General features: G+C 38.3%; 1 protein-coding gene across 2 annotated transcripts; it reads right to left on the reverse strand.

Moving 5' to 3' along the window:
* Positions 1-8,747: 8,747 nt before the first annotated feature.
* Arih1 (ariadne RBR E3 ubiquitin protein ligase 1) lies at positions 8,748-111,354 on the reverse strand. 2 transcript variants are annotated; one of them, XM_085689151.2, is made up of 14 exons: positions 110,679-111,354; positions 81,087-81,154; positions 63,141-63,285; positions 53,058-53,150; positions 52,572-52,627; positions 39,413-39,479; positions 36,404-36,510; positions 31,856-31,898; positions 31,123-31,194; positions 28,661-28,791; positions 23,995-24,052; positions 15,575-15,721; positions 13,616-13,728; positions 8,748-12,065 (listed from the first exon to the last, which is right to left on the reverse strand). In XM_085689151.2, exons 1-14 carry the CDS (start codon positions 111,045-111,047, stop codon positions 11,981-11,983), a joined length of 1,554 nt encoding a protein of 517 aa, XP_085545277.1. In that variant the 5' UTR covers positions 111,048-111,354; the 3' UTR covers positions 8,748-11,980. The 2 variants fall into 2 exon arrangements, with proteins under 2 accessions (XP_085545277.1, XP_085545276.1); XM_085689150.2 differs by having other exon boundaries at positions 15,461-15,721; positions 110,679-111,172.
* Positions 111,355-144,179: the final 32,825 nt, after the last annotated feature.

A 144,179-nucleotide genomic window follows, 5' to 3' on the forward strand; every position in this document is an offset into this window, starting at 1 on the left:
TTCTGGCTTCCTCTAGTACCTACCCTCATATGCACATACATGCAGGGACACACACATACACATAATTTTAAAATAATAAAAATCTTTTTTTTTTTTTTGCCAGGTGATGATGGCACACACCTTTAATCCCAGCACTTGGGAAGCAGAGACAGGCAGCTCTCTCAGTTCAAAGACAGCCTGATCTACATTGCGAGTTCCAGGACAGCCAGGGCTGTTACACAGAGAAATCCTGTCTTGAAAAACAAAACAAAACAAAAATCTCTCTTTGAAAACAAACCAAAACAACTTACCTAGATGTATCGCAGGCAACTGGCTAAAATACTAGAGCAAAACTGCAACCATGGGAGGAGGGGCATTACAAGTAGTAAAAATTTGAGCAAAACACCCAAGAGCACAGTACAATTAAATGACTTCTTTAAAGTCCCAAAAGAATAAAAGGTCAGCATGGAATCAGAATTATATACCCAAAAATTAATCACTTGGGAGGAGGCAACAGGAGGATCAGAAGATTATCCTTACTACACAGAAAGGCTGAGGCCAGCTCGGGATACACGAGACCCTGTCCCAAACAGAATATAACAATTCTGTATCCAAATAAAACAGCCCACACAAAGAAAAAAAGCAAAATATATTCTTCCACCAATGAAAAGTCAGAGAATTCATTCCTAGAGAAAGGCCAGTGGAGGGCTGGAGGTACAATTTAGTGGTAGAGCAACTGCCTAGTGAGTGTGGTTCAATCTCTGGCATTCAGACTTGAGAAATTAGATCAGATGAAACCTTAGGTTTACTGGAAACCAGGAAGAATAGTAGTATGTACTATAAAGTTTACAGATATATAAAAAGCAAATAAAGCATGAAAGTATTAAAGTACCATATACAACACACACACATATCTGTGATTTCTAGTTCTACACAGACCCATACAGAACATATTAGGTTTTTAAATTATAAATTCACTGAAAATAAAATTCCATTTATATTAGCCACATCTAAGTGTTCAATAACCATCAATTAGCTACTATATTTTTAAGTACAATGTATATTCTCATCACCTTGGACAGTGTTACTGTAGAGTGAGAAGGAATAAGAGTACTGGTTTTTTGTTTGGTTTTGGTTTTTCAATATAGGGTTTCTCTGAGTAGCCCTGGCAATCTTGGAACTCACTCTGTAGACCAGGCTGGCCTTGAACGCAGAAGTCCACCTACCTGCCTCTGCTGGGATCAGAGGTGTGTGCCACCACTGCCAGGCTTAGTAGCAAGAGTACTTTAAGCTTTACAATGCACATTATCTGTGGCTCTTCTTCCTCTCCCCTTCCGAAACCTTTCCCCCTCCATTTTAAAAAATGACATTTATCTTCACTAGGAGAAGCTTGTACATGATGTGTGTGTGGATGTGAGAGGACAACTTGCCCAAACTGGTTCTTTCCTACCCTGTGTGTCTTGGGGTGGAAGTTGGGCCATCAGATTCAGCAGCATGCACTTCACCTGCTGAGTCATCTTAACCTCCCTTTAAATAGACTATACTTGCCTGCAGATAGGCAGGCAGCAGACTGGACAGTAACTAGAGTACATCCTGCAGCTTAAACTTTTAAAAATAGCTCAAGGGTTTAATGTACAAAGCCCTTGAACTGCATTTAGCCCATGGTATAGTCTGTTAAAGTCTGTTAATTCTTCACACTACAAAATTCTATGACACTTAGAATCAGAAAAGCATCTGATAAAATTTAGCAATGCTTCCTAATAAAAATGCTCAGTAAAATACAGATAGAAATGAACTCCTACAGGTTTGTAAGGTACATATATTTTAAAAATTTACCACTAGAACTGGGGCAGTGGTGGCACACAACTTTAATCCCAGTACTTAAGAGGCAGAGGCAGGCGAATCTCTGCATTTGAGGTCAGCCTTTGTAGAAAGCTAGTTCAAGAACAGCTATGGCTGTTATACAGAGAAACACTATCTTGAAAAATAAAATAACAAAACGACAACAAAAAACTTACCACTAAATCACACTTAATAAAAATCCAATAAAATATCTCTATGCTGGATGGTGGGACACATCTTTAATCCCAGCACTCTGGAGGCAGAGGCAGACAGATCTCTGAGTTCAAGGCCTGCCTAGTCTACAAGAGGTAGTTCCACAACAGGCTCCAAAGCTACAGAGAAAACCCGTCTTCAAAAAACAAAACATGAAATAAAAAAATAAAAAAAAATCCTTATCTCCAATTCTGGGACCAGAACCAGAAAGTCACTGTGACATTTTTCTAGCACTGTACTAGATTTTACACAAGGATGGAAGGGCACAATCCAAAGGGGGAACATGGAGATTGTCCAGAAGACAAAAACTACTGCTGCAACAAACCTGACAACCTGAGTTCAATTCCCTTATAAAAAGTTAGAAGTGGTGGGTTATCTAACATGGAGTAAGGCAGTCAGCATCAGAAACAACAGTCACTGCCTCAACAAGGTGGAAGAAAATAACATTGTTCTCTGATCTCCACACATGTATTGTGGCATGAATGCACCCACACAGGCAAAATAAAAATATGAAAAAAAGTAAAAACATCATTTGCAGAAATGATGTTGCATATTTGCAACCCACTGAGCTATTTCTAGAACTAATAGGTTTAGTAAATGGCTTCAAGATCAATATGTAAGATCAGTTTTATTTCTTTATAACAGCAAAACTAAAAATGGCATTTAAAAATTAGTATTTTTAAAATAAAAATCAGCCTGGCATGGTCACCTACATTTATAACAATAGTACTCAAGTGGGTGAGGCAGGAAAATCTGAGTTCAAGGACAGCTTGTGCTACAAGCATGAGATCCTGTCTAAAAACAAAACAAAGCAAAAAAAACCTAAATGGAGTGTGTGTGTGTGTGTGTGTGTGTGTGTGTGTGTGTATGTATGTATGTATGTATTATTTTCAAATACCCAAGAGCAAAAAACTAAGGGAAACTACAAAACACTACTAGGGAAAAAAATTAGGAAACCCTAAATAGCTAAGCATGGCACACATGCCTGCAACCCCAGTACTTGAGGTATTCAGAGTCATTTCTAGTTACATATAGTAAATTCAAGGCCAACATGGACTACTTGACACACTACCTCAAAACACAAGCAGAAAAAAGTAAACAAAAACATAAATGGCAAATATATACCATGCTCATAGACGGAGTTGAACTCATCTCCAATAAAATATTCTTCCTAAATTGACCTGATTTTAATGCAACCTATCAAGATTTTCAACCTGAGTTTCAACCTAAATGCCAATCTAGAGCTAATGGGAGATAGAAACCCTTTAAATAAGCTGCTGGACTGAATGTCCATGTTGAAATAAAATGTGGTTCTCTGAACAGAAATCGACTTCGAGCTTTGGATCACCTAAATGTAAAGCACCATAAAAGTTTAAACAATTAATTTGAGATGAATCATCGTTAAATTTCCAGCAGAAAACATGCTGAATTATGAGTTCAATTATGACATTGAACTCAGAAAATCATAAATCACAAAATGTACAAAAGTCAAAATATAAAATTACAAGATGGACACCATAGCACAGAGGCTTCAGTCTCAGAAACAGCAGGGGCTGATTTGAAGCCAGCTGGGCAAAATAACAAGACCCTGTGTCAAAATAAATAAAATAAAATAAAAAGTTGGTCTACCATGCACAGGGGCAGGTTTAATGCCCAATAATGTAAAATAATAATTCTCTTAACTTCCATCCCAGATCCTAGGTATTTCATACAGGCTAGGCAAACACTCAACACAGCTACATTCCGACCTTGAAAATGGAGTATACATCACCAAAGGAAAATAACATAAATTAAAATTAATTTCCTACCCGCTAAGATAGCTAGTATAAAAAATAAACAGTGATAGAGCTAGATGTGGTGTTGCATGGTGTTGCATGCATGGAGGCTGAGGTAGGAGCATCTTAAATTCAAGTCCAGCCTGAGCTACACACTTGTCTCAAAAACCACTGACAACAGGAAATGTTTAGATATGGAGAAACTAGAGATTGCATACATCACTCACAGGCATACAAAATGCCACACCCTTTGTACAGGACAGTTTATTAACTTAAATATAAGGTAACCATGTGACCCAGCAATGTTTTACTACTAGATATTTAACCAGGAGAAAAGAAAGCATGTATCTAAAAACATCATAGTACAGGCTGCAGAGATGGCTCTTTGGTTAAGAGCACTGGCTCTTTAACCACATGGAGGCTTACAGCCATCTATAACTCTAGTTCTAGGGGATACAGAGCCTTCCAAAGATAAGAGACCTATATTCAGGCAAAACACCCATACACATGATGACTTTAAAAAAAATTAAAAACTCATGTTGCCCCTGGTAGGAAACAAGTTATTGGTAGGAAATTTGAGAAACTGGTATTATGTATAATATGTACTACATAGAAAGATCTAACACATTAATTTGAAGAGTCTTTAAAGCATTATAAATGAGCTACTCAAGTACATATGACCCATTTATATGAAGTTCTTTTATATGAAGTTCAGGACTGATCTTGAGTGACTAAAGCCAGCAAGAGAGCACTGGGAAGGGGCCTCAAATATGACTTTAAAGAGAGCTTAATAGTATTCTCCTGCATCATTTTTGCGTTATTACACGTGTACACAGTTCTTAAAATATCCAACTAAACATAGATATGCACAGTACAACCAGTTAAACACATGATGGATATGGAAGTCCTATTCCAGGAGCATGTGTTTCCAATTCTGTTTTCTTCAGTGTGATTTGTGGGTTCTCGTCTGTTTAGGGCAAGGCCCTAGATTATAAAACTTATCTTAAAGACAAACTCAGTGTCCTCTAAATAAACAGCATTTGCAATCTACGAAGCAGTTTCCTGGAACCAGCCATCTGATCCCATGAGTTAGTATGCCAACATTTGGTCACTGTGAGGCACTGACATTACTCATTTGATTTTTATAATACATCATGGAGTTCTTGGTTGGCTTTATTGCAAGCTAGTCAAAATAACAAATTTTGGGAGGGAGAAGGCATAGAGAACAGTATTACCACCCTTCTCGAGGCATATTCTCTGGTGTTTACTGTCATGATCTTTACAGTGTTCCAAATCACTCCCTAGACAGGGCATAGTGGCACACATCTAAAATCCCAGCACCAAGAGGGTTGCAACTTAAGAGGCCAGTCTGAACCTATATGTAAGTATAGCAAAATCCTGCCTCACACTAAGTAAAATATTGAAAGTATATCTTTTCCAAATCATGTGAAAATTTAGGTCATATTTTTCTATTAGAAAATTCTATTTGTCTTATACAGGTAGAAATGAACCACAAGCCAGGATATGTGATAGGAATTTATTAATAAGCAAACATCATTCATACCAGGAATAGCAGAAATGAAGTTATAAATGATCTGAGTGAGAATGTACTTGACAACTTTGGAGCATCTCATTAGAATGTCTGCTACCCAGGTAAGCCCACAAGGTCATCTGTAAGGGCAAGGCATTATTTCATATTACACCCCAAGGAATGGTACCAACAGTAGCAGCAGCAAGCTATAGTATTCATCTGTTGATAGGTAGGGTCCCTTAAAGTTTTAAGATACAAATTCCTGAATCCCTGTCTAAACCAATGCCTCCAGAGCTGGATCTCCATGGCATAAGACTTAAAAACCTACCGATGTGCACAGCACTGTTTTATTCTGTATACAGAAATCTTGACTTTTTGCCTTTTCTGGCAGACTGTAAGGAGCTTGCAACGTTAATGAGCCAACTCACACACAGGTGTAGTCAGCGAGGAACACTTTATAGGTGCTAGTTAAGGCACAAAGTAGTCCTCAGGAAATGTTACTTTATGCATGTAGAGCCAATGTCATCATGTCAGGATTGGCAATCTTTGAAGGGTCTGAAAATATAAGGTCCTATTACTACTTAACTCATTAAAATAGGGTGGCTCCTAAATATGAGAAATTGCTGAATTTATCTTACGTTTTCAACAAAAAATTTGCCACTGAGTTCCTAGAAAAACCTAATATTAGAAATCTTTAAGGCCCAGCAGGTACTTTGCTAAGGCTATCTGAATAGTGTCAAGTGGCCAGATGTGACTCCACGTGGTAACTGGCTGGGTTACATGAACAACCTTGGTTAATAGTTTCATACAGATTGACAGAACCTTTCAGTGGTTCTGTTGAACCTCCAGTGCCCAACGCTGTATTGAAGCAATTTAATCTACCCCTGGTTAATGGGGATGACTATCCACTGTCACTGAAATGGGAAAGGTAACGTGATTTAGATAATGATTCACATAGGCTCATTATTTCAATACTTGGTCCCCAGTGGGTGGGAACTGTTTGGGAAGGATTAGGAGACATGTGCCTTAGAGGAGTAGTATCACTCAGGGCAGGCTATTCCAGTTCAAAAATTTCATTTCATCATTCCCAGTGTACTTCCTCTGCCTCCTACTTGAGGATCAAGAGGTGAACTCTCAGCCATCATGAACTCTAACCAATTAAACACTTTCTCTTGTATGTGGCCTTCATCATGGTGTTAAGTAAGACTGAAGTTAAATATTTCTTATGATTTGTTTTATAAAAGAATTTATTTTACCATTAATTTTGATCCCCACAATATTCCTAATTTTAAAAAACCAACATAAAAGAATATATGTGGAACTAGACAAGTATGGATACTATGAACTTCTGACAGTATTATTAGAATCCAGCTCTAGTGGGAGTAATGTACCCTATTTACCTCATTTAGTATACATGTGAGTGAGATCCCTGAATCCCCCATGGATGGATGCATTGTCAGAGATGCTAAGTACCAAAGTGAAGACTGTTTTATAACTTGGCAACTACAGTGAAAACCACCCATGGTCCCAACCAATAACAGCTGAAAAATTTTGCCCAAGAAAGCAGTGTTACTCCTCTCATTAAATGCATGAGAAAGATTAGTAGGTCTCTCTTCCTCTCCTCTCCTCTCCTCTCTCTCTCCTCTCCCCCCCTTCTCTCTCTCTCTCTCAGACACACACACACACACAACGAGAAAATGTCAGTTTTATTCTTAGAATTGACTTTCAATTGAGGCTTCTAGGATATTAGGTGGGCTAGTTTAACTTGAAAAAAAAATGTACATTCTTTAAAATATATACTAACTTCCTCAAAGAAAAATGGAAAAAGAAATCTTAACAGTCCACATTTTTCATTTCTGAAGGAGCCAAGATTTCCCATTTGAAAACAAACAAACCAAAAAATCCCAAAGTGATAGGGTACGATAGTACACACCTGTAATCTCAGTACCCAGGAGGCAGAAAGAAAAGTTTTAAATTGGAGGTCAGCTTGGGCTATAGTGCTGAGACTGTGGCAATACAAAACAAACAAACAAAAACAGGAAAGCAAACACCACCACACCTGAAAAACCAAACAAAAATACCCAAAATTCAAAAATTCTTGACTCTTCAGTTGCAGGTGGTACCTGCCTGTCATTCTAGCACTTGAGAGACAGAGGCAGGATGATCAGCAGTTCAAGACTCACCTGGGCTATATAAGGTTTTTAGTTTGTTTGTTTTGAGACAGGGTTTCCCTAGCTGTCCTGGAACTCACTCTGTAGACCAGGCTGACCACGAATTCACAGAGATCTGCCAGCCTCTGCCTCCAGAGTGCTGGGATTAAAGGTGTGCGCCACCACTTCCTGGCTAAGATCTTGTCTTTAAAAGAATCAAAAAGAAAACATTAGCAGCTACTCTCTCCATTTTCAGTTGTCATGTATAAAAGAAACCTTTACTAAGTCCCAGCAGGCTATCCATATTCAAGGTCAACTGCAAATATCCTATAAATAGTTACACTACGCTATTCTCAACTATCAAATGTGGTCTGGCTGCCACTGGGAACTATGACTTCAAATATGATATATGGGGATTGGCTGTCAAATCTACCGGTGGGGAAGGGCTCTTTTCTAGTCACCACTTGTTACTACAGGAAATCAGGACTACAATGGTGTATGAAACAGTAACCCTCTAAAAGGAGCACTGCCATGCATTATTAATGTCGAAGTATGGTTTAGAAGCACAGCATTAAAAGTCACTCTGGTCCTGGATATTACATCATTCTGAGACCAGAATAAGAAAATGGTACAGACAGAGGTAGTTGAACACTGCTCTGGTCCTAGATAGAATTGTGAAACTTTAGGCAAGTTATTTAATCTTATTATTTTCCACTTCCGTGAAAACAGCAATCTTTATTCCACTTGTTTTAGAGAAAGTGAGAGTGTTAAGACTATAGACAGGATAAGACCCAACTGTCCTGAAGTCTGGACTTACAGTATCTAACATTAACAATATCCAGAAGCATCTTCAGCTTTGAGTCTGCTTTATAGGGACCATCAGCTTCTATATGAAATTAAGGTGAAGTACTTTTGAGGCTGAGAATAATGTTTTAAATATCTCATCATATATAAATATAAACCTGGCATTCCAGAATCTGAGCATCTAAATGTGTATCACTATTAAAACACAACAATCTAAATTCAGTGTTTGCAATTTGGAAGTCAGAAAGCTTTCAGAACTACTTCTGAAAGTTTCATTAGCCAAATTAAGTGTTGGGGATGGACTCATTCACAGTTCCCTACCTAGGACCTGAACCAATACTTGACAGTTTATATTAAATAGGAACAGTGAATAAGGCACATTATACAGGTGGCTGTTATCCACCTAAGTCATCTGTTTTCAACTATAAAAATAAACATAAGTAACTAATGGAATAACAAAATAAACGTTTATTTTATTAGAATTAGGAATGTTCTTTCCCTCTGGGCAACCTGAACAGTCCAGTTACAATGAAAATCTAAGAACAGTTATTTCCACAGCACAAGGTGCTCTATGCACAAAATTACAGGGTTAGGAGCATTTAATCAATTTATCGATCTGATTGTCTCACCAACCCACCCCATCCCATCCCCCAAGTGCTCTATATCGGGATATGTGACTAAAATAATGTTACATTAAATCCTTTAACTCTCTTGTTCTAAGTTTCAACTCCTAATCACAGGTGAACCACACATTACACTGCAGATTCAACCATATCAAACCAAGTCAGTCAGTCTTGGATCTACTGGTATGTATGTATACACGTGTGTCTTTAATATATTTATTTAAACACACATAAAACATATACAATCTGGGTTGCAGCAAATTACAAAGAATTTAGAGTCTGGTGATGTTATATGCTACTCCATTTACCACAATTTTATGTCTCCTGAGCTTTGGATCAAAATTTTATTAGAAATCATTGAAAGTTCACCTGCTGCTCAATGAATTGTTCAAATGAAGCATGCACCTACAATGTAACTGACCTCAAAAACACAAGGAGACCCTGGTGCTTACTTTAAGTAGAGCCCTCTGAGAGACTTAGGTAGGTCAAATAGAGAAGCTGTCTAACAATATGGCTTGCCTATCCCAGTTGGGGGCACTGAAGCTACTAACAAAAGCAGTTAAATTCTGGAAACTCTTAGATATGGAGACGGTTGTTAAAAGCTTGGATGTAGCAGAAAGGCCAATTCACCTTGATCCACACAAATTATGAGTGCAATACCCTCAGGTCCCATGTGAGCACTGGGACTAGAAAGTGTCACCAACTGCACTATCCCTCCGTGGGCGGGGACTGAGACTATAAGGTGCATACACTCTTTTGGATACTTGTTGCAAGGGCAGGGTGTAAAGAGGACTTATGACACTCAGACCTAGATACTGCAAAGTTAACTGTTTTAAAACACTACATACACAAAGCAGTTTAAGGGACCACATATATCTACGTGACAATTCTGGTTGCTTTTCAAAGTCACCAGGAAAAGGAACTTACTTTGAACTTTCCTTGAAGTCTCGTTGGTTTTGATAAATGTTTATTTTTTAAGATTGATGCAATTATTTAAAATAAAGTCAGATGGATAATGGGGAAAAAGAGAGGGCAAAGAGAAAATGGAAAAGCAGACATGAGTTCAGATTTGCACCTGAGGTGACAAGGAAAGGGAAGAAAAAAGATAAGTAAAGTTGATCCTAAAGCGACAAGTAGTTTAAGAAAGCAGCATAATATACTCAGCAAACATTCACTGATTTTTGATGGGAAAAGAACAGTTGCAAGTACATCTCATGTAACAACCTTTCTAAAAGGAAAAGTAGGGTGATTCAGCAAAGCCTAACTTAGGCAAAAAGCCAGAGGAAAGTGAACCTACTTCCCAATGGAGTAATAAGATGTACAATGCAAGAACAGACACAGCTGCCTCACAAATGGTAAACACTCCCTAGGCACAAGACAGTTAAAGGAAGACAAAGAGGTCCTCAGCCAAAACTGGCATTTAATAGTTACACCTCTTGATCTAGTTGCCTAGTTCACTCTGCACTCAAATATAAAACTGACAGTCTTAGGGATGCTGACCTGTTGAAAAATACCACAGGCAGAATGGCCTAAACAGGTATATAGTTAATAAAACCACCACCATCCTTTACTTTTAACATAGCTTTTAGTAGAAATTTCATAAAAATGGACATCACAGCTAAAATGCATTATTAATTCTCCTATATGCTGACAATAGAAAAGAAGCAAACTCAGTGATTCCTACTCAAATGCACTGGATGGGAGTATCAATGTTCCAGTGGTGTTTGCCTTCAAACTGAACCCACCGTAACACACACAAGCAATTTCAATATCCACCATTTAAAATTCACAATCTCAAACTAAGTGAATGGCTATTTATTTATACTTAAAGTGAAAACATTGTATTCAACACCCTAAAATAAAGAAGGGATGAAAACGAGCCATAACTAAAAATTTAAAAGGCTCAAAGCAGCAATTCAGGAAAAATAAAACAGGAAAAGAAATTTTGAAATGTTTCCTCCAGACGTGATGGGAGGCCTAGGAAGCCTACAGCCCTGTGCATTACATGGGCACAGGGGCTGGGATAGAGGCATCAAGGCCACACAGGAAGTTATAAGTTGGGTTAGGATCGTTCATGAACTGAAGCAACAAAACCACTTGTAGTCTTTAACAGGCCACGGCATTTGCTCAGGACTTGACTTCCTTGTTCTATGTCTAGAAGCTGGGAATTCAAGGCATGAGGCCCATGGCCAGCAAAAGGCAGAACCAAACCAGAAAGGGCAAACTGACCTCAGGAAAGGGAAACTGAAGCACTCTAGTTAGGTCTTGCAGAGGTGCTTAACAAACATACCCTTATCCCAACCCCAACCCTAGAAAGATAAAGCCAACTGAAAGAAAATGCACAGCAAATAGACATAATCTTGAAGCTTTTTAAAGAATAAATATTTTTGTAATTAAACATTATGCAAACACGTGCCACGCTTGCTTTATCCATGCATATGCGCTATATACAATTTTGAAAAATACTGTGTTGTCCTCTTGTTTTAAAAGTCATATACAAAGTTTTTGTGTTTTTTGCTTAATCCTCTTGCTGCCTACCCCGTTCCCCCTCCCAAGAATTTCCTTTACAAGTAGCTAATAATCATTATTCACTCATGACCTTAGGGTATGAGAGAAAGTGAGTCCAACTGTGTGTGGTATTATGTGCAGGGAGGAAGGGGAAGAGGTCCTTTACCAAAGTACAACAAAATGGCTGATTTGGACATGAAAAGCAGTGTCAAGGAGCTATCTGAAATTTTAACTGTACTACAATCAGGAAAAAGAAAAAGGAAGTCAGCTTTGAGAATGAAGCTACGTTACAAGTTAAAGTTGGAGGGCTTTTTGTGTGTCTTTCACACTTTGTTGGCGGCCTAGAATACTGTTGTACAATGGTTTATCTACCTTTTTTATTACAATATAATTTACTTAAACTTTCCGTTAACAAAACAGAATTCTGGTACTACAGACCAGCGGTGTCAGAATAGGCTTAGTGCCTACTTGTTTGTGTTTGTGTTTGTTTTGTTTTAATTGCATGAGCACTCTAGATGGTAAAGTTTTCAGAGTTCATTTTATGCAGGGCCATTCTCAGTCCTCAATGTACTCCCACAGATCTTTTTCATAGCCTTCATGCACATGCTGTAACAAAACCCTTCGTCGACTCTCACAGTATCTGTAATCAAAGAGAAAACAAAACAAAACAAAACAACTTGTCATCCAGCCTCTGATAATGAAAAAAAGAGGCATTTTACCCACTTTTAAAAAGCACTCCTATAGTTTGCCCAGACTTTGAAATAAGCACCTGCTATTACTATGACTTATCTGTACAGACATATCAAACTACTTCTAACTGTTCTAAGGACTGTTATTTGTTTCTTTCACTGGTGGAAATCAAACCCAGAACCCTGTGCATGCTAAACAAACACTCTACCACTCATCTATTCTTCCAGCCCAAGATTATTTTTTTCAAACTCAGATTTCCAGTTCAGGAAATTATTTTAGAACTCTCATGTTTTAGAAGATGTGACTGAGCCTAGAAACAATGATTAAAACCCATAGTTGTATAAATTCTAAAGAATTTCAGCTGGTCTGTGATAGCTACATCTGTACTGAGTTCAAGGCCAGCCTGGTCTACAAAAGAAGTTCCAGGACAGTCAGAAGTTTTATACAGAGAATCCCTTTCTCAAAAACTAACCTCCCCCACCAAAAGCTTAATTTCATGGGCCATCTATAAAGTCCTGATTAACTCTAAAAACACAATGTAAGGGGCTGGAGAGATGGTTCAGTGACTGCTTTTCCAGAGGTCCTGAGTTCAATTCCCAGCAACCATATGTGGCTCACAACCACTGGTAATAAGACCTGGTGCCAACTTCTGTCTGCAGGGACACATGCAGGTGGATCATTGTATACATAATAAATAAATCTTAAAACACACACACACACACACAATGTAATAATTACAGTTAGCAAATGGAAGTGAAGATATTGAGATTAAATCTCCAGGCCTTCCAAATTTCCAGTTCCGTTAGTACTATTAAAAAGATATCAGGGGATGATGAGATGGCTTAATGGTAAAGAGCATTTCTTGCTTTTCCAGAGGATCCACGTTCAGTTCCCAGAACCCGCAATATGGTGGCTCACAACTGCCTGTAACTCTAGCACGAGGTGATATGACACCCTCTTCTGGCCTCTTTGACTATCCAAACACATGCACATATCCACACACAAATATATATAAATTTTAAAAAAAAAACTCATTTTTAAAAAGAGATACAAGCATAAGAAGAAAAAAAAACACTGAAAGAAGGCTTTATGTTGAGGAATCATCCAATTCTGAACTGCCATTTACCCCTGAGCTAAATTTCTCCTAAAGATAAAAGCTAACAAAAACTCTAAAAAGAATGCATAATTCACTTGTAAAGAAGCATGACCCACAAAAGTCCCTGGATACAACCAACACCCTATAATCACCCCCTCATTGCTAATGGCTACTTATTCCTTTTAAAGTCTTTCTTCTCTATGGTGTAGGGATTTCAACTGCAAACGAATGAGCCATTGGAATAGATGGCTAGGTTTCTCCTCTATTCTTGATCAGTATACTCTCTGCAACTTTTTGCCCAAATGACAGAAGGGATCTGGGACACACAGAAGCACAAGCAAGGTCAACCATACAAACTCTCACCACTGGCAGAATATTTTACTCACCAGGTATAAAATTCTCACCTGTACTTATCTTGGACTTTCTGCTTTATATCTTGCAGAGAATCTTGGGAAATATCTCGTTCGAGGTAGCCCGAAAGCACCTCTGTGGCATTTTCTAGATCTGCTTGATTATTCTGAAAGAAAAAGAACATAAATTCTGGCTTCAAAATCAAGCTAAAATATAACCAAGTTTAGCTAGTTTGAGAACTATACACTTACTCCAACACTGATAATCGGGGGGGGGGGGGATTTTTGAGACAGAGATTCTTTGTAACAGCCCTAGCTGTCTTTGGAACTAGCTTTGTAGAGCAGGCTGGCCTTGATCTCAAGAGTTCCACCTGCTTCTGTCTCCCAAGTGCTGGGATTAAGGTGTGAAGCATCAACGCCCAGCACAGATAGTCATTTTTTAACTAGTAAAGCTCTTTGTGGCTTTCACCTGTAATAATTTTCTAGCCCAGAACAATTTAAAAAATGTTAGAAAAAATAAGAGATTCAACCATTAACCTCTAGAATAATATTGAGGACAATGTGAAAGTCTTTATAATGTTTTAGACCTGAGAGCTGCTCTTTTTGAAAACTAAAAAATTAAAACTTAAAAAAAAACCTATTGTTGCCCATATTTAGTTGCACTGCAGCCATTTTCATAACTTTAAATATATAGTCTTTTGTTATTGTTATTGTTTTAAAAGACCATGTCTTTTACTGTGAATGTAACCCTGGCTGGCACAGAATTCTCTATGTAAATCAAACTGGCCTCAAACCAATGGAGATCTGCCTGCCTCTGGAGTTCTGAGATTAAAAGCATGTGTCATCATATCCAGGTGAATAAATCTATTTTATATCATAAGCAAGATCAGTATTCTATGCATCACTTTTTGCTGTTGCTGCCTTTTATTTTTGAGACAGGGTCTCACTATGTAGTTTTGGGTAGACTATAACCAGGCTTGCTTTCAACTCAGAGATGTGCCTCCCTCTGCTTCTTGAATGCTGGGATTACAGGCATGAACCATCAACCCCTGCTATTCTCTATTTTAGATGAGAGTAGAATACTTACCATTTTAGGATATTATGAGGCTTAAGTGACACAATTCATATAAATTGTTTATTCAGCACTTGGCACATCTAAAGTTCTTTTGTTTGGATTTCTTGTGTTTTGTTTTTCAAGACAAGGTTTCTCTGGGTGATAGTCCTGGCTATCCTGGAACTCGCTTTGTAGACCAGACTGGCCTCGAAAAATCAATGAGATCCACCTGCTTCTGCCTCCCAAGTGCTGGGATTAAAGGTGTGCATCAGCAATGCTCGGCATATCAAAAGTTCTTAACAAGCAGAAAATTAGCCTTATTATTAGAAGTTAACATGGTAGTTACCTTTAGTGTTGACGTGATGGCTAAAAAGGGGGGTTTTAGCAATAAAGTTGCTGTAAAATTGATGCACAAGCTTGGTGTGCCTCCCAGTGTTCGGGAAGCAAGGAAATCTCTTTGAGTTTGAGTCTATACTACAGAGCTAAGCCCTTCTGTCTCAAAAAATAAGACAAGACAAAACAAATAAAAACTCCAGAAAAGAAAAAAAAAAGGAAGAAAAGAAAAACCACCAGGGGGAGAAGGATGAGATAAGAGGGGAAATAATCTGTGGCAAGTGTACAGCACTAATCCATGATAAAAGTAAACATTCAAATTGAGGGTTGACTATAGTGCTAGCACAGTTAACTAGCTGGCTAAACTACTTAAATCTGATGCAGTTTAAGATAACAAAAAAGTTTCTCATATCTTTCTAGTAAGGACACTTTTTTTTTTTAGCCTACATTTTTTAAATAGAAAAGGTTTATGAAAAAAGTGGCCTTTCCCCCTGTCCAGGAACTAATCCTACCTCAAAGATAATGGACTGGTTATTCTTTTTGAGGTAGAAAGCGAAGACATAAGTGTACATAAGTGTGGCACGACACTGGCAGAGGACATCGACTGCTTTCTTCAGGAACTGCACCTCAATCCAGGACATGTTGTGCTGCTGCATCTCCTCCATCTTCTGCTTCACCTGAGCATACAGCTTATGCTCAAAGCGTAGACTCTGCATGTGGTTCATATAGCGATTACAGTAGAACAGGTACCTCTGCAGGGCTGCCCTAGATCGCTGACCCAGTAAGAAAAATAAATATCTTGTAATTATGACATACATATCAGGTACAAAAGCTGGTGTATAATTAAGCAACAATGTGATAGCACCTCACACATTAAAACAGCTTGTCACTCAAAAGGGCAAAGATACCAAGAGTTGGCAAGTAAGTGGAGTGAAGGAAACTGTATGAATATAAGTTAGTAGAATCACTACAGAAAATACACAGAAGGCCCTTAAAAAACTGAAGCAGAACCATCATAAGATTCACTATTACCACATTTGGGTATAAAATAACAACAACAAAAAAATCCTGAAATAATTATTTTGAGTATGCCTGCATTTCTCCGTTTATTATTTGTAATAATCAAGCCATGGAATCAGTTCATTTATTAGAAATGAATGGACAAAGAAATGGGGGCATACATAGTAAATGGAATGCTGCTCAGGTGGTCATGTGCAACAAATGGCTAGCCACGGAAGACAATGTACTAAGCCTATATAGAAATACATATACTACACAATATTGACTTATACAAAGAATCTAAAACCATTGAACTCAGAGGAGTAGAGAGTAAAATAATGATACTGGGGGAACAGGATGGGAGCTGGAGGACCAGCCTGTCAATAATACACTTTGTATTCAAAAATAAAAGTTAATGTCAAATATCTATCCATAAAAAACAATAGGTGACCAAGGTGACAAAATAATTATCTATAGTTAAACATCCATCAACCTTATACACATAGTAAACATCATATCCACAAGAATTATTATTATTGACTACAATTGCCAATTGAAATTTCATGTATTTGCTGATAAAACAGTAATCTAGAATTATTCTTAATTTAAAATCAAGGATAAAGCTATCTATAGTTACCTTTGATACTACTGCTCTGAATGCCTTACTATGGCTTTTATACAGCAGCCATGAGTCACATATTTGTCTATTTTTAACTCAACATTAAAATGTCTGTTCTACAATTAGTGGAAAACAAATTAAACAATGTTGATGAAGAGTATTTTTAGCAATACAAAAATAGTTCTCGTGGATAGCACTCTACAGAGGAAGCAATGAGATAGAAAACAAGAAGCAGCTGTTTGTTGCTGGTGGCTGGTGTGTTGTGTGCAAGCTAAACAAATTTACTGACAACCCAGTCTTTGAGAAACCCTGTCTCAAACCCCCACTCCACAAAAAAAGAAGTTCAAAGCTCTTTTTGCTGAGCCTGAATTTGCTTAAATTTTTAGGCTAAGAAGGCAAATTGATCTACACAGAGAGTACTGGGCAGAGCGATACAGTGAGACCCTGTCTTTAAAAAAGTTGTAGTAGTAGTAGAAGAGAGACCAAAAAGGTTAATAAATGATGCCAGGGATTCATTTATTATTAACAAGCAGTAAAATCTTTAGGGCTGGAAAAGCAGCAGGAGAAAATGGCCGAGTTTCTTCAACAAACAAATGGCAATTTTTTAAAAGGAAGCAAGAGAAGGATAATGTAAAGAGAAAATAAAGTTAGCAGTCAAATTCAATTTATAGGCAAGATTGCAACTAACTATAAAGTAAATCTGAGCAAGCAAGATGGCTAGTGTACTTGTGCACAGGTCTGACATCCTGAATTTAATCCTCAGCTCTCATGAGGTGGCAGGAAGAAAAGAACATCCTGACAACTGTCCTCTGTGAGCATGCATGTATATGCATGTGTATGTACATGTACACACACACAAAATAAATTTAAAATTTTAATAATTTACAACATGAGATCCTGCCTAAAAATATGAAAACAGAAGGAAATTTGATAGAATTGGAATCATCTGAACAATAGTTGATTCAAATAAGCTATATTTCTAAAGAGGTTGTGCATGGAGGTGCACACCTGTAATACCAGCTGCACTCAGCAGACAGAAACATGGAATTGCCAAAACTGAGAAAAGCATGGTTAGCATAAATTAAGACCAGCCATGGCTATAGAGCGAATCTCTGTCTCTCTGTGCCTCCACTACCCCATCTCTCAACCAACCAAATATATATACATACATACAATAACAATCTAACAGTGAGGGCTAGAGCACTACAGATATAGTTTGGGGTAAAGCCTAAAGCCCACGCTTGTTTGACAACAGTCACTGGGTTTAATTTCAAACACACTCCCAATACATCTACATACAGTAATGGCACTCAGTAAAGCCTATTACTTGATAATACACAAAGAAGTATTAATAACATAATTTTGTACTTCAAATACATTTGGCATTATTACTGTCTTACAAAAACAACTGACATAAAGTCTCTTTCATTGTTTTGAACGTCTCTAGAAGTGTTGGACGATTTTAAAGCAATATACTTAATATCACTAGTGCCTGATATATAGACAATGATTAGTTAAATTTAAGTGTGATTTTACCACACATATACATATAATTATATTTTTCTCTCCACGCTTTAAAGTCTAGAAATAACAGACACTCGGGTACCTTCTATGATACACCAAGTGAAGATCTTCACCCAGTATTCTTTTGAGATTTATTTGGGAAGGAGCAGCCCAGGAGAATGGCTACCTTTGCCAGGGTAGTAAATAATGGCCAACAGCTGAACAGGCAGAGGGGCTTATATGGGCCTTTTTAGGGGCGGAGTTTTCCCAGGAAGAAGTTTTTCTGCTCAGAGATTGGCTAATCTGCTTTCAGAGTCAAACTGTTTCTTTCACTGGTCCTTTTTGAGTCTTTGGTTAATTTTAGGGACAGGACATCCCCCCCCCCCCCCACTGGCTCTGGTTTTAGAGACAAAGTATGTTTCTTTGGCACTGGCTTCAGAGTCAGAGTATGTTTCTTTGGGTCTGGGATAAAGTGTTTCTTTCACTGGCTCAGGTTTCAGATCCTGGGTGTGTTTCCTTCACTAGCTCTGGGTTCACAGTCAGAGTGCTCAGGGATTGGTTGGTTTTCCTTGGCTGGCCTTTTTACCCTACACCAAGTATATAGAAATGTAAATATTGTGCAGCACTCGGTAGGCAAAGGCAGGCAGATTTCTTTGCTATTGAGGCCAGCCTGGTTTACAGATCAAGTCCCAGGACAGGCTCGAAAGCTCCAACCCTGTCTCGAGAGGAAAATATAAATATTTAGCGAAGAATCTACAGTTGATCTTCTTCTTAAATAAATAAACTTTGAACCTCAGGACTACTCAATCACACGTTCCAATATCATACACAACACTGAAGCATCACAAAAAAGTCAAATGAAACAAAGTTTGACACACACACACACACCCCGCCCGAGGGTCAGGAAACAGGTTAGGCTGGTATGGAAATTAAGATGTTTCTCTTTCTACTTCCTACCTCATGAGAGCTATATTTGCATCATGTATCAACCATGCCTGGCAAAGCCATATTATTTTAAGAGTGAGGTAGGTGCTGAACCAACACTTATGAGAAAAAAAAAAAATAATGCCAAAGTGCAAATATACTATTTAGTAACTAACCTGCCTGTCATGTTAACTTTCCAGTAAGTACTACTATTTGCAAATTTGTCAAATTCACAAAACCTAACAGAACATCCAATTTATCGCATTACCACATATGAGGTGAGAGGACTTGATTTCATATACTTTATGATTCTGAAAACTATTTCTCATTAAAACTCATGAAGCTGGGTGTAGTACTACATGCCTTTAATCCCAGTACTCAGGATGAGGAAGCAAATGGATCTCTGAGTTCCAGGCCAGCCTGATCTATACAGTGACCAGGCCAGACAGTGATGGTGGTGGTGGTGGGGGAGTCTACAAATAAAACCCTCAAAAATCAAAGAAGAAAAATTTTAATGCAAATAAGAAAAGCTTGATAATAAATGCCAAGATTCAAATGAAAAATCAATTCACAATTTGAAAAGGAGTTCCCAAAATAACCAAAACTAGAAAACTGGCAGGCCAGTCAAGTGTAGCTACCAACTGTTTTTTTCTAAGTAAAGCTATTTGGAACACAATCACATTCATCTGTTAAGGCCTATGACTTCCTTAGCAGTAAGGAGAGAAATAAACTTGAGTAATCATCGTGGAGATTACAGTCAGCAGGTATTGATCCAAACCTCAGTGCTGGGAATCAAAGCCTTGCCCATGCTGGGCAAACTCTACCACTGAGATTCAACCCCTCTCACCTCCTTTTCTTTCCTTTTACATCATCCCCCGTTTTGAGTGTGTGTGTGCTTGCACATGTGCATACATATGTAAGTAGGAAGTCAGAGTTAACTTTCAGGAATCAATTCTCTTTCCACACTGTGGATTCAGGGAATCAAATGCAAGTTTATCAGATTTGTACAGCAAACATTTTTACTCAGTGAGCTATCTCAATGGCTCCCTCTTCCCCAACCCCTTCATATGTGTGTACAGAATTTGTACATGTCTAGAGTCAAAGCTCATATAGGTTGTCTTTCTGGATCACAATTCATTGAGGCATGTATTCTCACTGAACATGGACCTTGTGGTTTCTGACTAATCTTGCTGGGCAGCTAGTTACAGAAGTCCTGTTTCTGCCTCCTTAATGCTGGGATCGCAGGCAGTTGCCATGTGGATGCTGGAGACCTAAATTTGAGTTCATGCTTTCTGTTAAGTCTTGTTTTAAAGACTGAGCCATTTCCATGATTCCCCCAATACACACACCTCTCTGAAATAGACTCTCACTAAATTTCTCAGAGAGGTCTCGTAGCTCAGACAGGTCCTATATTCATAATGTTCCTGCTTCATCCTTTGAGTAGCTGGGTTACACACCTGTGCAGTCGGGTATGGCTTTATTTCATCTTCCACAGAAAAGGTATTCTGACTTCCAAAGACAGAAGAAGATTCAAATTTTACCACTGTCAGCACAACAGAGTATATAAACTTTTCTACAACACAAAGCACTCAAAGTATCACCAAGGATCTTTCTGGACTATGTACCAAATTTCTAATAGTTCTGAAGGCTACAATAACCCAAGAGACATCAGGTTAGCACATGATAATGGAGAACATAAGGAAAAATCAAAAGGTTAAATAAGCATGCAATGGTATATCCCATCAAATAAATGACAGCGATATGAAATCTTTCACTGTCCCTACAGAAATGTAAGATTCTAGAATGGACTAACTTGTAAAGTACAAAAATCTATAGATCCCTAAAATAAAAACTATGCACAATATCCCACCTCCACCCCACCCCCCAGAGAACTTAGAAAGGGATTTTACTGAGATGTTGGGGTCTTCAAAAACAAAGACCGTGCTAAATATGATCTCTAGCTAGATCTAACTGGTCTACTAGTCATTCAGAATTCATAATAACTAGGAATAAAACAGTGCCTTACATGAGGAAAAAGCTTTTCTTTTTATTCAATGGAATTATCAAAATCTAAAAATATATTAGAAAAGGTATGGTACTGTTCTTCAAAAAGATTTTAAACAATCTTGATTTCTATTAAGTCATAAAAGTGAACTAAGCAGTAGAGTCATGTTCAAACAGGAAGCTAGAGAAATCATGACTGCCACTAATAATCTATAAATCAGACTGAGAAAAAGTAACTGTACTGACTAATTTTAGGTCAACTTGACACAAGCTAGAGTCATTAGAGAGGAGGGAGCCTCAACTGAGAAAATGTCTCCATAAGATGGGGTATAGGCAAGCCTATAGGGGTTTTCTTAATTAGTAATCAACGGAGGAGGGCCCAGGTCACTGTGGGTGGTACCATCCCTGGGCTGTTGGTCCTGAGTCCTGGATCCTATAATGAAACAGGCTGAGTAAGCCATGGGGAGCAAGCCAGTAAGCAGCACCCTCTATGGCCTCTACATCAGCTCCTGTCTCAGTTTTCTGCCCTGTTTGAGTTTCTGTTCTCACTGCTTTTGAACTGTTATTTGAAGTAAGAATAAAATAAACCCTTTCCACTCAAGTTGCTTTTGGTCATGGCGTTTCATCACAGTAAGAGTAACCCTTACTAAGACGAGGACCACTAAATGAAGTAAAGTAGAGGTACCAAATAGTCAGGTATTAGCAGACCACAAAATATGATGGTTTTGAGTAAGAGTCTCTCTGAGCAGTTCTGGTTGTCCTGGAACATGTTATGTAGTCCAGGCTGTCTTTGAACTCACAGAAATCCTCTCACCTACTTCTGCTGGGAATAAAAAAGTGTGTGCCACTATGCCTTTTTAAGTATTAAAATGATGACAATAACAACAACCACAACTTAGTACAGGAGATGTAGCTCAGCTGGTAGAATGTCCTTCAATATATGAATCCTTGGAATCCATCACTCGCACCACATAAACAAGACACAGTGGTAAATTATTTCAGTCCCTATAAAATTGAATGAATGCAGACAAATTTCATTGACTTGTGATTTGATTTGGTTTTACAGCTATATAGAAATAAGGTATTTGCAAGTGGTTCTACATTCACATATTCAAATACTGTAGTGAATATACTTAAGCCAGCCCTATTAATTTGTGAGAATTTTTCCGTTCTTTAAAAGGACTAAAATAATATGCATGTAATTCTAGTACTTTGAACCCAGAATGAGCTAGAAGGTTAAAATAAACATGCCTTGCTGTACTGTGCTGGCACATGTTTTAATCTCAGCACTCAGGAGGCAGAGAAACCATGTCTTGAAAAACCAAAAGACTCAGAACACAAACCACCTAAACTACAACCTCCTAAAGGACCTTTTGGGAGACCTTTCATATATATCTGTGAAACGTTTATTATTTTACTTATAGCAAAAGACAGTATCTTTACTTCTGCCAATATGGGAGTATATAGTAATATGTATTGGGGGAGGACATTTTTTCCTTTAATTAGAAATGATTGAGGTCTGTGTGTGTTGAGTGAACAGAGTCTTGCTGGTTTCAAATTTGCTATGTAGTTAAAGGCTAGCCTCAAAATTGTGATCCTCTAAGCCTCCAGAGTGTTGGGATTACAGGCAAAAAATTGCCTTTAAAAACGAACAATAACAAACATATGTAATCCATGTTTTGGGTTGTATCCAGCTTGGAATACCATTTAAAAAGCATTTTTGTTTGCAGACAGGGTCTTTTTGTGTAGCTTGGCTGTCATGGAACTTGTTCTGTAAAACAGGATGGCCTCAAACTCAGAGGCTGGAATTAAAGCCATGTGCCACCACCATCCAGCTAAAACGCATTTTTTTCTTTAGGAATTTCAAAAAAGAATGACTGAATAAATAAAGGATTGGAGAGATGACTCAGACATTAAGAACAATGACTGCTCTTCCAGAGTATCTGGGATTCAATTCCCAGCAACTACATGGTAGCTTACAACTGTCTGTAACTCTAGTTCCAAGAGATCTGAAAGCCTCACACAGACTGCGTGCTGGCCAAACACCAATGCACATAAAAATAAATAAATCTATTTAAAAAAAGAAAGAAAGAACAAAAGATTTAGCTGGGTGGTGGTGGTATATGTCTTTAATCCATCACTTGGAGGCATAGACAGGCAGAAAGATCTCAGTGAGCTCAAGGCCAGCCTAGTCTACAAAGTTAACTCCAGAACTATCAGAACTCTAACAGAGAGGAACCCTGTCTAGAAAAATCAAAACAACCAATAACAACAAAAATGACTAAAGAAAAATTCAATGGTTCTACAATTATTATAAAATGATGAGATAAAAAAAATAGAAATACAAACATATTGTCTGAATCCTTTCCTAAAAGCATAGAGACTCCTGAGGGAGTCTGTTTCAAAATCACCTGACCTATCAGAATTGCACAAATAATGAGGTGAAAAGTAAAACTAAGTGACACACTGTGTGCTCTATACAGAATAGCAGCAGTTCACTCAACAACTGCTGGTCTCTTATTCTCCTTACTGAATGAGCAGAATGCAGAGGTGAAGGCAATCATTTAAGGTCACCACCAGAACCTTAAAACATCCAACATAACTAGCTCAAGTGAAGAAAGGAAACAAACAAGACTGTCCTTATAGAGGAGGAGGATTGGCATATCCCTGTAATTTCAGACTTGGGGAACTAAGATTAGGAAGTCTAGGGACAAAGCAAGAGCTTGGCTCAAAATTCACAAACCAATTACAAAACAAAAAAGACTGAGTGAGCACAATGCACATGCCTATAATCAGCCATCAGGAAGAAGCAGAAGCAGAAGGATCATATGTTTGATGCCAATCTCGGCTACAGAGCCTGTCTCAGAAAACAAAAATAAATGTTCCTAATAAGTACTGTAAAAGAGTCCCTTTCTGAATGCTTCTATAAAGTTAACCCAGAAAAAATGTGAATCAGGCATTCTTAGCCACGGCTGTCCTGCCACGGCTGCAACTCACCTCTTGGGCATCTCTTGCTGCCTTTGCATCATCCTCATTGTAGCGGTTACAGTTGTACCTTAAAAAAAAATTAAGAGAGTTTCAGAAAGCCATAAATCAACTATAAAAGGAACAGGATGTAGCACTTTAACTTGTACCAAGTGATTATCTAGAACTAGCATTCTTTTTCACAACAGATAAACTGAGATGTCAACACACACAGTGATACAGTGGAAAAATCACAAGACTAAATAAAGCAACACTGGGAGGGTTGTATATAATCGAACACCTAATATTCTGGGTGTCTAAAGTACTAGAACAATTCTCCATTATGTAATAGGAAATTCTTCATCTTTTGGATAACTCATCCCAAACCAACTAAGCTACAACCACCAGAAAACACTGGAATACAGAATTCATGATTACTACTTATAGTCTGACCTTTAAACTGTTTCTGAAGAGATAATGCTATCTCCTAAGCCACCTGTTACTCACTGTATCTCTCCTTTTATAAACCAGAGAACCAACAATTAGCAAGTTACTCTTTAAGAGATGCTGTGCTATGTACTTAGATACAACACTATGATTTATTAACTGTCACTGAAAACTGAACGATACATAAAAAAGGGAAGGAAGAAACATATCCAGAGAAATTAGCTCAAAGTGGAAATGATGGGCACTTCCTTTGTCCTTGTTACTATGTATCTGTTTATGTTGTTGTTTACACAGGGTCTCACTAGTTCTGGTTAGCTTGAGACCTGTTATATAGACCAAACTAACCTAAAACTCAGAGATTTGTCTGGCACTGGTCCCCAAGTGTTGGGATTAAGGTTACATGCTACCACACCTGGCTACTACATATCTTTTATGAGAGACTACATCCTGATTGTGGCTATTTATTTATGTAAAGTCCACTTGCAATAGACTTTCAACGGGAGATTCGGAATAAATACATAAAAGTAGTTCAGTTAGCAGGAAGTAGCTAAAGGAATAGATTTCCAAAACCCCATCTCTCCCTTTATCCCAAAGAAAAACTTGAATTTAAATGTTAAATGTGAAATGCATGGGGCTCAAGAGATAACTCAATGGCTAAGAATACTTGCTACAGGACCAGGTTTGATTCCCAGCATACACAGTGGGCAGTTCAAAACCTTCTGGAACTCCAATTCCAAGTTATTTAATGCCCTCTTCAGGCCTCTTGTGAGCAGATGTTGAAAGATGATTTGTGTGACAGAAAGAGATTCACACACTCATACACGTTTGATTAAAAAAAAAAAAAAGAATCTAAAATTGAGTTGTACAGACTTACCAACCTTTTCAGAATTGTTTTTTGAATATGTGTATGAGCACATGGTGTTAAAAATTCGATCTAAAGTCTCTTGCGCGCTAAGCCAATGCTCTGCCACTGAGCTTTATTTTCATCCCTTCAGAACTGTAATGGTATCTGTGTATTGTATGCACACATAACATACGAATAAACACTATCTTTGATTTCACCAAACTATGTATCAGAAAGAGGTTTTAAGAGAAGTGCTTGTCTATGTATATGTTTGTGTGGTGATATTTGTGTGTTCAATACCTTTCTTTGATTTTGTTGGATGGTTTTGGAGATAAGATGATCTCTTACAAAAATATACCAGAAAGCAGAAGGAAGTAGGGGAATATTTCATAAAGTTTTTAAGGACATTCCCTTAAGGAAAATGTGAATCTACTATGTTTATTTCAAGAAATGGCCAATCATTTCCCAAATACCCTTGCCTATTTTTACTCAATAGTCTACAAATTTCTGTTCCAAATGAAATATTTGATAGAAATATGGTTTAAATACAGTTTTTAGGTATAGGATTAAATCACAAATCTCAGAAATTTTAAGTTATACTTTTAATTGCTTAATCTTTGATACTAGCCTATTGCCTATTTTCCACAATTGGTCTAAAAGTAACAGATAATTGATCTGAAATAGGAAGATTTAATGTTAATTTTTACCTAATCATTCAATATTTTTACTTGATGTACTAGTTTGCTTAATTTAATTGAATGATGACTGCCTTTGATTTCTCTTCATAAACTATTTTTTTCTTATCTCTTAAACATAACAAGTTGTGGTTAGTATTTGAGACATGGTCTTTCTATGAAACTCAGGCTTGTCTGGAACTATTTATGCAGACCAGGCTAGACCATCATTTAGAGATCCATCTGCCTATTGACTGCTGGAATTAAAAGGTGTGTGCCACCATATTCACTCCTTGCAGTGTTTTTTAAAAAGGAATTTAAAGCACTATCTTAACACAGATTTTTCCTATCCAAAACTATTGAAGATATTAAGGCTGGCAAAGCAAATATTTAGTGTCTACCTATATTTATAACTCAAATAACTGATTGTGCTACTTGGAATACCGTTTTTACAAATCAAAGGCATTTTAAGAATACATAGAAAAGGGGGGATAAATAAAAGGTCAACTAGTATATAGGCATGGCCCTTTCGATCAGGTCATCATTCAGTCTATGGTAATTCTCTTGCTTTGTATAACTTATTTAAAATCTGAGTCATGATCAGCGATGTCATCAAACTCACAGGTCTTGAAAAAAATCTTTTCCATACCCCCCCCCCACGCTAGGCTGGCATAGAAAAGCATACAGTGACCTTATTTTAGTTTCTGGGAACCCTACAGTTTGCTATCCTAAAATGCAGAAAATCTGTTTGCACGTGCGCGTGTGTGTACATACATGCATGCAGCAGCAGCAACACACAACTTTAATCCCAGCACTGGGGAGGCAGAGGCAGGTAGATCTCTGAGAATTCCAGGCCAGCCTGGTCAACAAAGCAAGTTCCAGGATAGCCTATGCTACACAGAAAAACCCTGTCTTGAGAGACAGACAGACAGACAGAGAGAGAGAGAGAGAGAGAGAGAGAGAGAGAGAGAGAGAGAGAGAGAGACTAACTCTCTGTCTTCAGCTCTGACAATGGCATATTTTCTTTATTCCCCATTAACAAATCAGTTACTATCTTGGAATTAGCTCCAGAAATAATCCCTATCACCAATCCTCCAATCACTGTAACTACAAGTCCCCATTAAACAAAAGCAAATGCCTAAAGTTCCGATCTCTTTATCGTAATTTGAACCTACACTTCCCCTCCCATCCAGTCATCAATAGTGCTGGAATTATTCGACAAGGTGTAAACTACATAATACAAGCCCTTTTCATCTATCCATGACACTTCTACCCTCACAACATCCAAACTATTTTATACTGAAGTTCTATTTCCTAACTTCTCCTATCCCCCACAACTTACCAGGTTAACCAACAGAAAGCAGGAAGGTAACACAAATTAATAAATGCAGGTTATCTGCACATTATAACACCCAGAAACAGTTTTATTTCTCATCAGCATTTTGCTTAGCTCCTATGTTTCTCAAAACCAATCTAAAGTTTAACTTGCATTTTTCAAAATAAATACGCATTTAAGAAAATTATCTATTAGTACAGAAGGAAATGAATGATGCCTTTTAAAACAGGTAGCCTTTGAATCCAAGGATTATGCACTATGAAAACAATCTTTCCTGGAGCAAAAAATAACTGACGATAACTCCCAACTGTACTGAACACAAACAGATGCCTTTATCCTTGTCATTATACCCTAAATAATATTGTTTACAGAACATTTACTATGTGCAAGGTATTATAAGTAATCTACATACATGCAAGTACTATACTATTGTATATAATGCTCAGATTTTGGTATCCACAGGGCATCCCATTTCCAATGGATGCCAAGAGACAACTGCACATGGATCTAATATTAACTCTCAGTCTTGAAGAACTTATAAAATTGCATAATAAAGACCCATTCAAAGAACTATTTACAAGTTATAGGTAGTTCTTCCAAATAGGAATGCAAATCTATTTCAAAGAGAAGTTAGGCTGGGTGGTGGTGGTACACACTTTTAATCCTGCCTGGTCTACAAAGCCAGGTCTAGGACAGCCAGGGCTGTTACACAGAAAAATGCTGTGTCAAAAAATCAAACCAAACTAAACCAAAAAAGTGTCAAAGAAAACCAAAAAATACAGATTTTTGCTCAGTAGCTTTCCAATTTTTTTTATTGTTATTGTTGTCTTGTTTTTTCAAAACAGGGTTTCTCTGTAGATTTGGAGGCTGTCCTGGCACTTGCACTGTAGACCAGGCTGGCCTTTTAACTCAGTGATCCGCCTACCTCTGCCTCACAAATGATGGGATTAAAGGTGTGCGCCACCACCGCCCAGCACTTTCCAATTATTAAAGACAACAACACTGTTGTTTAATGATGTGTAGGGTAAGAAAAACACACAGGTTAAATTTCTGTAGATAAATTCTAGTTTACAAAGTCTACCTAGAGTCATCAGACAATGTAACTAAAAAACAAAATCATGAACTTAAAATATACTCCACCTCTGTTCAGTATTCCTTTTACTTTGTTTCCAACTACAAATTAAAGAAAATCTCAACCCAAAGGTTCATCTCAATTATTAATTCCTGTGAGAAATGACCACTTAATTCCTCTCTTTGGCTCTACTTAACAATTCCTCTGTTGAAATACATATTGTTCATTGAGCTCAAGTCAGGTGATAATCAAAAGCAGAAATATAATTTATATGTGATATATATCTCATAATTATGTTAACATACTCTACCATTTGTCCAACCTACCAGGCAGATCCATGTGGTTCCCAAGGGCCAAGACACACCCAGCAAAACTCTGCTTTACAGTTCTGGTTACGGCAAACCATGTGATTACAACCGCCATCCTTCTCAATTGTGACATGGCATTTGGGACATTCCTATGAAAAAAAACTATAAAGTTGGTGTCAATGCTACACTAAGCTGTATTGCTACCATTGAGAGAAACCAGTTCTAGATTTCATTTATTTATTAGAGTTATTACACTTAAATCACTTATAAAAGTAGTAAGCATGTTAATAAATACCATAAAAAATAATCTGCATCATTATTACTGGGGTTTTTTGCTTTGTTTTCTTTTGTTTATCGAGACAGGTTTTCTCTGTTTTACAGTCCTAGCTGTCCTGGAACTCGCTTTGTAGACCAGGTTGGCCTCGAACTCAGAGATTCACCTGCCTCAAAAACATGTGCCACCACCGCCCTGCTTATTACTGGGTTTTAAAAGACATAACAGTGTAATTCCTTTTATAAAATTATTTTTCTTTATATGTCTGTGTGTTTGCCATCTGTGTGCAGGTGCCTGTGGAGACCAGAAGAGGACATCAGATCTCCTAGAGCTGGAATTATAGGAAGTGGTGAGCCACCATGCACGTGGGAATTGAACCCAGGTCCTATGGAAGAGCAGCCAGTGCTCTCAGCTGCTGAATCATCTCTACCCCAGTGAAAACAATCAAAATATTTTTAATCAGAGATAGTAAGTTTGATAAAAACTGTGAAGTATTTTACTCATCGTAACACACTATTGAGTGTCACCTAGCTGCAGAGCACTTTCTATCCTGAGCACTACGCAGAACATTATATGCAGCATAGCATTAAACCCATAAGCCTTCTAACAGTGCTATTTATTCCTGTTTATCACAAGAATAAAAGACAAATAGAAATAACAAGGAAACTAATTCTAGGTCACAAAAGAGCCATATATAAGCAGTCTGAACTTCAGAGTCAGGCAAACAGGTAATCAGGCCCCGACTTTCAAACTAAATTCATACTGAAGTTCACAATTTCCATTTTTGTTCTTATTTACTTTTTTAAGCATTTGTTTTTGTTGTTGTTGAGATAGGAACTCTTTACAAAGCCCTGCTGTCCTAGAACTCACTATATAGACTAGACTGGCTTCAAACTCTGGAATCCGGATGTCTCTGTCTCCCAAATGCTGGGATTAACTATGTGTGCTACAATATCTAGCTTTTTTGAAACTTAAAAATTTGAGTGGTGCAGAGACTGTGTTCACAAGTGTGCGAGAGATGACGCTAGATGTCCTGCGTTATAGCTCTCAGCTTTACAACTCTCAGACACTTTCAGTGAACCTGGAGTTCTTTATCTTCAGCTACAGGGGTTGACCATTGAGCTCCAGAAAGTCTGTCTCTGAAACTCAGCACTGGAGTTACATGGCCACACCTTTTTTATGAGTGTCAGTGATCTGAACTCAGTTCTTCATACGTGAACAGCACTTATCCACCAAGGCATCTTCTCAGCCCTTGTTTTTATGGTTTGATACAAGGTCTCGTGTAGCTTGAGCTGATGTTGAGCTTCTGATCCCCACCTTCATTTCTCCAGTGTTGAGATTACAAGATGTGTCAGCACATCCAGTTCATATGGTGTTTGGGATCAAGACTAATGAGGGCTTTGTGCCTGTTAGGCAAGCTCTCTATCAACTGAGCTACAACCAAAGCCCCAAAGAGACAGAATTTACAACTACTTTCATTAATTAACATACTTCAAAATAAAAATAAGGACTACTACATGGATCCACTTTCAATGTTTTCACTTATGTCATAGTTTAAATGTATAGCAAAAGGCAGATTCAGAGAAACAGTTCTGCTAGGTCTACCTTACATGATCAAAAAATAAAATTAGTTACTCCGCTTAAATCCTGGCCTCTGAAGACTAACTTCTAAAAAGTAAAACTGAGAAACTTAAGGTAGAAAGTTACATTAGCTGGCAACATAGCTCAGGGTTGTAAGGGTACTTACCACCAAGTCTAACAGTTCAATACACTGTACCTATATAGTGGAAGGCAAAATCTGATTCCGAGAGTGGTTCTCCCCTACCTAGACATGAGCACACATATGTACATGCACACAATACAAAAAAATATTTTAAAAAAAAAATTGACATTAGGCCAATATAAGTGAAGTGAAATATACTCACATTTAGTTTAGCAAAATAAGCTTTTTCTACAGGAAATACACGTTTTTACAATAAAAGTAGACCACTATGTATAATGCCTTACAGCCACTCAATAAAATAAACACCTGAAAGTAATAATCCATATGTAGCCATGGGGGTGGGGTGGGGTAGACAAAAGCTATCATAAAGCTCATACCAACATAAACTCACACTGTTTTGCTAATGCTTACAGACCTACCCTTCAATGTGTCAACAGTTCAGGGGTGGGGTAGTGGTGGGAGGATATACACAGATGGACCAACCTTTGTGTTAGCTGCAATCCAATTAGAAGTTTCACTGTCATCATCACACTTTTTAATCCACTTCTTCAACCACTATTTGAAAATAACAATCATTAGAATACAACTAAAACCTTAGGGATAGCAAATTATTTCAGCACTTAAGCAAAGGAAATCTATAAACGTAAGACTCAAAAAGAAATAGATTATCATTAGGCATATTCTCAAAGTAGGAAAATTTGTGGCTGTAAAATCTCATCTATTGCTGAGTGGTGGTGGTGCATGCCTTTAATCCCAGCACTCAGGAGAGAGAGGCAGGCAGATCTCAGTGAGTTTGAGGCCAGCCTGGTCTACAAGAGCTAGTTACAGGACAGGTTCCAAAAACTACAGAGAAACCCTGTCTTAAAAAACACAAAACAAAACAACCCAACTCATTTATATAGGATCAACCGAAAAAGAACTGAAGAATTTTGACTTTTTAAAGTTGAATGGAGAGCCTGGAACCTGGATGAAAAAACTCAAATTATGTTATTTTCCCAAAACAAAGCCTAACTACTCACGGGAATTATAAGAATAAGGAGAAACTTAACACTCAAATGAACGCACATAGAATACTTGCAAATGATCACCCGAAACAAAAAAGCATAGAATAAAATCTTCCACTTGCTAGTACAAAGTCATCGGCTGTTATCTTTAATCAAATCTTAGAAATGTACTGACTCGTTTTTTAAAAAGGGAAAAAAAAAACAAATCTCACCTTACATTTAACAGGATCATGCCAATTTTCGCCACAGTTAAAGCTGTTAAAGGACACAGGAGTTTACATAATTAATATTACTCACTGTAAGTAACAACTCAACCATTTCACCTCTACAGTTCCCCAGTATTGCCAGGAAAATTCTAAATGATTGGCAAATACCAAGGCAGGGAATGTGTTTATTTATTTTACAGTGAATATTTTTTTCGGGATTAGTGTGTTCTAGGACCAACAAATAAAGAATCAATATGTGTGATATGGGAATGATAAAAAGCATAAAGACATGCCCTGATAACTACACAGCAACTGTTTGCAAGACTGGCTCACTCAGATTGCACTGAGAGGCTTTTAGTAGTGTTTCACCAGTGCATACTCTATCTTCATTCGCTTTAGAACAAAAGCCTGCATTTGAAGGTTAATTCACAATTTCATACTAATATACAGCAATAATATAGATAATAATAATTAGATACAAAAGGGGATATCTTTGCATAATATGACTAGATTAAACTCAGCCCTGCAGAGAAAAATGGTGTTGGTCAATCTATCCAAAACAAAACAAAAAAATCATGGTGGCTTATATGTAATCCTAGTACTAAGTACATGCATGTTTACAGGTTAGGTGTATAAAAGAGGAAAACACAAAAGCTTATGGGAAAACATCGAATTGGGCATGGTAACCTGTAAAATCCTAGGCCTCAAGGAGAATACAGAATTCAAGGCTAGCTTGAGGTACATAACACCCTTCCTCAAAATGGGGGCGGGGCAGAGCAGGGATGACACAGAACACAACAGGGTACCCACTGCTGTGGAGCCCACCAGATTGCAATGAATTTCTCCAAACCAATGGCTATAAAGGAGGAGCTCGGTGAGTCACAAGGTAAGATATGAATGTGGGAAAGGAATTCCAGGGATGCAGCATTAAAGGTTAAAGGGACGGGAAAGATGGGGGGGGGGGGCAGAATAATCAAAATGTACTGGCTATGCGTAAAATTGTCAAAGAAGAAATTTAGTGAAACCTATACAAAATGAAACCAGTTATTATTATGATTATTACGTAATTTATAAAAATGTTTGTCAAAGAGAGAAGTAATGAGGTTAAGGATATAATTATTTCTCTGACAAGGAAGACAGGGAATCCGATAAAACAGGCAACCAAGGAGTTTCAAATGTATGCTGCATTTCCTACCAAAAAGAGACAAGGAGATGGAGAGATGGCTCAATAAGTAGGAGCATTTGTTGCTTTTGCAGTGGACCCAGGTTTGACAAGATCACTCACATGTAAACTGACAACCAACTCCAGTTAAAGGGATCTGATGCCCTCCCTTCTTCTGGCCTCTATGGACACTGAATGCATGTGATATATATACATGAAGGTAAAACACAATACACATAAATAAATCTAACTACATTAAACAAATTTTTACAAAAAAGAGAAATGTTTCTTATTAAAACATAAATTTGAGAGTGTGCATGGAATCAGATTTGATCTTCTTGCCTGTAACAAAGGTATTCGATGTGTGGTAGCAGGCACGTGTGTGCTAATAGTAAATATTTGAAAGTTGGAGGACAACATCTATCCTCATCTTTGACCTTCTTTGAAGCAGGGTCTCTCTTCCCTTTTTAGTGTTCACTGCTGTGCACACCAGCCTACCTGGCACACAAATTCTTAGTGAATCTCTTGCTTTTGCCTCATATCACTATAGGAGCATTGGGAGTATAGGTGCAAGCTGGGGTGCCCAGCTTTATATGGTTTGGGGCCTCAAGTCCCTAACTCTTGCACAGTAAGCACTTTACACACTGAATCATCATCCCAGGTCACAGGACTAAACTCTAAAACTATAAGGGCACTGTTATCTCTAATCAACACAATTTGCATTGTATACATGCTTGCATGTTTGTGAATTTATTTGCTCTTTGGGGATATTTATTAATTCGAAGGCTATTTTTAAAGAATCCGAACATTACTGAAATACCTACCAACAGAACACCTATTTGTTAGCACTAGTTCCCTCATTTTCTTTAAAAATACAGTAAAATCTTTTTACCTTTCTGCTATATTCTTCAAGTGCCCCACCCTGATACCAATGCTGAAACCTAATCATCAGTGTGACAGCATTAAAAGGGAGGGGTTGTTGGGTACGATGGTGTATAGCTTTAACCTAGCACGTGGAAGGCAGATCCTTGTGGGTTTGAAGAGCCCAGTCTAATCTACTAATCTAATCTACTAGTGAGTTTTAGAACAGCCAGCACTATGTAGAGATACGGTCGCAATACCACCACGCCCCCACCCACCCTCTGCAAGTATACGCAGGTGCACACAAGCACATCTAGGAATAGTTTGTAAGGTGATTGTCATGAGGGTTGTATTCATGAGCAATACAATAAAGAGATGCACACAGCTGTATTGTTCCATCTACCATGTGAGATTATTCACAAGATTTCCTCTATATAGTAAAAAGCAGACCCACAACTGCTGTGCAACAATCCTCTTGTCCATTGTAAAGATCTGTCACTTGAATTGCTTTAACAAAATCCAGATTGAGCCCGGCGGTGGTTGCGTGTGCTTTTAATCCCAGTACTCGGGAGGCAGAGGCAGGTGGATCTCTGTGAGTTTGAGGCCAGACTGGTCTACAGAGCAAGTTCCAGGACAGGCTCCAAAAGCTACAGAAAAACCCTGTCTCGGGCGGGGGGGGGAAACCAACAACAACAATAAAAAGCTGACTGTTGAATATAGTCAGGCTGACCAAACTAAAGATGAAGGAGAAAGGCTGAGTCAGGAGACACCAGCCAGACTCAGATTTGGGTATGCCAAACTGACACGTGGCAGAGCATAAATAAGGAATATGGGTTAATTTAAAATGTAAGAGCTAATTAATAAGTTAATAATGAGACTGACTATATTGGTCAAGCATACTAAGCCTCTGTGTGGTGATTTGGGAAGTAGGCACTGGGTATTTGGCACCCAGCAGCTGCAAAACAGGAAACTTCCACCTACACAAAACAACACAAATAATTCACCAGCACAATGACCCAGGATTTCCCCATTTGAAAAAGAAATGACTGCTGTGTAAATACTAGATAATCTTGGTATTTTGTTATAGGAAAATGGTAATGAGAAATAAGGAGGGTTCATTAAACAAAGCTTAAAATGAGGAAGCAGATTTGTAAATCAATAATAGACAGGGTTTGGGATGTGTGTTAAAAAAAGAATATATTATCTTGAATAGAGACTATTCCAGGGTGATTAAGTGAGACTTTATAATGAAGAAGGAGATATAGAGAAAGTCTCCGTCATCTTAAAAGAATATCTACCAATTCTAAATAGAATGCATGTGGAGCTAAAACCAATAAAGGTCATTCTGATGATGCCACTGATGAAAATGAGGAACATGCTATTGCAAACTAGAACACAACCATTCATTGTAAAAACCAGAACATGACTTAACTGTGAGTACCAGACTGTTTTTATGCTATGTAGAATGTATAAATAATGAAACTCAATTTTTGACTGAATAAACATCGTTGAAGATGCAGCTTGGCTTCGGAGTCAAAGATGGACTTAAAGATTAATCACTAACGAAAAAGGTGTAAGATCTTTCAAATTGAGAAATTCTCAGGATATCCATATAGGAAAAGAAAGCCAGTTAAACAGTTCAGAGACACTAAAATGTTCCTGAATATTTGGAGTTGAAAAGTCTCTGATGAGTTCAGACAGAGGAAAAGTATACTATAGAACTCTAAAGTTCCAAGATACTAACAGCCAAACAACCAAAATTACCTACAAAACCATATACCAATATTTTCTTGTAAGATTAAAACTTGCCTAAATCAAGTAAATTTTTATTTTTAAATAGACCATACATTATTTATTCCTTATAATCTGTGAGAATATACAGGTAGAGAGCAAGATTCAGATGGAACAAAATATGACATGACAGCATTGGACCAGAGAGATGTGGATAAAGCACTGCCACTAAGCTTTGACTGAAGCCTGATGCCCAAAATACAACACACTCTCACTAAGCACAATGAGCACGTAAGCACTATACACACACTCACACCTGTGTTTTCCGAATGTTGAAAAACGGGGGAAATTAACCCAGATTTTAAGATTTCTCTCTTTAAAAGTTAAAGTAAAATATAGAGAAAATTAGGATTATAGCTTCATTTTCCCTTGATAAATTCAGCAGATGTGGCGGCATATGCTTATCCCAGAACTCGGGGGGATTAAAAGAGAATAAATAAACATGAGTCTGAGGCCAATCCGGGCAATGAAATGAGACTGCCTTAAAACAAAACACACACACACTCTCTAACACCCTAACACACTCTCTCACCCTCTCCCTCTCTCTCTCTCTCCCCAAAATATAAATGCATCAAGAAGAAAAGAATCTTAAGATGTGGTTTCTCATTTAATTAAAAGAAATAAACTATTTCTAACTAGTATCTCCCAGCATGAAGCTTCCCCCATTTTATTAGTATGATTAAAAAGAAAACGTAGAAACTCCACATTCACGTCACTCATTTAGGAAATCACTTGCTTACCAAAACTGGCGCCCACATTTGCAGCGAACAGGTTTTGCATCAGGATATTGGACTTTGACAACATGGTGGCAATCTGGGGCAGGACACCACTTTAACAGTCGGTTGCACTAAAATGTAAGTTAGAAAACCTTTAAAATGATAGCAAGTTAAATACACAAATCTAGAATAAAGTTGGAAGAGAGATAACACCCTATGAAGTACACAATAGTGCTCTGAAGGATAATATCACCTTTTAATGAGAAATGTGTTAGGTTTGTCTCCATCTAGGAAGATAAATGATATTTCTATTTTACTTTGTTAAAAATGTAGCAGATTAGCCAGGCAGTGGAAGTGAATTCCTTTAATCTCAGCATTTGGGAGGCAGAGACAGGTGGATCTTTGTTGAGTTCGAGGCCAGCATGGTCTATGCAGTGACTTCAAGAACAGCCAGGGCTGTTACAAAAAGAAACCCCGTTTTGTAAATCCAAAACAAACAAAATAAAACAAAAAAAGAAGAAAAAGAAAAAAAGGGGCAGGTTACATTGACTGAAGCCTTTTCAATAGTAAGCAATCCTTGCAACTTGTTTCTCTCTCTCCTTCCCTTCCTTCCTTCCTTCCTTCCTTCCTTCCCTTTCTTTCTTTCTTTTTGAATAAAGTTAAGGACCACATTAAGCACATGTTTTACCTAAGGAGCCACACCCCAACTCTAGAGGATCTAGTTTGCTGATTCATTATTTGTTTACTTTGGTTTTAGGTACCTGTACCCGCTAGGGAAGCCTTTGACCACAAAGCTGTATCCCCAGACCATCACAAGATTAATCTTTAAATTTCTAATTCTATAGAACATAAGAACTATGTTTTATTCTACCTACAAATCCCACTCCTTAGCTTATTTCCATATGCAATCCTACCTCAGCCTCACTATTTCTGAGACTACAGGATAAAGCAACAATGTGCCAGTTTAGACATTTTTGTGATTACTAACAAACCTCAATTCTAGAGTAAACTTTTACTTCTGAGACAAGGTCTTACTAAACAGTCACAGCTGGCCTGAAATTCACCCCATAGACCAAGCTGACCTCCACATATATGTGTGTCACCAAAATCAGCCCAGGGAAATTTTCTTAAAATGCAAGAAAATCAGGTAAATTCATAATCTAGGAAGGTGTTTAGATGCTATACAACAGCCTGGGATACGCTAATGGGTTTATTTCATTTCTCCCTTTGACTAGAGAAAAAATTAAAAACACAAAACCACTCTTACACAATAGGAAAAGACTGACTCTTACTGCCTGAAAACAAAATAATCCTTTTAACAATAGATTCTCAACTGTTTCTACAACTGTTTTTCGTTTGTTTGCTTATTTGTTTTATGATAAGGTTTTGCTATGTAGACCTGGTTATTCTAGAACTGGGTAAGTAAAGCAGCAAACCAGACTCTGTCTCGTGCAGTGTTTAATTTTGGTTTTTGTTTATCTTTCTGTTTTAAGACATCGTCTCTCACTAGGTAGTCCAGATTACTCTCAAACTTGCAATTCTCTTGCCTCAACCACTCCAGTACTACAATTTCCCAGAGTATACCATCCCACTCAGGTAAAATACAAACTATGAAATATTTTATTATATAAATAAGGCATGTCTTAAGTAACATTTTGCATCAGGATTCAAAAGTCAACTAACTGGCTAAGGGTATAACTCATTAGAAGATCACTTGCATAAAGTATACTAATAATTTCAAAATATACAATATACCTATATTATTCAATTTTACAGTTTAATTAATAAAGACTATTTTCTAGAATTAAAATACCAAGATATACAAACGTTAACTATCATGGACTTGGCACTTTCAATAAAAAAAACCTGAGAATAAATCATTTTGTTTCACAGCCTACACACAGTGTTCTCTGTAGCAGCTACTCAATTGTGCCAACACAGCACAAAATCAGTAAGAACAAATATGCAATAAATATTTTCCAATAAATCCGTTTTTGTTTGCCTGTTTTTTGAAACAGTGTCTCTCATTGTAGCCTTGGCTGTCTTGGAACTCACAGGGATAAACCTCTGCCTCCCTGAATGATGGCGTTTTAAAGGCATGTCTTCTTTTTTAAAAATTATTATTCATTCATTCATTTATTTAAATTTTTAGTTTTTCAAGACAGTGTTTCTTTGTGTAGCTTTAGAGCCTATCCTGGAACTTGCTATGTAGACCAGGCTGGCCTTAAATTCACAAAGATCCTCCTACTGCTACCTCCCTAGTGCTGGGATTAAAGGCAAGTGCCAACACTGTTCGGCCCAATAAATATTTAGTTGCAAACATGGGTAAGGCAATTTGCTGACCAATGGAGTCTAAGAAAAAAATATATAATATAAATACAGCATCTTTTTTTAATTTTAAAAAATTATGTCTGTATGTGTGTCTGTACACTGTGTTCATGCCTGGCCCACGGAAAAAAATAAAGGGCCCTGGATCCTCTGGGACTGGGAAACAGACAATTATGAGCTACCATGTGAGTGTTGGGGAAAGAACCCAAGTCCTCTCAAGGAGAAGCCAGTGCTACTCTCTCCAACACCGTAATTACAGTAATCTTTATTAGCAATGAATCGTAAGACAGAGAAATACACATGATTATGCCATGTTAATAACATACTACAATTCTTTGCTAGGGATAAAAAAACAGTAAAGAAAAATACTGTTGAAAAAGTAATTTCATGAGCACAGCTCAAAATTATTTTCTTTAGTAAGTGTTCTAAATATGGTAGCAGGCTCTTGACAGTTTGAAAATTAGTAATTCAGCTGAAAAATTAGCATTTCAGATGCTGGGCACCCAGTACTCAGGAGGCAGAGGCAGATGGATCTCTATAAGTTAGAGGCCAGCCTGCTCTACAGAGCCAGCCAAGGCTACACTGTGAGACCATGTTTCAAAAAAAGGAAAACGAAAAAAACTACAACAAAAAGAACCTAACTAATATTCATATTAATAAACAGAATTTTTAAAAACTAAAATTAGACAAGCATAAACCACTTACCTCTACAAAACTATTTGTTATTAAATGCTGATATTTTAATTTAACTTTTGAATCTGTGATCAGGCGCCTGAAACCAAGAATAAAAGAAATTTATTAAATTTAAGTTTATTAAGCCAAGTTTCAACACACATATAAATAAAATGTAACTTCAAAAACTGTTTAGGCTATGGCATAAAAACTACCCTAAGTTGAAAATATCCATATGCACATCCTCCATCACTCAAACAACTACTAGTCCTAACAGTGATCTCCAAGTTTCTGTAATGTGACTTGGATAGACAATTTCCTCATATTTTATATTCTAAATATTCTATTTTGCTGAGTTCGCATAGCAGTCTAAAGACTGCAAATTTGCATCCCTTATAAGACTTCTGCCAGCAATTCATGACTGTCTGCCTTTAAACCCCCGACAGTGCATGAAATAAAACAAATGCTGTCAACAAAATTGTCAAAGAATGGATCCAGTATTGTGGTTAACTAATGTGTATATAATTTTGAAGATTGCCTTCATGTGACAGTTTTTGGGAATTAAATGGAAAAACTGACAGCAACCTGGTTTTCTCTGAACACCTCTGAACAACAATTTGTGTAACTCACAACACAGAGAGAGGCATGAAAATAAGGACGATAAACAGTTGAAGTCTCACTAGTTCCATGGGAAGCATCATTCTGAATGTCATAGGAAAATGGTGTTAAGAGCTAAGGACATAGATCAATGTTTAAGCCTCTGCCAAGCGCATCCAAGAACAAGGTTCAATCACCACTGCCAAGGTTTTTTTTGTTTTTTGGTTTTTATTTTTAGTTGGTATTAAATCAAGTGGTAGTGTGTGATGGCCAATAACAACCTTTTTAAAAAAGCATATAATCTAATTTTTTTAATAAGACAGTTTTGTATGCTCTGATTTTGTCATTAATTTAACTTTTTAGCTTTCAAATTTTTTGTCATTATTATCAATGATATGGGGGTCTCTATGTAGATAACAATATTAATAATTATAATTATTAAAGGGGTCTTTATGTAGTACACACTCCTGGCTGTCCTGGAACTATGTAGCCCAGGCTTGCCTTGATTTTACAGAGATCCTTCTCCCTCTGGTTCCCAAGTGCTGGGATTAAAGGCGTGAACTATCATGTCCAGTCCTTTCATTTTTTTTAAGCTTCACATCCTCCTCCCTCTGTCCTTCCTTAAAATCTCACTCTCTTATGCCACTCTTAGATGTACTCATCATGTCAGGACATATGGGGGCAGGGAAGACAAGTCTCACTGTGTAGCGTAAGCTGGCCTGCTAAGCACTATGCATACCAAGAGGACCTGAAATCTGTTGTAGGTGTGGTTGTCCATGCCTAGATCCCCAACATACTGTTCTATTTCCTCAAAAATCCTAAATACCATACATCTTCAGGAATACTACTATATATAACTATACCCCTCCCCTACCCAGAATAGACAGAGAAAAATGCCACGAAGGGGACTTGAGGTGAAACAACCTTCATTTGAGTATGGCTCACAACTTTGAAATGAGAGTAAGTTCTCTGACCTTTCTATTCCTCGGGTTACTATTCTGCAAAAACAATTTGTAAATTTAAAGATCTGTGAAACTGGAAGTGTCTAACAAATAGCATATGCTCACTAAATATTAAATGCACAAAAGTTGAAAGAATTCACCATCATTTAATTATAGCAATTAGCATAATCTTGTTTTAATATCTTTTTTTGTTTATTCATTCCCAAACAATAAGCTCCATGAAAAAACTATCTTGTGTCTAGCATGCTGGTTAACTATTCAGTGTTTGATAAGGTTTTTCCACCCTGGGGGAGAGGGGGAAAAGGGCAGTGTTCAACAAAGGTTTCTTACACCTCTGGCTGTCCTGGAACTTGCTTTGTAGATCAGGCTGGCTTGGAACTCAGAGAGATCTGCCTGCCTCTACCTCCTGAGTGTAACCAGCTAGGTATTTTTAAACATATGAACCTTCAAATTTACAAGTGCCGGAGGCAATGTCTAATAATAATTAGTCTATTTGAGAGTTCATCAACAAGTTAAACACAGCATTACCACGACCCTCTTCAACTTCCCTCCTAGATATATGTGCTTAGAACTTAAAATGAGTGCCCAACAAAATCTTATACACAAAGCTCACGAGAAAAACTTTCACAACAAGCTGAAAAAGCTCTAAAACACAACTCAACCATAAAAAAGATCTAAGTGGTGATTCATGCCAAAGTGAATGAATCTCAATCTCAATATCTCTCTCTCTCAAACACACACACACACACACACACACACACACACACACACACACACACAAATTCTATGTCAAATAATGAAACCAGAGGGGGGGGACATATTATGATTCCATTTAATATGATCTCTAGGTTAGACTAAACAATACACATAGAAACTAGACAAGTGCTTGGTAAGACATTGGAACATGTGGGAATTGAATGGAAACAGAATGATAAAATTATTTTAGGAGGTTAACACGGTAGGGTTTTCCCTTTGATTCCAATTTGTAATGCATCACAAGACAGTTTCTTAAAACAAAAATATCAGGAGGTAGGGAAAAGTCACAACTGCTACTTTGTATGGATGTTACATCAGTAAAATAAAGTATATAACTCTAAGTCAGATGCTCTGGTTCCAAAGATATTTAAATGTCTATTATCCATAATGCTTCTCTGATTCTACAAAACATTTATTATGGCTGATCTTAGCTAGACAGAATGGCTTCATACCTTTAAGAATAGCACTATTAAGATGAATGAAAGCTCCTGCTATTAATATGTTAATTGTATTGATATCAGTTGCTACCTCTTTTGTTGAAAAAAAAAGTCACTGGATCAATTCTCTGTGGAGGGCATCTCTTAGGGAGTCAAAACAGGTTCTTTGGAATGTCTACTACACAGGTGGAGTACAACTTCAGAAGCATTTAACCATCCCCAGTTTGAGAATCATATCTGATTTAACAAAGAAACTGGAATGCTGACTTTAACTTAACCATAAAGGTTTATGTTTTGTTTTGTTGAATTAAATGGATATCTTAGGTGGTTCCTATTGCTGTGATGAAACACCATGACCAAAAGAAATTGGGAAGGAAAGGGCTCATTTCACTTACAGTTTACCCTGGAAAACATTAGGCTGGAAACTCAAAAAGGGCAGCAATCTGGAGGCAAGGGCTGTTGCAGGCAGGGGCTATGGAGGAGTGCTGCTTACTGGCTTGCTCAACCCAGGACCACCAGCCCAATGGTGGTCAGCCAGTCCTCCCAAATCAATAATTAAAAGAAAGTCATACAGGTTTACCTACAGTCATTCTTATGGAGGTCTATCCTCAATTAGTACTCCCTCCTCTCAAATTGATTAAAAAGAAAAAAAGAAGAAAAAGAAAAACAAACAAAAACCACCTAGCCAATAGAAGTACTAAATAACATTTATGCATAAAAAGCACCCTGAGTTAAAAAACAAAACAACTGGGGGCTGGAGAGATGGCTCAGAGGTTAAGAGCATTGCCTGCTCTTCCAAAGGTCTTGAGTTCAATTCCCAGCAACCACATGGTGGCTCATAACCATCTGTAATGAGGTCTGGTGCCCTCTTCTGGCCTACAGCCATACACACAGACAGAATATTGTGTACATAATAAATAAATAAATATTTAAAAAAAACAAAACAACTTTATGCAATAATTTAGTTCCAATAATAAAAGCATTTTCTTTTAAAAAGTCTTTTTTCCTTTGATATACAAACTGCAGACAAACACAAAGAATAAATAACATCACATATAACTCAGGATTTTTACAAACCTGTGTTTTATTTTTGTAAATAAATGATCACCTCTCCTTTCTATACTTTCCTCTTTTCCTACCTTTCTTTGAAACAAGAGCTCACTAAGTATCCCAATGACCTCAAATTCAGTTATTCTGCTCTCCTCCTGAGACACAGATACACTAAAAGACTTTCAAATTCCAACAGTCAAAGCAATTCTCTCTGGCCCTATAATTCACCTACCCAAAATAATCAAAGGTCAAAGGTTGTAAAGCAACATATCATTACCTACAAAATCTGCAGCTTCCCCTAACAGTTCTTTGCCTCTCCCTACTTACTTCTATTTATACATTTTTATGTTTACAGGTAAGTAACATTTTAGAATAATGCTGGGGCTTTATCAGTAATGTATTGTTTCTCTAGCATTATTTGTCAAAAGTGGTTTCATTTTTACATTTCAGTTAGGAATTTATTTACTAGTGAACTGAGTTATATACACTGTAAACAGAAGACATACTACTGTTTTCCTGCTAAACTTACTACTCAGAATATCAAAGTCAATATTATTTGCTTCTTTGCACAGAAATAAAAGGGCACTCATTCTGTTTTACTGTGAAACAAGCAACTCTAAACCACATACTATCTAAACTTCTGAAGACATGAGAATTTTTTTTCATTAAAATAAATCACCTCTCACAGGCAAAGGGTAAGACACATGGGGAGAGGGGTGTAAATTACACAAAAAGTTACTGATAGACAAAATTTAAGAATGGAGAAATGATTTCAGTGAGCACTCGATTAAAAGGATTATCCAGTGACTAAGTGGGTAAAGGCAAGCTATCAGGCCTGACCTGAGTTTGACCTCCAGGGCCTATATGGAAGAAAAGAGCTAACTTCCACAAGCTGTTGTCTCACCTCCACATGTGTGCCATGGTATGCATGCACAGAAAAATAAATGCAGCAAAAAAGAATTTTTTTAGGGAGTTACCTAAACTGAAAATAAATGTAGAAAAATGCTTTTCATTATCTACCAGAAAACTTCAAATAAAAACTACAATGAGATATGCCCACACTGCCACCAAGAATCTCATATTTAGTGAGGAATATATTCACAACCACTTTAAAAAATAATTTGGCAGGATCTACTAAAATATTTTAGCTCCAACATTACCCAAGGAAATCAGTGTATATGTCTGCCTAAAGAGATATAGAAGTATTCTTTAAAATTTACAAACTGGCCAAAACAAATCACCCACAAACTTCAAATTTCTATTATCTGGATAATCAAACACTATACAATAGTAATACAGACAGATACACAGACACAATGCACATGAAGAATATATGAATACACAAAAGAACACTGGAAGACTAGCTCAGCTGAGCAAGGCTGATGACCCCTGGAACCAAAAATGAAAGGAGAGCACCACTCTCAAAATTTGTCTTCTGACTTTCACTTATGCTCAGTGGTACATGTGTGCCATCACTCAACTCAATTCATATATGCATGCACACAATGGTAAATTACAAAAAATATACATGCTACATAATTCCACTTAAACGGTATTCAATAAAGACAAAAAGCAGGTGGTTCCTACTTAAGAATCAATCCACTAGCAAAACATAAAAAGAACCAATGACAGAACAGAAAAAAAAAACCAAAGTTAATAATGTATAGTAATTATGCACTTGATATGTTAGAAGGTGGAGAAATAAAGGTGAACGACAGTATAAAGGCAGCAATTACCTCATATTAAATAAGGCATTACGAATCATTGCTTAAAATTGATAAAACAGTGCTTAACTAAAAAATAACATTTTTGTCTTTCATACAAATAAAAATTAGAACAGAATCATAATCAATGAGTCTATATACCATTAGAAAAAGAAAGACGCTGGGATCAAACCCAAGACCTTGTTAAACAAAGACAATAATGGCAAGCTATGCCTACAGTCTTCAGTAGATTTTATGAAAGCAAGAGACATAATTCGCCTAAAAATGAATGGCAATGAATCTGTCTGCTTCTAAATCCAGACATGAAAATAATAATAAAATTATTATTATTACTTTAGGTACACGCCACAGCGTGTGGAATCAGATCCATCATTTTATAACTGATTAGTTTTGAAATGAAATAGTTGAACATGATGCCATAAACCTGTAATGTCAGCACACAGGAGGCTGACCAGAATTTTGAGTTTAAGGTCAGCCTAGGCTATAAAGTGAAACATTACTGCCATAAAAAAGATAAAGAGTAAATATACTACTTGAACATCTTGAAAGACTTAATATAGAAATATATGCTTTTCTTTATCCTAAGATTAGTAGGGAAGCTATAGATAATCAAAGAAAAGGAGACCTCAAGCAAGTAAATGAAATAATAAACTGCTATGATGAATAAAAACAAAATTTATTTGATTATATGTAATAAATGATAGTTTAGACAAATAATTTTTATTTGTTTCATAAAAGCATCAAGGAAAAATCTTGAGACGAAGAAAATGTTCTCGAAGTATATCATCCTACAAAACTCTAGATGAGGCCAATGTTTATGGAAGACCATTCAGGCTAATGATCTATATGATAAATGAAATTACTTTTATTTATTTATTTTCAATGATGAATGAGATATTTTTATGAAGGTCAGAGATGACGATATATTTCCTCAAAGATGTTAAGGAAAAAAGGAAGTGAATTCATTCAGTTGACAACATTAAGTTTTTAAGAGGATAAGAATATAGTTCAGTGGCAGGATCTCCAACACTGAGAAAGAAACAAGAAATCTGAGAGTTGGAGTAGGAAAGAACTTGGTAGTAGTAGAATGTTATTATTACTACTATTATTACTAGTACTAATAATACTATTAGAATGCAGGAGGCATGGTATTTAGTCCCCTGGATGATGAAGAGGAGGTGTGGGGGGGTGGGGGGTGGGTGATTTAAAAAAAAAAGTACTGAGACTCCAAAGAATGACTACATTAAGGGTATGAAATTAAAAGATTCAGTCAATATAAGCAGTAGAACTTTGGATCATGCAGCTCTAAAGTATAGACAATAAGAAAGCTAACAGTAAGTAAAATAGAGGGTGAGTTTAGAAACTTATAGGATGTTGACAAAATTAAAATACAAACATAGTCCTGAACAATGACTCAAAGGATGAACGAACTAGAAAAATTAAAGAACACTTCAGGAAGAGTGGAAAAACATGACAGAAGCAGGAGACAGTCGGAAATAAAGTAAAAACCAAATGCAAACAAAATGCACAATACTTTCAAGAGACCAAGTTCCTATATAGTTGTAACAGAAAATGTAAGAGCTGATAAGATGAACAGGAAAATACAGCAGAAGGCACTTGAGAAATATTACTGGAAGGTGATGAAACTATGAAGAAATCTCTTCAAAAACAAATTTCAACCAGAGTAAAGATGGCCCAGGTCATGCTGGAAATGAACTGAATTTGGTACAAGAGTGGATACAGGAGAAGAGCAAATCAAGAATACCACCAACGTTATTAATTCAAGAACATCCTTAACATGTAATGATAACCTTTCTTTGATAATAATAAGTTTGGTGGCAAAGGAGGTGATGTTTGGGGATAGGGGAAGGGAGACAAGGTAGAAGCTATGAATACAGAGATGTTGACACACATTAGGATACAAAAGCCCAAAATTAAAGACTATGAGATGGAAATAAAATTTGTGCACTTCCAATGAATGACTAGTGAACACACACAAATTGCTCTAAAAAGGAACAGCAACTCAACAAATAGTCAAAGCTCAAAAATGAGATGTGGCTACTCTTTAAATGTATTCCTAACCTGTACCTCAAGGTGATCCATCAGACTAGATGACTTACAGTCTAAACGTTTTAATAAAATTTTTATTTTATGGATGAAGAATGACCCATAGAAATGCAGATTTTAAAAATGAGAACTTTAAAACAGAGCAGAGCTATCAGCGTCTAATCACTTGAGGGGGACAAAAAAAAAATACCAAAGGAAAGAACAGAGAGAGGAATGAAATCTGGCCAGTACAGAACATAGTTTACTAACAAAAAATGTACCATTTTCAACTAAAGATTATGTAGGTAAAATAAAGAGAAGAGGAAAATGTGAGCCACATTTGGGAGAAAGCAGTCAATAAAACTCTGTGAGAGCTCAGGTGTTTGAGTTAGCAAAGGCTTTTAAGTAGATTCTAAGAATAAATTATGTTTTTTAATAATGAAATCAGCAAAGTTTCTCAATAAATAGAAACTACAGAAAACTATTAAGCTAGAAAACATACAGTTAACAAGTACAATTTCAGTTCCCCAGCCCCGAACACCCAAAAACACACAACTGAAATAAAACCCTGATTAAAGGGTTCAACAGATAAGATGGTTAAATAGAAGAACACATAAAAAGAGAAGTTAATAAAAAAAAAACTTGACCAAAAGATGTGTCAATAAAAATGTTTTTCAGTGTTTAAAAATAGAAATAAAAGGTGCTAATGAAAACAAGCAGATCCTCCTAGAAATGTGTGGCAAATAAAAATGTCAATAGGTGTAATGGGGTTACTACGAGGTCAAGAAAGGACAGAAGTGATTTTATTATTACTACAGATGTCTCAGTGGGGGCTTATTATGTCAAGTGTGAAGACTGGAGTCCAGAGACCTAGTGCCCACTATATAAAGGTATCCCACCTATAATTCCAACACTAATAAAACAGCGACAGGGATCCCTGGAGCAAACTAGCCAGCTAGGCTAGCAGAAACAGTGCTTCAACTAAGAGACTAAGTCCTAATGAAGTGTAGATCAATCAGGGGAAACCCCCACTGTCAGCCTTGAACTTCCACACACATACTCACATTCATGCAAGTATATACACATATGCTTCTATGTATGTTCCCACATAAACACACACTACACAGAAACATACAGAGAGGGGTGCTTTAAGAAATAATGGGCTAGCTAAGCATGGTGATATAGACACCTGTAATTCCGCCGTTTGGAAGATAAAGCTAGCATGAGGAGTTCAGATTTTCCCCAGCTACATATTGAATTTAAGGGTCAGCCTGGGGTACATGGATCTGCTCTCAATAAACAAAACAAGATAGAGGGAAATTCAGCATCTAGAAGCACCAGCTGCTCTTCCAGAGGAGCCAACTTATGTTCTCAGAACCCATATTAGTTGATTCACAACCACCTGCAACTCTAACTGATGTCCTCTTATGGATTCTGAAAAGCACCCACAACTTTACCCCAACACTGGAACTCTGTGAATGTGAGGCCTGCTAGGGCTACACAGTAATACTCTGCCTCACCCCCACCCCATGAAATAAGGGACAAAAAGTCCTCAAATTTTAAGACAAACATTAACGTCTGAATCCAGAGTTCAAATAGCTGTACACAGAACAAACACAAACAGAACCAAATCCAGACAAATCAGAGTCAAACTTCTGTAAGTTAAAGACAAAATTGTTAAAGCACCAAACATGGGGAAAAAAATAATAGCTAAGTAATCAGAAACAATGGAGGGGAAAAACCAACAACAAAAATAGTGTAATAACATATCTACGTGTAAAGAAAGACCAAAGAATACATGCATTTTAAAAACTGTCAAGCATAAATTCACAAACACTGTTAACAGTTTGTTTATTCTCCCTCTGGTATTATATTCCTGTAACTTCAGATATTGTCAAAATTCTTTCATCTTTACCCAATCTGGAATACTAAAAACAATAAAAGGAAACAACAAAAAACAAAAACAAAACCAAAAAAATCCTAAGTTGGAGCATCTAATTTTGATTTACACTTACATGAATCTTGTATGAATTTAAATTATTTTTATTATAATCTGCTTGCTTATTCTATAGGAGTATCATTTTTTCTGACTCTTTTGGGAGTATGCATTATATAAGTTATCTACATGTAGGCCAGAGGATAACCTTGTGTTGTTATTCTGGTGACATTAATTTTTATTTGAGACGATTTCTTATGCATTGGGATTGGTCACAAGTACATGTAACCATGCTTGACTTTTTCCCCTTTGTTCAAATGAGGGTTACAGAGATCAAACTCAAGCCCTCATGCTTGCACGGCAGACACTATAACAGTGACCTCCCCACAACTGGAATATTATCTGCTTAACGATTCCATGAGTTCAAGGAAACAAGGCACAATGGTTTTCTTAGATATTTGCCCATTTTCTATCTAGTCCTCGCCCAAATAGTACTTTAATTACTATTATATAAAACAGATACGAAAATAAGCTGTAGCTGAACTCAAAGGAAGGAGTTCCCCAACTCTAATCCTGAATTTCCAAGACACGGTTTCAGTGTGTGCATGTTGAAAGACAACGCTTACAACGTGTTAAGTGGTAAGATAAAGAACAACTTGTTAAATCTAACTGGCAATGACATTAACGGGGGTTTGAATTGATTTCTTTCATTAAAAGATGTTCTAATACATAAGGTGACTAGAATATCTAGATATCAAATATCTAGCTCAGTATGAAATCTACTGGGCGATAACTGACAGCTTATCTCCCTGAACTACCATAATTCCCCCACCTTTTACTCATACTCACTGCAATCTTACATCTACTGTAATGCTAGTAAAGTTGTTTTGTAGTAAGGAAATCTAATGTCCGTTTTCACTGTTATTCTTGTTTATAATTCTGGAAAAGTAACATCACCAGTGACCTCTTGGTAACATTCTCTACTCATTTAGCTTCTCTATTTTTTATTCAAAGCTTCATTTAAGTCTAAGTGTCTGACTACATCTAACTTATGTGCTCTCCTTTGAAAATGGAGACTGCATTCTACTATGTAGCATAAACTGGCCTCAGCCACTTGAGTGTACCATGCATGACTACTACTCTTCTTTCAACTAAAATTTTAAGCCTCTACAACTTCAGTCTTTTTCTTTTTTTCATCCTACACTTCCTCTAGGAGCGATGGTTTCTTCTCTTGTTACTTTGTTATTTACCTGTTTAATGGATTCGAAACCTTAAAAGTTTCTGACTAATACATCAAGTTGAAAACAGATAATCTATACAAGTTTTCATGTCACACAATTAGCTTTGTTTCTAAATTCTGTTGCTCCCACTAAAATATTGACTCCTAAATCTTTAACCTACAGTATAATCTTGTAAACAAATCTCATTACCCATTATTTCCCCATTCTAAAACATTCTCCACTACATCAAAGTTGCATTTCTAAAACACACATCATATTACTGCAGTCTTGACTAGTATCTGTGACAAAAACCCATGATGAACTGTTGAACTCTTTCCATCCACATCACTAATTAAACCCTTCCCCTTTGATTTAGCCACTGCAAAATACCTAAGAAAAAGCTCATTAATATTTAAAACCTGACATTTTTTTATTTAATCAATATTACCCAGCATTTTTACTCCTTTTATTTGTAGTCTTAAGGGATGTTTCCTTCTAATACTGTCTTACATATACAATGTCCTTAAACTTTTATGTGACACTTATTATTGTGAACTTTTTGGGAAATGGCATTGTAGGTATGATAACAAGGAAGTACCCAGTAATTTATGGAATGAATGAAAAGATACAGTGCACTGGATGGCAGGATGAAACTAACACACTGAAGAAAGAATACAATGAATAAGGATGCCCTAGGGTACCAGATAAAAACAAGTGGAAGAGTAGTGGTAGCTGATTTATTTTGGTAGCCGAAAACAGTAGTGGAAATAGGAATAGCTCTTAAGACAAACAAGATTAATACAGACCTAGTAATAGCAATAAATATGTTCTAAATAAACCAAAATAGACTGAAGTTTTTAAGAAGGCAGAATGGGAACAGGTGGTGGTAGTAGCACACACCTTTAATCCCAGCACTCAGGAGACAGAGGAAGGTGGATCTGAGTTCAAGAACAGCCTGGTCTACACAGAGAAACCCAGTCTCGAAAAATAATGATGGTGATGATGATGGAGGAAGAGGAGGAGGAAGCAGCAGCATGCTGGGATGCGCCATGCACACACACATAAAATAAAAATAGGTGAGCTTAAAAAGTTGTGCTGGTTGGGTTAATTTAGTATTAATAAGTTAAAATTACTCATTAAACACACTGCTGTCATTTTCTTTTATTACTTTTAATCACAGATAAATTTTATATATAAGGAATTTCTAAAAACTAATTATACAAATTGTTTATGTATCATTTAAGACCTCCATCTGCTTGGCACCCTGGAATGATAACTTGAGGGCACAAGAATCATGGCTCAGGAACTAAGCAGCTTAGTTCTAGAAATTCACTAGCTTCTTTTTTCAAATTTCTGTTTTCCATTTAGAATATCTGTACAAGAGAATAATTAGTTTACAGCTTCCAGCTGCAGTGCCTTTGAAATTAGAAGCAGTATTTTAGCAGACACCACTATAACCCCAGCAGTTCAGTGAGTGGCTAATAAAGAATGTTCTGGCACAGCCTTCTGTTTCATTAAGGCAGTCCTCTGTGGGGTTTAAGTGTTGTAGATCCTCAAAGGCTGCCAGACTCAGGGGCATCATAAGCTGAGTGTGGCAGTTTGAATGTAACTGGCCCCCAATAAGCTCTATTAGGAGGTATGTTCAAGTAGGGATAGCCTTGCTGGGGGAAGTATGTCAGTGTGTGGGTGAGCTTAGAGGTCTCTTTTGCTCAAGCTTCCCTTGGTGAGACTGTCAGCTGACTTCCTGTTGCCTACAAGATATAGAAATCTCAGTTACAGCTAGCTACAGCACCATGTCTGTCTGTACTCTGCCATGCCCCACCATGATGATAATGGACTAAACCTCAGAACTGTAAAAACAAGCCACCCCAACTAAATGTTTCCTTTATAAGAGTTGCTGTGGTCACAGTGTGGCTTCACAGCCATAGAAGCCCTGACTAGAACACCAAGTTTCTTCTTTGTGAAAACTCTTTGTAAGGCATTATGTACCTGCAACGAGTCTTATTTGCTTCTGATCCTCTCTTTTTAATTCAACACACATATTTTCATATTGAGTCACATTCCTTTTTATTATTTTCCATTTTTGCTTTGTTTTTGGTAGGTACTGGAAATCAAAGCCCAGAGCTCATATAGGGAGGACAACTCACTGAGCAGCACTGCCAGCCTTCAGCTCTCTCCCTGATTCTGTCTTAACCTCTTTCCCAGAGGACATCAATTAACGCATTCATTATCCCATCATATAATTTTAAAATTTACCTAAATTTAGCAACCACACAATTCCAAATTTATCGTTAAGAGTGACTCTTAAGCAAATTGCAAATATCTTTTTGTATTACAAAGGAATAAATGTGGAACATAAAGCCTCTGCAGAATCTAAATAATTAACTTTCTTGAAGGTACTGAATCAAAGGTAACTGGCTTAACCAATAAAATGAAACATGCATACCCTGAAATAAATACTTACATAACTGTGTTGTCATCCACTAAGATATCACAACCATGAGCAGGACACGAAATAGTCTGAAAAAGATCGAAATTTAAACTTGCTTCATTGAACAATATTTATAAGACGCTTACCATTGCCAGGCAGTTTGTTTGGTTCTGACGTTACTTTCCAGTTTGCAGGATCTCAATCCTTTCCCTTTATATTACAGGAAAGACACTTTTGAATGTAACTATCCTTGTAAGCAATTGTTTTTTTTCTTCACAAAAAACCAAAAAAGTTACAAGCAAAATACAAAGTTCTCTATCAGAGAGAACCTGACAGAGATTATCAGGGCGGATGAATGCTGGAATCATATTATCTAGATTAGACTGTTAAATGGAAAGTCTTTTTTTTTTTTCTTAAACCTGTTTTAATCTAGAAAAATGTTTAATCCCAAATTTTTTAACTGGCTATAGTGATCCAACGACCTAAACAAGTAAATTTTATAAGTGAAAATCAAATTACCTGTCCCATGCCTTCCTCCATTATTTTGGTAGTTAAATATTCACTCCAGCACTGCATACAAAACTTATGTCCACATTCAAGGCCAGTAAAATACTGTAACAAAAAAAAAAAGATCTTTAACAAAAAAAAGTTAAAACTACATAGTGTCTCAGAGCTTTATTATCTCACAATTCTCATAGTTAAAATGTCCATTTGACAAAAACCAAGCAGCTCCTAAAACTTCTATATGATAAAATCTAGACATGTGAATACTTTGAATAGTCTATCTGATTAATAGGAAATACATGTCATTGATACTTACAAATTTTAGAAAGGAGGACATGTTAGAATTAAATATATGAATATATGATAAGCATATCATTAAGCACAAAAGATGTTCAATTTCATGAGCTATTATGGAGATTAAATCAAACCATAATGAGACACTATGTCGCACTCACTACAAGAGCAATAATTAAAGAGAGATATTAACAATATACTGTTTCATAAGAATGTGAAAAGATACCACAACTCTGGAAAACAATTAAGTAACAATTACTTCAAAATATTAATGCAGCTGTTATAACTTCTCTCCTGGTTACTTTTCTAGTGTAGTGACAAGGCAACATATGAAAGAATGTTTAATTTGGGGCTCCAAGTCTACCAACATGGCAGAAAGCATGGCAGCAGGCAGGTGTGTATCTGATCCAAAAACACAAGACAGAAGACAGCTGAGTGGAAATGGCATAGGTTTTCTGAAACCCCAAAACCAACCCAAGTGACACACTTCTGACAATGCCAAACTTCCTAATCCTTCACAAACAGGGGTCATATAAAGGAATCTATGGTGCCCACTCTCATCTAAAACATACTGCATGACCCAGCCAGTATATTCCAAGAAATTAAAACACATCCTTATAAAAATTTATGCACATTATTTACATTAGCACTATGCATAATAGCCAAAATACAGAAACTCAGACATTCATCAACAAACAGATAAAGGACAGCTATATAAAGGCATATTTAGTCACAAAAAGGAATAGAGTTTTGATAGATACTATAACATGAATAAACCCAGAAAATATGCTAAATGAAAATAGCCAAAAACAAGAGGACTCATACAGTTTCTATTTAGATAAAAGGTACAGAACAATAAATCCTTTGAAAATGTTTGCCATGGGCTTTATATCTGTGGTGAAAGGAGGGATGACTATTAAAAAAAAAATACAGGTTTTTTTTTAAGGTGAATGGGAATTATAATAATACCTAAAACTTAAAAATTATGAAGGTCATACAAGAATGAGAATATAGCAAAATCTACATTAAGCGGTGTGCAAGGATAGTTACAAAAGTACTAGCTCTAAAATGGCATTTTTAAGTGTGTTTTTAGGAATGTTTCTGTCTTCTTCTCCTTTCATTTCCCCCCTTTCTTTTGGTTTTCCAAAACAGGGTTTCCCTATGTAGCTGTCCTGGAACTCAGTATGTAGACCAGACTGAGCTTGAATTCAGATCTGCCTGCCTTCCTCCCAAGTGCTGGCATACACAGCTTTAAATATTTTGCAAATACATACAGGATTTCATGGAACTACATAGAATGTAAAAATTAAAAACTGTAGTAAACTGAGAAATTTATTATGAAGCAGGTATAGTAGCATATGTCTACAATCTAGAACTTAGTGGCAAAGACAGGAGGATCAAGAGTTCAGTACCAGCTGAACATGGTGGTGCCTCTGAATTTGAAGCCAATCTGGTCTACAGAACAAGTTCAGCTAGGGATACACTGAAAAACCTTGTTTCAAAAAAAAAAAAAGAGCATTGACTATATGAAATATAACCCAGTGCTCAAACACTTGCCTACAAGTCTGAGACCCTAGAATTATTTCCCATAACTATAAAATAAACAAGTAATTAAAATAATAGTAAGCCCATATGTGCATGCCTACAGTTCCAGCAAAATGAGGCTTAGAGCAAGAGAAAGGAAGAGATTTGGACAGCACAAGTCACAAAGAACAAAGAAAAACTAATAACAGATTTTGTTCTAACTTAGAGGTGACGACTGAACAAAGTATAGTGTATTTTAAGACTCAAAACTCAAAAGGTTAACTTATTTAGATTTCAGAACATTTTACAGGGTTGATATGGTTCAGCGGCAGTTTTCGTCTACTTTTTCTCATGTCCAAGGTTAGATTCTCTACCACTGCCAAATAAATACATAAAACATCAACACAAAAAAGCAAGTTTACAATATTTATGACTAAAATAATTTTAATTAATACAGTTTATAAGCTTTTTAAACAACACATTTAAAAACACATTGTAAAAACCATCAAAGTTTAAAAATATTCTATTTTAAAAATAAAATCAATGTCACCTGCATAAATCAATTTTAGCTAGAATGGTTACACCAGTTTTACAATTCCTTTAGTTGTGGTATAAAGGAGTCCACAAGTTTTTCTTAGGGACCACCAGTCACCATTTTTGCCTTTTTTGGGTGCATGGCACTAGTATGCTGGTATCTACCTTCTCGAAATAATAAACGCTCTTGCTGATTGCAAAAAAAAATAAATAAATAAAATCAATTACCTCATTTTCCACGTTAAGTTGGTAAAGCTGTGTTGACATGGATGTGAGAATTTTTAAGCAATGCTATGAGCAGGTATGACTACAAGTGGCATGTGCCTGTACTTTCAGTTGTTTTGGGGAACTGAAGCAAACAAAACAAGAGGGTTGGGCTATTCTATCAGGTGCTTGCACTTAGCAGCAGCAGGAGTGGCACCTGTGGCCAGTCACTGAGCAGAGCCATGAAATAGTAACATTTTTAAAAAGACGACAAATTCTTCTGAGTGAGTGATTATGTGAAAAAATTAATCCCCTTGTTTATGCCCCATTCCATTTCCTTTATCAGAAATGGCTGTTGTTTTCATTTCTGAAGTGTACTTGTAGAGACATTCTAACATGCCCATACAGTATGAGAACCTTATGCTTTCCATGGCAGTTCATTATTTTTGTTGTTTGGTTTTTAAATTTCTGCTGGGGCTCCATAACTGTACATCCATTTACCCAGTCCCTGTACATAGTTCTATTTTTATTTATGTGTATATGTGAGGAGATGGAGGGAATGAGTATGTGTAGGTGGTCAAGTAGAGCTTGAGTTACAGCAATGTAGGTGCTGGGAACTGAAGTTAAGTCCTCTGAAAGAGGAAGAAGTTTAAGTGTTCTGGTCCCATGGTTTACCTCCTTTTAAAGCACAATTTCTTTAACAGTTCATTCACTATTAATGAACACAAAAGATTTTTCCTACCACTCTGTCACACTAACTGTAATACACTTTGTAACCATGTGACTTCTTAACAGGGATACATAGAAGATGACAGGTGTACATATACAATTTAACATATATTATTAGGCACTTTTATAAGAAGTGGTAGCAGTTCTGACAGAGCAGTAGTATATAGTTTCTCATACACATGTCAGAGCTTTCACCAATCTAATATAAAAACAAAGTAAATGATTTGGTCTTTAAAATATATTTTTGCACATTCCTTGAGGTTTTTGTTTTTTAGACATAGTTTCTCTGTGCATCCCTGGCTGTCCTTAAATCAGATATCCACTTGCCTCTGCCCGCCAAAGTGCTGGGATTAAAGGTATCCCTCATCACACCTGACTGTTCTTTGAGAATTATTTACAAAGTAAATTTTTTAAAAATCATATTTACCTTCATTCTTCCCTTAACTCCTCCCAGATCCACACCTCCTCCAAATAATTTTAATTTCAATTTCATTTTTAAAATTAAAAAGTGAAGTTTCAACTTTGCAAGGGTGTGTGTGTGTGCGCACGCACGCGCATGTGTGTGTGAGTTTAGCATGTCCAATCCAGTCAATTTCTTTTCCTCGGCATTTTCTTAACATAATTTGCTAATATCTCATTGGGTTTTCCTACCCACGGCTCTGTTGCACACACCATTTTCTTCACGGTTTACTAATTTCTCAAGCCATATAACATACACCCAAGCACAGCCAATGACTTTCAGGACCTTTTTTTTACTATAGTTGGTCTTTATAATTATGGAAAATACTTTTTCGATTCGGAGTGTTCATATTGTGTTGCCATGAAAACACTTTAATATACATGGTAAAAGCCATCAGTCTTCAATGGATGGCTTCAAATTTAAGCAAATTTGAGTCTGTTTCCACCTCCATATTGTTTTAACACCATATCCTGCAGAATCTGCCTTCTCTGCAATTCCTTCTCTCCATCATACCTTCTCCTAAAGTACACCCTATTCAGCTATTGTCTGTTCTTGCACCTGGCAGTTTAATCCTCACTCTGTCCCTAACACAATCTATTTCTTTTAAACATTTTATCCAACTACTATTATATCGTGCCAAATATTCAAGTCATTCTTTTAGCTCTCTTAACATCTAATAATTTCGTTCACACATTCCTATCTAATTTATTCCTAGCTCATCTTAGTCTTTCTTCTAAGTGATAATTTTAAAACTTTGCTACATTTACTAATTATCTAAAATATGCTTTATGTAATTGATGCTCATGATATTATATGCAAAGAATTAGAGGACTAAAAATTCTACATATAGCCTACCAACTATTATTTTTTAAGTGCACAGAAGTAGTCATGTAAAGAAATATAGCCCAATCCTGAAATTGATTTTATAGGCAGAATAACAAGTACACAGTATGCCAACTTTGAAGGTATAATGATCTCATTACTTTCCCCATCACCACAAAAAGATATGGCACTAGCTTGCTACCAGATCACAAGATTTTTGTATATCATTCTTCTATTCAATCAAGAATCATTAAGGCTAAGGGATTAAGGGACATAATAGTCAATAAATTATTATTGGAAGCCATAATGGTATCTACTGCACTTTCTAGTCTGTAAGCAGAGAATATTTCACAAAATTATATATTAACTAGGTACACATAACAAGCATGAGACGTAGTGTATGCCTATAGACTTGGAAGGCTAATTAAGAAGATCATGAGATAAAAACCGATTAGAGTAATAGTAAATTTCTGGATAGCCGAAGAATATAATAAAACCTGTATGTAAGTAAAAATAAATCACTATGGCTAAAGAGAGTGCAAAACCTAGCCTGTGGTCTGAATATACACATTTACTGTACTAAAGAAAAGTGGGGGGTGGGCCTGGAGAGATGGCTCAGCAGTTAAGAGCATTGCCTGCTCTTCCAGAGGTCCTGAGTTCAATTCCTGTCCACCACATGGTGGCTCACCACCGTCTGTCATGAGGTCTGGTGCCCTCTTCTGGCCTGCAGACATACACGCAAACAGAATACTGTATACAATATATATATATTATAAAAGTGTGTTATTACAACCATATTCTTCCATCTGGTCTGAGATATTTTCCTCTCATCTCTGGCATATTTGCTTTTAACTACCTCATATCTAGTTCTTTTGATTTCTTTGTCCTTACGAAACTTTGTCCTCATGAAACTTGACTATTTTTAAACTTGCCTACATTTATGTTGTAAATAAATCCAAACAAAAGAGTATTAATAACTTACAGACTATCATCTATAGCAGAAATGATTATAAAGGAGCTAAAGAAAGCTTAATTTCTGACATTTTATTTTACATATGTAGCAAATAATGCTCAAAAAATTGGAGGGGGGATAGACCTAGAACTCATTATGTAAATAAGGCTGCCTTCAAACTCATAGGTCTGCCTGTCTCTGCCTTCTAAACACAAGGAGTAAGGGTATGTGCCACCACATCCAGATAATAACAGATTTCTAGGGAAATCATCGTACTGGGGAGGGTAACCATGATCTTACTATGTAGTATATAAAAAAAGGAACTATTTCAATTAAAAAAAACTATTTCAATTAAAACTATTTCAATTAAAAAAATCATCTGTCCTCCATCAGAAATTGCCAATATAATCTCGAAAATTAAAATCATTTGTTTAATAAAAAAAAAAAGAATAAAAAAGAAATCCATCAGTTCTCACAAGAGTTTAACTGGATGGTGGAAAAGGAAAGAAAATAGAGTAGAGAGATGGATCCAAACTTAAGAGAACATTTGTTTCCAAGTACACACGTCAAGCAACTCACAACTGCCTGCAACTACAGTTCTAGGGATCTGACATACCTCTCTGGCCTCTGTGAACACTGCACTCATGTACTCAACCTGATTCACCCATACACATAATTAAAAAATAAACTGGGCAGTGGTGGTACACACCTTGAGTCCCAGCACTTGGGAGGCAGAAGCAGGTGAACTTCTGAGTTCCAGACCAGCCTGGTATACAGAGCTAATTCTAAGACTGCCAAGGCTGTTACATAGTAAAACCCTATCTCAAAAAACTAAATACATAAATAAATCTACAACTTATTTCAAAAGTAAAGGAGGAGCATACCTAGAGTAGATTCTTTCAAGTAATGCTGGTGCTTAATGCCAGAAGCACCAGAATTCTAAATGGATGATTCAACATGGGAATGGGACTCTATTTAACAATTCTTATGTCTCCCGCCACTACACCCCACTACAGGTTTTCTTTGTGTATAACTAGCTGTCAGGGACACAGCTCTACAGACCAAGATGGCCTTGAACTCAAATTCAGATCTCTGCCTCCCAAGTGCTTGGATTAAAGGCATGAACCACCACTACCCAGCTAAATCTTAATTCTTAAATACATTTTTAAAAGTGAGCTATTAAAGCACATTACATTTTCTAGTAAAATGATAGATAGCCAAGTGTGGTGGAACATGTCTATAGTCACAGCATGTTGGAGGGTCACCTACATCTGAAGCTGTTTTAACTCAAAATAAGTAAGCATCAAGATTTAAAAACTCCTGAGTTAGGTGCCAACAAAGTAGTGCTGTTGAGAACTGACCCAGTGCTCGATCCAAAATGTTAGTAAATTCAAAGTGTGACTCTCTCTCCCAGATACTTTACTCCAAAATACTATAGAAAGTAAGCTTTCAGAAACATTTATTCAGGTCAAATGTGTTAATGTGTTCCTCTCTAACCTTGGCACACAGGAAACTGAAGCAGGAAGATCGTGAGTTTAAGGTCAACCTGAGACGCGTAGTAAGACCTTTCTCTAAAAATAAAAAAAATAAATAAATAAATCCTTCAGAACACATGCCTTTATTCATGTGACAGTGTATTATAGTAAAACTGCTTTCTAGAAAGATAAGGTACTGAACATTTGTATAAATAAGAGGAAATTGCAAATGTCTGACATAGAGTCCAAATAAACATGCTTCTTAAGAGAGAAATCCCTCAATACATTAATAAGGTTCCATGAAGGGTTTCTGGTGACATTGTTAAAACTGAACAAAAGCAATCATCTGTGTATACTGATCTAGAAATGATAAGAAAATAACTGTGTTAGGATTATATATTTCATAACATTAGCTGTTTCCACTCTTTAACCACACAAATTAACTCTCCGAGGTCACCTTTAACCCCCTAACTTCAGGTTCTTAAGTTCTTAGCACTCTTACCTTTATTTAGTTTCTATACTCAAACATTTTCCTGACTTTTTTTTAAAATCACACCCTCAGTTATCAATTCCTATGGATGTGCTAGATCCATAAATGAATTGTCTCTGTTGTGGTTTGAATCTTAAATGTCTCCTAAAACCTGTATGTTGAAGACTTAGATCCCCAGTTTGTGAGGTTGCTCTGAAATTACAGAACCTTTAAGGGTAAGACTTGTTTGAGTTGGAAGTTAAGTCAAATAACAATAAACGTAGAATGTCCCTGTAAAAGGAAAACTGGGTCTCCTGTCCAGTCGTCTCCCTCTCTGCTCTACGTCCCCGAAGCTAAGTGGCTTGGCTTCATGCTACCATGGCAAGCATCATAAAGTCTGTTCTCCCCACAGGTCCTAAGATAAACCAAGAACCGAAGCCTCTGAAAACATGAACCAAAGCAAATGGTTTCTCCTCAGGTTGATTGTCTGGGGTATTTTGTCACAGCAAAAGACTGTGAACTAACATTGTATTGCAGTCTAAGGTGGCCATGTGGGTGTCAAATTCACAAGGGGTGTTACTCTTCATCAATAACCAGACTGAATTTAGTATCTCTAGAATCATCCATAGTGCTTGCTTATGAAGATGTTTCCAAAAAGGATTAACCAAGGAAAAAGACCCACCCTGAAGCAGATGGGACACCATTCCTCTGCCTGGGGACTCAAAATGATTAAAAGGGGGAAGGAGAAAACCAGCAATCTGCTTCTTGACTGTAGAGACAGTATACCAAATGTCTAACATTCCATCCCCATAACCATTCCTTCCCTGCTATGATGGACTGTATCCTTTAACCACGAGCAAAAAAATAAATTCACACCCCCTTGAAGTTGTTTCCTGCTAAAGCACATGGTCATAGCAACAAAGAAAGTAACAGAGCTGAGTCAATGGTGCAGGTGGGAAAGGCTCTGGCTGTCAAAGATGACAGAACCTCCATGAGAGATTAGAACCAATTCCCACAAAATGTCTTCTGATCTCTACACACATGCCCACTCACATAGAGAGTAAATAAACAAGTGGAATGTTTAAAAAAGAGATTGAGAATGAAAAATAAAACCCAGGTTCTTGCCTCCAACATGGTACTATATATAGTATAATTTATCTGCTGTCTCAAAGTAACTACTTATTCTTTCCAAATGTCCTAGGAATCTGACCAGCTAGCCTGTGAGTTCTATGAAGACAAATTTTATGTTTATTCTCCATTATGTTCTTAAATCTAGAATAGTTCCTGCTATGTTAAATTAATGGCTTAATTTCTCCGTCATTTGCTGTATACAAAACAAAAAAAAATACACACTACAAATGCCTGGTCAAATTTATGTTGAGACTTTTCGACAATATCAAGGGCACTGAAAATGTAACTGATATTTGTAGCAACTAGTTCTAAAATTAGAGTAAAAATTTCAATGAAGGAGAAATTTGCTATACCGAAACAGAAGAAAAGGGCAAAAGAATAATAAAGCCATCTATAAACTGGGACAAATTATTTGGATCTTAGTACTACTAGCCTACAGAAACCAGTACTAGTACAGACAAGGTATAAATCTAAACTGGCAAAAAGAATCATTCAAGGTAATAAAAGTGTTAAAACCTGAGTTTAATGTATTGCAAAAGACAGTGACAGTGACTGTACAAATATACTAGGATTATGATTTAAGGAAAGGAAAGTAATACAGCTCACAGGCTGTAAAGATGGGAAGGAGATCCAAGCCAGCTCATGTGAAAGATAAAACTCCAACCTAAGTGAAACTTAGTTTCCAAAGAAAAACATTCAGTTTAAGCCACAGCTAGAACTTGAGAACTCAGAAATGTAGTTCCACGCTTTTCCTACTAAAGTAGTTCACTGATCACTCTTTTTTTTTTTTGCTAACTTTAAAGAAAAATTTTCAAATGAACTAACAATGAGAAATCTTCAACAGAAACACCCGATAAATATCCAACTACGAGAAAATTGGTCTATTAAAGCAGAAAATTATCAGCATGATGGTCATAAATTACCGAGTTAAATAATTTCTCATCTATAAAAATATATTCAAAGTTGAATTCCAAGCAACTGAACATCTTTACGCTACAAACATAATTTTCCTACGGTTACTCAATAAAATTTTGACATTTTAAAGAGAAATACCTATTATTTGGTTCTATTCTGTTCTCATTCTACCCCCACTTGCCATTTTTAAGAATCTATATCAGACTAGATTAACATAGTGAGGAATATGAAGTCCTGAAAGTACTGTAAAAAAATGTATAAGGATTTTGACTATTTGAAACAATAAATTTTGAATCTATTTTAAGCTGTATAAAAAACAGTTTATAAACTGTTGATCTATTACAGTCTTCAAATGGTGGTAAAATAAACTCCAGAAAGAATCAATGACAACTTGGACAAGTCTGAAAAACAAACAGTACAGGAATGGGAAGAGAATTAGGACTTTCCTTTTCCTTTCCTTATTCTTAAACCTACTAATGGGCTACAGAAATAGTTACTGCTCCCAGGCTATCAGACTGTCCTTTGTTTAAGTAATGGAAGTTGATTTACCCTCTGACATAGTGCTAGCCTTAAACTACCAGGTACTCACCGAGTTAGGGTAGTTCAAGTAGCAGATCTGACAAGGCATATCCTGTGCTGATGACCTTGTATTCATCTGGCGTGTTCGAGACTTTTTACTTGGATTAATTACATGACACTCAGCAAAGAGCTTCTCCAGGTTTCCATCAAAGTACCTGCATTATTTAAACAGAAAGGATGAGAGCCCAGCAAATAGGACAATTAGAGCTCTCCAAAAAAACTGACTTCCTGTAAGGAAAGATCAATTAACTAAACTAAAATAAACCAAGATCAAACCCATTCTGGTCAAGACAGGAAAAGAGGGTATGGCTAAATGACAGCAAACAGAGGATGTGCAAGTGAGGTTGACGTTTGGCTTTTCTTTTAACTTTGTTTTTAAGTAGGCACCTTGGAAGGTTAAGCAATTAGCATTTAACACAACTGTAACTAAAATTTTAGGATAAAAGCTGGGCTACAGCCACTATTATTTGTGAAAAGTAATGCTATGTTAAAATTAGGCTGTATTTTATACAAATGAAATTTACTTTAGTAATAATTTTAAACTATTTTGTAAGAGGCAATGATTATATGTCTCACTGTATACAATACTTGCTTTCCACAAATTCCTATGAATTATTTCTTTAACTTACTGAGAAACAAGAAATGAAATAGTGTATCTTAAAACAATTACATCACATAAATTATATGCCTATAGAGTAAATGGTGAACTACTTCGTGGATGATAAGGGTAAATGAAAAGAAAAATGTTTTGCAACTGATTCGTGGTTCCCAGTCCTCTGAAATATCTTTTTTTTTTTTTTAAAGACAGGGCCTCACTATGTAGCTCTCTCTGTCCTGGAACTCAAGATTCTCCTGCCTCTGCCTCCCAAGTGCTAGAATTAAAGGCATGTACCTGTACACACGGCCTGAAATATCTTAGTATTTAAGAGGGAAACAAGATGTAAATAAATATTTTCCATTTGTAAATCAATAAAACCAGCTATAATATTAATAAAAATCTGCTCAATAATGTTTTTAGCTTTACCCAAGGCTGTAATTACTATTATGTTTGTTAAGCGTGAAAGCCCCTTAATGTGTACGTAGGCCGAAGGTCAACTTTGGTAATTGTTTGCTTTCTGCTTTGTTTTTTGAGACAGAATTTCCTATTGAACACGGAGCTTACCATTTCAGCTGTATAGACTGGACAGCAAGCTTCAGGGATACCAGTCTCTGCCTACTAGCACTATGGTTATAGATATACATCATCACACCCAAGTTTTTGTTCTTTCGATGTAGGTACTGAGGATCTGAACTAAGGTATTGATGCTCACCAGGCACTACCCTCAACCAAGATTCCCAGTATTTTTTAAATTCCTTAATTACATGAGTGTTCATTAGGCTGATGGGGGTGGGGAGGGCTTGTAGAATCTGTTCTTTCGTTTTACCATGTAAGTCCTAGGGTATCTAACTTAAATATTCCAATTTGGCAGCAAGCACCTTTATTTGCTGAGTGATCTCACCAATCCAGGTTTCCAGCATTTTTTAATCAAGGTTTTCTTAAGCATTTATGAAAAGTATAGAAATAGATGTTTCTATAGAAAATTCATTCATCCAAGAACAAATTGTATTATGATTCTTCTAAGATTAAAAAATATCTTTTTAAGTACTTTAACTATAGTATTTCTCAAGAAATATTCAAATCATCAATCAAAATGCCAACATGTTTTAAAGGAAACTCATAAATTTAAAGTTGTCAGTAATTCACATAAAGTAAATACACATTATGTGAATTACTGACACCTAAAACAATGTAATTCAGACAATGAGAGAAAAATGTAGCAAAATCAAAAATATTGTCTTATAAATTTTATCTGAGAAACATAAGTTCAAATCTTATATAAAAAGGAGAAAGAAGAGAATACACTAAACACAAATTTGTAAAGACCTAAACATTCTTTCCTAAAAAGAAAAATCATGTTAATAAAGACAAACTTTGGCTACCCTAAATTACAACATGGAATTGGTGAACTCTCCATACTTTAGTTAACATTCTAGACAACATTTCATGCATACACAGTCACACAGATATATCTATAGTGTACCACACTCTTTGGTGTACATACAGCCTTCATTTCTTCACTAAGTAATATTTAGCAGACGCTTGTCAATCAACACAGAACTGCACAGTGTTTCATCTTTGTATGTACATACTGTAATATACTGAATAAACAATATGCTGAAGGGCACTTCGATGGTCCACAAATATACAATTAGGTTGAACTCTTGGGCCATCTGACAGTGTTATGACAAGTCTTATATTTCTGCATTAGTAAAGAGTCATTCTAAAATGCAAAGTCTCTCTAGCCAAGAACAAGCTATCTTTTTTTTCTTTTAGGGGGAGGGAGTTCCTAGGCATGGTTTCTCTGTGTAGCCTTGGTTTCTCTGGAACTTGCTCTGCAGACCAGGCTGACCTTCTCCCAAATTGTCCTTTTCAATACTTGATTCTTCTATTTTTCCCCTCTCAGAGATTTTACTTTCCCCACTTTGCAGGGTCTACAAGTTTTCAGTAAACTTATTCTCAGATGTTAAGGTACCAACTCAGTCTGAATTCCTTCACTTCAGTTTTTATGGGTTTTTGTTTGTTTGTTTGTTTTGGTTTTTTGCTTTTTTTTGGTTTGTTTTTTTTTTGTTTTTTTGGTGGGGGGAGAAAAGGTCTCTGTTATGTATCTCTGGTTGTACTGGAAATCACTATGTAGTCCAGGTTGGCTGACCTTGAACTAAGAGATCCATCCACCTGCCTCTCTGCCTCCAGAATGCTGTGATTAAAGGTGTGCGCCTCCACAGTCAGTTAGTAGATTTCATAAAGATGGCATAAGGAGTTCGTGATATAACCCCTAGAAGTCAAAGAACTATTAAAAATTACCTAGGCAAAGCCAACTATAGTGGTGTATTCCTGCAACCCCAGCACTGAGGAAGTATAGAGAGAAAGGAAGACCAGGAGTTGAAGGCTATCTCTGGCTATAAACCAAGTTGGAGAACAACTCGAGCTACATGAGATCCTGTAGGAAAGTGAACAGGAACTTACGAATACACTGACATTTCCAGGCATAGGAAGTCTGGGATTTTTTTTTTCTTTCCATTTAAAGTTAAGCTTCATTAACAAGAAATATACAATTTAAGTGTTTTGTTTCAATACTCAATCTCTCATCCCACATTTCACTGAGAACATTTTATTAGCCATTTGGACAGAACTTTACTAGCCAAGACGACGATCCCAACCTTTTGGAACTGCACATAGCCTCCTCTACTAATTCCGTTTGCTTCCAGTGTCATCTGTCCAATACTTTATCTATGATACTGAAACCTGCTTGATCAGTACACACAGAGGTCAGGCTGTAGATACCAATACTAGGGTCAGATACAAAACCCAGATCAATGTGTTGCTGGGTTCCAAAAGTAAAGTTTTTCACCACTGTGTGACTACCACTACCCCACAGATTTTCATTTCTCTTGATACCCAAATCATGGCAGTATATCTAGCTAGCTTTGGAATATGAGCAGCTCCAATGCTCTAGCTGCTCAAGTCAGTCTGTTTCCACTCTCTTATACACAAAGACAGAGCTTACAGATGTGAAGATCCCTCATGGGGTTCTTCTTTTCATGTGACCCAATGCCATTACAGGTAAGAGAAAGAGAGAGCAAAGCATCCAGACCAGGAGGTTGGCTCCTTTCCTAGGCTAACAAAAAAAGATTTTAATTTGCATTTATTAAATGGTTTGTTTACTCTTGACTCTACAATGGTTATTTGGAAGACTATTAGAATCTAATTTAGGTTTGGAAATGTTACTCAAGTTCAGACAGTAGAGAATTTGCCCAGCATGCATGAAGTCTGAGGTTCAATCCCCAGCACTGCATAAACAAAATATATAGTCACAATGCTAGGGAGGTAGAAGTAACCATACAGTCTTTACAGTTATTTAAGGTGTGTGTTGGAATGAGAGTGCCATGGCATATGTGTGGAAGCCAGAGGACAACTTGTTAGAGTCAATTCTCTCCTCCTACCATGTGGACCCAAGATTAAACTCAGGTGGTCATGTTTGACAGCAAGAGCCATCTCACTGATCCATACACAGCTCATTGCTTAGTACTTTGAAGATGAATATTTAGCTTGTTTCTATACATATACATGTGGTTCTACTATAACACAAGATTTACTCTTTAAATGCCTCCCCTGACCTAGTCAAATGGCTGCTTTAAAAAGTTAAGAATAAATGGAACTTCAATCAGCATATAGGAAAAAAATGTGAGCTTAATAAAGATATAAAATTAAGCTGAAGTCATGGCTTAGCAGTTAAGAGACCTGGCTGCTCTTCCAGAGAACTAGGTTTGATTCCTGGCACCAACATGGCAGTTCACATTCATCTGTAACTCTATTCCCAGGGGATCCAATGTCCTGTTCTGATCTCCAAAGACACTGAACACACATGTTACACAGTTGGACAATCACACAGGTAAAACACTCTAATTATAAAATAAAATGAAAAAAATTAAAGATACAAACTCTAGGCACAAAACCATTTTCATCTGATCTTACAACAAATCAATACCATTCAGAATCAGCAAAAATTCTCTAACTCAGTTTTTTTCCTTTGCCATGCTACAAACCTAGTATCTTTGGCTTTTCAGGCAAACACTCTACTACCGAGCAATAAACTTTACCAGTTTATTGTTGTTTTTTTTTTAAACCAGTTCTTTTTGGCTACTAAAAAACTTGAATACTAAGAACTTGCTGCTGATAAAGCCAATTAATACATATTTTGTATGTTAATGTGTAATATATGGTTGACTTAGTTATTTTCTTGTTGGTATAATCAAATTTCCTGACAAAGGCAACTGAGGGAGAAAATCTTAGCATATAGTTCCAGAAAGATAAAGCCCATCATGGGAGGAAGACCTAGCAGCAGGCAGGAAAGAGGAAGCAGCAGGAGCTGGAGGCTGTTTGGTTACACTGCTTCCAGAAAAAACAGAGAGCAAGAAGTGGAGTAGGTTTTAAGGCCTCAAGGCCCACCTTCAATGAACTACTTCCTCCAGCAAGGTTCCACTACCTTCCCAAACCAGCCGGGAAGCAAGTGTACAAACATGTGAACCTAATAAGGGACATTTTACATTCAAACCACAACAGTGGTGAACAACACACAAATCGTAAGGTCAGTTTTATGTCATATGCAAGTTCCTGGAAAGAGACACTAGGCACAACGGAAATACAGTGCCTGAGCTGAGTAGCACCCAACAGAAGCTATATCTGTGAACTCACAAGTACTACAGTATGTGTGTGTGTGTATGTGTATGCATGTATGTATGTATGTACACAACTGCGGTTGAAAAATGCCTCTTCACATTTCTTTCCACTATAAATGACTCCCTGTAAGATCTGTGTACAATTTCTATTATTCTATGGATTTATGACAAAGCTAACTAATATTTTCACACTTCTAAGCTTTGTGTGGTATTCAATTTATTGTTAATCATTGGGGAAAATATCAAAGCAAACCTATATACTTCAAACTTGTGCTGCTCCCAGATCAACTGTCTATTCACTAAAATGTAACACTATTTATGAACACGTTCCATGAACATGGGCTGAGATTTTTTTTTCCCCTTCAAGTCACTAAAGTATAAGTCTAATAATCACTTTTAAAGCTATTACTGAGACATCCACTCTTCTCCAGATATGGCATATATTTTTATTTTTTGAAAGTAATGTACATTTTGATGCTTTAAAGACTACATTTTTCAGTTTCATTACTATTATTTATAAGTTTGAGTGTATGGCTTTTGTTCTTTTAAACTTCACGCCTATGCCTCCTCAGTGCTAAGAATACAGGCACACATCACACTATACTTGGCTTACTATGTTTTAAAGGGTGGATTTCTTCTCATCAGATGGCTTCAAGTCTAAAATGCTTTGGACCCGAAATTTCATGATTTTACAATAGAAGAAATTTTCATGTAGGTAAAAATTGCCATCTTTTAAGGTGTCATCATTCAAAGGTTCACAAAGATTTAAACATGCTAAAGTGCTTCTGAGCAAAACAAAACTGAGGTTTTAGACATGGGTCAGTGTTTAAAAGTACTGGCTCTATGCTTCAGAGAACTGGGGCTTGATTCCCATCACCTATATGGTAGCTCACAACCTTCTTTAACTCTTGTTTCAGAATATCCAATGCCCTCTTCTGGCTTTCATAGGCAACACACACACACACATACACACACAGAGTACACATACAGATACACATAAAATCAAAATAAATCTTTTTTTAAAAGTGTTTACAAAAAAAATGCTTCACATGTTACCTCCTGCCTATAATCCCAGCACTTGAAAGGCAGGGGTAAGAGGATGGCCAGCCATAGCAACACAGCAATATCCTGTCTCTAAAAAGGGAGTTAAGGGGTGTGTGGTGACAGCCACCTTTAATAGCCAATACTCAGGAGAAAGAGGCAGAGGGATCACTGAGTTTGAGGCCAGCTTGGTCTAAATAGCAAGTTCAAGGCTAGCCAGGACTACATACTGACCCCATGTCTTAAAAACAAAACAAAATCATTTTCTAATTCATCTCCCCACAGCAGGCAGTCCACCAGTGTGAGAAAGGTGTTTGTTAAGCAAGGAGTCTCGCCTGGGATGTCTAAGGCAAGGCTCCTTGAAAGAAGAGAGGAGGTACGGAGAGAGAAAAATATTATCTTAGAATCAACTGGAGAGGCATTTATTTTGCATGGGAATTGATAGATTAGTATATATACCGATACTTTACCAATCTGGAAAACTCATTCCAAAGACTATCTCTCATTCTCTCTACTTCTGTATTTTTCATCTTTTATTAGATAGCTTCTGAATCTTACCTTTAGTCTTCTCCCATTTACTGTAAACTCATTCACTTAGTTACCATTATTTTACATTTCAGTTACAGAAATTGACTTTGACATCTAAAAGACAGTTTGTACTCGTTTTTCCTAGTGATAGCACACTTGATTTAGTCTATGGCAATTCTAGTATTTGAAGTCCCTTGGCAAGTTTAATTAGAAAACTAAACTGAAGGGGCCAGCAAGATGGCTCAAGAAGCAAGGAAGGACTCTTGCATTTACTCCCTAGAATTCACATGCTGGAAAGAATCAACTCCCACAAGTTTTCCTCTAACCTCTATATGCATAAACACATACATACACTTGTGAGCGTGCACGCGGGCGCACACACACACAAAAGCGAATAAGCAAACAAAGTTGGGGGGGTCAAATAAGTAGTTTGAGGTCTTAAGTTTTCTTTCCCTAGTCAGATTTATATTTGGTGCTGTTAGGAAAAAAGAGACATTAACAGTTTGTGACCATCTTAACCCAAGTTTAAAGCTTTAGATTTTCTAAGCCACTTCACTGATGTAAGTCAATCTTCAGGCTTCACAAAAAGTAGTGTATCAAATTCGACCATACTTCATTGGCCTGGTACTCCTTTTTAACTCCATTCTTAAACTAACCCTTCTGGATTAGTATTACAGACTGGGAGTCGTGGCTTATTTTCTCCAGATTCAGACTCCCTTGAGCCTTCCCATCCAATTTTGTATTACTAACACTTTTATGTTCTAGTTTTTTAAAAAGATGTTTCAGGATTTCATCTAACCATTCCCATTATCTTTAGGGGAAGAGCCCAAATTACTAGCAGGGTTCCTGAATCTCCTGTATTTTTCTCTCACATAAAGTTCTACATCACTTCTACCTAATCTTTCCTACCTACTTAACTGTCATTGTTCATACTAGGCCAATATTTTCCTTTAATCTAGGGTATGTGTGTGTGGTGGTGGTGGTGGTTGTTTTCTGAGGCAGGGTTTTTCTGTTTTTATCTCTAGCTGTCCTGAAACTCAATCCGTAGTCTAGGTTGGTCTAGAAATCACAGAGATCTGCATCCCCTGCCTCCCTGAGTGCAGGAATTAAAGGCGTGCACTAGCACCCACCACCAAATAATCTAGAGTAATATTAAAACTGCTTTCCTTAAAAACTTCCTGAGCTGAGTGTGGTGGCTCATAATCCCAGCATTCAGGAGGCAGGGACAGGTGTATGTCTTAAATTCAAGGTCAGCCTGGTCTACAGAGTGAATTCCTGGACAATCTGGGCTACAAATAAAATTTTTTATTTTCCCTTTTCTTTCTTTAGCCACTATGTATTGTTCAATACGTGCTCTTTAACTTTCTTCCCTTGTTTGGTCCTTTTTTCTACCAGAAATGCATAAGTTCTCATGTTTCCGTATCCTCCATACTCCAACAAATGTCATTCAACAATGAATGTTTTTCTACCCAGATCAGAGATAGTTTGTGTATTCCCAAACAATGCTAAGTACCATGACAAAAAAGACTGCTGTCTGTCTGCTAAATACCACACCAACTCAACGTGTATTGTAGACATAACTGATACATCTCCAAAGAATATTGTACTTTATGGAGCTTTGAGGAAGCAGATAAACTACGAACAAGAGTAAAGAAAAAACATTTGTGGGGGATTTTATTGTTTTGTGTTTTGTTTTGAGTCAGGGTCTTACAAGATAGGCCAAATTGGCCTCGGATTCTCAATCCTCCTGTCTTAGCCTTTCTAGTACGGGCATTACAGACATGTACTAACACAATGGCTAGGAAAAATCACTTCAGATAAGGTAACTAACAAAGAAAATTGCTTCAAGATCATACATCTAATAAGTGGAACAACAGAAAGTCTATGTTTACACTACAGTGTGATGAGACATTTATCTATTTCCATCCACAACTGCCCCAAAACAACTGAACTGAACAGAAAAAAAATCTAACTATAAAAGAATGACAAATGTCACTATAAAAGCAAGGTTTCTGAAAAACCAAATTCACTTTAGATTCAAAAAAAACTATTCATGAAACATGTTAGAGAGATTGCTAAGAAAAGCTCTAGTAATATCACAGACATAAGCACTAACTTTACGCCAACCTCTTCACTAAGTAGGTATTAATATTTCATAACAAAAACACAAAGCCTTTTGAAATACATATCAGGAAAGAATGATGACACCATCCTTAGGGATACTTTTCTTTCCTCTGCTCCTTAGAAGTAGTAAGCTTCAGAACAACTAGAAAACCTGGGAAAGACATGAAAATGGTAGTATACACCTAGAGCCCTGGGACTTGGAAGCCTGAGTAAGGTTTACCTCAACCATGAATCTGTGAGATGAGGATGGACAAGCATAGTAAGATCCCAACTCAAAACCTTGCATCTCTTTTCACTTTACACCTACCAGTTAATCCATTAACACCCATTTTATATACTAACAACTAAAATGACTTAAAATTTACAAAGTAGTCACTATAACTCTGAAATGCCAAGGGAAAAGAAAAGAGACTGTTTCACTTGTTTTGAACTCTAAAAGGAATTCCGTATTTGGTATCTTGTTCTAAAATCCGTACAAATAAAACATGATTAACATTCACATCACAATGTTTAATAAAGTTTTATTTAAGAACAGAAAATAGTTGACTAAAATATTTTCTAGAGCCAGTGAAATGCTTTGGTGGGTTTAGACACTTGCTATCAAACCTGGTAACTTCAGTACAGTTTCTGGAAATCATGGGTCGACCCTTAACTCACCGTCACTGGCTCAGATCTCACTGACTCTCCTAGTTTTTCCTGTTCTTCAAAGCCCAAAGCCAGTGTCTAGAATTATTAAAGAATTTTGAAATGACATTTGTTTGTGTGTGTACATGGACACACACACACACACAGTTCATATGTAGAAAACAGGACAACTTGCAGAAATTTTTTTTCTTCCACAGTGAGTTCTAAGGATCAAACTCAGAACATCAGGCACACATGGCAAGTGATTTTTACCTGCTAAGTCATTTTGCCAGAACCCTTTTAAAGTTTTTATTCTACTGACATACAATATGAAAACAGAAACTATGATAAAAAGTAGAAAGGTTAGTTAGAAGAGGCTTTTTTAGTCTTGGCTCCTAAAAAGAAGAAGAGAAAGAAGAACAACTCAGGTTTGCTCTCCCCTCCTTTCTCTGGGGGACTCATTTAGCAGAGCTTATAAAAACCTTAGCACTGAAAGAAGGTTCAAGGGAGAATTCAAGAGAGAAAGAGATAACCATCTTTTAGATGCTGCTGAGCTACTATTCCGCTACTCTCGGTGTCCCATGCCCCTATGCTGACAAAAGTTGCACAGGAATGTCTGTACCCCAGGCAGTAACTGGGCCTCCACCTCCACTTAAACAGCACTTCCTGTGTTTTCCTAGTAGCACAGCTTTCACATCTGATTCTCGGTCTGTAAATGAAATATTTTTGGGAGGTGGCAGACCTATCTGCTCTTAAACAGATAACAAGAAATTCTTTGCCATAGCTTCCCAGGTAACTGGACATCAATGTCTTTTCCACTTACCTCTTAAAATTTGTTTTTAACTGCTAACTTCAGGCTTAAGATCTGAAGTAATGGGAATATCACATAAGAGCTATGAGTGCAAGATAAAAGATTGTTGCTGCAGCTGATTCTCTACTCTGCTTCATCCAGGAGCATGAGAAAACCGGGAAAGTACAGAAAATCCCATTTAAATAATTCATATTGAACAGGAAAGAAAGACATGCGGGGTGTGGAGGACACAGGCAGACACAGAGGGAGAGAGACAAAGAGGGAGAGGAAGAGAACGAGTGTACTTAATGATGGAGCTTCTGCTTGGCATGCACATGCCTCCTGGGCTTGATTCCCCAGCACAACAAAAGAAAACTAAGAAAGGAAAAAAGTCTGAGAAGCTGTTATAACAATGGAAAACAATGAATTTATAAAATTGCCCTTTCTCTACCCTTTATCAAAAATGTTTAATTTTAAAAAATAAATCACATTTATTTTTAGAACGTGACATATTTGTTTAACTAGACTAAGAGGCACAGAGACAAGTAAGAGGAATTAAAAATGTTTTATTTCCCTAAAAGTACCATGAAATCCAGGCACCATGGCTCATTGATGAGTAATCAAAAGACACACTGATATGGTTTGTTATATTAAAAGAAAACAGAGAGGAAATTGAAAACATTTCACAATTTTGAAAAAAATAAAGTACATCAAAATAAGCAGAAACAATACTTAAATACATTCAGTATTACCAAATAAGACTGTGTGTGTGTGTGTGTGTGTGTGTGTGTGTGTGCGTGCGCGCGCACGCAAGCGCATAGTAAGACCCTACCTCTAAAAATAATTTAAAAAAAAAAGTGTACAGGATGGCCCAAACTTAGTTCCCAGGACCCACATGAAGTTATAGGCTCAAAATCACTTATAACTCTAACTCCAGGAGATCTAACCACTTTTCTGGATTCTATGGGTACCTGCACTCATATGCATAGGCTTCTACACACACACACACACACACACACACACACACACACACACACACGCATAATCTTAAAAAATGTAACAAACATTACTGACAATATTGCCTACATTTATTATGTAGTCTATTTAACTGAAGTTCAGCATAAGGGAATCTTCATTTATTTTTAGTTTGTGGAAGATTAATACGTAACCATTTTACTGGTTTATCAGGTGATGCTCTTGGATTTCCCAGAAAGATGATCTTATTACTCACATACAATCTTTCTTGTTTTTCGATTTTTTGATCACTTATTTGAGTTCCCTTTATTTTTCTGCAGAAATTGAACCTGGGGCCTTATACACATTAAGCAATTTCTTTGCCAATGAGCTCCATATCCAGCCTTTTAAAAATATTCACTTTGAGACAATCTCAACAAGTTGCTCAGGCCGGTTTTGAGCTCTCTCTGTAGTACAGGCAAACTTGACATTTTGATAACCCCATCTCAGTCTCTCAAATACTTGGAATTACAGATTTGTGGTAACAACCCTGACTTCTTAACATTATCAGAAATCTGGTTACATCTAAATGGTGGTGCTATCCATTATTTGTGTTTATGGTCTTGTTTTGAAATGGGTTTCCTAACATGTCACCAAGGCTGACCTCCAACTTCATGGGGCTCAAGTGATGATTTTGTAGTGTGTACTTCTAGTGTTTTGGGGTTAAATATAATTTTGATGTCAACTACTAGTTGATAGCATCAAGCTGAGAACTTTTTAGTTTACTAAGAATTTTTATTTTTACTAAATGTTGAGCAAAATCACAATTTCACTGTTATAATTATGTTGTTTTCTCTTCATTAATCTGCTAATGTATTAAGTATATAATAAATTTTTATTGCTAATCTGCTATTGCATTCCTAGAAGAAATTGCAGGTCATTAACTTAATTATTTAAATATTTATTAATTCAACAGCTATGTTTTTAATAAACATGATCTTTCTTTTTTCTTTCTAAAGATTTGATTTATTATATATACAGTGTTCTGTCTGCATGTATGCATGCATGCCAGAAGAGGGAACCAGATCTCATTACAAATGGTTGTGAGCCACTATATGGTTGCTGGGAATTGAACTCAGGACACTTCTGGAAAAGTAGCCAGTGCTCTTAACCTCTGAGCCATCTATCTCTAAAGCCTCAACATGATTTTCTTACACTACCGTTTTTACCTTTTATTAAATTTTGATTATTATTTTGACTTAGATAACACTAATTATATCCTATGTTTCTTTATATTTCAAGGTAGTTTTCATTTTAAAAAATTCCTTAAAGGTTTGTTAGAACTTTACCACACAATCATCTAATCCATTTGGAAGAAAAAAAAATGAGTATTTCACTCTTATCACATTCTGTGATTATTAGCTTACTCTATTTTTAAACTTGTTCTGGAGGTAGGCAAATTAAGAAATTTTCACCTTTAAGCTTTTGAAACTACTGGTAAAGAGGAACAAAGAATTCATTTACAACCCTGAAAAACTTTCTAGCCTAAAATTATGCCCCAATACCCACCCTATTTTTTTGAGACTGCTGGGATTAAAGGTGTGTGCCACCATGCCCGGCCTATATTTCAATGTTTTATTTGTGTCTTCTCTTCTTTCTCCATCACATCTGCCATGAGCTTATATCCCATAAACAAAAGCTACTTTTCTTTGAGAGCAATTGCTGATTCATAGAAAAAGGAAACAAGGTAGAGTTCCCACGCCACCCTTCCCACATTCCTTTACAAATGCAACCTACTTATCAAAATCCCACCAGAAAATGGTACACTCAATGAACCTAAACTGACATTATCACTCAAGAGCCCACAATTTACACTGCATGCTAAGAAAATGTTTATTTTCTAATTAAGTATCAGTCTTTCTACCATGTGGCTACACTATTTTCCATTCCATGAATGGGTGCTCCTACTGTTATATATTCCTCTCCTGCAGTCAGTACTATAAGTAGTTTAGGGTCATACCCTTTGAACAGGTATACAGCAATATCCCACTGTTTTACTGTATATGGAACATCTTTTTTTTTGATATTTTATTTTATTGTCTATGGGTGCTTTGCCTGTAGGTATGCCTATTGACCACAGTGTGTAGTGTCCACAAAGAACAGAAAATAGTAATGGATAGCCTGGAATTGGAGTTGCAAATGGTTGTGAGCTACTGCTTGAATGCCAGGAACTAAACCTGAGACACCCAATGAATCTGTGCTATCTTTAAACCATCTTTAATTTTTTTTTTTTCATCACGGGTATCTGTTAAAGTTGCCAGCTCTCCTCCCGCACCCGCTTCCTTTTCTTTGGGGGTAAAGCTCAGACTGGTTTAGAACTCACCATATAACCAGGTTGACTCCTGCTTCAACCTCCCAACTGCTGGGATTATAGGCATGTGCCCATGATACCTGGCCTTTTTTCCTTGAGGAGCAGGCTACCAACTATGGAGTCTTGACTGGCCTGAAGCTCACATGTAGACTAGGCTTGAACTCAAGAGACTTCCCTGCCTCTGCCTTCGAAGTGCTGGAATTAAAGGTGTGCCATCATGTTGGTACTTTGCTAGTTTTTAATCAGGTTATTTTGTTGTTGAGTTCTAAGACTTCTTTTGTGTATTTGGGTTACAAGTCCTTTCTTTAACAGCAAATTTTTTTCTCTCCACCCTTGGTTTTGATATTTCCATTTTTAAAATTCACTTTAAAATTTTCTGATTTATGTATTTTTTTAATTCTCTAGATCAATCATGTCTGCTTTTATGTTAAATATCCTACCTGCCTGAGTTTATTTTTGTAACTTCTTGCTTCAAAAGCTTGATTCCATTTCATCTCATGCACCTTCCCCCAAATCCCACAAGAATAATTACTAGTTAATAATAATAGTTAATAAGCGAAATAAGGGAACTAATAGTACCCACAAAACTGAGTAACGTTATAAAGAGAATAGTTCACAGTGATGGGGAAGGGGCACTCAAGACAGCTAAACACCAGAGAAGATAAAGAAAAATAACTCAATTTAAAAATAATGTTCAGATGTAGTGGGTCACACCTGTAATCCCCATTACTCAGGAGGATCCCTGTAAGCTCCAGCTCAGTCTGGACACATAGCAAGTCCAGGCCAATCAAGCATATATTCAGTGACATGTGGTCTTTGGGGGCTAGGGAAGTAGCCCAAGATGGTGATGTGTATCCATAATACCAGCACTCAGAGATGTAGGCAGGAGCACAAGACCAGAAGGGGCTACATGAGACCCACTCTCAAGAAAATGTTAGAATACAATGAGATGGCTCAGAAGTTTAAGATGCTTGCTGCCATATATGATGGAATCAGTTAGATCCCAGGGACTTACATGATAACAAGAGAAAAATGAACACTAGCAGCAATCCTCTGACCTCTACATGTCATACATTAATATACAGACACACATAAATGACTGCCCCCCAAAAGACTTTTTTAAAGGACCAAGAAATCAGGGATGGAAAAACGGCACTAGCTACTGCTTACCAAAAATATAAATTATCATCAACTTACCAAGCTGAGTGGTAAAGAGGAAAGGATAAAGAACAAATATGTAAGTGTTTTTATCATACAGAAAAAGGGTACAGACATTGTACCCATATATAAGTATCATTTTATGTCTGTGTATAAAAACTACTAGGAAAGCTGAAATGTCAAACATGAACATCCTCAACCCTTCACTTCTCCTCTCCTCTTCCCCCTTCTTCCCTTCCTTGTACGCCCCCACGCTGCCAGTTTTGTCAGGCGATCTTGTCGGTTTTCAGTTTCCCTTTTGAATGAGTACATATCGTATTTATCTTTTGAGGTCTGGGTTACTTCACTCAGGATAGTGTTTTCTAATTCTATCCATTTGTATGCAAAATTCAAGATGTCACTGTTTATTACTGCTAAGTAGTACTCTAATGTACAAATGTGCTACACTTTTTTTAATCTTCAATTGAGGGGCATCTAAGCTGTTTTCAGGTTCTGACTATTATAAATAATGCTGCTATGAACATAGTTGAACAAATAATAGTTGAGATGCAGGAAGGACAGATATGAGAGCAAGGAAAGAGATATCTTAATTGAGGGAGCCATTATGGGGTTAGCAAGAAACATGCCTCTAGAAAAATTCCTAGGAATTCACAAGGATGACCCCAGATAAGACCCTAAGCAGTAGAGGAGAGGGGGCCCAAATTGGCCTTGCCCTGTGGTCAGACTGATGATTATCTTAAACATCACCATAGAACCTTCATCCAACAACAGATGAAAAAGGAGGCAGAGACCCACATCAGAGCACTGGACTGAACTCCCAAGATTCAGTTAAGAGTGGAAAGAATGAAAATATGAGCAAAGAGGTCAAGACTATGAAGGGTTCATCTACTGAAACAGTTTACCTGAGCTAATGCGAGCTCACCAACTCCAGCTGAACTGGGAAGGAACAAGCATAGGACCAAACTAGTCCTTCTGAATGTGGTTGACAATTGTATGGCTGGGGCACTGGGATTTATCTCTACTGCAAGTACTGACTTTCTGGAATCCTATTCTCTTTGAATGTATACCTTGCTCAGCCTAAATGTAGTAGGGAGGGCCTTGGACCTTCCACAAAGTAAAGTGCCTTACCTCTCTTAGGATTAGATGCAGGTGGGTGGGAGGGCGTGTGGAAGGAATGGAAAGGGGGGAGGGAGTGGAAATTTAAATTGGTATTTTAAAAATAAAAATCTAATAAATTAAAAACAAATCACTTCGAACCCCCCCCCCAAAAAACCCCCATGAACATCAGTAGAGAATAATAAAAGAAAACCAACTTGGTGGCACACGCCTTTAATCCCAGCACTCGGGAGCCAGAGGCAGGTGGATCTCTGCGAGTTCGAGGACAGCCTGATCTACAAGAGCTAGTTCCAGGACAGGCTACAAAGCCACAGAGAAAGCCCTTCTCAAAAATAAACAAACAAACAAAAATATGATAGAGTGCAACTTAAAATAGAAATAGCGAAATCTAAACAGAAATTAAAAAACAGGAATATATATATATTTAGAGCTTTTAAATTTCTTTTAAAGTTACCTTTATCTTGTTTAGAACAGTTGTATTTAAAAACAAATAATCAATGAAGGGTGAATATTTAGAATTAGAAAATACATAAAATGCTTTAAAATGAAACATAAGTGATAACAAAGAACAGTATTTAAGGGGAAAATGTGTTACAAAAGAAAATTCAAGACTATAATGCAAATTGAAAACTCTTTTTCTTAAAAGTATCATAAAATAAACCTCAAAGTAAGTGACAATAAAATTAAGAAAAATTTTTTCTTAAAAAATAACACTGACAAAGATAGCAAGACACATTTCGGGGGGTGGGGAGGTCAGAACAGTTAAGTATTTATCCTTCACAAGCTCAGGGAAAGTTGAACACAATGCACTTAAGACAAGGCTTTAGAGACCAACAAATAAGTTCAAGTCTTTGTTACAAAACTGAGCTGAATAACTTAACACTCAAAACAAGTTTCCACATCAAGTAGTGGAGACAATAGTTTCTAGTACTAAAAAAACTGAGGAGAAAGGGCATGGTGGCTCATGCCTTTAGTCCCATCAGAGACAGAAGCAGGGGCAGGAAGATCTGTGTGAGTTTGAGACCAGTCTTTTCTATATAGTGTTCAAGCTAGCCAGAGCTGCAGTGAGATTCTAAAAACAAAACAAAAAGACAACCAAAAAACCATCAAAAGGATTAAATCAAATAGTATCTAACAGAAAGTTCTCAATAATTTACTATTAAATTATAACTCAGATACAAGGTGTATAAAACGAGTTACATTTCTAGTATTACTTAATACCAGACTTACACAGCACTTTGAATATGAAAGTAGAATGCGAAAATTTTTCCATTCATTTCTCACAATACTCATCAGTTCCCCAAAACAAGCTGCAATTTTTACAATTAAGATTGCTAATGAAGTTAATAAGAGTAAAATGAAAACTGTTACCCTGACAACAGCTCCCAAATACCCAATCTAAGGAACTAAGAAGGAGGTTAATACTGTCAGTCTCCATCCCAGTAACTTTTATTCTTTTAAAATTAGATATATTTTGAGAGGCAAACTTTGTAAAACATCCAATAGAGTCGAATCCTGCTCTAAAATCAGAGAACCAAGCGAAGCATCTAGTCTGACAGTTAGAAAACCTAACCAACTTCTCATTTTTGTTTTTCCTGAATATCATTTATATTCCTGTTATAGATTTAAAATTCATGAATAATAAATCCTAAGTGACTAATAAAGATCTTATGTTCCAAAAAAATTAGTAAATACTTTTAAAAATCTACTTTTAGTTTGTAATACTCAAGAAGATATATCAAATAAGCTGAAATAAAGTCTCTATTTCAAATATTTCCAAAATAAAGCAGAATTTTAACATGAATTTCCTAATACTAACTTCACTGCAAAATTTTCAAAACAGGAAACAGTAGCAATTATTACTTACACATTGGTTTGTTGACTATTATGTAAATCAATTTTTGCTTGAAATTCAGTTCAATGGGCTTTCTTTGTTACTTTTAAGTACAAAGCTAACAATACAAGTTCCTTACCTTTCCATTAGCTTCTCTTTATCCCAATTGAAGTGGCTAAGGAGTATTCTCGTGATAGTTGCTGGATTCTGAAGAAGAAGGGGGGAAGAAAACATTTTGAAGTAATTGTATCTCACTGATCTTTTTTGTATGTGTGTGCCTTTCTGTGTAATCAGGCTGGCCTTCAATTCATACTTCTCTTAAGCATCGTTAGGTGCTGGGATTACAAGAATGCACCAAACCCAGCTCTTTCAGACATGTAAGAACTTCTACGCTAAATTTCAAGTTCCCTAATAATGCACCCAAATTTCCTATCCCAATATATTTCTTTTATGTACCATTGCTGAAAGCACAAAAGCACTGCTGTACCAAGTCTCACACACAATACCCTTTTCCTAGATAAACATGTCCCCAAGGAAATATAAATTTTTAGTTGTATGATCAAGATTATTTAAATAGTTTTCCATATAAAACCTCATTCTTTATATGGTTCAAAATAAGCCAAAAAGAAAACTGATGGCAAAGTAATTATTGTAGTAAGCTAATAAAGCCACCTATACCTATAACCTCACCTGAGGAAAGAAAGAATGAGCCAGGCAGTGGTGGTGCACATCTCCTGAATGCTGCAGATGCAGAGGCAGGCAGATTTCTGTGAGTCTGAGGCCTGTCAGAGCTGTTACAGAGAAACCCTTTCTTGAAAAGAAAGAAAGAAAGAAAGAAAGAAAGAAAGAAAGAAAGAAAGGAGGGAGGGAGGGAGGGAGGGAGGGAGGGAGGGAGGGAGGGAGGGAGGGAGGGAGGGAGGAAGGAGGTGGAGGGGAGAGACAGAGGGAGAGAAAGAAAAAAGGAAGAAGGGAGGGAGAGAGGAAGGGAGAAAAAGAAAGAAGTCAGTCCATACTACATAGCAAGACCCTATCTTGAAAAGCAAACCAAAAATATAAGGCATTGGTTAATTTGTTGCACTGAGTACTTAACAGACTACCGAATCAGTACTCTAAATATAATTAATAAACTCTCTAAGACCAAAGTATTGAATTGTTCAAAGTTATCCAAAGTGTGTTTGGATATTTTTAACCAAATATTTAATCAAATTTTGGACATATTTAACCAAACCAACAAAGTATCTGTACCATGCAATGAAAGATACAGTGTGTACTCTTGGAGTGCTCTTTCACATTAGGTTATTTATAGAAGGAAGAGTTAGAACTCTGAAACCAAAGTTTCCTGTTGTCACAAAGATTCCCTCTTCCCATTAAACTAGCAAGTTTACTACTGGAGCACAACGCTTTCAAAACTGAAAACATAATGGGGCATGGTGTGCTGGCTCACTTGCACTCTTAAAACTTGGGTGGCTAAGGCAGAATTCCTGAGTTCCAAGCTAGTCAGTGTCACAGAATGAGAACCTGTCTATAAAACAGAAACTCAATAGGGCTTCAGTGATCAGGGAAACTTGATTAATTCAAAGATATGAGCATTCATGATAGTGCAGGAAGCAGAGCTTAAACTCAGATCTGTTCTACTTAGATTTCATATAAAAATTTCTACATCAAAGAGGATTTCGAAAAGTATTTCTACAGTTTAAAATTTCCTCTCAATATGGTTAACAATGGTATTAGTTAAGTACTGATTTAAAATAATCTAATATGGGGACTGGATAGATGGCTCAGTGGTTAAGAGCACTGGCTGCTCTTCCAGAGGACCAAAGATTCTCAGCAACCATATAACAGTTCACAACTGTCTATAACTCCAGTTTCAGGGGATCGGACACCCTCACAGACAAATACAGACAGAACACCATGCACATAAAATAAATAATTTAAAATAATCTAATATAAAAGTGTCATGAAAGGTATCTCTACCAATTCTTCTCAACAATACCATTTGTTGCCAAAAACAAATAAACAAATACTACACACATTATCCCCACCCCATTCCCCACAAAAGGCCAATCACCAAAGTAGTATTATACGCATCCAGGCATATTTTACTAGTCTATCTCTTAATTCTTATTCAGACATCCTAAGAATCTTCCTTAAAATCATACTCCAGAAAAATACGAATCTCTAAGAGTTAAGATATAAAAAGGAAAATGACTAAACTGACCCTAAATCTTATTATGGAATCAAAATTAAGTCTCCTAATACTAACTAGACTTGCTTCATTTTAAGTCTATGCCAGGTAGTGGTACACACCTTTAATCCAGCACTTGGGAGGCAGAGGCAGGTGGATCTCTGTGAGTTCCAGGCCAGCCTGATCTACAAGAACTAGTTCCAGGACAGGCTCCAAAGCTAGAGAAGCCCTATCTTAGAAAACAAACAAACAAACAAACAAAAAACCTTAAGATTCTCCTCCCAAGTGCTAGGATTACAGACTACTATGCCTAACTTTAAAATCTTTATGACTATGAGAAAATTAGAATTAGATTAGGTTACAAAATTCATCTCATGCATTGCTTAAGTATAAATTCTAAAGTATAATCTAGCTCTATTGCCCCTTCCACTATAACAAGTAGCAGAACAAGAAGGTATATTACTGAGTCATAACTAACCAGCCATGCCTTAACAGTCTTTACATTCCCCACTAAAAGGTTATTCAGAAGATGAAGCAGTCAGAATACAAAGAAGCACTAGGAACTTCCTTGGGAACTAAAAAAAAGTTCTGTATCTTAACAGCAGGTCCCATCAGTCATGAAGTATATGTTCCAAGATCCCGAGTGGATGGCTGAAACTACAGACAGTAGCAAAATCTACTTAGAAGTACTGGAATACTTCAACAGTTGATGATATACCCAGGTGGACTAAGTGAATAATAGGCAGCGAACACAAACAATAACACTAAAACAGAAAGTAGTACTAGGTCGTGGGGTTGCTGTGACAGACAGACCTGACTATCTATTTCAGAGATGACCATTGAACTTGGGCTTGTCTTTGGGTTTCTCTTTCTGTGATGAAATACCAGGGCCAAAAGCAAATAGGGAAGAGAAGGATTTATTTCATCTTACAGCTAGCTTACAGTCCATCATCTGGAGATGGCAAAGGTGTTCAAGACAGGAAACTAGAGGAAGGAACTGATGCACAGGTCACAGAGGAACATTGCTTACTAGCTTGTCCACCATGGTTTGTTCAGTATACTTTCCTATAGCATCCAGGACCACCAATCCAGGAGAGGTGCCACCCACAAGTGAGCTGGGCCCTCCTGTATCAATCAATCAATCAAATGTACCACTTGCCCATATGGCAATCTGGAGGTGCATTTTCCAGTTGAGATTTCTCTTCCTAAATGACTCTAAGTCTGTCAACTTAAATTGACATAAAACTAGCTAGGACAACCTGGAAAAGCCACCAAGTACTCAGAACTCAAAAGTCTGCTCTGCGAGAGCTTTGAAGAATGCTGAGGGCTATGAAGATGATAGAAACTTCTCCCTTCAAGTTTCAGAGAATGTTTTGCGAGTCCCTTCAAGAGTACTGGAGTTGAGCATGGTGACACAAGCCTTTAATCCCAGCACTCAGGAGACAGAGGCTAGGGCTAGAGGATATCTATGTCTGAGGTCAGTCTGGTCTACATGGCAAGTTCCAAGACACGTAGAACTACAGGGAAAGACCCTGGACTCTGTCAGGACCATCTGATATTTTGAATTAAGTATCTGTGCCTCTGGTCAGCAAAGGCTCAAGAATTGGCTGTGATTAACGGGATACTAGACCACTAAAATGAAACCTTTGCTATGATGACAGAATTAACAATCAGCTGTGACTAAGACACCAACATCATAACACACAAGCCATGGTCCAAAGAGGGAGAAACATTGATTTTTTTCATCTTCAGGATCCTGAACTGGGAGCACTTCATGCTGGCAGTTGAACTTGGTAATGTGTAAGCACTTCCCAGGTATATTGGTTCTGAAAATGTAAAGAGATCATGGGAAAATGAGGCTTGCTACTGTGCAGCAGAGTCAGAGTCCTTGAAAAAGAGCCCAGGAGAGGTGACGGTGCAGCCCTGAGGCAGCAGAGATCCCAGCATTTTGGAGATACCAGTACTATGAAGCAACCACAAGGACAGCAGGAGCTGTGGAGTAGAGCCAGTCTGAGTCTATGAGGCAAGCTGTGTGTGCTGCCAACAGCAGAGCTAGAGAAATGAAGCCCTTGGGAATTGAGATCATTAGTGAATCCCCACTGGACTCGGGTTTTGCTTTGATTTTTAACTGTGCCCTGATTCTTCCCTCTTAGAAAAAGTATTTTCTTTTTTCCATTATTATTAGTATTTTACAAGAGCCCACAATTAAAGAGAATAAAATTTTAGGGAAACTGAATACTTTTGAAAAACTTTGGATGTTTTAAAGAAACAATGTTTAAAGTATTTGAATTTATTTTTTATTTATTTTATTTTTTGGTTTTTTTTTTTAAGACAGGGTCTCTATGTATGACCAAGCTGGCCTTTAACTCAGAGCACAAAGATCTGTCTGCCTCTGATAGGATTAAAAGCAAGCACTACCTAAAACCAACTATGTGTTTGATTTTTTTTTAAAGAGTGGAGTTAAACATTGGAATATTTTATATTGTGATGTTAATGTTAATATGACATCTTGGGGACAAATAAGAAAAGAAAGGTCCTAGTAGAATACTGATGTGTTTGTATGTTAAGCTGACAAGGGATCAATTACTCTAGCTAATTTTATGTCAACTGACAAAGGCTAGTCCTTTGAGAAAAGGGACCTTCAATTGAGAAAATAACCACCACCACCACCCCTCCCCCGGCCAGACTGGTCCATGAACAAGTCTGTGCCATACCTGGTGGATAAGATGATTTTTGAATTGTGTAAGCAGTAAACTGAGAAGCAAGGAAGAGCAAGTCAGTAAGCAGCACTCTGTGGCTTCTGCTCCAATTCCTGCCTCCAGGTTCCTGCTCCAGTTTCCCTCAGTGATGAACTTATGAACTGTGAGGTGAGAGAAGTCCAAACACTTTCCTATCCAAATTGTTTTTGGTCATGGTGTTTTATCACAACAATAGAAACCCTAAGACATCATGCATGTATGTGTATGCACAAAGCCGGGGAAGGGGGGAGCATGCGCACATGCAACTAACAGAGAACTTTGAAAATAAATAGCAGGTAGACTGTATGATGGGAAAGGTTTAAAAAAAAAAAAAACAACAAATAAGATGGTGGTGAAGTTGGGTCTGGAGGGCAAGCCTGTAATGCCTGTAATACCAGCTACTCAAGAGGCAAAGGCTCACAAATTAAAAGCCAATCTGGGCAAATAAAAACACTTTTAAAAAAGTTAGGATGTACCTCAGTAGTGATGCGCTTGCCCACAATATAACAGGCCCTGAATTCAATCTCCAGCACTGTAAAGACAGATAAGGATAGATGGATGGACATACGGACGTACGTACAGACGGATGAACAGGCAGATATATGGAGATAAAATGGTCCTCAACATTCCATTAGGTTTTCACAAGATGGATGGACAAACGAATAGACAGACAGATAGATGTAGGGAGATAAGATGGTGTTAAACATTCCATTAGGTTTTCTCCTGGTTTTGACTCAAGATTGTACCAAAGAGAAACTGTACTGAAGTTGTGTGTGTGTGTGTGTGTGTGTGTGTGTGTGTGAGAGAGAGAGAGAGAGAGAGAGAGAAAGAGAGAGAGAGAGAGACTCATAAAAAAGTATAGATGCTTTCAGAACAAATTATAATATAAATCACTACTCAAGTCCTAGGACCAACCTCCACATGTGGAAATAGAGGCAAATAAACCTAGCAAAAGCTTTAAAAACCAACAGGTAATGGAACCCTTGCTTACAATTATAGTCTACCCAGGTTTACTTGTCTACTAAAACAAATCATCATCTTCAATGTCCAAGATAGAATTCAAAGTAACCAGACACAACAAAAACAAATTCTTAACAATACTCAAAAGAAACAGAGTAGATTTCTAGATGACCCAGATATTACAATGATCAAAGATCTTTAGGGGCCACTGAAATGGTTCAGCACGGTAAAGGTACTTGCCACCAAGCCTGACGTGATGGAACTCACATGGTGGAAAGAGAGAACTAACTTCTACAAGCCATTCTCTCCCCCCAACACACACACACACACAGAGTAAATAGTAAAATAGTCATCTCTTGAGAGTGAACATTTGCAACCAAGTCAAATGATACAAGAAGGAAACCTGGAACTACAGAAAACATGAAAAGCAAGGGTAAATACCTAAATAATTATCATGACTTACTCTTCTCCTGAGTTGTTAAAAACATAAAACTGTCCTGTAAAATAAAAGAACTTCTGGAGGCATCACAATCCCTGACTTCAAACTCTATTACAGAGCTGCAGTATTGAAAACAGCCTGGTATTGGCAAAAGAACAGACAAGAGGACTAATGGAACTGAATAGATATCAATCCATGCATCTTCGAACACCTGATCCTTGACAAAGAAGCAAAGAATATCAAATGGAAAAACAGAAAGCATATTTAACAAGTGGTGCTGGCATAACTGGATATCAACATGTAGAAGAATGAAAATAGACCCATATCTATCACCATGCGCAAAACTCAAGTTCAAATGAATCAAAGACCTCAACATAAAGACAGCCACACTGAACCTTATAAAAGAGAAAAGTGGGAAATATGCACTGGCACAGGGAACCACTTCCTAAATAGAACCCCAGCAGCACAGACACTGGGAGAAACAATTAATAAATGGGACCTCCTGAAAATGAAAAGCTTCTGTAAAGCAAAGAACACGGTCAACAAGACAAAATGACAGACTACAGAATGGGAAAAGATCTTCACTAACCCCACATCAGACAAAAGTCTGATCTCCAAAATATACAAAGAACTCAAGAAATTGGTCACCAAAAGAACACATAATCCAATAAAAAAAAAAAAAAAAGGAGTACAGACCTAAACAGAGAACTCTCAACAGAGGAATCTAAAATGGCTGAAAGACACTTAAGGAAATGTTCAAAGTTATCAAAGAAATGCAAATCAAAACAACTCTGAGATTCCATCTTACACCTACAAGAATGACCAAGATCAAAAACACTGATGACAACTTATGCTGGAGAGGTTATAGGGTAAAGGGAACACTTTTGCATTGCTGGTGGGAATGCAAGCTGGTATAACCCCTTTGGATGTCAGTGTGGTGATTTCTCAGAAAATTAGGAAACAACCTTCCCCAAGATCCAGTAATACCACTTTTGGGTATATATCTAAAGGATGCTCAATCGTGCTACAAGGACATGTGCTCAACTACGTTCATAGCAGCTTTGTTTGTCATACCCAGAACCTGGAAAACAACCTAAATGACCCTTGACCAAAGAATGAAAGGAAAATGTGGTACATTTATACGATGGAGTACTACACATCAGAAAAAAATAACGACAGCTTGAATTTTGCAGGAAAATGGATGGAGCTAGAAAACATTATTTTGAGTGAGGTAACCCAGACACAGAAAGACAATTAGACAGAAAGAACTTAGACAACAATGAGGACACTAAAAGAGACTTATATAGATCTAATCTACATGGGAAATAGATAGAAAAAGACAAGATCTCCTGAGTAAATGGGGAGCATGGGGACTTTGGGGGAGGGTTGAATGGGAGAGGGGAGCAGAGAAAAATGTAGAGCTCAATAAAAATCAATTTAAAAAAACCCATAAAACTGTTGAATCAAAAGTGGTAACACATCAAGGTGAGGGAAGTGTTAAATATATAAATATATGTAGAGAACAAAAAGAAAAATAGTAAAAATATGATTTCAACCACATCAAAATTCCACTAATATAAGCATTAAAAATTAATAAACCAGCCAGGTTTTAAGTTATTTTATTTAATGCATATACAGAGTTTTATAATTAACACTATTGCAATATTTAAATTGTATGTATGTGTTGTGGCAGTCAGAGGACAATATACAGGAGTGGGCTCACTCATTCCATCATGGGATCCTACGGATCAAACAATTTTTCAGGTTTTGTCAGTAGTTCCTTTACCTGCTGAACTACCTTGCTAGACTAAGTTTTAAATCTTTGTGTTTTCTCAGTCACCACTCGTTTTAAATCTTTGTCTTATTACTGGTGGTTTGTTGTTTGTTTTAAAGACAGGGTATCACTATGTAGCCCTAGTTGTCCTGGAATTCACTATGTAAAATAAATCAGGCTGTACTCCAACTAAAATATTTGCCTACCTCTACCTCCAGTGATCGGATCTCCCACCACACTAAGTTTTGATTTAAGAACAAGTCTCTTTGTAAGTCCTGGAACTCATAGAGATTCTTCTGCCTCTGACTCTCATGTGCTGGGATTAAACTGTATACCACTCACTACACTTCGCTTCAGCTTTGATTTTTTTTCTTCAAACATAGGAGTTTTTTTTTAAGATTTATTTATTTATTATGTATATAGCATTCTGCCTGCATGTATGCCTGCAGGTCATAAGAAGGCACCAGATCTCACTATATATGGTTGTGAATTATCATGTGGTTGCTGAAAACTGAACTCAGGACCTCTGGAAGAGCAGCCAGTGCTCTTAACCACTGAGCCATCTCTTCAGCCCCGGCTTTGATTTCTAATATTGTAAGGCAACCATTTTAACCTTTTAGTTTGTTTCTTCTAGTATGTTTTCATCTTCAATAATATGCTTATAATCTCAACTATTAGTTTCCATCACAGATATTATCTACCGACATCCTAGCAAGTTGCACCTTCCCTAGGTTTCCTTAGAAATTTCAGTCATAATGTTTAGTTAAACCATATCCACTGTTTTTAAATTCCAAGATAGAAAGGGGATTACCACAGCAGTAATAGAATTCCAGCAAAGCTACAAATAGACGTAAGTTTTTCCAGTTCAGAGAATGCTAAAAGCTTACCTAGCACAGTGAACCCGAAGATTCACAAAGATCTCTTTGGAATATCAAGGATATACAACCTCAAGAGAAAAATCTCAGGAAGATACACAACCAGATTATTGTCAATTGTATCAGCAACAATGAAGACAGAAGGCAAACATTCCAATCTATAGCTTCCTGTCTAGACAATCTCACAATTATCCCTGAAAGAATTTCTAAAAATTATTAGGGTCACAACGAACAACATCTCTCAAAATTTTTGTAGTCAGATTTAGGGTAAATAGTCTTAAACAATAAATCTAAGAATCAAGCCAGGCGGTGGTGGCGCACACCTTTGATCCCACTTGGCAGGCAGAGGAAGGTGGATCTCTGTGAGTTCTAGGCCAGTCTGGTCTACAAAGCCAGTTCCAGGACAGCTAGGGCTGTTAAAACAGAGAACCCATCTTGAAAAACTGAAAATCTAAAAATCAAAGCCTGTGACAGACACAGGCAATGATAAAGCTGAAAATATGTGCTAAGAAAAAGAGGGAAAGGTATGCTAATAGATTAAGTAGAAAGGGCTTCAAGTAGAGTGCAGAGTGTAGATTTAATTGACATCAATACCTGAGTACACTAGGCCCAGAGCATCTGACTGTTGGGTATGTTAGAAACCAAAGCTGCAGGTCTAACTCAACATGAACAAACCCTGGATTCAAATCCAGAACAAACACACAAAAAAGACTAGAGATGGCTCAGTGGTTAAAAGCACTACCTACTCTTCCAAAGGACCTAGGTTCAATTTCGAGCACCCACAGTTTTAAAAACATGAATAAATTTAATGGTATTTGTTAAACTCAAGTTAGGGCTAAGGATATAGATACCTTAGTTGGTATAATACTTGCCTAACATGCACAAAGTCCTGGGTTCAAATCAATCCCTAGCACTACATACATATAATCAGGCAGAACAGTGCACACCTGTACTCCTAACCTTTAACTCATATACACAATAGAGGTGGAAAAAGCAAAGTCAGTTTTTGATATATTAGAGCTGTCTCAAAAAACAAAACAAAAAATTCAACCTATAAGCAACAGGGGAGGCAGAGGTAGGCGGATCTCTGTGAGTTCCAGGACAGCCAAGGCTATTTCACAGAGAAACCCTGTCTTGATAGGTATTAAGATAGGTATAAAGTCATGCAAGGTGAAAGCAGTGATTTATGGCTATAATTCCAGCATTTGGAAGGTAGAATGAGGAAGATTAGAAACTCGAGGTCATTCTTGGTTACATAGAAAATTGGAGAGAGAAAAACATGAAATAGAATTTTGGATAAATGTAAATTAAGAAAAGGAGAATTGTTCATTTGTTTATTTATTTTGTTTTTTCCAAGATATGGTTTCTCTGTGTAACAGCCCTAGTTATCCTCAAACTAGCTCTTGTAGACCAGGCTGGCCTCTACCTCACAGAGATCCACCTGCCTCTCACTCTTGAGTGCTGGGATTAAAGGCATGTGCCACCACCACCTGGTTAAAAACAAGCAAAAATTTTATCAGACTAACAAAAATCTGAAAATGCCTAAGACCCATCAGCAAGTATACAGAGAAATTAACAATACACAGCACTAGTGTAAAGAAACGACAACTTTAAAAAAATCACTTTACTTACAAAATTTAATAAAACATTATATATATATATATACATATCAAATACATAATGAATTAAATGGCTAACAACTAGACAAATGAAAAACCAATGTAGACTATACAGAAAAAAAAGAAAAACTAATATGGCAATATAAGAAAATACTATGACTGTTAAATCTACAGTGCACTTACTATAGAATGAAAAGCAAGAAATTCAAAGACGATAGACAGCATCTGAACAGAAAGAATAAGCACAAACAGATTTAAATGCACTGACAGGGACTGGAGATAAAGTTCAGTGAGGGAGCACCTGAAAATCACCAGCATTATAAAAAATAAAAGACAGAAACGGGAGTCTAAAGGTAACTAAAATCAAGAAAATGCTATTTAAAAAATCATTATGAGCAAGAGTAGTTTTTAAAAATTTAGTTTAAAAATGTTCTTTAAAAATTTATAGCATTACTTTTGAATCTATTTTCATAAAGACATAAATTAATCAAATTGTGTCCAGTCATCACAACATTTTTTACATTTACTTATGAACAGAGAGCACTCATGTGCCACAGTGTACATATGAAAGTCAAAGAACTTTCATAAAACCAATATTCTCCTTCTACTGTATCAGTTCTAGGGATCAAATTCTGCTCATCAATTTTGGTGGCTATCTTACAGTCCACAATATTCATTCTTATTAATGTAAGCTAGGTGTATAAAGAACTTCACTGAAACATTTTCATACATGCGTCTCATGTATTTGAATCATGTCTACTCCCACATCACCTCTAACCTTCTCTTACACAATGCCCTTATTCTTCCCTAAGCATCATCCTTCTGCTGTCAGAAGTATATTTTTCTCCTTTTCTAATACCATGCACAACAACTACATTTCTAAAGATAAGAAAAGTGAAAAACACAAGTTATGCTTAATAGCATACATCCAGGATCAGATCCTAGACTCCTTAAATCCACTAGTTTTTCATTTTCATTTATTTTTAGTTCATGGGCATGGGTGTCTGACCTGCATGTATGTCTGTATGAAGGTGTCTGGAACTGGAATTACAGACAGCTGTAAGCTACCAGGTGGGTGGTGCTGGGTATTGAACCCAGAACCTCTGGAAGAAAAACCAGTGCTCTTAACTGCTTAGCCATTTCTCCAACACCACAACTTTTCCTTAAAATTCTGGTTTGGGCTACTAGTTTGACAATTTTCAAAAAATTGTAGATTCATGACTACATTAAAAAATAAACGCTTTTTAACGTCCCATACTAAAGAGAGGTTAAAAGTAAAGGTTTGTAATTTAAGAAACTATACCTAAATACAATGAAGGAAATGAATTATAAAATATGAAAGCAAAAAACTTAGCCAAGATCCAAGAGGACAATTTAAACCCCAACTTTATTTTGCAAAACTTAATTCAAAACACACTTCCTATGGTATGCTATAAAGTTTCATTTCAAAAATATGCTATCACACTAGATCTCCCCAATACAGTATATTAAGTTTATAACTAACCACAACTATCTAGGCTCTAAATCCAAAACTCATGCTAAGGACATTTAAATATTCAGTTTTAAGTCATTTTGAAAGCTTACCAATCTTCACTGACGATCAAATACACATTTTTATCTAACTTTGTACTTGGGAATTCATAAGGAGCAACAGTACTAATCTATCCAGAAAAAAACACAAATCACTTTCCTTTCAGAAACAAAGTAACGCAAATATAGTCATCATTCAACTACACCTACAGTACTTTATTTTACAGCCATCTCTACAATGTAAGCAACCTCTCTGTAACTGTATAGTTTAAGGTTTTTGTTTGGAGAAGTGTTTTGGAATGGTGGGGACCAAATCCAGTGCTGTATGCATTCAAGGCAAGGGAGTCGTAGCTTAAAATTTAAGTTCTTAAATTTTACCAATAATTAAGGCTTTAGAAGGCACTATAAAAAAGGTTATTTTTCTTTCATTCTATTTAAAAAGCAACAGCAGAAACAATGATGCAGATTGCTTCTGCCATATACATAAGCAAATCAATCCATCTTTCCTGCTTCTCCCTTTCCAAAATGGGAACCGTTTTCAATCTAACTGCCCAAAAAAATCAACCTGATTTATACTAATATTCACCATTAAATCATCTCTAATCACTCAATATTTCTAACAAATATATTACTAAATATCTCTTATTAATCTAAATGCCAAGTAGTAGGCTTCTGTTTAAATAAAATAAGCTAAGAGTATAGCTCAGTAGTAACCTTACAATACACATATATGCTACGGACATAGTCCCAAAACTACAAAATAAATCCATGCTCTTTACAAACAGTTTAGATTTGCTTTCCTAGAACAGGCTTTCCCATAAACATGTACAGAATAAATGCTAGGCCTTTAAATAATGAAGTACTTGCTGTTGGTGTGTGTGTGCACTTAATGATCCTTTAATGACTTGTCTTTTGAATGATTCTGTCCTACCTTTGCTGCTGCAGCCCGCCTGTCCTTTGCATCACTGAATTCAAACTTCTGGAAGTACCCAAAATGCACTGTAACAGACAGATGGACAGATCAATGGGCCACAGCGGCAAAGGCCAGAGAGACAGACTTGATAAATTAAAATCAAGGGGAGGGGAAAACCAGAAAAGGGGAGTAGGGGAGTATCTGCCTCTATTCTACAGCAAAATTCTTGAACTTAAAGTCTGTAACTGTCCCATATTCATGCTTTTCCTGCATTTATTCTCTTAGTCTTTTGAAACTGAATCTCAAATAGTCTGATCCCAAACTTCTAATCCTATTCTCCCCACCTCCCCAATACTGGAATAACAGGTATGTGCCATTATGCTTGGTTTTCTGTAGGGCTATGGGTTAAGCACAGGGCTTTGTGCATGTATTCCACCAACTCAGCTATACCCGAGCCCCAAATAAAGTATTCTTAATGACAAATTATTTCCTGCAAACACAGTAAAATAATACTAATATAGCAGGCAACAAAAATTCATCAGTATTTTTAATGTAACAGGTACAGCAGGCACTTTCATAACCCTGTTTCTTCATAGACAACAAATTACCATATTTAAACGTTCTAAAACAAAGCTAAACTGTCAAATGTCTATATGCAGAAAATTTCTACTGTACACTAATGTCTTCATAATCAAGGTGTAGAATTCTCAGCTCCTTCTCCAGCACCATGCCTGCCTGCACCACTACCATATCCCGCCATGATGATAATGGACTAAACATCTGAACTGCAAGCGAGTCACACCAATTAAATGTTTCCCTTTATAAGAGTTGCCGTGGTCATGGTGTCTCTTCACAGCAATAGCAACCCTAAGACAGGTGACAGGCACCCAGGCCCATTATGTTACAATAGTAAAGCATTTATATATAAAACTCTGAACTAAAATTTTAAAAGCTAAGTAGAATCTGACCTATAACTTCAAATTCATATTCACATTAAGAAGTTTCTACTTAATACTCCAAAATACTAGCTTAAGTCAGCCTAAGTATTACACTGGTAAAGTTTTAGTCAGACATCCCCCTAAATGCCCATTTCACCTGTCTTTACCGAAAGCTGTGTACAGGCAAAAGAAATATTTTATTTGCATGAATCTAAAATAAAGAAAGAAATTTATGGAATTTAAGAAAGGAAAAGTTGTCAGACAGTGGTGGCACACACCTTTAATCCCAGCACTCAGGAGGCAGAGGCAGGTGGATCTCTGTGAGTTCAAGGTCAGCCCGGACTACAGACCAGCCTACACAGAGAAACCCTGTAGAAGAAGGGTAAAGGAGGAAAATGGAAGAGGAGGAGAGGAGGAAAAGTTCTCCCCCGCCACTCATTTCTAGAGGATCTACCATTGTAATCCTTTAAACCAGGAGTAAGTAGAAAAGTGTGATCTTAACTCAAGTCCTGAAAAAAGTCACACCTATGAAGATTCTGCAGACTGACTAGGACTTCCCTGGTTATGGGGAATCACCATTACAGATCAGGAACCAAAATTATCTTGCACTATCTTAAGGTCTATTAGTAGGCACCTATTATCTACCCATCTCTGTATCCAATCTAATATCCTTTTGACTGTTAGATTAAATCTTTAGAATGTATTATAAATGAGTAATTAGCAGATTACTAGCTTCCAATCATCCAAAAGTTAAGATATACAGCAAGAAAGATTTCCCAGATTTGGATGTAACTCATCTGAGTTCCCCACTAATGTATGGCAAACACACTGGCTTGGGACTTTCATTTGTTCTGACTAGAAAAAGTTCACATAACCATTTCCACAGTGGAATCTGTCATTCACAGTTACCTGAATCTGTAGTCCTTCATACCTGGCTTGGACAACCATTCCTAATTCTGGAGCAAGATAACAGTAACCAAATACAATGCATGATCCTTGCCAAAAAGACATGGAGGGACTAAGGATGTATGTAACCTAGTGATTGAGGAAGGTGTTTTTAACCTAGTATTATGAAAGTTATCCTTTTTCACCCATTTCAGACCATTTTTCGTTGTCTAGATTAGTCTAATAGACTTCTCACCACACTTTTATTTCCATGAACAGTGGCCAACAGGTGCTTTTGCACTAGTTCCACCAAGTGGAAATGTTTCAGGTTCTTTCACATAGTCTTAGGGATTAAGTCTATCTTAACAGCACTATCCTAAATCTTTCAGAAACAGGTCATACTGCCTACTAATTGACTGTGTTCATTTCCTATCACTCAATAATCTAGAATGACAATCTGCCTCTTACTATTTATTCAATATACCCAACCATTAACGGCTCCTGTCCTTGTCTGCTGCCTCCTACTCTTTTTCTGTCTATTAAGTTATTAATCATTTTTCTTTTCCTTTCTTTCTTTCCTCTTCCCCCCAGCCCTTTCTCTTTCTGGAGTCAAATTCTCGCTACATAACCCTAGCTGTCCTGGAACTCACTGTGTAGACAAGACTGGTCTCGAACTCAAGAGATTTGCCTGCTTCTACCTCCAGAGAGCTGGAATTAAGGGTGTGCACCATGAACTAGTATGTAACCCAGGCTGGCCTCAAACTCACAGCAATCCTATTAGTTATAGATATGAGCCACCATGCCCCAGGCTGTTTCATTTTTAAATTAGAGGTTACAAAGGAGAACTGAGTCATACAAGCATCAACATTCAATTCCCTGACTGTTTTGGTAACATATAAGAAGAAAAATTAACCTGACTCAAAGTTTATGCTGTTCCAGGCGGTGGTGGCACATGATTTCAGTTCCAGCACTCAGAGGCAGAGGCGGACGGATCCCTAAGAGTTCTAGCCAGCCTGGTATACAGACTGAATTCCAAGGTAACCAGGGCTACACAGAGAAACCATCTTAAATTTCAAGTCGGGTGGTAGTGGCGCATGCCTTTAATGCCAGCACTCTGGAGGCAGAGGCAAGCAGATCTTTGTGAGTTCGAGCCAGCCTGGTCTACAGAGAGAGTTCCAGGACAGCTAGGGCTGTTACATAGAAAAACCCTGCCTTGAAAAACCAAAAATGAATGAATGAATGAATGAATGAATGGATAAATAAATAAATTAATTAAAAATAAAAATTCAAAGTTTACATTGCAATTTCAATGGTCTTCATTTAATCTAGCTGGAATCCCTAAAAAGGATAAAAACACTTTTTTAAATTCATAGTTACCTAGTTAGTACTATTTAGCAACTGCTTTTATTTTTATATATGCGGAGTCAGAGAAGCACACAAAACTCAAAACTATTAATAAAACAGTCACACAAGATGAGTGACTTATTCACTGGTTACTGCAAACCCACCAGTATCTGCAACAAGATATAAACAAGCGAAATCTGCCTTAGGTATTTATCTGGCATTTACTTAACTGAGCACAGTGTCCATACACTGCTGTAGTGTTCTTTCTACCTTATGTAACTAATGTCTGAACACACATGCACAGGCACGAACTCAAAACATCAATGCAAAACAATCTCCCTAATCAACAATTTGTAAGAGGAGAATTTTATTCTGGATTCTATACACCCCTGAAAAAAAAAGTTAACACATTCTCTAATGTGTTAAATAAGCCTTTTAAAATTACAAAAAAAAAAAAGCTTATTATGAGGCAGGGTTACAAATTTAAAGTTCAATACTACGGGGAGACATATTAACATACAGAAGAACTGAAGTCAAAGGTACTCAAACAAGAAAGGCACTCGCTTCTAAAAGCTGTGGAAATTTTAATAACATATAACAGGGAGGCAGAACTCCATAAACAGCCATCACAACCATGAAGATCTCTTCAATCTTCTTCATCTGACTACATGATAATCAGAACTTGTATTGACTCCAGCATTAACCCAATATTAAGCAAGCTTAGTGTCATCCCTAACTTTTCAATTCTTGTTTAAATGTTACATTTTAATTTTTTATTTAAGATTTTTATTTTATGTACATTAGTGTTTTGCCAGCATGTACATCTGTGTGAGAATGCAAGATCTTTTGGAGTTACAGACAGTTGTGAACTGTCATATAGGTGCTGAGACTTGAACCTGGATCCTCTGGAAGAGCAGCTAGTGCTGAACTAACTCTCCAATCCCTTTTTGTTTTTTAAAACAGGGTTTCCCCAACCTTTCTCAAGACCCAATAATACCACTCTTAGGTATATATCCAAAGGATGCCCAATCGTGCCACAAGGACATGTACTCAACTATGTTCATAGCAGCTTTGTTTGTCATAGCCAGAACCTGGAAACAACCTAAATGCCCCTCAATTGAAGAATGGATTAAAATATATATATATGGTACATTTACACAGTGAAGTACTACACAGCACAAAAAATGACAGCTTGAATTTTGCAGGAAAAGGCATGGAACTAGAAAACATTATTTTGAGTGAGGTAACCCAGACTCAGAAAGACAATTATCACATGGACTCACTCACAGGTGGTTTTTAAACATAAAGCAAAGAAAGCCAGACTACAAACCACAATCCCAGAGAACTTAGACAACAATACAGACACTAAAAGAGACTTGCATAGATACAATCTACATGGGAAGTGGAAAGTATAAAAAGACAAGATCTACTGAGTAAATTGGGAGCATGGGGATCTTGGGGGAGGTTTGAAGGAGGGGAGAGGAGAGCAGAAAAAATGTAGAGCTCAATAAATATGAAAGGAAAAAAAATCCAATTCTAACTGAGCTCAGAGCTCTCCGATCACTCCAATATGTTGGACACACGGAGAGACCAAGTTTGCAAACTTGTATAAGAATAAAGGCCCTTTGCTTTCATAAGACAAAACAAAACAAAACAGGGTTTCTCTGCATAGCCCTGGCTGCCCTGGAAACTTGCTCTGCAGACCAGACTGGCCTCAAACTTGAGGTTAAACACCCAGCTTATACTTTCTTATGAGCAGTTAGAATATTTTGTGAAATTTGAGGTCCTATTGGCTTTAGTTGGATGAAATGCAACATTATCAATCAAGCTTCAGATATTGTCATATATTCTAAGAACTTAGCTATAACTATACCAAGGAAATACGAGTGGAGATGAAGGTGAAAATGAAAACAAAGAAGATGAAGATGGAAGAGGAGGAAAAGACAACAATGACAACCACAACCACTAGCAAGAGCTAGTCTACAAGAGCTAGTTCCAGGACAGGCTCCAAAGCTACAGAGAAACCCTGTCAACAACAACAACAACAACAACAACAAGGAGGAGGAGGAGGAGGAGGAGGAGGAGGAGGAAAAAAAAAAGAAAAAAGAAAAGTAACCACTAGCTTGACCAAGCTCTATTACATCCCTGATTTCTAATATTTATAAAAAGAGCCTTGAAATTAACTGCTAACTGTATCTAGTAAGACTACACTATTTTCCTAAAATCTAACTTGTCCTTTTAGAAAGGAAGACTGTAATGGGTCACTATTCAAGAAAGGAAATACCAGAACCCACACCAGAACCGTCATCTTGTGAAAATAGCATTTAAGGGACTAGGGCTATAGTTCAGAAAGAGAGCAATGTATGAGGGCCTTGCAACTAACTTACTAAAAAATCGCAAACTAGAAGGATAGGTCCCTGGCACAGGGTCGCACACTAAGACTCTTAACTTTGGAAACCAAGCAAAACCAATCACCAAAACTAAGACACACATGGATCGAAGTGGGCACAGTAAATTCTGAGTTATTGCCTTTATTATCAAGTTGTATACAGACCACTCTGCTTTCCTACACGCTGGGCCCTGAAAAGAAAAGGAATATACTTTGCTCATCTTTGCATAACTACTACCAAGCACATATATCAGGAAAAGCATATGGATTTAAAGAATGATTATAGATTTGGCAGAACAAGGTATGAGGATTATATGGTAATTTCAGAGACAACAAAATCCACAAAAGCCAAATTAAAGACAAACAGTGGCCTAGGAAAAGCCAGAGAACAATCCAGAAGTAAACGCTGTGATGGGCATAGGAAACAGCTTAGGTAACAAGAACTAAGGCTGGTGACCCTTACAACTGAAGTGACTTTTTTCCCCTAAGGGACCTTTCTCAGTACTTCTGGGAGCAAGCAACTTGACCATCTATCACAGAAGGATACTGCTGAGACACAGCTTGGTAAATGTGACCTTACTACCCCAAGGTGTTCACATTCAAATACCTAGACTCTGAGACTATATAATAATGCAAGGGGAAATTAACCTTGCAAATAGAAGTAAGGCTAATACAAGCTGATCTTGAAGTAAGATTAGCCTATAAGATCCAAGTTAGTCCCTTAAAATGGAAAAAAAAAAAAGGCAGAATCAGTAATGTGAAGATGCTCTGATGCTGGAGAATGGAGGAAGTTCTGAAGTCAAAGTATGGGGTATTATCTAGAAGTGAAAAAGGACAAAAAAAAAAATCTTCCAGAAAAACAAAGGCTGCTGACACCCAACCCAGATCTTTAGTTTGAGAGCCAATTCAGACTTCTGATGTTCAGTACTACTTAATAATGAATTTGTATTTTAAGTCACTAAATTTTTGTAATTTATCAGAGCAACAGTTAAGAAAATAATACGCCAGGTAGTGGTGGCAAACACCTTCAATCTCAGCATTTGGGAAGCAGAAGCAGGTTGAACTCCTAAGTTTGAAGCCAGCCTGACAACAGAACAAGTTCCAGGGCAGTCATAAAGAAATCCTGTCTCAAAAAATACAAACAAATAAATAAAAAGAGAAAAAGGCAGTATGAAGTGACTCGGCCGATTCAGATACTAGACATACTATACCTCACCTGCAGAATGTGAGGAACTCAAGCAGCTTGGAAGGGCAGGCCTATAATCTCAGCTCTCAGGAGCCAGAGGCAGGAGGGTCACAAACTCAAAGTCAGCCTAAATAATTTATCAAAACCCTGTCTCAAAATTTAAAAGTTAAGGGGGGGGGGGCAAAAAAAATTTAAAGTTAAAAAAAAGGGACAAAGTGTGGAGGCAAATGCCTATAATCCCAGTACTGGGGAGTTTACTCTCCCAGTACTGGGAGAGGATCAGCAAGGTCATCCACAGTCATATTATCAATTTCCAGTCCTATGTGGGCTATGAGACCCTGACTCAAAACAAAACAAAATGGTTTTGTTTCCATTTTTTAAGTGACAGTGTACTTTGCCTAGCATGCATGAAGTCCTAGGTTCAATCCTTAGTACCTAGAAATATTTTTAAAAGTAATCTGTGAGATGGTTCACTGGATCTGATGAACTGCATCTGATCTCTGGAACTCCCATTTAAAAAGCAGGATGTGGTGCTATGGATATATTATAATCCCAATACTCCTGTGGTCAGAGATAAAAGAATTGCCTAGAATAGCTCACTGGCCAGCTGGCCTAGAGTAGCCAAGAGAGACCCCACTTCAACAAGGTGGAAGGAGAGAAATTATTTCCAATATTGTTCTCTGATCTCCACATAATTGCCATGGCACTCACAAGCCTACACTTAGACACACACACACACACACACACACACACACACTCAAAAAAAAAAAAAAGAAAGAAAAGAAAAGAAAAAGAAAAAGAATGGAGCAAAGCACAAAAATACCTGTACACTGTAACTTACACCAATGAATCAAAGAGAAGGCCAGGCATGGAACACACTTATCACCTGAGCATTTGGGAGGCAGAAGCAGGAAAATCACTGCAAGTTCCAAATCAACCAGAGCTATATACATAGTGAAACCCTGTCTCAACATTACAAAACAAACAAAAATAGAAATTTTAGAATTGGAACCTAGAATACTTTCTTATGGAAGAGCAGGCAGTGATCTTAATCACTCGGCTATCTCTCCAGTTCCCTAAAATGCTGGGTTTTTTGTTTATTTTGTTTTGAAGTTCTTTACATTTTAAGCACTTGCATTAAAGTTTTGCTGTTAGCAGGGTATGATTACTGGCCTATAAATCCAACAATGTTGGGGTGTTAAGGCATAAGGATCACTAATTCAAGGAAAGCTCGGGTTAGATAGCAAGTTAAAGCTTATCTTAACAACATAAAGAGCAAGACCCCCCCCTCAAAAAATAATAAACAAAATAAAACCATGGCTGAGATGCACCTCAGGATGAAGTACTTGCTTAGCAAGTACAAGGCCCTGGGACCACATACACACAAAGGATTTTCTTTTTTTTTTAAGTATTTATTTATTATGTATACAGTATTCTCAGGATTCTGTCTGTGTGTATGCCTACAGACCAGAAGAGGGCACCAGACCTCATTACAGGTGGTTGTGAGCCATCATGTGGTTGCCAGGAATTGAACTCAGGACCTTTGGAAGAGCAGGCAATGCTCTTAACCACTGAGCCATCTCTCCAGCCCCTACACAAAGGATTTTCAAACAATGATTGTACTGTTTTCTGGGTTCCACTGTGAGAATGGTATGCAGGTTTTTTTTTTTTAATTTGATTTTAAAACTATGTGAGTTTTTCCCCCCTCTAACTGAGCATTGTGGCATACTCCTCTAATTCCAGTACTCAGAATGCAGAGGCAGGTAGATCTTTTTGAGTTTGAGGCCAGTATGATCTACACATAGTTTCAGGGCAGCCAACACTACATAAAGATGCTCTATCCCCAAAAACTCTCCCTAGTTCTCAAAACTTTAAAAGCCTAGTCAGTAGTTCCTTTGTGTTTATTCATGAGATAACATCAGTTTTTTTGACTGTAGAAATCATGTCTCTTTATTAGTATTGAAAACTCTCATCATCTGTTGTAGAATATTAGTTGAAGATGTGTTACATTTATTTGTGCTGTGGAACATCTGTTTAATGATGCTGTGCATTTATTTAAAAATGTTGTGCATTCTTTTATGTTGCATTTGTGAAGCTGTCTAAAACACCTGAATAATAATAATAAGCTATTATTATAAAAAGCTGAAGGGCCAATAGATAGGCAGGAGAGAAATAGGTGGGGCTGCCAGGCAGAGAGAATAGGAAGAAGGAGTAAGAAAAGCAGGGGAGGAGGATGACAGGGGCCAGCCACCCAGCCACACAACCAGACACAGAATAAGAAGGAAAGAAAAAATATACAGAAAGAGAGAAAGGTCTAAAGGCAAAAGAGAGACAGGATAATTTAAGTTAGGAAAGCTGGCTAGAAATCAGCCAAACCAAGGCTGGGCAATCATAAGAAAAAGTAAGTCTTCATGTATTCATTTGGAAGGTACGGGTGGCTGGCCCTCAAAGAGTCAAAGAATAAAGATTAAAAAACAACAACAAACTATAATCATCCTTTACTTATGTTCTTCTGAGATTCTAGTCACTCAGTTTGGAAATACAGTTCCGTTACAGACTGTGTGCTTTGAATGTCCCCATTGTCCCCGCAAAAGAAAAGGAGGTAAAATAAAACTAATTGTAAAAGAAATTTTGTACGTGCCCATCTCAAACCAAGAGTTCTTCTGAGCACTGCTACTACAACAATAAGTAAAATTCTAATGAAAGTGTCTTTCTTCTGGTCACTTCATTTCAATGTAAAGTCAGAACACACACAATCACAACAAAAAAATAAATAAATCAGGATGTTAGCTCCTTAAAATTTTCAAGAATTCCATCCCATTCCTAACCACCTCCAGAAACACTGGTTCATAACATTAAGTATACCTTCCAAATGCTAATGTATTTTTATTATATAGTATATATCATCAGAAAGTTTTCCCAGGAAGCTATTTCACAAAGCAGATAAAACTTCTCAATATTCTAAGACACATAAAACTCAAATTTTATTACTATCAACATTTTAGCTGTTTCCCCTGAAATGGCTGATATATTCTGGATAAAGAAACATCACCTGAGATGAGAGGTGGCAATGGTGGCACATGCCTTTAACCCCAGCATTCAGGAGGCAGAGACAGGAGGATCTCTGTGAGTTCAAGGCCATACTGGTCTACAAAGCAAGTTCTGGGACAGACAGAGCTGTTATACAGAGAAACTGTCTCAAAAAACCAACCGGACAAACGAGGACAAACGAACAAATGAATGAGAAAGAAATGAAGGAAAGAAAGGTAACAAATATTTACCAGTTGAGGACAAACTTCGAAATATTTACCTAGTGTTTTCCTCTCAGACTAGGTAAGTGTGATGTACACTGTGCACACAAAGACCAAGGGGTTTCACTCTTACCATCAAAGTCCTCACATTTAGCCAGCAAGAGAGAATTAGATATAGAGATGGCTAATAGCACACACCCCTATACATGCAGGCAACATCAGCACACACAATGCTCACCCATACTAGGGAACATTGGGCACCCACGTACACACACACACACACACACATACACACACTACCACGTGTCAAAACATCTATATAAAGTGCTAAGCAAACAAGGAAGCATTGGAAAGGTAGATAAAGAGGCTCCAGAAAGATATGAGGTAATAGTCAAGCAGTTTAAGAGAAGGGCTGTTACAGGAAGAGGTAACAACATAAACAAACCCAGAAAATTTTCAGGGTATATTATAATTATAAGCAATGCAGTCAGAATAGGGGGAGATAAGGCACAAGAACAGTTGAGATGAAAAAACACCGAGGTGACATTAAGATGGAAACTATGAACGCTGGAAGGAGTCTGGACTATACGTTTAACAACAAAATCTCTTTTTGGCAAGAGAATAACTACTACATGTGTTTGATAGCAGTATATGACAGATTAACTGCATGTCTAGAGTCAGAAGCCAAAATAAAATTAGAGGCCCTCGATTAGGATTAGTTATTAAGAAGAGAAACAGAAAAAAAAGGTAACCTGACCTGAGCTAACTGGATGTGGAAGATGCAGCAAATGAACAAAGGATAGTTGTTGAATGCCAAAATTAATTAATGAGTGGGATAAACCAATCAAAGAAGAGCTGCTGAAAAAAAGAATCTGTCCAAAATGTCACAGTTTCTAAGAGAAACACCAACCGGGGTGACTTTTAGTTGCAAATTCTAAGAATCAAGAAACAGTTGCCTCTATACCTAGCCTTTTTAAAAATCAGAACATTATGGTTAAATATATCAAGTTACTCAGAATTAACGTACTAAGTTTTTTTTAAAAAAAATTAAAAATTATGAGTAAGAGATATAATGTCAAGTAATTAGAATCAGTAATATCTGAATTGGATGTATGATTTATTTTTAAATTAAGCATGAGGAAAAGTATTGGAAATTATAGCTACTTTTAGTATTATCTAAATAAATGTCTCAATATTAAGGAAATGTTACCTAGTATTTCATTATTTTGTATACTTTTTGTGACAGCATATTATGTATCAAGTCACTTCTGACACTTCCTTTAAAGGGGACAACCAAATGAGGAAAGAAAAATTGCTACTGAACAACATGTACATTTAAAAATATTACATGGAGAAACTCTCAGAACTATATATGGCACTCTTTAAACCCTAAATTTTAGCCTGAAAACAACACTTACCATTAAAATTTTTAAAATAAAGCTCTGAAAAGTTGATCTGCCAAAACAGCTCAGTAACAACTTGTAAGCTGCATTCTTGATGTCCATACTATCCAGCAATTTAACTGGTCATCTATTATAAATCCTAACACATGAAATGGCACTATTCAAAATAAAGCTGTATGGTCACTTACTTATCCCTGAATTAAAACTGAGGAAAAGAACAAAATTTTTGGAAGAAATTTAAATCATATGATTGCAGAAGTCTACCTGACAGCTCAAAAGGAAAGGTTTTTTTAGCTGAACAGAGACAAGTAGATCTCTGAGTTCAAGGCTAGCCTGATCTACTACATAGTTAAGAGTTCCAGAACAGCCAGGGCTAGAGACAATCTGTCTCAAACAAGAAAGAAAATATACAGTTTTTAAAAAAAAAGAAAGAAAGGAAAAGAAAAGATAAACACTTTTAGACTTTGAACTAAAAACAGTAAAGACTGCTATTATTATCACCATGGGTTCCAAAAGATCCAGCCATGCTAAATTACAAGTATGATCATTTTCTCATCCAAAAAGTAGTAATCAAATGCCAGTCTAAACATAGCCTTACTCTACTCGTTACATCACCTAATAGAAATAATTAGGCTGGAGAGATGGCTTAGTAGTTAAGAGCACTGGCTGCTCTTCCTGGGGACCTGAGTTCAAGTCCCCACAACCAGATGGTGGGTCACAACCATCTTTAGTGGGATCTGATGCCTTCTTTTGGTATAAAGCTGTGCATGCAATAGAGCACTCACATACATAAAATAAATAAATCTTTTAAAAATAATTTATAATTATAAATTTAATTTATAAAATTATTAATGTAGTTACAAAGTATCAAGGTGTATGGGTTTAACAAAGTTAAACACCTGTTGATACTATGCCTTTAAAAGAAAAAAAAAGTGCTGGAGAGATGGTTTAGCAGTTAAGAGGGTTTGCTGTTCTTACACTGCAAGAATTCAGTGGCACTCAAGAATTGCAGTGGCACTCATCTTTAATCCCAGCACTCAGGAAACAGAAGCAGGCAGACCTCTGTTGCATTCTATAAAGTGAGTTCCAGGACAGTCAAAGCTGCTACACAGAGAAACTCCCATCTTAAAGGGGGGGGGGGGGGGGGAATCAGTTCCCATCACCTATCTACTCAGGGCAACTCACAACCACGTGTCACTACAGCTCCAGGGATCCAGTGCTCTCTTCTGGCTTCTGCAGGCATCCATGTACCCACACATCCATGTACCCACACAACATACAGATTTTAAAATAAAAAATCTTTAAAAAAAACACACACACAAACAAAAAAAATACAAGTAACAAAAAATAAATAAGCAGAGTGCACCCTGCTATGGTAGCACTTGGTATGTATGGCACATCTGTAATACTGGCACCCAGAAAGCTGCAGCAAGACCATCTCTTGAATCCAGGAACAAAATACAGAAATTTCATCTCAAAACAAAACATGACAAAATGAAATGAATTAAAAAGCATGAAAGGAGAAAAAAAGATAATAAATATATGATTATTATTTCATAAATAGGATGATAGTTCAAAGCACAGTGGCATAAGCCTATAGAGTTCCATGATGGCCTCAGCTGCACAATGAGACTCCTGTCTCAAAAGACCTGTGTGTGTATGTGTGAGTATACTTTTTTAAAAGGCTGGGGAATAGATCAGGAACTGAATACTTGCCTAGCATATATGCCAGGCCCAGACTGAAGGGAATTCTAAGTTTAAGGGAAACCAGAGCTATATAGAACAAGACCCTGTTTGTTCTGTTTTGTTTTCTGAAAAGGGTTTTACTATATTATTCTGGATGTCTTGAAACTCACTATGCAGATCAGACTGACCTCAAACACACAGAAATCAACCTGACTTTGTCTCTTGAGTGTTTGGATCAAAGGTGTACACCACTACACCTCACTCCCCAAAGCAAATGTTTTAAATGACCATTTGGTAACAATTAGCCAAGTACTGTAACTTGGAAAACACTATTAACACCATCCCAAAGACTTTAATTCTGCAAATGGACTTACACCAAGAAATAAGAAAATTCTATGACTAACCTCTGAGGATATGTAATGCTTATAAGTCAAAAACCATAAAACGTCAGCTATAAGTTAATTATAAAAATTAATATGTAGGGCTGGAGAGATGGCTCAGAGGTTAAGACCTCTGTTCTTCTAGAGGCCCTGAGTTCAATTCCCAGCAACAACATGGTGGCACAAGATCATTTATGAGATCAGGCACCCTCTTCTGGCATGCAGGCATACATGGAAGGAACGTTATATACATAATAAAAAAAAATCTTTAAAAAAATTAATGTGTAATCACTAAATTCTTGAAAAATTGTTACTTATTACAAAAAGTTCTTTAGACTCTGGCTTTGAAACCTCTTTTTTCTCCCCACTGAAAACAGAACACACAAAATATTTTATATACACATACACACACACACATATACACACACGCGCGCACATAACTATACATACACACACATATACATACACAGATATATAGTTATGCAGTATCCAGAAAAGTAGCTACAGTTCATATTTGGTTTCTCTCTTTGGTGGCTTATTTTGTTTTTAAGTTTCTCTTTACTCAAGAGGTTTTTCTTATGATGTGCACACATCAGTCCTACAGTTATTTGAGTTTAACTCTAAATAACCTAAAACATAATTAAGCCTAGTTTGTTATTTGTTTGTTTTTTCGAGGGAGGGTTTCTCTGTAGTTTTTGTTTTTTTGTTTTGTTTTGTTTTGTTTTGTTTTGTTTTGTTTTGTTTGTTTGTTTTGGAGCCTGTCCTGGAACTAGCTCTTGTAGACCAGGCTGGCCTTGAACTCACAAAGATCCACCTGCCTTAGCTTCCTGAGTGCTGGGATTAAAGGCAGGTGCCACTCAGCCCTTAGCATAGTTTAGATGTACTTTTAAGCATAATTATTCAAGGAAAGATGGTCCGGGATATATCCTAACCTTTGCTTTGACTGGTAGATCTAATTATAACTTTTTATGAACTTTATTTAAGAACATCCTAGCTTACAAAAGCTGGAATAAAGAAGCAAGGAAATATGGAAAAAGATCCCCCCCAAAAGTAAGAGTCCCTTCCTTTTTGTAGGCCCTGGTAGTTCAGTAGCATTTATTCTCTTATCTAAACTAAGAGTGATGTCATACATTTCAACTATATTTCTGTTCCAAAAATGACATGTTTCTGACCTAGGTAACTTAAGACAAATCTAAGAACTGACAAAATTGTATGAGATTTAACTATAGTAAGATACATATTTATAAGTCAAAAGTTATTTCTGATAAACACCCTTGAGTTATTTCAAATATTATTATAATACCAGTTACCTAGGTTGTAAATTTGAAAAAATCAGATTTTTATATAATTACATGTAAATAAAAAGAATTCAAGATTTTAACCACAAATTCCTTATTAAAACAATTTTTCTGTTTCTTAAAAAGAAAAAAAAATAAATCTCAATTGTCTAAGAATTAAATTACCAGTGAAACTTATCTGACTTGTATAATCCTGCCCTTTAGCCAGGCGGTGGTGGCCCACACCTTGAATCCCAGCACTCAGGAAGCAGAGGCAGGCAGATCTAGGCCAGTCTGGTCTACAAGAGCTAGTTCCAAGACAGGCTCCAAAGCTACAGAGAAACCTTGTCTCAATAAGCCAAAAAAAAAAAAGGTAATTAAAAAGATTATTAAAAAAAATCCTTCCATTTATTCCCAAGATTACATTATCTATATTGAAATGTGATACTACCTCTAATAACAGCACTAGATGAGATTTTTCCATTATTAAAAACACATTCTTTAATGTCTACATGGTTTAATCTGCAAAACTGTGCCTACTGGACGAGACCATAAACATACTAATAATGGAAAGTCAGCAAGTAACAGTGACACTGAAAAATCTGCCTGTACTCAAGTTTTAAGAAAAAAGTAATGTGCTTTAAAATGAGAGTAATTTTTTACTATGTAATTTCCTCCCATGTAACTTCTGTTTTCTAAAAGTTTAACTAAATCAAGATTTCATTTCATTCTTTTATTTTTGCAAAACTAAGGCCTGAATGTAAAGCCTCGAATACGCTAGTCCTGTGCTGTACCTGGGCTGTATCCTCGGTTCTCCTCTTTTTTTTTATTTTGAGACAAAGTCTCACCAAGATGCACAGGACAGCCTGCAGATCAAGCAGGACCTAAACTTGCCATCCACCTGCCTCAACCCTCCGATCCCAAGTAGCTGGAATTTCAGACTTTTACACAAGGTCGGCATCCTTTTCGTTTTTCAGCCATGCCCCATTCGTGACATTTTCCCCAAGCAAATCGAGAATTATTTACTAAAGCTCAAAAATACAAAACATGAAGTATAATGTTATGTGAGATGTAGTTACTGGCTAAAAGAAAGCCTAACTTTCTATGCACGAAATAGAAATCTCGAAAAGAGTTCAGAAGCCGAAAGCTTTTCTAATTCACAAAAGAGTTTTGTCCAACTAGACAACAGAGTTTTATTGTTGCTGAAGCTGCAAGGGTGGATAGGCAATCTGCAATAACTATTCCACCAGCTTCCATCACGTAGCAGTTAGGTCCCAAACAGAAAAGACCAAAGAAAAAAAAAAGAAGAAGAAGAAAGAGAAAAGAAAGAAAGAAAGAAAGAAAGAAAGAAAGAGAGAGAGAGAGAGAGAGAAAGAGAGGAAGGAAGGAAGGAAGAAGGAAAGAGTAGGCACAACCCTCACCATCAGAAAATAAAGCCTATCATCACCTCTTCCGAGAAATAGTTCCCTTCCCCCACCACTAAGTAGCCACTTAAGACTGCCAAGGAGATCCATTTCTTTATTAGCCGGTGCCCACTTGGGGCAATCGTACACCAAAGCTGCTCTGAAGGGCCTGCCCTAATCCCGTGTGAAACTGCTCGAAAGATTCAAGGGCTAGGATAAACCTGGTGAAAAGGGCCGGATTCTTTCTGACACCTCTTCCACACTCACTCCCTCACCCCCTCCTCCAGCCCGCCCCAGTGGCCTCCTCCGGCACGAGGAAGGACACCCGGGCCATGGTCCTGCAGGAACTGCCGGCCAGAGCCGCTCAGGCAGCCCCAGGCCTCCGCCATGCCAGGACTCCGGGAAGCACCGCCCAAACGCACCTCCCAACCGGCCGGCAGAGCGGACAGGCCCGGGACGGGCCAGGCCCAGGCCTGCCCCTCGGGTGCCGCGCGGGCCTCCGGGGTCCAATCCTCCTGCCGGCCCCGGGACCAGCCGGGGTGGCGGGGCCCCTCACCTGGATGACCTCGTTGACCTCCCGGATACATTCCACCATGTGCTGCAGGATCTGCTCGGCCGTGAGCACCTCGTAGCGGTAATCCTCCTCCTGCTCGTGCCCCGGGCCGCCGCCCCCACCGCCGCCGCCGCCACCTCCTCCAGGCCCCAGAGCGCTGCCGCCGCCGCCGCCCGTCTCCCCGCACAGCAGTCCGTCCCGCTCCCCGCCGACGCCCAGCCCGGGCTCCACCAGCTCCACCTCGCCCAGGTCCAGGTTATCATCGTCCGGCTCGTCCTCGTCGTCGTCCTCCTCCTCCTCGGCGCCGCTGTCCTCCTCGCTGCACTCCTCGTCCTCGTCGAACTCGTAGTTGTAGCCTTCGTCCGAGTCCATGGCGCGACGCGCGCGGGCCCGGCGGACGCTGGCCGCGGCGCGGAGAGGGCGGGGACGCCGAGGCCCCGGCTCTCGCTCCGGCTCCGGCTGCCGTCCGGACGCAGGCCTGGTTCCGGCCCCGTGGGCCGCGGCTGCTCCCCCGGTGCGGCGGTTGGAGGTGGGCGGCGGCGGCGGCCGGGAGGGCGCGGAGCAGGGCGGGAGGGAGCGCGGGGGCCGCTTGCTGCCCACCTCAGTCAGACACCGCTCCGCTCCGGCCTCGGACGGAAAACAGTCCCCAGCGCCACCTCCGCGGCCGCTGCTACCGCTACTGAGCCAACAAAGGGGCGTGCGTCACCGCGTCGCGCTGCGTCATCGCGTCGGTCCCCTGTGCGTCATCGCGCCACGCCCCTTGGCCCCTGCGTAGTAAGAGGGGAGACCCCACGGCCGGGCTGGAGAAGGACCTGAGCGCGGCGGCGCGGTGGTGGCCGGGCTGGACTGAGAACCCGCGGGTCCTTGAGGCTGAGGCCTTCCGGTCGCTGGGAGGGGCCCGAGGAGCGCCTAGGCAGAGGTTTTTCGCCGCCGGCCTTCCCCGCTTTGGGGCCTCACAGGCACTGCTCGCACGCCCAGGCTAGTTCCGGAAAGCCGTCTGCTGCTCTGCTAAAATGCCTGAGTTACTACCTGGAGGGTGGTAGTACGCTTAACTCCAAATTGTGTGACAGGTAGTTGGAGTGTTGCTGTCCACTCATGTGGATCTGCAGCGGTTCTCGGGTCCCGATGCGACGTAATCGTAAAGAGATGTTTCCTGAATTCATTTTGACAAGTACTTCTTGAGGGTCCTAAACAATACGAACGCCATGGCTTTCCTCAGTTGATATCTAAGGGCCTTCCAAAAATTAGCGCTCATTTTCACTGAGTCCTAGTGTCCATGTTATAGCAGAGGCACATGAGGCTCTAAAACAGAAAGGAGACAAGAGTGTAGCCCTGTGATTGCATTCTTGCCCACCGTGCACAAAGACCCCGGTTTCAGTCCCCAGCAGTGGAGCAGAAAGGCTTTCTGATACCTACTATTTATTAGATGAAATGTAAAATACAGGAGAGTCAGGAAACAATACAGGCAAACCACATCTCCAAGGGCCAAGTGTAAGACTGCTTATCGGAAGGTGGTGCAGAAGTGACCTGTGTCACTGTGGCTAGTTCAACAGAGGAGAAGGGAAAGACGCCCTCTCTCAAAACAGAAGGTTCATGGTTACACGGAAGCTTAAAATTCAATCGATAAATGAGAAGTATTGAACAAATTAGTTAGAAGCCATGACAAGGCATTTTATGCCTTTCCAACACTTGACTTGAGTTGTTTTATTTGCTTTGGGCCTTGTAAATAGGGCAGGAGAGCCAGGAAATTGTTTTGAAGGAAGCAGAGGCAGAAGAAGCCTCCCTCTTCCGGTAACTGGAAGGACTGGCCAGGCTGGAAACCTTTTAGAAGCTGAATCCTTAATTTATTGAAAAGCTTAGCAAATAAGGTACTCAAGATATACATTCCCTTTAGAAAATGGCTTTGAAACATGAAATATATATATATATATGCGCCCATATTCATTTGTCTATTTTGTTTTCAAATGATCAAATTTATTTCCTTTAAAAAGAAATACATTTACTGGGTTGGGGGCGTGGCATGTGGGTGTCAGAAGAGAACTTGTGGGAGTCAGCTCATTCTCAGTGTGTGGGCTCTGGAAGATGGATTAAACCCATCAGGCTTGGTGGAAAGTGACTTTCAGTACCTGCTGAGCCTTTTTAAATTTTTTTAAAAGATAGCCAAGGATGACCTTTAACTCCTGGCCTTCCTGCCTCTGCCTCCCAAATGCTAGGGTTGAAGAAATGCACCAACATGCCTAGGAAAATCAAAGTTCTTAACATCAGCTTTAGGTTCTATGTTGGTTCTTTGAGTAGTGGTTCTTTGTTTCTTTTGTTTTGGTTTGGCTTTGGTTTTTTGAAACAGGGATTATCTTTGTAGCTTTGGAGCCTGGCACTCATTCTGTAGACCAAGCTGGCCTCAAACTCACAGAGATCCACCTACCTCTGCCTCCCAAAGTGCTGGGATTAACAGCCTGCGCCACCACTGCCCAGCTGAGTTGGTTTCTATTTAGCAATTATAAGTTATTGCCACAACTGGGGCAAGCCATAGACATAAACACATTTTGTTCTTCAGCATCCCTGTTGTGTTACAGCTATGGAAATAATTCAGTAACTTTCTTGTGCTCACTGTTTCTCTTATGACAAAATAACAGGCAAAAGTAAGTTAAGGAGGGAATTAATTTAGTTCACAGTTTGAGGACAGGTCTATCCTGGCAAGAAAGCATGGTGACTGGAGTATGAGGCAGCTTGTCACAATGTAGCAGCAGTCAGAAAGATGAATGATGGTGTTTAGATCACTTTCTCCTTACTATTCAGTCTAGACCCCAACCTACAGAATATTACAGCTCACATTTAGAGTGAATCTCCCACCTTAATTATTGTATCTAGAAAGTCCCACACAGACTTGCCCAGAGGTTCATCTCCTAACTAACTCTTGATCCATCAAGTTGATGATATTAACCATAACAATTTCTGAAGACCTTAAAAACCCTTTGCATTGCCTGTTTCTTAACAGTACCCTACCCTCCACATCTCCCATTGGGTACTGAAGTGGCTGGCCACAATCCAAAAAAACATGTTTAGTAATATGCTGACCCTCAATACTACTCAATAGTACTGTCACGTTTAAAAATTTGTTCTCAAACTTTGACCTACTCTTCATACCTTTACTAGTTTCCTTGGACCTCCAGCAATGTGTGTGGTGGTTCACACCTGTAATTCTAACAGTGCTGGAGACTGAGGATTGAACTTTGAAGCCACAAAGGCTGGGCTCTGTGGAGGAACCATATCGCAAACAAAAACCAACAACAACAAAATCCACTCCAAATTTGCTCTTTCCGTCCTCTCAAAGCACATGAAATTAAGTTATAGTAAAAAATTAAAAGCAGGACCATATTTGAAATTTTGATATTTGAAAATACCAACATCACTAAAATATGCTGAGCAGCTAAACACTATTAAGGGTTGAAAAAACAGAGAAAGCAGATAATGCAGGGGACAGTGAGAAGTATAGGTCATCCTAAGAATCTTACATTACGGCAGTGTTTCAAACAGAAGGGTAAAGAAATATGATTCTTGTTCTTTAAAAGATAGCTGGGTACTTCATAGAGCATAGGCTACGATGGCATCAGCTAATTTTGAGACTATCTCAGACATCCAGGTGGAGAGTAATAATGGCCTGAGCTAGTTTATGGCACTGGAGATACACGTTGTTAAGTCTGGGTGTACTTTTAGGTAGATCCAACAGGTTCAGCGATGAGAGCACCAGCCCAGCTCTGGATTCCTGAGTACAGACGCAGTGTGCGCCTCCTCACAGTCATGTGCTCCCTGCTATGAGAAGACTGTATCTGTTCAAACCATGAGCTAAAACAAACACTTCTTCCATTAGGTTAATTTTGTCAGCTATTTTTTTTTGTACAGCAATGAGAAAAATGCTACAGAAAATTGGTACCAAGGTGCTGTGATGCGCTTGACCATGTGGGTCTTGGACTTTCTGAAGGAACTTGAAAGATTTTGGCACAGTGGATTAAAGAAACCTTAAAATATCATAAGCAGAGACTAAAGGGCCATTCTGGTGAGAGTTTGGGCAAAAGGCAAAAGAAATAGAGTAGAAATCCCAGAGAACCTAGACAACCATGAGGACCCTAAGAGAGACATACGTGGATCTAATCTACATGGGAAATAGAAAATGACAAGCTCTCCTGAGTAAATTGGGAGCATGGGGACCCTAGGGAAGGGTTGAAGGGGAGGGAAGAGGCAGGGAAGGGAGCAGAGAAAAATGTACCGCTCAATAAAAATAAAATTAATAAAAAAAATACTGAATGAACTAGATCCAAAAAAAAAGGAAGGAAGGAAGGAGGAAGGAAGGGAGGGAGGGAGGGAGGGAGGGAGGGAGGGAGAGAGAGAGAGAAGAGGCCAGGCTCATGTGTTTTGAAGAGGAATGAGACACTTAATGTGTTAGAGGCACATTTGTTTGAGTCTAGCAAAGAACTCGAATACATTCTGTCCATGTCCTGAAATTTTTGAGTGAGTAGGTAATAGACTAACCTGTTTGGTATTAGAAATTTCAACAGTGTAACTTTCAGGCTGTGGCACAGTTACTGCTCAGTGTTCTCAGTCAGTGCTACAGTGACAGCACAAAGATGTGAGAAAAGAGTGTGAGTTTAAAAGGTAAGCATGGATAAATCAACTGGGATTGTCGAGTGAATTCGAGCTAGTAAAGAGAAACCCCTCTCTCTTCAGTGGGAAAATAGGAAAGATGCCCTGAGGATAAGACTCCGCCACTTCATGAAGACTCCAACTTGTGAAAGTGAAAATTCACTTCAAAAGATGAACCTGAATTGAAAATGCTGCTGATGGGCTTGCCTGCCTAGGGAAGCTTTTTTCCACAAGGTTCAGCCACCAAGTTGCATAGAGGCAACTACAGCTGTGGTAAAAACAGGCCACCATACATCTGAACCTGGCAGCAGACCCTGGAAGCATCATTCCTGGAGCTTGTTTTGTAGATATACAAAATGCAATAATTACAAAGTCATGAAGACTTACATTTAACATTTCCAAAAGCTGCCAAGGCCAGGCAATGTAAAGCAAGGTCAGATCCTCTACAAGGACCCTGAGGAAACCATTGCGTGCATGAAGCTGTCAATGAATACTAAATTACAGTGGAGCCTGATGTAATGGTATTACACCTTTAATCCCAGCACTCAGGAAGCAGAGGTAGGCAGATCTCTGAGTGCCAGGACAACCTGGTCTACAGAGTAAGTTCCAGGACAGCCAAAACTACATGGAGAAACCCTGTCTTGAAAAACACTTTAAAAAAAAATTACAATGGGGACCTTAGGATGCTGAAGATACTAGGGCCATGGAAGATGATCTGAAGAAAGCTGTAGACAAAGAATAGAAACAGCCCAAAAGAGAGTCTACATGTGGTACTGACCACAGAGTTAGAACGGTGGGACTGCTAAGTCTGTTGAAATATAGGTAATGCTAACATAAATCCTGAGGTGTACCATGTGCTACAGGATTTGGTGTTTTTCCTACTGGGTTTTGGTCTTATTTTGGCTATTTGTTTCTCACCATCACCCTTTTTATTTCTTTTGGATAGTAAATGCTTATTCTGTGCAATCATATATATTCAAAGTATGTAACTTATCTATTTTATGGGTAGACAATTTCCTGAGTCTCAGAAGAAGCTTTGAACTTTGGAAAATTTTAGTAGTTTGACAGTGTCTTATATTTACATAATGAATTTTGTTTTCATACTCCTGTTCCCATTTCTCATCTCCTTCTCTCCCCCACTGAAAGTTTTCTCACCAATTTCCCCTCCTACTTTTATGGGGGGGGGTGTCCCACTAAATTTAATTAGAATTTCTTGCCTGATGGTAGTGGGAGGTTAAATTACTAGAACAACAACAAAAAAAAAACCCAGCTGATCAGTAGCTACACAATTGGAGAAAATAACATCTCCCCCAACAATAGATGACTGCTACTTTAAAAAGGCATTGGGCCTCATGGCCCCTCCCCAATCCATGATGAAAATGTTCACTAGTCCAACCTTGTGCAAGTCTTATACAGATAGCCACAACTGCATTTCCTGAGTGTGCTGGCTATGTCATGTCCTGCAGATGACTCTTTATTACACGTCTCCCCATTCTCTGGGAATTACACTCATCCCTCCCCTTGTTCTGCAGTCATCTCTGAGCTTTAGAAGAGATGATATAGGGGCTGGAGAGATGGCTCAGTAGTTAAGAGCATTGACTGCTCTTCCAGAGGACCCAGCTTCAATTCCCAGCACCCACATGGCAGCTCACAAGTGTCTGAAGATCCAGTTGCAGGGGATCTGACACCTTCACACCAATGCACATCAAATAAAGTTAAATAAACCATAAAAATATTTTTTAAAAAAGAGATGATATAGCTGACCCATTTAGAATGAGCCTTTGAGAACCAGGGATGGAACAATGTGTTTTGGTGTAAAGTTAACAAGTAGTAGACTTGTGACAATCATTAGTTTGACTACTTTGGGCATTACCTAATGGACAGAACCTTTGGGCATTTCTTTGGAATGTCTTTGAGAGAGGTTTAACTGAAGAGGAAAGACGAACCCAAATATGAGTGGCACCGTCCCGTGGACTGGAATCGCAGACTGAAGAGTAAGGGGAAAAGGAAGAAGCCAGCGAATCCCAGCACGCGCCATTGTCTGCCTCCTGACTGCAGAGCAGTATAACCAGTCACCTCGTGCTCCTCCTGCCATGCCTTCCTCTCCATTAGGTTCCATAGCCCCTCATACCATAAGCCAAAATAAATCCTTTCTTCAAAGGGGGAAAATTGCTGCAAGTTTGACTGTATATAGAGGATCAAGGATGCCCACAAGATTTAGGGCGTGGGCAACTGAGACAGGTGGTAACAGTTACTGAAACACATTGTTTGCTTATCAGGCATCAAGGTTTAGTTATTAAGTAGACAAGTCCATGTACTAATGTTCAAAATCAAAAAGTTAAATATGGAGATAGGATTTTACAAGGGTTGATACTGACAGTGTTGAGAAGCAAAATAGGATAATGGTGAGGTACTTGAGCTGTGGGAGATTGGAATGTACCTCTATGCCAAGGCGTAGAGACTTGCTGTCTGTAATCTTTAGAAAATTATTGACTTTCTATGAGCTTTACTCCAAGGATCATAATCCCTAGTCTCACGGGGCTGCTCATAGCAGCAGGAGTATAGCTCCTCTTCTTAGGAGTATAGCTCCTCTTCTTAGGAGTATAGCTCTTTAATAGAGCCTTTGCCTAGCATGGGGGAAGCGCTAGGCCCAATTCCCAGCAACACACACAATCTCTCTCTCCCCTCCTACTATCACATGAAAAACTGTATTTGAAGTACATGAGGCCAGATGCACATCTTTAATCCCAGTATTTAGGAGGCAGAGACAAGTGAATCTTTGTGAATTTGAGACCATTGTGGTCTACACATTCTACATATTGAATTCTAGGACAGCAGGGGTTCCATAGTGAGATCCTGTCTCAGAAAATAAAATATAAGTGTCAGTACCTGCCACATAGTTAAGTACTCACAAAATTACAACCTTTAAAGATTGACAGGGCAGTGGTGGTGCATGCCTTTAATTCCAGCACTTGGGAGGCAGAGGCAGGAAGATCTTTGAGTTTGAGACCAGCCTGGTCTACAGAGTGAGTTCCAGGACAACCAAGGTAACACAGAGAAATTGTGTCTCAAAATAAACAACAACAAAAACCCTGTCATAATAACCTGCACCCTTGGGAAAACTATAGCCAATTAGATTTAAGCTTTTTATGTCATTTTATTTTAATTATGCTAATATGTATACACCCTAGGTCCTCCTTTTTGGAGGGTATGTGTGTGTGTTTGCATGTGTGTATGATATATATGTGTGTGTGAAGGTGTATTTGTGGACCAGAGATCAACATCAATTAACTTCCTCCTCGATTGCTTTCCTCCTTCGTTTTAAGACACGGCTTCTGACCAAAACTGGGACTCATCCATTTGGCTAGGCTAGCTGGCCAGTGAGCTTCAGGAATCTGCCTATCTCAACCCCTTCAGGGCTGCGGTAACAGATGCCAGCTGCCTACCTGCCATTTCACATGAATGGTGGGAATCAAATTCAGTCAGGAACTTTACCAACTGAGCCGTCTCCTAAGTTCGTCACCCCCAGTTTCTAGAAAAAAAAATCGACTTTTTTTTCCTCAGAAACATTCTGTTATCTATGAATCTTTAAAACTAATATTATGAACAATGTCAGAATGCATCTGAATCTAGAGTTCTCCTACTCTAGGATAAACATAATCAGGTTCTTGGCAATAGTCATTCCATTCACATTTGTAAAGCATCTTAGACTGAGATTAGCTTATGGTGTATGGTGCTATTTCAGGAAAACCAGTAGAGCAGCTTCTCTAAGGTCCCAAATTGGCCGAGGGATGACCTACATACATTATTAGGGTTTTGTTTTTGTTTTTTTTCTTTTAATGATTTGATCTGAAAGGTATTGTTGTCTGAAGTAGTGGGTGGAAATATTGCACTCTGTAAACAACAGAACATGGTCGTTGGAAAAAGAAAATAGATAAGCTAATACTTTCTTGGTGCAGGAAGGAATCATTTTTGGTAATGCAGTACTCTCATTCCTATGTCTGAATGACGTTTGAAAAATTATTAGCGCCAGGTGGTAGTGGTACACATCTTCTCTTCATCTATGCCTTATTCTCTATTATCATTTCTTCTTTGATTGTTGAGACAAAGTCTCACTGTGTACGCCTAGAACTCACAGAGATTCACCCCTCTGCCTCCCAGTGCTGGGATTAAAGGCATGTGCTACCACTGCCTGACCACTACCTGATTTTTTTATGTTGTTTGTTTGTCTGTTTTTGAGACTAAGTCTCCCTATAGAGCCCAGGCTGGCCACAGACTTGTAGCAATCATTCTACCTCTGTCTCTTAACGTAGAGATTATAGGCATGTGTCACCACAACTGGAAAAGGGTATTTTCTAATAAAGTTGGAAAAGATTTCTCTATGGGTCCTAATTTCTCTAGTTTGTGTTGCCTTGTGGATAAATTTCGCCTTTGGGTAAATGAATGAATTTGTTTGCACTTGGTAAACCAACCACATATTCATTTTGGCATTGTTTGGACAAGTGTCTTTGTAACCTCAGGTGGCTCCAGATTCTTAGACTGAGGAAACTGCCCTCTGAGTTCCACATATTTGCTGTGTCACATGCATCCAAGTACACACATATTCGTGTGTGTACACGCTCATGTGTGTGCACACGCATGCACACACACACACACACACACACACACACACACTGAATAAATGTAACTCAAGAAGAAATCACATTAAACTTTCCTCAGCATCAATATTTTTTAATCTATGTTTTGTCTGCCTTACCTCTCTGCTTATCTAATCCATATATTTCAAGTCATTCCAAACTTAGTATTTAAAACCTGGAATCTGGGGGCTGGAGAGATGGCTCAGAGGTGAAGAGCACTGGCTGCTCTTCCAGAGGTCCTGAGTTCAATTCCCAGCAACCACATAGTGGCTTACAATCAATCTTATGCCCTCTTCTGGCATACAAGCAGAACACTGTATGCATAATAAATAAATCTTTAAAAAAGAAGTTTAAAAATAAAACTAGAATGTGAATCATCCTTGTACCTCTCATTTGCTAGTGTGGGGTCAATTATAAACCTGAAGCTATAGACCAATAGACATTTATTGACTTCTTTAGTGGATCTTGTCAACATTAAATAAACATTGGTATCTCTTCTGCTAATTGTTCTAGGTCTCCATAAAAACTTGAAGACTGGAAGAAAGAGGAGGGAGAGGCTGAATGTCCGTTTCTTCTGTATCACTCCTTATCTGGGACTTCTCTGAGGCACATGCCCATCTCACCTCCCACATCTCCAGCTTTTAATGCTGAATTACAAGTTAAGATTAATACAGAAATCAAAACAGACAGGATACAAAGCCCACAGTGCAGCGTATTCGTCACTGCATGAAGGACTGCAGCTTGGAGTTAGCTGCCACAGCCCAGAAGCAGCAGTGCTGGGTGTGTCCCAAGAACACCAAAGCTTTCAGAAATGAAAAAGTTTGTCTTCTGTCTTTTACTTATTTTGTTCTTTTTGTTCTTCTGGTATCTTCTTTTGGAAACAATACCATGATTTAAAAGTCATAATAGGGCTCTGGACAGCTCAGTACCACAGCATTTACCTAGCAAACACAAGGGCCTGTGCTCGATTCTCAGCACCAAACAACTACAACCAAAAATGTCACCTCTTCCAGTCAGGTTTCAAGATGGCAAAGATCAAATTTCTCCATACCCTCAGTCAATATCAGAAGAGTGACAATGGAAAGCTTATGGTATTTGACTTCTTGTCTAGAATTTTCTATGAATTGCTTCACATTTTGTTTTTATGAACAGCTAATTTTGAGCTGGCTGACTCAGTGGGTCAACATTTCATAGCTTCGTGGCATGAGCTTGATCCCTAGGATCCACATGGTGGAAGAAAAACCAATTCTTGCAAGTTTTCCTTTGCCCTACATATGTACGTGTATGTATGTGCATTCACATACTAAATGTAAAAAAGTAGGGAGCTTAACATGCTTAGAGGCATGAGTAACATTGCTGCTGAAACACTAGACTTTCCATTTTAAAGAGTTTTAAAGGGCAAAAAATACTAAAATCACCACATTGTCTCTCTTTGTTCCTAAATAAAATGTCCCAAAGTGCTGTAGTAGTTATCAATTGGCATATTTCTTTATACAACACAAATCAAGTTATGTGTGGGCACATTTTCCAAGGCATATGAGAGCTGTGAGCCTTTGTAGCTTTCTACACGAATATAGGTGGAGAGAGAGGATCAGACACACAGAGGAATGTGGTGGGGAAGTAGATATTCTGAGGATGCTTTTTCTTTGAGGTACAGGGAATTGAACCCAGGGCATTTTGACTAAAATAAGCCCCTTCCCTTTATTCACCACTTTTTATTTGGGAGTTTTGTGTTTTGAAACAAGATCTCTTTTCGTAGCCCTTGATGTCCTGGAACTGGACAGTAAGCCATACTGATCTTGAACCCATAGAGATCCACCTGCTTCTTCCTCCCAAGTACTGGGATTAAAGGTGTGCACCATCACACCCAGGGAAGTTTTTTTTTAAGACACAGTTTTCCTGTGTAGGCCATGCTGAACAGAATTTGAGGCCTTCCTGCCATGGTCTCCAGTGTTCTGAGCTTAATAGACTTACATCGCTATGCCTGCCTCTGTTCAGCTATTAAAGGCACTGTCATGTAGCAGTTAGCGCCATAGGGTACAAAGAAGGAAACCCCACGAATTAAGTATGTTACCTTACACAATTTATTTACTATCTTGTGAGCCTGATACCTCATCTGAATACAAAACAAGAATAACTATTTTCTTCATTTGATTGTAACAGATGACTAAATAAAAAGGATTCAAAGCACAATATGTACAAAGATGGCCACTTAGTCTGTTTTAAATGACTGTCCCTTAGATCAGTCTCAAGCAGTATTCATTTGTGAAATTGTTGGAAAGGTCACTATGCTCTTACAGGCCTGTATATCAGTTAATTTAACAAGTCAGTCATCAATATGACAGGCGTGATGCTAGCTATTTAGGTTAAGAAGATGAATAAAATTATTTCAGTCACTGACATGCTCATAGACTCAGACACAATAATATGTTAAGTATTAATACCATAGTAGATGATGACCTGAATGTTGGGAAACAAGAAGATAGGAATCTGACTCAGAGTAGGAAGCAGACAAGATTGTCAACGAGGACTTCTAAGAGTTGTGAATGGCCTGAGCTGAATATTTGTGAAAGAATAATGTTCTGGAATGAACTTGAATGTATGTGTAATGATAGAATATGGATTAGTGGCTGGAGAGATGACTTAGCATTAAGAGCATTGATTGCCCTTCCAGAATATTAAGGTTTGATTCCCAGCACCCACATGTCTTAGTAACATTGTTTTGCTGTGGAAAAACATGACCAAGGCAGAGCATTTAATTTGGGGTTCACAGTTCCAGAGGGTATTAGAGTCTGTGCCCATCATGGAGGAGGAGCATGGCAGCAGGAATGGTGCTAGGGCAGTAACTGAGAGTTCACATCTGATCCACAAGCTGGAGGCAGTGATTCAATTAGTATGGCGTTGATTTTTGAAACCTCAAAGCCCACACCTCCTCCAACAAGGCCATACCTAATCCTTCCCAAACAGTTTCAAACTTCGAACGAAGCGTTCAAAAAATATGAGCCCAGCTTGGGGTGGGGGTAGGGGTGAGGTGGAGGGATGACAGGGTGGGAGCTGGTGCATGCCTTTAAACCCGGCACTCAGGAAGCATGAGTAGGCAGATCTCTGAATTCCAGGCCAGCCTAGTCTACAGAATGAGTTCCAGGACAGCCAGGACACAGAGAAACTCTGTCTCGAAAATGATAGATAGGATGGATGGATGGATGGATAGATAGATAGATAGATAGATAGATAGATAGATAGATAGATAGATAGATAGATAGATAGATGATAGATAGATGATAGATAGATGATACATAAATAGATAAATAGATAGATAGATAGATAGATAGATAGATAGATAGATAGACAGACAGATAGATAGATAGATGATAGATAAAATATGAGCCTATGGAATCATTCTCTTTCAAACTGTCACACACATGGTGGCACACAACCATCTGTAACTCTAGTCCAAGGGAATCCAATACCCTCTTATGACCTCTTCAGATACTGTACACACAGGATGCACAGACATTCATTTTTCTTGACGATGCTGTCATATGCAAAAGTGTTTGTCCTATGCAATGGGCAATGGTTTGTGAAAACTTAAGTCAACCATATATAAGCCAGAAATGATTAAAAATTAGGATTTTTAGTGTAACACACTCATTTTACTCTTGAATAGAAAATTAAGAATATGGGTACTGGTGCAAATTGTTTCCTTCACAAAGATGTTCCTTATAAATAAGTTTATCAAAACTTAAGCACTCACCCCAGGACAAACATAAATTCTCCCAGTCTATATGCCAAGGATCTGAAGGAGACTGTAATCCAATAAACACTGTGAGAAACTGAAATCTAAAAGCGAAACTGAAGAGTTCAACAGCCTGTGAGGAACTAAATTCTGCCAAGAACTATGTAAATGGAGTTGGACTCAAAACTTCCTGCAGTCAGACATACAGATGGGAGCCTTGGCCAATCCTTCATTTGCACCCTTATGATGAATACTGAGATCAGTAACCCAGCTAAGCAACAACCAGATTTTGACTGACAGATACTGAAATAATAAATTTAATTATTTTTGTTTACTTTCGAGACACCTGTCACATGGATAAGGCTGGTCTTAAACTTACCATGTAGTCAAAGATGACTTTGAATTTATCACTGAAATCCTCTTGCCTAGGCTCCCTGATTGCTGAGATTGCAGATGGCCACCACAACAAGTCCTACAGTGCTGGCGATCAAACTCAGGGCTTCACCCATGCTGGGCAAGAACTGAACCACTGGGTTACAGCCTCAGTCCCGTTGTTGCTTACTTTACCTTCATCTAGTATCTCGCCTTCCAAATGACCAACTGCTCAAGGGATATGATAACAAGGAATATGGACTGAGTATCCTCTGTCATAAGAACTTAGTGCCTCTTAACAGTCATCCAATTTGTCCTGTGGAGTGAGTCTCACGTGACCCTGTAGCAGCTGTAGGGGGTGATACTTAGGAGGCATACAGTAAGTAGAAGATTGGTTTCTCCATTCATGGTATCAGTTTAGAATCTTGCTCCACAATTAGTAGAACTTGGTGAACATTAAACAACTAAGGATGCTTGGAGCCTTCGGAAGAATGGTGCTGAAGGCAATATCTACAAGCAAAATAGAGATGTGTATGATTACAGACCCAGAAGATGTCACCTGCAAAAATATTATCTCAAATAAAAGAGACAAACTGGGAGAAATACCTGCAACATGGTTCACTCATCTTTGATGTGTAAATTTTCATATAAATTGAAAAGAAACCTATTTAAAACATGCTAATGTGCTTGGAAGTTTGGTATAAACTAAACTCCAGATGCCCAAGCAAATGACAGAAAAGTCAACTTTATTGTGGTTATTTTAATTTAGTTGGTTTTATTTTTTGAGGCAGAGTCTATAAAGTCCTGGCTGTCCTGGAATTCCCTATATAGACCAGGATGGTCTCAAATTCATAGAGATATGTCTGCTTCTGCCTCTCAAACGCTGGGATCACAGGCATGAGCCACCATGGCTGGCAAATGTAATTTAAAAAGAAAAACAAGCAACTATTTTAACCCATTTAAACATTTCTCTCTCTCTCTCTCTCTCTCTCTCTCTCTCTCTCTCTCTCTCTCTCTCTCTCTTTGTTATTGTTTTTTGTTTTTTGAGACAGGGTTTCTTGGTGTAGCCCTGGCTGTCCTAACTCTGTAGCCCAGGCTGGGCTCGAACTTATAGAGATTCACCTGCCTCTGCCTCCCAAATGTTGGGATTAAAGATATGTGCCAGCACTGCTTGGTCTTTATTCATTAAAATTTTCCTGAAATTAAAATACAATTACATAGTTGCCCCCTCTTCTTTTTTATAATTTTATTTTTATTTTGTGGTCATTAGTGTTTTGCCTGCATGTATATCTGTGTGAGGGTGTCAGAAGCTCTGGAGCTGGAGTTAGAGACAGTTGTGAGCTGCCACGTAGGAGCTGGGAATTGAACCCTGGTCCTCTGGAAGAAAGGCCAGTGCTCTTTAATATTAATTAAATTTATTCATTAATTTACATCACAACCACAGTTTCCCCTCCCATTTTCTCTCCCCCACCCTCCACCCATTCACTCCTCCTCTGTTTCTGTTCAGAATAGGGCAGGCCTCCTATGGGTGTTAACAAAGCATGGCATATCACGTTAATGTAGGACTAAGCTCTTCCCCTTGTTTTAAGACTGGGCAAGGCAACCCAGTATGAAGAGTAGGTTCCTGGAAGTCAGCCAAAGTGTTAGAGACAGGCCCTGCTCCCACCGCTAGGAGTCCCACAAGTTAGATCAAGCTACAGAAATGGCACACAAACAAACGTAGAGGGCCTAGGTTGATCCCATGCAGGTTCCCTATCTGTGAGCTCCTGTGACAGGTAGTGGTGATGGTGCACACACAGCATAGCTGTTCTTTTGTGTGTGGGGGGTGGGGGGAGTTCGAGACAGGATTTCTTTGAGTAGCTCTGGCTGTCCTGGAACTTGTTCTGTTGCGCAGGCTGACCTCAAGCTACAGAGATCTGCCTGCCTCTGCCTCCCAAGTGCTAGCATTAAAGACATGTGCCATCATCACCTGACTTAAAGCTGTTTATTCTAAATATTAAATACCCCTTTATTACTTCTATGCAAAATAAGAGGCCGAATACAAAATGATTGTAATGGCAGTTTAAAGGTTTTGCAAGGAACTGGAAGTTAACAAGCAAATGTATAGCTAGAGAGGGACTGAAGGACCTGCTCTGGACTTGTGTGGCTGTTTCTGTTTGCAAAAGGCTTTAGTCATAAACGGTGTCTGCCCATCTGTCTCGGATCTTCCTAGGTCTCCCAACAGATGGCAGCTTAAGGAGTAAGAGTTTGAATGGAGAACTGTTGAAGTCTTACTTCTGCTTTCATTAAAAAGAAAGAAAGAAAGAAAGAAAGAAAGAAAGAAAGAAAGAAAGAAAGAAAGAAAGAAAGGAAGAAAGAAAGAAAGAAACTAGACTTGATAAACACCAGGACACACGAGCTCAAGTAATAAGTGAGAAGACAATCAGAAAAGAAAAAGAATTAGTGGACCAGACTGATTTTCCCATTTATCTCTGGGTGTGTCTGTAGGGAGTGTGCACTTGTAAGTGTGAGTGAAGCAGAGTGGAGGCCAGAGTCCAATTTCAAATAACTTCTTTATTATTTATCATGATTTATTTATTTCATTTCTTTTAGACAGAGTCTGTTGCAAGGAGGGCTGCTTGTTCTGCTTGCAAAAGCAGAACCTGGCTAGCTTAGCCCCAAAATAACCACATAGAAACTGTATTAATTAAATCACTGCTTGGCCCATTAGCTCTAGTTTCTTATTGGTTAATTCCTACATCTTAATTTAACCCATTTCTATTAATCTGTGTAATGCCACATGGCAGTGGCTTACCGGGTTAAAATTCCCAGCGACTGTCTCTGGTGGATTCATGGCGTCTCTCTGACTCTGCTTTCTTCCTCCCAGAATTCAATTCTGTCTTCTCCGCCTACCTAAGTTCTGCCCTATCAGGCCAAGCCAGTTTCTTTATTCCTTAACCAAGAAAAGCAACACACAGAGGAGATTCCCACATCAAGAGTCTCTCACTGGACTGGAGTTCTCTGGTTTGGTAGACTATCTGGATGTCAGACCTGAGGGATGCTCCTCTCTACCTCCCCAGGGCTTCTGGGGTTCCCTGCACCTTCACACCTGGGTCTGTGGGGATGCTAGCGATCTGAGCACAAGTCCTCATGCTGTACAGACGTGCTTTAGCCCTGAGATATTTCCCAGCCCCTAGACTGCTTTTCAAAGATCACTCTGTGATAATAAATTATTGCTGTGGACCCTATGTGATAGCTACAGAATAAGAAGCGAAAATTTGCTATATTGGGCACAACTACACTAATTGAGATGTGGGAGGTCACAAGTATTTATACTCCCAGCGCTCAGGAAGCTGAGAAAGAATGATTATTGCAAGTTCAAGACAAGCCTGCGCTACATAGTGATCCTGTCATTAATAGCAATAATAAAGGATAATTCCTGAACTGGGTCTTCACGAGAAAATGCTGCACACATTTAGGGTGGACCTTCTCACTTCGAATTAGTCTGATCAGAAAAATCCCTCACAGGATTGCCCCACAAATTGCCATTTAGTTGATTCCGGATCTAGCCAACAAAACTGACCGATATATTTAGTTGTTTTCGAAAACCCTAAAAGCCTATCTGTCTCAGGTTCAGTTGCAGAGTGCTTCATCAGCATGCACAGGGCCTGGGTTCCTAGTGTAGAACCATCCTTAATCTGGCATTTGTTCCTTTAATCTTGTTTTTATTGGAGCAGTAGGGTAGAGGCCCTGAAGTCTAAGTACTTGGTTTCAAAATTCCAAGCCAACAGTAACTATGTAATCTTGCTGTTAACTTTATTGACTTCATTTGTAAGGTAGAGAAGCTAATAGTACTTTATTTGTAGGAGTGGGTAAAGATCCTATGGGATGTTAGCTATAAAATGCTCAACATGGTGCTTAGCACACATAGAAAATATTCAGTAAACCTTAGCTACTTATTATTCAAGTAAACAGACTTTAAAACAGTAACCTGACTGGCAGGAAGTCATTAAAACAAGAGGTCAAAAAAAGTGAATTGGAGTTTAGAGACAGACGAGAAAGACAAGGGCATGGGGTGGAGAGTCAGAAGCACATAAAAGCTAGCAGGAAAATGAACTCAAGACTCAAACCACAACTAATACATTCTGTATATTTGGGGATATAGAGGAATTGAGAGCCCTGAGAGGTTTAGTTGAAGTGGGGTAGAGGAGATTTACTTATTCTTGTTTGTCTTGCCCGGGGCAAGTGGGGAAAAAAAAAGAGCTGAAATCCAAAGTATGGACAGAAATAGAAAGGGATTGAGGACACCTGGACACCTGGGACTGGATAGATGGCTTAGCTGGTAAAGCATTTGCTACACAAGCATGAGCACCATGTAAAATGTCCAGGCATGGTGGCTCATGACTATAATCCCAGTGCTGGAGAGGCAGAGAGAGGATGGTTCGTCAATCTAGTGGAATCCGAGAGCCTTGGGTACAGTGAGAGTTCTTATCTCAAAACTAAGGTGAGTGGACCTGGAGGGATGACTCCAGGTAAGAGTACTTGCTGCTCACGCAGAGGACCCCAATTCAGTTTCTAGCATCTGCAGAGGTTCTCAAGAGTCTGAAACTCCAGTTCCAGGGGATTCGACTCCTTCTTCCAGCTTCTGCAGGCACTCTATGCACAGGGTATACCTGCAAACACACAGGTACGACACTCATAAAATTAGAAAAATAAGACTTTAAAAGAAAAAAAACTTTTGGTGAAACAATTGAGGAAGATCTCTAATGTTAACCTGCAGCTCTTGGATGTTCACACACACACCACACACACACAAACACACACACACCACACACACACACACACACACACACACAAATACACCACACACACCACACACACCACAAAGATTGGAAGTATTCAAAATTATTGATTAGTTTTATGGCTGAAAGGGACTCTAATGTTACATCAGGGAAACTGAAACTGAATAAACCTGGTCCCTTATTTCCAAAGGGGCCAGAAGCCCAACGCTGGGAAATTTTCAGCCACTTACTTTACAGTGCAGTGTTGACTGGCATGAACTCTTAAAAGTCAGCATTTGTGATATTCGCTTAGAAAACTCGGTCCATGGATTCCTAAATACTTCCTTGGGAATCCTGGTAGAATGATAATATTTTTAATGTTTGTTTGTTTGTTTGTTTGTTTTTTCAGACAGGGTTTCTCTGCAGCTCTGGAACCTGTTCTGGAACTTGCTCTTGTAGACCAGGCTGGCCTCGAACTCACAGAGATCTGCCTGTCTCTGCCTCCCTAGTGGGGCGATTAAAGGCATGTGTCACCACCACCCGGATTTTAATGTTCTTATTTTAAACATTTTAAACGTCTGTTTATTTGGAGGGCGGCCTGCAGGGTCAGAAGACAATGAGCAGGTGTCAGATTGCATAGATTTTAAACTAGCTATTAAACCTGCCTATGACCCTTGGCCACGTTCATCTGGATGGATGTGTGGTCCTTGGCACCGAGGATGCAGTTTCTCTTGGAGCATTTCCACATTTCTACAGTACTTACGGGTCCGGAAACTTGCTGACATAGCTCCACATGTAGAGGCTGGGCTTCCTCCCTCCCAGTCCAGTGTGAGTGCAGAGAGCAGTATTTGTTTCATTCCTATTTTACATGTATGGGTGCTTTGTCTGTGTATAGGTCTATGCACTACAACCCATTGTGCTCTAACCATGTCTGGTATCCTCAGAGGCCAGAGTGAGTGTCAGACCCCCTGGGACTGGAGTTACAAATGGTGATGAACCAGCATGTAGGTGCTGGGGCCCAAACCCAGGTCCTCTGCAAGAGCAGCAAGTGCTCTTAATTACTGAGCCATCTCTCCATCTCCAATAGTAAAAAATAAAATAAAATAAATTTAAAAAAATGTACATTGATACTATGAAACTCACTTGATAAACACTGACCACAAGGCCTGAAGTTACTGGTTCCTCGGGTTAATTACCACAGTGTCACTCACATGGCTGCCGGCTGACCTTAGCAGTTGGCAAAGGCTTTTGTTTGTTGTTGTTTGGTTTGGTTGGTTGTTGAGGATACCTAACACATGCAAAGCAAGCATTCTACTTCTGAGTCATGTGCCCCAGTCCCTGTCCCTAAGCTCTTATTGTGGGGCACAGACTGAGGAAGGTTTTCTGTCTCCATCCCAGGAAGAACTAGGGCGTGATGTTTACACCAGCATCCACCTAACAGTAAGCAATGGATCCGCAGCGGAAGATCTGTTCACTAGACACATGCAAAGCCTGAAAGGTGAGACCAATAAGGCTCAAATGAACAGGAAGCAGGAAGGTAAAGTTTGGAAAGGAAATGAGACCCGGGCATTGGAAAGCTATTGGAATTCAAAACGCAGTTAGGCAGGCAGGGCAAGGCAGCATTGCATGTAATTGTCATGTGAAGTAAAGGTTGTCTGCTCTAGCACTTCCCTACATGGACTGTGGACCAGTAAGGCACACAACATTGAGAGGCTCTGAAGAATCAGAATCACCTAGAATTAACTGAATCAGATTTTTGCTTGTTAGCAAACAAACAAAGGCTGAATTTAGAAATCTAACCTAGTGGCATAGAATATAAAATAGAGGAGTCTGGTGGTGAGGAGATAATCTAGGAGCTAAGGCCCTAGATTCAATCTCTAGTACAAATCAATGAGTGAGATTGACAACCACAGGACTGGAGCACACCTGGTGCTCCGGCAAAGGACCCAGGTTCAACTCCCAGCAACTGCATGGCGACTCACAGCCATCTCTAACTCCAATTCCTGCTGTGTATGTATTGCTTTTCTTGGTTAATGAATAAAGAAACTGTGTTGGCTTGTTGATAGGGCAGAATTTAGGTGGACAGGGAAGACAGAACTGAACGCTGGGAGGAAGAAGGGTGGTGTCAGAGAGATGCCAAATCAGACATGCCAAATCTTTGTCAGTAAGCCACTGCCACGTGGTGATATACAGATTACTAGATATGGGTTAAATTAATATAAGACTTAGTTAGCCAATAAGAAGCCAGAGTTAATGGGCCAAGCAGTGTATTAATTAATACAATTTCTGTGTGATTTTTTTTTTCAGTTCTGGGCAGCTGGGACAAACAAACAGCTCCTCCTTGTACAAGTTCCAGGGATCAGTTGCCCCTTTTTGGCCTCCCTGGCACCAGGCACACACATGGTGCACAGACATATGTGCAGGTAAATGCATACATTAAATGAATTGATAACCACAAGCATTTGCAGGTGAACAACTGAAACTCATACATCCCTTTTGAGAACATAACAGGGGAAGACCTTGGATATATTTCTATCCTATGAGCTTTGATTCTTTTTTAAAAAAATGAAAGACATTTTAATTTAATTAAATATGTATAAGTGTTTTTTGCCTGCCTGCAAGCATGTGTGTGTGTGTACCACTTGCATGCCTGGTGCCTGTGGAGGTCAGAGAGGGTGGTAGAACTCCTGGAATTGGAATTACAGATGGTTATGAACTGCTATGTGGGTTCTGGAAACCAAATCTATAAAAGAGATTTCTCTTCCTTCCTTCCTTCCTTCCTTCCTTCCTTCCTTCCTTCCTTCCTTTCTTCCTTTCTTCCTTCCTTCCTTTTTTAAAGTTTGTTTCGGTTTTCCAAGATAGGGTTTCTCTGTGTATCTCTTGCTGTCCTGAAACTCACCCTGTAGACCAGGCTGGCCTCGAACTCACAGAGATCCTTCTGCCTCTGCCTCCCTGAGTGCTGGGATTAAAGGCGGGCGCCACCACCGCCTGGCTCATAAAAGAGATTTTCAAAAAGTACTTGTAACAAGTTCATTCATAATGGCTGAAAGTGAAAACAATCTGAATAATCAATAAGAGAATGAATAGTTTGTGGCATACCCATGTAGCTGAATCAGTCGATAAGAAGGAAAATAAACCCCTGCACACAGAGAAATATGCATGACGTTCATGGGCACTGAGCCAAAGACGAGGCACCAAGGAGTATTACATACAGACATACATGTATTTATGTATACTGAAATAAGGTCTTATGTAGTACAGGTTAACGTCAAACTCACCATGTATCTGAGGACGCTCTAAGGATTAAGTTTCTGAACTTCCTACGTCTGCCTCGCAGGTGCTAGAATGACGGGTGTGAACCACCACACCTGGTACCAAACCCATGGTTTCAACCACGCCAGGCGAACATTCTACCCCCTGAACTACATCCCCAGCTACAAACGGAGCACATATTGATTAGTCCATCTATATAAATATTTCAAACAACAAAACTGATTTTTTTTTTCTGAGACAGAGTTTCTCTGTGTGTAGCCTTGGCTCTCCTGGAACTTACTCTGTAGTCCAGGCTGGCTTTGAACTCACAGAGATCCGCCAGGCTCTGCCTCCCAAGTGCTGGGATTAAAGGCATGCGTCACCACTGCCTGGTTCAGAAACTGATTTTTATCATTACCACCTCAACCCTTCCAAGCCTTCTCGTCCTTGTCTCTAGGGGCCAGCTCTTCCCATCTTGTCAACTCCATATGAGGACACTCTGGTCCGTGATGAGTGCTCTTTAAATACACTGAAGAATGGCACAGGCTCTTCCTTGTTAATTCTGCTCTTTGTTCTCCTGGCCAAAGTCCACTCTTCAGATCTTAGATTAAGTATCTCCTCTGTGAAAACCTCCCTAACACTACAGCTCAGTTTGTTCTGGACTCGTAGCGTTCTGTACCTTTCCTCCTGTGATTTAACACAACTGTAATTAATGAGTTGTTTGTGCTAGAGTTGGCCTCAGCTACTAAATCGTAAGCTCTAGAGAATGGAGCATAAATTATTTCAGATTCGTTGTAGGTACTCAAGCAGTATTTGTTAAACGAATGAAAGAAAGTGAAGGAGATAAAAAAAAAAGATAAGCCTGGACAATTCTCTCTCTCTCTCTCTCTCTCTCTCTCTCTCTCTCTCTCTCTCTCTCTCTTTCTCTCTCTCTCCCCCTTGATGTGTGTGTGTCTATGTGTATCTATGTGTCTGTGTGTATAGACTAGCCTGGAGATTCTTGTGTAACCTAGAATGGCCTCAAACTCATTCTTCAGTCTAAGTATTGAGATTACAAATGTGTTCTACCTCTCCAGAGCCAATTTCAGAGTGGTAACCATGGTGTGTGTGTGTGTGTGTGTGTGTGTGTGTATACATATGTGCATATACACAGTGTATAAATGGATACATTATTGCAATGGTGGAAAGATGAAGTAATCTCTCTCCTCTTCATGTGAAATACTAAGAGCTCCTTAATTTTGACTTGTAGAATTTTCTCGAGGTTATTGAATAAGGAAGAACCCCCTTTTTCTGGCTCATTTTTTCTCCATTATATCACGGTATGATTTGGATGTTGAATGTCTCCCCTAAATGTCAGTCAAAAGACTGGTCCCTGAGGTGACACTATTGGGAAAAGTACTTTGTGGGAAGAATATTGAAGTGTCTCAGCAAAAGAAATTACAGGGTTGGAGAAATGGCTCAGCTGTTCAGAGCCCTTGTGGCTGTTGTAGCAGACCCTGGTTCAGTTCCCAGCACCACACTGGGCAACTCACTAATTTCCAAACCTCTGCTTTCTAGGGGATCTGATGCCTGCTTCTGGACTCCATGTGCATCTATATGCACAGGCTGCACATACCCACACACAGTTATACACATAATATAAACATACAAATATTTTTAAAAATAAATCGAGCCACTTGTGGTGGTGCATGCCTTTAATCCCAGAACTAGGGAGGCAGAGGCAGGTGGATCTCTGTGAGTTCAAGGCTACCTTGGTCTACAGAGGGGCAGGACTATTACACAGAGAAATCCTGTCTCAAAAAACAACAACAAAACAAAACCCAATAGATAGGTAGGTAGGTAGAGAGATGAAAAGAGAAATGGATAAATAGATAGAGAGATAAAATTAAATTAAAGTGTCTTTGACTCTCTCTCTTTCTTTGTTGGTTTGAGACATGAGCACTCTCAGGAGCACATTTGTGTTCCCAGCATAGTGTGCCGCCAGTGCCACCATCCATGGTATGAGAACCTGCCGCCAGTGCCACCGTCCATGGTATGGGAACCTGTTGCCCGTGCCACCTTCCCAAGAAGCCAAATCACTGCCTCTTTCACTTGATCTTGGATGCAGAATCATCACAATTGATCTACTAAAAGTTTCTCTTTGTCAGTCAGCCTGTCTCAGGAGCTTCACTGCACACAACAAAGCTCACTGATGCACACTATATTTAGTTGCTGAACTTGATGTTTCAAATGGCATCAGTATTTTTCCATTTCATCTTCTTCTTTGTATCAAGATTCTAGTATTGAACACAATAAGGAAAGGAGGAATATTTAGAGCCAGAAACGGTATGTGTGGAAGAAAATCAGGGGATCCCCATGCTGGAGAGACAGACACAGGAGGACCCCTGGAGCTCTCTAGCCATCTAGTCTTGCCAAGTCCTTAAATGCCAGTTTTGGCTGGTGGGAGGCTGTGGGAGGCTGGTGGGAGGCTGGTGGGATGCTCAGGGGCTAAGAGCACTTGTGCTCTTCCAGAGTTTGGTTTCCAGCATCCACAAAAATGGCTCACAACTGCCTTAACTCAAGTTCCAGGTCATCCCCACCCCCTTCTGGTCTCTGGGGGTACCAGACACACGTATGGCACACATCCACACAGAAAAACACTCATGCAGATAAAAAATAAAAATTTTTAAAATTAAGAGGAAAATCATAGAGAAAGACATTCAGCCCTGACCTTAGGCCTCCACATATAGGCTTGCACAGTGTGTACGCATGGGCTAGCAAACATATGCACACACATATGCAACATACACACACATATCTCCTAAATTCTCTAGTGACTACAATAATAATAATAAGTAATAGTGATAATTTCCCATTGGGCAATGATGATGCACCCCCTTAATCCCAGTGTTTAGGTGGCAGAGGTAGGCAGATTTCTGAGGACAGCTTGGGCTACACAGAGAAACCCAGTCTCAAAACAAACAAACAAACAAACAAAAACAAAAAAAAATCCCAAAACAAAAAAACTGTTTTCACTAATAATTTTCTTTCAAAAATGTACTTTATTGTTCACCATTTCCAACCCAGAGAAAAACTAAGCTGACACATTTCTAGACTGCATATTTTTAGCTATCAGCATCTTGACCTATTCTCTTTCTGGGTCTCCACACATATTTATTTCCTCTTTTAGCCAAACCATCTGAAAGCAGGCAATACACACCATGACATTTCACCTCCAGACATCTCAATATACCTCCTAAGCAACAAGAATGTTCGCCTACACACCCACATTATTACTAATTTGGGGGGAAATATCGCATTAATCCAATACAACCACCAGCCTAGTTTCTGTGCTCAGCTTTCCTTTAAAGGATGTTTAAACACGTTTAAGACATTCAGAATGAAAGCATAGTATCTGCCTGTTACATTTTCCCTCTTCAATTTGAATATCCTGGTTCCTCCCTCTGTTCTTCACAGTATGATGTCCTTGAATAGTCTGGGACAGTTATCTTCTAGAATGTCCCACATTTTGGACTTGTGTGACTCTTTCTCTTATAAAACCAGGTCAAACATTGCCAAGCAAAACACTACAGTGGTGACTGTGTATACTTCCCACTGTGTCGAATCAAGAGGTACATTGTGTGGTGCTGTCTTGATATTGTGACGCTTGCCAAATATTTTCATTGCAAAGATATGTCTCCCCCTTGGACAAACACTTTGGGGAGTGATAATTTGATATTCTTCTTCCAAAGAACTTGCTGCTGACCTGAATTATACTGGTGATAATAAAATAAGTATTTGAAAATTTCTCAGACTTTTTGTATTTTCCTCCTAAAGGATTTATTTTGTGTGTATGTGTGTGTGTGTGTGTGTGTGTGTGTGTGTGTGTGTGTGTGTGTGTGTGTAAGCTCCCAGGGAGCTCAGTCAGAGGCTTTAGGTACCCCGGAGCCAGAGTTACAGATGTATGTAATCCACCTAATGTAGGGGCTGGGATCTCAACTCTGGTCCTCTGGTAGAGAAATAAGTGCTCTTAACTTCTGAGACATCTTTCCAGCCCCACTACCTGGCTTTTTAAAGACACAAGCCTCGGTGTGCTTCCTGGGCTTCTTTCAAGATCCTGGGCTCAGGTGATGCTCCAGTCTCTGCTCACTGAGTGCTAGGACTACAGAGCCAACATGCCCAGCTCCATTGTTATTCATTTTGATGTTCAGATTTTCCAGTGAAGGGTCTTAAAGTTTTCCTTCCCTTTTTTTGGGGGGGCAGGGTGGGTGAGTCAAGAAAGGGTTTTTCAGTGTAGTCCTGGCTGTCTTGGAACTTTCTTTGTAGACCAGGCTGGCCTTGAACTCAGAGATATCCACCTGCCTCTGCCTCCCGAATGCTGGGATTAAAGCTGCACACCACTATGCCCAGCAGAGGTTCTTAGCATTTTGTTTGGCACATTTAGGGCTTTAATCTTTTGGAATTTAGGAAAACTTAGCAGAAACCAGGGGTCTGGTTGTGTCAGCCTTGTTATCTGAACAGTTAAAATTTCCTTATTCCCATGTTAAATACTTTCTAACACGTCATGCTTCCACATAAGCATGCCTGTTTCTAAGCTCCCTGTTCTGCTCTGTTTGTTAAAATCTGTGATCATAGTCAAACGTCTTATTACATATTTGACAACTCACCTCCATATGGATAACATACATCTTCTTGTTTTTCAAATGTATCTCAGTCTCCACCACATCCCAAGAGAAGAAAAAGAGTAATAATGAATTCACAATTTATTAATGTGGGTATTTTGACATTTTATTGGTTCAAAATATTAAACAGATACTGGTTAGTGTTACAAGAAAAACCTGGAAAAATTTAAGGTCATTCTGGGACACTTAACATAGAAAACATGAGCAAGGAAGACTAAGGAGATTTACATAAAATATACTTGAATATAGACATGTACATAGCTACATTTCCCTTTTTGTTCATATTGTTTAAACTTTCTTCTCTTTTCCCTTAATTATATTTGCTTGCAGTTTGTTTTTATTAAAACTAATTATTAATTTTGTGTGCCTAGATGTTTTGCCTGCATATACATCTATGTACCATGAGCAAGCCTGGTGCCTGTGGAAGCCAGAGGGCAGGATCAGATTCCCTAGAATTGAAGTTACAGTTGTGAGCCTCTATGTGCGTGCTGGGAATCAACCCGGGTTCTCTTAAAAAGTAGCCAGAGCTCTTAATCACTGAACCATCTCTCCAGGTGCTGTAGTTTGTCTTTTATTTAGTTTTTGTCCACAAAATTAGATTTTAGTTGTGATGCTAATTGTGAATTTAGCAGGATTTAGCATCACCTAGGAGAGAGCCTAGATTAGGTTAATTTACTGAGGACCCTCCCTAGATGTGGGTGTATTCATTCCCTGGGTTTGGATCCTGGACTGCATTTTAAAAAGAGAGAGAGAGAAGGCAAGCCGAGTGAGAGCATTCACTGGCGGCTTGTCCTGAGTATGGCTACAATGTGGCCAGCAGCTTCAAAGCTCAGTGAGAGCGCTCACTTTGTCCTTGAGTAGGGATACAATGTTATCAGCTGCTTCAAACGCCTGCCTTGACTTTCCTGATGTGGTAGGCTGTACCTGCCAATTCTAAGCAAAATAAACTTTGCCTTGAGTGGTTTTTGTCAGGGTATTTTACCATGGCAACTGAAAAGGTAACTAATACACAAGATAATGGTTGGACCTATTTTTCATATTTTAAAATATGAAAATTATTATTTTGCTGACTCGAAAATTGAATACACCAATCAATTATTTTAAACAATACTGTTTGTTTCAGATTAATGTTTTTAGGGTTTCACTTTATTTTTATGTAGTTCTGGAGGCCCAGTCCATACCTCTAACATGCTAGGTAAGCATGCTATCACTGAGCCAAACCCCTTGGGGGGTTGATTTTAATAATTATTTCATTCTTGATTAATTCTAGTTATTGCTTCCATTGTGACTTCTATTTATCTACTTTTTAAATGTTCTTAAAATGGTTCTGTTAATGTTAATGTTAATCATTCTGTTAACTGCAATCAGGTTTAATTTGTTGTGATTTGGATAAAGAAACAAATTAAATAAGGAGCATTTAGCATTTCTTGAAACTGTTATATTTTTGTAAATGTTCTAGATATTTGAAAATAAAGTCTTTCTCTCCCTCCTTTTTGCCTTCCTCCTTTTCTTTGACATGGAGTTTTCCTATATAACCAAAGTGAATCACGCTGCCTCAGCCTCCTGAGCTAGGGCAAGGATTTTAAATATGTACCCCCAAGCCTGGCTAGTTTCTCTTTGTTGAATGTATTTTCTAGATTATATCATATGCTCTCATTTCATTTCTGTTGCTATGATGAAAATACCCTGGCAAAATCCAACTTCAAGGAAAGAGGGCTTGTTAGCTTTTACAGTCTATCATAGCACAGAAAGCAACACGGCAGGAACTGGAAACAGCTGGACATATCACATTCTCAGTCAGCAGAAGAGAGGAATAAATGAGTGCACACCCCTTCACTTGCTTGCTTGATTGTACTTAGCTCAATTTCTCCACTCTTAGAGCTGCCTAGAGAATGGGGCCACCAACAGTGGGCTTGGTCTTCCCACATCAATTAAATTTAATTAGACAGTCTCCTAAAGACCAGCCCATTGTAGAAAATTCCTCCTTGTCACACTCTTGTCAGGTAATTCTAGGTTGTTTCAAGTTGATAATTAAAGATAGCAATCACATTGCGGGATACAGGTGTATCCAGCCTTACCAGACCTGCACCCAGCTTTTTATGTAGGTGCTAACTTGGGCCCTCATGCTTGTTTGCCAACCACTTTACCAACTGAGCCACCATATCAGGCCTCATTTTTTTTTTCTGAGATATAGTCCTATGTAGTTCAAACTTGCTGTGTAGTAAAAGATGACCTTCCTGTGTTAGCTTCCTGAGTGCTGGGATTACAGGCATGAGCCACCATGCCTAGAATTCTACTAAATTTTTATTCCAGTGCCTACTTTTTAAATGTCCATGATTTTTAATTAGTTCCTTTTCTTTTAAGCTTATTCTTGTTTTCTATTTCTCTTTCATAGATTTGCTCTCTTTTGTTAGATTATAATTTAGTCTAAAATTTTTGTCATATGTACCCCCAAATTACTTCAGTATAATGAATTAATACTCTACTTCTGACTGTTAGGTTTCTATAACATTTTCTTGGAATATCTACATAAAAGCAGATTTTGAAAATAAATTAAGGTATTTGCCAGACAGTAGTGGCATATGCCTTTAATCCAATCACTCAGGAGACAGAGGCAGACAGATTTCTGAGTTCAACGCCAGACTAGTATACAGAGTAAGTTTCAAGACATCCAGGGGTACATAGAGAAGCCTTGTCTCCAAAACCCAAAGATAGATAGATAGATAGATAGATAGATAGATAGATAGATAGATAGATAGATAGATGGCAGATGTTTTGAGCTGGAGTGATGGATCAACAGTTAAGAGAACTTGCAGTTTTTACAGAGGACCTGGGTTCATTTCCCAACACCCATATGGCTGATAACAGCCAACTGTAACTCTAGTTCCAGAGGATCTGATATCTTCTGGCTTTCACCAGCACTACACACACACAGCACATAGGCGTACATGGAGACAAAACACCTAGACACATAAAATGAAAATAAAATAAATCTTTGAAAATAAAATAACATAGGGGGCTGGAGAAATGGCTCAGAGGTTAAGAGCATTGCCTGCTCTTCCAAAGGTCCTGAATTCAATTCCCAGCAACCACATGGTGGCTCACAACCATCTGTAATGAGATCTGGTGCCCTCTTCTGGCCAGCAGGCATAGAATACTGCCTTCAGGCATAGAACACACAGACAGAATATTGTATACTAAGGGTCTCACATAGCTCAGGGTGCCCTGGGACGACTATGTAGCTGAAAAGACTTTGATACCGCCGATGCCTACTGAGTGTTAGGGTCACAGGTGTGTGCCAGCCGTACTTGGTCTATCAGGGGATGGAAATGGGGCTTCAGTGTGCTAGGCAAGCTTTCTACCAATTGAGCTACATCCTCAGCTCCTATAGGCACTTTGGTTGTAGTTGTTGTTTCTTTTCCCCCTCTGTACTCAATCTGGATATTTCAATGTTTTCTTATTTTGGCCAAAGATGCACCGCCTAAAGTTAGGTTTGTTGGTTGGTTTGTTCATATTCTTCCCTCCCCTCCCTTCATCCCTCCCCCAAGTGTGCGTGTGTTCCTGTATGTGGAGACACGTGGAGAAAGTATTCATCTCTCAGTGTTCATTTCTGCATGTCCCAGACTAGCCGACCTAAGGTCTTCTGAGATATGTCCTGCTCTGTCCCCATCCTGAGTGGGCGCCTGGGATTACAGACCTCTGCTACCTCACCCAGCTTTATATTGGTTCCGAGGCTCCAAACTCAGATCTTACACTAGTACAGCCAGCACTTTATCCATTCCTCCTAAATCCTCAAGTTGGGTCTTTTTCCCTTCCTTCCTTCCTTCTTTCCTTCCTTCCTTCCTTCCTTCCTTCCTTCCTTCCTTCCTTCCTTCCTTTTCTTCCTTTTTTTGGTTGTTGTTTTGTTTTGTTTTGTTTTTTGAGACAGGGTTCTCTATGTAACAGCCTTGGCTGTCCTGGAACTCACTCTGTAGACCTTGAACTCACAGAGATCCCCCTGCCTCTGCCTCCCAAGTGCTAGGATTAAAGGCGTGCACCACCACCTGAAGTTGGATCTTCTGATTTAGTGCTTTAGGTCTCCTGTCCTGTTATGCTATGACAGACGCAGTTAATGACCTGATAGGCGGCTTCACTGTTGGACTTGTGGCCTTCTGCCCATTGGGTCCAAGTTCTAAATAAATTAGTCCTAGTCAGTGCTTGGTGGCTGCTTGCTTGGCCTCTTTTCTAGAACTTTTTTTTTTTTTTTTTGAGTTAAAGCTATGGACCTGACTCTAATCTGTCTTGAGAGTATGCTGAGTCCCTTCACCCCACAGGAGCCTCCTTCCTGCTGCTCACAGTGGTTTTAGAGCACATTTAGTCTAGGAATGAGCTTAAACCCTGGTTTGTGTTTTATTTGTTGTTGCTGATGGTGTTTCTGGTGTGTGAATTGTTAACCTTGTTTTGATGAGGACGCTCTCTCTTCTCTCTTTCCTTTCATCTACTACAAAATGTATTTGGGGTAGAGTATGTATTTAAGGGCAATTTATTACCCAATTTGGCTGAAAATAGTTGGCTTTTTTTTTTTTAGGAACTCTTTTAAAAGTGTGTGTGTGTGTGTGTGTGTGTGTGTGTGTGTGTGCAGGTGTCCATGGAGACCAGAAGAGTGTGTTGCATCCCCTGAAGTTACAAAAAGTTGGATGCTGCCAGACATGGGTGCTGGGGACCAAACTCAGGTCTTCTGCAAGAGCACCCAGTTCTCTTAATCACTTTATAACCAAAAAAAGAGAAAGGACTAATTTGTTCAGTTTCTAAGGAGGCAATCAAGGTGGGGAAAGCTCTGTAACTAGTGCTCACTACCCCCTCGTACCTAGGTCCTGTACAATTTCTTTCTTAGTATCCCGATTCCTCACTCCGACTTAGAACCCTCTCCCTGCCTCCCGCGCCCTCCCCGCACCCGTTTAAAACATCTGTTCCGTGAACATCAGTGCTCAGTGTCCTCTCAATGAAGTCAAGAAAAGTATTCAAACGAAACTGTAGGTAAGGATTTTGAACCTGGATGAATAAAATAATTAGCTAATCCCCTTGCAGAGTCTGTTTACGTGGACTGGTGGGAGGAGCTTGCCTTGACTGCAGAGTCCTCCCAGCACCAGGCACTGTTCCCTACAGGCTGAAGGGCGGGCAGCTAGAAGGAGGCTAATTGAAGTTAGGAGGTACCAATAAGTGCTTCCAGGAAAGGGGAGTTAAGCACAGAATAAGCGGTTTCCTAAGTCAGGGGTCAAATAAGGAACATGCTTGTGGGCTTCTGCTTCTCTGTGAGTACTCACAATCCTGCCCACTTAGAAACCAGTCGCCATCTGGGCATGTTTGGGAATTGCTGGTCAGGGTTTGGGATTATAAAAACTATAGGATGGCACCGTGTAGGTTATTTTTATTTTCTACAAACATTATGTAAATCCTTATATTAAAATAAGGATAGCCAGGAGCTTGACTTTGAGTGCAGCAAGGAAACCTGGGCACTCGGTCTGTTTCTCCAGGCTTGGAGAAAAGAAGAATGAAGCTCAACCAAGGGAGCAGTGGCTGCAATGATAGGTACAAGAGACAAAACGGGGGCTTGGGGAGATGGCTGAGCAGGTGAACTGCCTGACACATAAGTATGAGAACCTGAGCTCAGATCCCCACTGTGTATGGCTATGTGCATCTCTAACTCAGTGCAGGGGAGAGGGGGCAGGCCGATCCCAGGGATCTCTAGCCAAGCAGTGTAGCTGCAATGCTGAGCTCCATGTCAATGAATGAGAGGCACTGTCTCGGATAGATAGATGATAGATAGGTAGATAGATAGATAGATAGATAGATAGACAGACAGACAGATAGATGATAGATGGATGGATAGATGATAGATAGATAGATAGACAGATAGATAGACAGATAGATGATAGATAGATAGATAGATAGATAGATAGATAGATAGATAGATAGATAGATAGACAGATAATCAATCAATCAGTCAATATGTGCAGAGTGGTAGAGGAAGACTCCTGAGATCAACTTCTGGCTTCTACAGGTACATTAGGGGTGCATGCACCTACACACACACACACACACACACACACACAAACACACACACAGACATGCATACACACACACATACACACAAACACACACACACATACACACACACACACAAACACACACAAGCAGAGGAAGAGGGGGGAGCCAGGTACGGAGAATGAGTGTCAGGGATCTTTAGGACTCAGAGTTTGACAGAGAGCTTCAGTTAGCATTAGGGCTTTACGAAAGGCTGAAAATACGACTGACTGGCAGAATGCATGCTTAACATTCATATGGCTCTGGTTCGAGCACCCTTGGCTAGAGAGGGGACTTAGTGGCTAAAAGCACATAATGGCTCTTGCAGAGAACCCATTTAACAGCTGACAACTCCCTATGACTCCAGCTCCAGGGTGATCTGATGCCCCCGGCCTATGAGGACACCTGCATTCATGGACACACACACTTTAAAAATAAAAATAAATCTTGATCATAAATGGATATCAGACATAAAGCAAAGGATAACAAGCCTATAGTTCACAACCTCAGAGAACTTAGACAACAAAGAAAACCCTAAGAGATACATATATGTATCCACTTAGGAAGGAGAAAAGTACAGGATCTCCTGCGTAAATTAGGAGTGGGGGGCAGAGAGAGAGTAGAAGGGGAGAGGGAAGGAAGAAAGGGAGGTGGGAAAAGTGTGTAGCTCAATAAAAACAATTAAACAGAATGCTAATAAAAATAATAAATCTTGAAAAATAAAGATCTATGATTGCCTGAAAATACCAGCATATACATCTTCTAGAACAGACAAGATATGGAAAGTTCCCTAACTTGGCCCTGCAGAACTCTATCAACTTATGAGGAAGAAATCCTTTTATCCCTCTTGCTCAATCAAACATAAATGATGTCTGAGGAATGAAAGTGATCACAGGCCTGCTAGGAATCTGATAGAGTCTTTATTAGTTGATTCTCTCGTATTGTGATAAAACACCATGACCAAAGCAACTTATGGAAGAAAGAGTTTATTTGGGTTTATAGCACTGTTGAGGACTACAGTCAGTGATGGCGAGGAAGCAGGGCAGCAGGCATTGGCGGCTGAAGCAGCAAGCTGAGAGCTCACATTGTGACCGCAACACGAAGCAGAGTGAACTGGAAGTGGCAGAGAATGTTCTACTTTCAAAGCCCACCCCCAGCGATATACTTCCTCCAAGGCCACATCTCTTAAAATGCTCCATACAGTGCCACCAGCTGGGGATCAAATATTCAATGCCAAAGGATATGGTGGACATTTCTCATTCAAACCACCACAGAGCCCATGACCTGCTCCACAGGAAAAGCATGCATACAACTTTCCTAGAGAATTTCAGTGTGTTTGTGAATGCCTGCTTAAAGTTTTCTCCTTGCCTGGAGCAAAGCATCGT

Source organism: Myodes glareolus, chromosome 4 (genome assembly GCF_982192425.1).
Source record: "Myodes glareolus chromosome 4, mMyoGla1.1, whole genome shotgun sequence".
Classification (NCBI taxonomy): domain Eukaryota; kingdom Metazoa; phylum Chordata; class Mammalia; order Rodentia; family Cricetidae; genus Myodes; species Myodes glareolus.

Coding starts and splice junctions, on each gene's coding strand:
- Arih1 (XM_085689150.2), bottom strand. CDS start 111,047: ATGGACTCGGACGAAGGCTACAACTACGAGTTCGACGAGGACGAGGAG. Junction 24,053..28,660: donor GAACCACATGGATCTGCCTG/GTAGGTTGGACA, acceptor TTTTTTTTTAAG/GTACAACTGTAACCGCTACA. Junction 13,729..15,460: donor ACCAGTCCATTATCTTTGAG/GTAGGATTAGTT, acceptor TTTTTCTTTCAG/AATAATCAAGCAGATCTAGA.